This window comes from Diadema antillarum, unplaced genomic scaffold (genome assembly GCF_040938485.1).
Source record: "Diadema antillarum isolate AM-2024a unplaced genomic scaffold, OU_Dant_1.0 scf00000132, whole genome shotgun sequence".
NCBI lineage: Eukaryota > Metazoa > Echinodermata > Echinoidea > Diadematoida > Diadematidae > Diadema > Diadema antillarum.
In genome coordinates, this window is record NW_027271021.1 from 1,225,025 (window position 1) to 1,361,473 (window position 136,449).

Here is a 136,449-nt window from a genome sequence, read left to right on the forward strand (position 1 = left end):
AACAGCTCATGCAATAAATGATATAAGCATCAGACAGCGTTCGAACTGAGGATGTCCTCATGGCCATGTTCGAAGACGTATCCACTGTACCACAGTACTCACAGGCGACTCTCGTTCCCAAGCCTCCGTGCCAACCCACCGTTGCTAGGCAACGCATCTCTGGAAAACTTAGCTACTACTATAGTAAATGTTACCGTTGAAGTTACGCCTAATAGTAGTGGCCGGCCAAAGTGTCAAGTACAAACTTGGTGTTGATATCCACATTTCTACGTGCTTGTTGTACTTGGCCGTGCAATTGAGGCCCAATCACGTACCAGCGTTAATTATAGAACTATTCCAATGTTGCCGCGACAAGCTCATCCATTCGCTTCTGTCACATTTCAGCATTTAGGTTAATGCTTATTCATTCGAGAGTAGGAATTGTGAATATAATTATCATCGTCAAAAGAGCCATCACTCTAACCTTGATAATACACGCCATAATGAGGTGTATTTTGGGACGCCTGCTTAGTGCAAAAAGTGTTATCAGTCAATATTTGTATAACAATCGTTTGTAATTTGATCTATACTGAATTTGTATAAACAATCCCATATTTATGTATATTGGTATAGATAGATAAATGGATAGATAGATAGACAGATAGATAGATAGATAGATAGATAGATAGATACACGTAGATAAATATAGATATACAGTAGTCATACCGAGTACAATAACTTTAACGCTTGTATTCTACGACCGCATTGTGGGTTTATTATGACATCGATGCTTATAAACTTTTTTTTCACATGCACACACACTTTTTTTTTAATTCTTTATTCGAATTTTGTTCATTTTCATATCACAAAAATTATTTTTCACAGAAACAAAAACAAAACATTATACAAAGACAAACTGCATTATACACCACATTGTACAAAATAATGTCAATCTTACATTGTAACCCTTTTAACCAAGGAAACGAAATCCGCTTTTTTTTTGAACACACATAATTGAATATTCTCGCAAACAAAAAAATGCCCGCAAAACGGGGACATGATAGACAGTTTGCTCAAAACAAACGGGGCATATTCCATTGCTTCTGAAAAAAAAGGAAATCGAGGCCATTTGCAACAAACACACACGCACATTCACACACACACACACCACACACTTACGCCAACATGCACCCCCCCCCCCCCCAAAAAAAAAAAAGAAGAAAAAACGGTTCTATGCCTTCAGCTCTCAGGTTTCAGGTTTCAGGTTTTATTCACAATTGAATAACCCTGACTGACGTGTAAATTGCCATTTTTTCTCTCGTACAATAGAATACATCCTAATCATAATGTGGAAGTGATGTGGAATTGGAAGAAGCAATAGAGAGGAAAAAAAGACAACGATGTGACAATATCTCGTAGATACGGCAAAATCAAGACAGAAAAAGAAAATCACATCTCATCCTCGGCATGCATCATGTTATATTCCCACTTTGACAAATGCATTCCAACTGTTCCTCTTTTAATCGCTATCTTATTTTCTTCTTCTTTACATATCCTACAATACTTCATAACATCACACACACACACACACACACACACACACACACACACACACACACACACGCACACTCACACACTCACACACTCACACACATACAACGCACATGAACACACACATCTCTGCACGCACACCGCGAACCACGAAATAAAATTCAGTGTATATTCAAATCTCACTATGTTTACTGTAATATAGAACATTATGGTAACGGTAAAAAGTCTGCAATGCACCAGTTGCGAACAGATTTATACGTGTATACTCCTCGGCTAATGAAGCTAAGTTTCTTAGACATGTTTCAAGCGCATTATTTCAGTCCTTACGTACATTTAAAACAATAGATCGATAATGCAAATACCATATCAGTGTCGCCGCATAATGACTGGTCCAAGTACTCGTATGTCAAGAGACATACACTCCTTTATCTCCGTGTTTTCAGTAAACATACCGCAACGAGGTTCTTATCAATCAGAATCCTTGAATCAAACATGAGATTTGTACAGTCTGCGTCTCATGCGGGGCCTTTGTTATCACGCAATTATAACTTTGCGATTAAAGCAAGATGCGAGCTCTAGACTTAGACTTTGAATGAAGGATGAACTGGTTCCAGAAAGAGACGGAAAAAATATGTCAATATCAAAGCGGATGAAAGATTGACACAAAATTGAAATTAAAAAGAAAAAAACTCCCACAAGGACAGTAGGGAAGAATCCAGAGTGAGAGAATCAACGGAAGAACAAAATTGAAATAACAAGTGGAAACGGAACGGGTAACATGAAATACAGAAAAACAAACAAACAAACAAACAAACAAAAAACAAAATCGGACACGGAAATTGATGAAACTGGCATAAGCTCTCTAGAAATAATGTGAATGTTTTCTTTCTTTCTTTCTTTCTTTTTGTTCACCTATCTCTTGATTGTCACCGTTTTCTTCTTTCCTAGAGCACGGGTTAGCGGCCTCGGGTAATTTGCCGCGTCTTTATTCGGTATAATTAGAAAGCTGTAATTGCTCCACATCTCACGTCGACGTTCAATGAGTGTTGCCTTGCAATAACGACCGCAGATTGTTCTTCCTCTTTTTTTTCTTTTCTTTTTTATTTCCATTGACGATGGGGAACCTTTTGTTAACATATATATTGTGGTCGCCCTTTGCTTTAATGAGTTTTTTTTTTTTCATTCTTGTATCTCGCTGAGACGGTCCTTCCGAGGTCGACCAGTCCAGTGATAAAATCGCAGTGATGTGAATTGAGTGTGCATGTGAGTTTGTGTGTGTGTGTGTGTGTATGTGTGTGTATGTGTGTGTGTGTGTGTGTGCGTGTGTGTGTGTGTGTGTGTGTGTGTGTGCAAGCGCACATTTTTGTTCTTGCTGATCGATATTGCTCTGTTTATTGATCGATTCCAATTCGCACGGTGTCATGTTTTGTGTTGGTCAGTGACTTCAATAATACAGTTCTTAAACTTTAATGGTCCGTGGTCACGTTTCAGTGCAAAATGGCAGGCAAAATGTCTGATTCATTTGTGCCAAAGAAATTGTTCCGAACGGCACGAACACAGAATGAGCGGCGTTGCTAACTAAAATGACTATACTTTACAATTCACTTTGGTGTATGAATTGCATCTTCGGATCGAAAGTGAAATTTAAAACAAGTGGTAAAAATCTATAACTCATTAACACTTTTGGAGATTTGTACAAATTGAGACAGAGTACTGGGATTATAAACATTTCTTCCGGTTCGTGGTATGTGGATTCTGTCTCTTTCAGGTTGAAACTGTTATTGTGTGTCTTTCTGCCAACGCATCCTGTCGGTGCACGTTATCATGACTCCGTTCTCAAACTTATTTACACAGGGGCGCGGAAAATATCATTAAGTGGGTTGTCGAGAATTGCGAATCTGTGGACTAGATGAACCCATGAAGTCGAAGACACCACATGTTTGTGGTTTGATGTTCTATCTGCCATCTTCATGAGTCACTGATAGTACTTCATAAATCATAACATAAAATGTATATGATGTATGTTGATCTTCCACTTGAATCCGTGTTTAGTCATACGCCGCTGGTTAAGGTTTCTTTGTGGCAGATTAATCACAAGCCTCAAAAACGCTATTACACGGCCCTATTGCGTGACTCTTACAATAGCAGCACATTTTAGGAGATAAAGTTCATGTTTTGTCTCAAATTAGTATAACTTATGTATTTCTTCTTGTGTGTGCGTGTGTGTGTGTGTGTGTGTGTGCGTATGTGTGTGTGTATATGTGTGTGTGAATGTGTATGTGTGTCTCTGTATGTGTTAAAGTGTACAGAATTGATGAATTACAACAAATTTGTGTAATCTTTGTCTAATGATGTTTGCGTAGCGGCTTGGCAATTTTATTGCGGACACGATCATTAATAATTCTGCAGCAAAGTTGCCCCAGGACGTGATGGCTAACACACGTCGAGAAAGCGTCTGTCTTCAGGCTATTTCCCAGTGCAAAGAAACCACGCCGTTCCGATAAACCATGAAATATGCATGCGAATCTATTTTGTTGTGATAACAGTATTTTGAGAAAGTTTGAGAATGTAATGGTCATTGTATACATTTTACCGCCATGTGTCCCGCAGGGCCCGCTTTCAGGTGAATTCTCAATCAGCATAAGTTTGCAGTAATTGAAGTCAAAATGGCAACCAGACGACTATCAACAGTGATATTGTGACGCAGTGACTGATGTCATCGCAATGTCCATCTGCTTGAAACAGATAGCAGACTCAGGAGGTCCATGAAACCTTGCATTGCTGTGATTGGGTGCACGTCACGAGACCGACACCCACGAGACATACAGCTCATGAGTGATACAGCCCATGAGTTACACAGCTCACGAGTCATACAGCCCATGAGACCGACACATTAAGCCCGGTGTTGTATCTGTCGAACCCGCGTATCTATCTATCGAACTCGTGGGCTGTTTTTACCTCGTGTCGAACTCATGGGCCTTATTTGCCTCGTGTCGAAATCATGGGCTGTATGACTCATGGACCTGTTTTCAATGTCGAACTCCATGGGCTGTATGACTCGTGAGCTGCATGCCTCATGGACCTGTTTTCAATGTCGAACTCGTGGGTTGTGTGACTCGTGGGTGTCGGTCTTGTGGGATGACCCCCTGTGATTAACCACATCCACCTGTTTATGTACCTGTATAGTGTTTCAGGCCCGGTTGTATCGTGAGCAGTTCATATTATTATGAATATCAAGCCAGATGGGAGTTTTGAGAATTTTTTCGTTGTTTTGTTTTAGCAGGGAGTTGGGATACCGTTACTACAAATATTGAATAAATGTTTGTAATATCTATATGCGTAGATAAACAGATAAATGATTCATTCAATGTATATGCATATAGGGTCTATACATTTTATTTGTTGATATATGTGTATACTTTCATATACAAACATATTACATCTAAGAATTATAATTATTATGTTATGCGTTTGTATATGAAAAGTTTGATCGAAAAAAACGAGTCAACCCGATTCGTATTAATTTGAGACATTTGCGATTAGAGCTGCTAAAGAAATAAAGAAAATGATAAGAAAATATGGGACATTTTTAACCGTAACTTCAAGAATATTCCTTGCTCTGTAACATGTGAGGTATCACTGGAAAGGTTTTATTTTGCTCTATCTGATGATGGACTTACTTTAAAGGAATGGTACAGTATTGGTGGAGATGAAAATTGGGCTTTTAAATTTTTGCGAGATACCAAGAAACCACTTATAAATAGTACAGAGCATACCATTTTAAGAGGAATTCAAAGTTTGTTTGAAGAAAATTGGGTTGGGAATGACTGAAACATCCAAAACAAAGTAAAACAAAGCGATCGCGATAAAGTATGGGTCCCACACTTTATTAGAATTGCTCTTTTTTGGATATCTCAGCCATTTCAAAACCAATTTTCATCAAATAAACGTTGAATTCCTCATAGAATGACATGCTCTTTCATATTTCATAAGAGGTTTCTCATTATCTCACCAAAAAAAAATGGTAGAAACCTGAAATTAGGTCTCAACCAGAACTATACAATCCCTTTAAAATGTTTTAAGAATGACACATCCCGTTTTGCAATCAAAACTCTTCATATTTGTACGTGTAACTAAAGTGTGTTTCAATACTAACTTTTTGTAGTGTTATTGTCTTCCCTTTTGCAGGATTCTATTCGCCAGCTCGCGTGACCAACAGAAAGTCACTACGACCGTCTCAGAGAAGCTTGGACGCATGATTAGAGATTGAAATTGACATCATTATGGTGATTTTGAGTCAACACTACAAACTGTGTTTATACTGATATTTGTCGAATACTTAGACGCCGATGACTGTTATATTTCCTGGAACACTCGTGTCTGTAGTTTTGCTCCGGATGCATTCTACGTCGATGGCATTGTGATAACTGATGACCGGGTAAATGTCGGACTTTTCTTGAATCATCACTGTCATATTGCATAGCTGCTCTAACATTGGAAGGGAAGTTCAAAAGCACGTGGAGAAAATTGATGCGTTGCCAAGGAACGTTGTGGAGAATATTTCATTGAACGGACTCCGACCTCTTACTATGTGCATACACATTGCGCACGCACACTATTGACAGAATCAACCACGTTATCTCGTGCACGCCGTGACGTAGTAAGGTATTTTTTTGCCCCTTGGTTTTTCATGTATGCAATAAAACCGCGCGCGTAATCACGATGCCTTTCGGACTACGACGCGGCGGTGGCGGGGAGGGTAAAGCCGCCACGGCACAGCAGCAAACAGCACAACAGCCTACAGAAGGAGCAAACGACATGGGAAATGGCGCGGGCCTGCACAGCAAGCAGGCTCGCACGGGACCCGGCGGCGGCGGCGGCGTCGGCGGGGGAGGAGGAGGAGGCGGCGGCGCCGTGGCTAGTGGGGTGGGCCTCCAGAACAACAACTCGAGTTCGAATCACAAGCACAAGAGCGACTCTTCCGAGGTGATGAAGCTTCGGGCCCAGCTCGAAGACACCCAAAAGCAACTGAAAGAATGTATGGACGAACTGACTCTGCGGCAGGCGATGCTCGACCAGCGAGACGAAGAGCTGCTCCGGGTACGCGAAGAGGTGCACAAATTGAGGGCGGTCCTGAGCCGCAAAAGCAGCGATGAGGCTGCTGCTGGTACCTCCAACGGACAGGGTGGTCGTGGCGGCCCACTGCCCATCGTTCAGGAAAACAAGAGAAACAAGAAGCAGGGTGTGTCTGGTGAAAGTGGTATGCAAGCCAACATCTCGGCCGGCAGCGACGATCTGCAGTTGAAGAGGTTTCCGAAGGACGCAGTGTAAGTTTTCGTTAACACCATTACTTTTGAGTCATTCAGTGTCACTCATCCCGACATGATCCAGGGTTATTGTCACACATTATTTCCCATGACTGAATTTAAACTAGATCCAAACAGATAGATATTGTAACGATTCAAAGATGGGGCATATTGACTATGGCTTATGATTAACCATGGGTCATTACATTTCAAGAATTGTGAATCACTCTTTTTTCCACCTATTTTCAACCAACTTTGTTACTACTTACTTGTTAGGATGTACCATGTGAAAGTCCGGCGTCTTTGCTGTCTGGAATGATATTTTCATTGCGCACTTATCACATCAGTTCATCGCCACTCCTATACACAGCTGATTCACCAAAACAAAACATTTTTTTTTTTTCAAATGAGGGAATTCCCCCATCATAATTCCTGAGGACTAAAACCTATTTCGTACACACACTCACACTTAAACTCAAAGATACGCTCGCATAAAACATATCCGACACCTGTAAGTACTCTTAGGAAGACAGTCAATCTTTCTCCTGACAAAAAGTGCGAGAAGAATTGACAGAATTTGCTGTGGTGACGTGGAGTATGTTGTTGACGTACAGTCTACAGCGATTTCATTGAGACGTGCTCAAATTTTGGATATGCATTTAGGACCAACTGCTTTGAAATAGTCATGTCGTGCAGCGCAAAAAAAGAAGAGAAATTGTTTTTGGTTATGAACTTCTTTTGTATCCGGTTTACCTTCGAATTATTTGAAAATCTAACAATGGAATTATGGAATGATAGTATGAAAAATATGGAATTATTTGAACAATGGATTTCTATATAAATGAGGGATTTTACTCATTGTGACATCTATTGTATGCGCGCGTGTGAGAAATTTTACGAACAGTTGGTAAAAAGCATCATGTATGGCGATGAAGTTTGCAAAGTTAATGACCGCAAGTCCGCCCCGCAAAAGAGGACGCGCACTTGAATGAAATTATCTTCCGATCACTTGCTTTCCAACGCATAATTATACTCGATACGAGGGGGGGGGGGGGAGATAATATTTTGAAATTTGTAAATCAATTTCACTACCAGGGATGATCAAAAGTCGTCCCATGTATAGTATCAAGTAGTGCTTGCAATCGTAGTTTAATTTCAGTTTTTATTTTCGATTAGCAGCGCGAACCTCTGAATGCCACTGTCCGGTTGCTTGATAAACAGTTATGAGGAGTATACAATGGGGTCACCACCACGAGAGATCATGTGTTGATCAGTAACCATGCTAGGAGGCATACCGGATTGTTCTGTACCGAGAACATTATTGATTGAAGAGCAAAGCAGCAACAAGGACTGCGAGATTAGTGCGGGGTGAGCCATCAATACGATTTATTGACAGCCAATTCCAGACCCATCCTATGGTCTTGATATAAAGTTAGTTACTACAATAGAACGCCTTCCAACAGTGTATCTTTTGTGTGAATTCGTCTCAGACATCTGTTCAAGTCACAGCAGTCAATTATGAATGAATTCCCTCCCCCCCCCCAAAAAAAAAGCAACAGAAACAAAAATGAGACATGAATACAATAACACATTGTTGTTAACCATCGCTCTCATGGTGTTCGTTATTTCGCCCCATCTGCGGCGATGATGCTGCCAAGTATGGTGCATGGAGAAAACAAGCAACACCAACCAGACGACAAAAACAACCATCGTGTAATCGTAGTAATGCAGCGCAGGTCGTTACGGATTGAACGGCACGACTGGATGTTCCCCGCGGGCCAATAAGGCCTGCTAAAACCTACAGGGTGGTTGTGGTACGATGATCGCGACGATGCACCAAGCCTGATGTAGATGTGACTAATTAGGCACGAAGCGTCGACATGTTCGCCATCTAGCGATTAATTCTCGCTTTATCGCGACAGTTGAAAAAGAAAGAGAGGAGGAGGGGGGGGGAATGAGGCTAAGGAGCTGCGACTTTCTAGATAATTCCAGGGGTTCCCATCCAATCTCATTGTTGACGACAAGTGCAGAGTATGGTTGTGATATACACGTACTGTCTTTAACATGGCTTCACTGAAGAGCCTTTCTTTCGGGATCGATTTTCATTTTCCGCTGGAGGGAGCAGCCAAGTCGAGCAAGCTGCCCACATTTGCAGAAATCCGATATGTCGACGATAACCGCGCGGAAATGTCGTGTGCAAATACGAGATCAAACCTTGTCGACGTTATGATGAGATAAACGTTTCTTAGTGTGTGTGCGTTAGTGCCTTTCAGTAGGGTCTTAATTGTTTACTACATCTCGTGTGATCGCCCCTCGATTGAATTGTTTGAATTCTCGTTCTGCCCTTTTTTCAGCAAGAACATGACCGACGGGACTCTAGGACGTGCCTATCACGTCATTTTAAGCTCCAGTTAGTCTTCTTCTGGAGGTGCTGTAGTCTACTGCCTCCTTGGTCTACTTCCGTTCTTAAATCCCCGTATTATTTTCTTCAGCAGGGTTCACAGTACTTTAGCATTGTGCTGTTGATGCCATGCGTCCTCAGCCTAGAAGATCGTAACCTATAGATCTCATTGGCAATTCACTTCACGCAGAAACGACATGCACGAAGCAAATCTATTACTCCGGTATATGTGTACGATTGTCCTATTTCAAAATTTCATGCGACAATCAATTACACTGAATGTCACATGCATACTGAACTAGGTCACTACCAGACAGGTCGCTTGAAAAACGAAAGAAAAGCAAGACATAAGATCAAAGAAGTAAAGGAAAAGACAGTGAGATAGTCCGTGTTTATTGGCTCTTCAAATATTGAGCAAAAGAACAGTGATTTCTTCTTGACAGATTTACATCCATCATGCGAATATGATGAATGTGCTACGTGCTATGTGTGCATTGTACATAAATTGAGTCGTTTTTGATAGCAAATAGCTTGTTTAAACCAAAATGTTAGTCGATCATGTTGTTGAAGATATCATTGTTATAAATAATGTGCATGATAATGATATTTACAGCTTCATGAAGATGATGATGTTTGTTATTGCTTTTATTTTTTAGGGGTGCATATGGACATCAATAGTTCAGCAGTATTAGTAATTTTTCTTTTGTAAAGATTGAAATTTCATATGATAGCGTATCCCATAGATTTGTGATTCATCAATGTAATCACTGGAATTATGAATAATATACAGCCTATGGTGTTTTTTTGTTTCGAAGTATACACGTAAACGCTTAAACATGCAAATAGCCCGCGGTGCGGTGCAAAGGCAACTAATGTTCGTCGTTAGTCGTTCGCTATCATCATTCAAGCATTCGAGAGTGGATATGTGAGAACATTCGACACGCGAAGTGCATATTGTTTGCATATCGACTCATATTTCCTCCCTGTTTCGGCCCAATGGCTGGGCCGTAACGTGATACTGTGTTATAATATTAGCTCCTCATATTTTTCTGACTGTGTGTGTCCAGTTATGATACCCACGCACTCGTAGTTATGATGCGGCGCTGTCACAAAATGCGCATACACTTGTAAGTATGTGATTAAACAAGGCAGAATCAAAAAGAGAGGAAAATGAGAGGATAAGGAATAGTATATCCCGTCCTAATTGAATTCACAAGTTGACAGTGAACACCGAGTCATTGTCAGGGGAAGGGAAAGCGATGCCTCTGCGGGTGATCATGACAATGATTACACATCTACCATAGCTATACGTCGAGAGGATCAGAGTACATTCTATCACTTGCTCCAGTGTGCATTATTATATTGCGATGCGTATTAATGCGCGGCATAGCACCGATTTGTCCATCACCATAGCGACACACACAAACGCCTTCATTAGCTCTTCACAGCTCCCGCTGCTTCTCTGCCATGGTACACACTGGCTCGTGTAGTGTGTCGTGTGTGTATGTGTGTGAGTGTGTGTATGTGTGTGATGGAGGAGCCTGGCATTAAATTTCGCCATATTTCTATCGTATTATTGACCGGAACCCATCATATAGCTGTTAGACGGTAATGCCATACACCATGCGTTTACAAGAACAAAGGTCGGGTTTTCTCTGTCTTTTCTCCTTTATTTTTCAGCGAATAGTCTAAAATCTGTGTGTCCCTTATCACATAACGTTGTTTGTTTTACAACTACGCCGAGGTCAATAGGCCCTGTTGATTTGGTAATGAGCGAAGTTCGGAATTACACTAAAGATCCTTTGGATAAGGGCAGTGCATCAAACCACAAAAAACGACAAAGGAAATTTTTAGATATTGTGAATGGCTAGCCACACTTAATTACTTGCTGCGAGGTTGTGATGTCAGCCACTGAAATCCCTTGCTCTGAAATTAATCCCACTGGAGTTTTAGGTGTAAGTGTAAGACATCATTCAAGTTTCAAACACTGTACTATCCTACCATGGAGCTGATAATGTAGCTCCATGATGCTACTCTCACAGTGATAACACGAGGAGACGAATTCCTTCTCAAGAAAAACACTAATGCAAAACTATATGAGATTGACTAGTTTAGAAATTAAGTGTTGAAAATGTATATATCGTCTTTCATGTTCGTAATTATAAACCCCCTTATGGTGACCAGAGCGGAACAGCACGTAAATTAGATGTGTCGATACGAAGAGGACAGACGAATGAATGGTTCGTCGAACTTCACTTAAGTCTCAATTTTCTTTAATGTCGATGAGTGTTTATCACGATTGGTTGGGATGGATGGGAGGGAAGGGGTTGGGGGAGGTGTCCATTATTGTCAGATAATATTTTGATACTTCAACAGAGCGTGCCTTATATAACAATACTCCTCATTTCCGCAATATTTCTGATGTGAGCGTTATATGGCATCGTGATAACACATGCTAACAATTTTTGTTCCACGTAGCTCCCCGTATAAACCTGCAAAGTCGAACTAGTGTAACTTGAGCCCCCTTCTTTCCCCCCCCACCCCCCCCCCCCCTCGTCTGGAAATACTTGAATGACTATAACATCTTAAGTAAAAGATATCTCCATTTTGGATGATAATGTCTACGGGTTCACTGCATTCAGTTACTCGTATAGAATTCGTTATAAACTTACAAAGACCTTATGGCAAACTTTTCAAGTGATGGGCTTAAACTACCTTCACGAATTTGTCGTAACTATATTGAAGGATATCATTCACGTAATTAACATATAGGAAGTTATGACCTGAATATGATATGTATCTAACAATGAAAATGATTGAATAAGTGTAATGACAAAGAGATCTTGAAAGTGCTCGCGAAAACGTGAATTTTTTTTTTACTTCGTGGTGAAATTTGATTGTCTTATATAGTTATCAGATTGGCCAAAGGAAGAAGGAAATTATGACATTTTCATGCAAGTATTGTGCAAAAACCAGGACTTTGTTTGTGTTTGTGTGTGTGCGTTTTCTCTCTATTATCAAGAATTGTGGGAAGAACAACAAAATCACACATCTCCTTGATTCATCGATATTGATAAGGTATGGTGGTGTTGCTGTTTTTGGTGAAACAAGCGAAAAGATTTGGCTCAAAGCTGGCTAATGGCATGGAAAATGGAATCGTGCCATGGCGGCACATATCTTCGGTCGATGTTCACCGCAAGGTAGACTCAAACGCCCTTTTTTTCAGCCAACTCTGTGACAGTAACATTTTTGAAATCTTGTAGGATTATTTTTCTCCTTGTCAGCTAGCGACATGACGTGACCCATCTCCTATAAGTGTGTAAAATTAGTGATATTTGTCTTGTTAATTTGTTTGCTTATTCATTTGAACTGTGTGGGTTTTCTGGGACGCTGCCATTTTAGGTTAAGCCGAGTGAGCTCTTTTCAATTTTGGAATAGTGGGTTGCCTTTAAGATTTGAATGTCTTGAAATATGAATAGGAAAAATTACCTGTATAATATTACATACCGTGTACATACACAAGTCACATACATTATGAAAGTTGAAAATATTGGCTTATAGCAAACTAATAATAAGCCATTAATCCATAATAATTATAGTGCTGGAACCTGGCAGGCACATTCTAGTCTTCATTAGAGAGTAAGGATTGATATTTACGAAAGAATGTAAACCATAGTTTGGTAACATCATTTTACAAAGAATTACATAAATCAAGCTTCCTAATGCTATCACATGATATTGTGATGTAAAACTTCTCAAACTTGAATTGCAAAATTATATATGAATATATTTATATATAATTCATAATACATTCAAGTAGTATATAGACGTGAACTACTTACTCATGCCTTGCGTGTCGTGTACTGAATTTTGTTTTGCCGGCAACAATATCAGGTATATAATAGTTGTCACCGCAGTACTGCGGAGATTATAAAGATGTATTAGGCGTTATTTTTTTTCCCTAGTAATTATAGGGATTAGGGTAAAATACGCATGTTATTGTCATTACTGATTGTTTGGGTTCTCTCTCTCTCTCTCTCTCTCTCTCCTCTCTTTCATATTATATATATATATATATATATATATATCCGTTCATCAAACTCGATAAAATTACAGGTACCTCGAATCAAGCATAATTGGGGGGATCGGGCTTTTTCATATAATATGGGCCCAAAACTATGGAATGGCCTACCAAAATCTCTTAGAAAAGCATCTTCCATTGATAGTTTCAAAAAGAATATCAAGACATATATCTTTAATTTGAATTGACAATATTGTATACCTGTATGTACAGTATGTGTACGTATATAGGCCTATTGTTTGTTGGTTTATTGTCTTATTATTTTCTGTGATACTGTTGTAACGTGACACGATATGTACTCTGTTCTATAGCGCCTTGACTATCTTTTTTAGGTAGAAATGTGCGCTTTATAAGAGTCTCACTATTATATATATATATATATATATATATATATATATATATATACACTTGGTGATTCTATCCTACTATGAAGAGTGCTCGATATCCTTAAAGGAAGAGCTTTAGACAGAAGTAATGAAACAAGTTCACGCGGTTGACTGCAGGTTCATCCGTATTTATTGCTATAAATAAAACTTGTTTCATATACTTCTATATATATACATATATATATTAAATTGAAAGTAGTGAAATACGTCAGAGATTCAGCAAGAACTGTTGTAGCCGCTCAGATCATCGTCAGCATCCTGATCATACATAGAAAACAAACACAGTTTCAGCATGAAGACTGCAACAGCAACTTACACGAATCAATATTGAACAGGCTGTCTTTTCTATTTCCCCTTCGCGTTCGAGATATTACATCCGGACTGTCGGATAATAATGACAGACTTTGATTGGAGGCAAATTGAATGCAGATTAATAGTCGAACTCAGCCTTGGAAGAGAAATAACGAGAAAACGAGATGGTTTCCTTCTGCCAATCATCTTCTTTCCCCCAAGAGCCTCGTAGTCATGACGACTGCCACATTGTACTTCTGAAAAAGAAATAAAAAAAGATAAGCCTATATACTCTGTTGATAGAGATGATTAGCCATCCTCTACGTCAAAAAAAAGTCGTCATGACGATTGGACATTGTGCTATAGATAGGTTTTCATGTTATAATTGTTGACTTTAAGACATGATCTTTCTTGCTTTTGCTTCTTGTTATTCATTTCCTGGCTGTATCGCTGCGTTTTTCCAAATAATTTTCTTGGAACACCAGTCATGTGTATACATAATATGTAGATATATATGATGTGTTTAAATGCAAAAACAGATAAACGCCATTTTCAGTTTTACGCTAAGATCATCATCAAATAGAGGCAAATAAAATGCCTATGATGCATGAAACTGCACTTGTTACATAACAAGAAATCGTTTTTAAAGATATTACCAAAATTAGCAAACATATTCTAATTATAATTTAATTATTCTTTTTTGTTTTTCAGCAGCTTTATTTCCAAATATCTCAAATTGATAGATGTGGATATACAATATTTGGTTTTTGCAGTGAAGCTCTTCGTTCATACGTTGTACATACACGCAAGCGCGCACACGCACCCACACACACACGTTCGCACACACTCCTAGATCCTGTTTGTTTATAGGGAGTCATAGGAAATAGTGACGGGTGGACTGAAATTGTGTGCTTTTATCCCTTGTTAAAGACTTTAACACCGTGTTAGTCAGCGACATTCGGAGTGGCTGATGATGCATACAGAACGAATATTCGCTGGCCTCGCCACATTTCTAATCCCTCACCTCCCGCATCTTGCCGTCATCGCGTCTTTTTTTCGTCAAATTTCCTCGCCCGTCACAGAGGAGAAGATATTTAACTGCTCTAGCGATGTCTTTTCGCGCCAATATGCGTTCATTAGCTCAAAGCTGATCCAGCTGATATGGTGGGTGTACAGGGCCTACGACTAGACCTGAGGATATCACACATTTCTGTTTCTTTCTTTTTCGTTTTGTCTAAAATCATATTTGCAGAGGAAAGCGCCAAGTTTGACTGAAAATAAAAGTGATAAATGTTTATGCTTACTCGGTCGATTTCTTCAAAGATAGATGCGTTAAAGTCAAGATGTTTTTAACCCACTTCGTCGTCGATATTATCTAATATGAGAGAATAATTTTCGTTAAAGGACGTATGAAGACAAAGTAAAGTAAGCAGGATATATGTCTGATTACAAAGTGCGATAACAAGAGGCGGCAAAGACGCCATCTCAGCCACGGAAATACGCGTTGTCATCTTTAGCAATGGCTTCTGTCGACGAGTAGCAGCCTTGTATGCCATGATGGTAGAAAAAATGCATTAAAAACAAAAACAAGAGCACGGTCCACAACAACCGATGTTATCGTTTTGCCGTACACGGGGGGGGGGGGGGGTAACCCAGCTATGGATTCATCTCGTTAAGCCATCCGTAAAAATAATCTACGTCAGGAAGTACATACATAGGTACATACACAATACAACGTCAAAGAGTAAAATGTGCAAATTTGATGACCTGAATGTGTGTGTCTGTCTGTGTATATCGTAATGACTGCCGCAGATAATACTCTTTTGCACCCAGCAGGCACTGTAGAGAATGGCGTGGGTAGCTGTTTTCTCGCGTAATATTGGCGGTAGTAACGAGAACGTGGCCGTAGTGGCACAATTCGCAAGATTAATATTACTTTTTCCTCTCTCCCAGGGAGCCAAATGGTAACTTTGAGGAGTTGTAACTTTGTGACACAACGATACTGCCCTTTTATGCTTTTGAACACGCGTCAACAAAAGCCTCGGGAGACAACTATTTACTTCAGGTTCGATAGACGGGGCCGATGTCGAGTTCCACTTCCTCTTCATTCTCACTCCTCTGGACTGTGGGATGTCGTCTACTGATCCGATAATCTTTGCCTGAGGACAAGCCGTTAAAAGAAAACAACGGAAATATATAAGCCTGCTGAGTCGAAACGGAGTCGCTGAGTGTGCGATGACTGTATGAGTGAACCATGAAAAAAAGAAAAAGAGAGGGAATAATAACCCCATCTCTGACTGAAAAGCTTCGGCAAGGGACGAAATAACCTCTCACCGCTGTCATGGCCGCCGGCAACCTTTATCTGCGTCCAAATGTCAGTGGTGCCTTTTTACCCACGCCGATGAAAATCGGCAGGGGGTTATGTAAAGGGTTCCGTATGTTTGTTTGTTTGTTTGTTTGTTTGTTTGTTTGTTTTTTTGTTTGTTTGTTTGTTTGTTTGTTTGTTTGTTTGTTTGTTTGTTTGTATGTTTGTTTGTTTGTTTGTTTGTTTGTTTGTTTGTGTACAAGATAACAAGAGAACGGGTAAACGGATTTGCACGAAATGTTCAGGGAATGTTTGGATAATGACAGGAAAGAATCGATTAGATTTTGGTGATAATCGGTTGACCCTTGCAAATTCTGTGTGACCTTGAAGTTTTGACCCCATGGTATAGTGACCATTCCGAAAATTTCCCGTTTCTCACTTTGCGATTTTCCGCTACCATACGAACACATAAACTCCCCAACGATCCGACTTCGCTGCTCAAATGTTCGTAAGAATTCCGAAATTTACGTCTAGGCCTATTTGAGGGACTATGTCCTTCTAGATTTATGAAAGTTCGTTCTCCGTCATCACAAACTGGCCCGTATTTTGATGATTTTTCAAATTAACATTGATTGTTTTTTTCGTTGGAGGAGCATTTTGCTCGGTCGCAGTCACACTGCACGATATGCGTGCTCAATGTCAATGCGTGTGCAAGGCCGCTGAAAATGCATCGCGCTCTACACTGTTGGTGCAAAATTGCACCGGGGACGTTGCGGCGCTCGTTGGTGGCCGAATACTGGTGCAGTAGACATTTGCATTCAACCCTTGCATTGAATAATTCCCGTAGACACTAATCATAGGGGTAATTGCCTAGTGGGTACGTAAATTTTGTTTTTCTTTTTTGCTTTTGTGGATACCATCAAAGATCGTACACTCATACGACCTTTGATATCATCACACTCTCGGCTTGCTATAATCAAAATATCCCGCAAGAAAATGGCGTATTTCTCGATTTTTAGCGCTTTTTCCGCGACCCGTCGCGTAGACAATACTCTTAAAACTGGACTTAATTCGCGCGCGCTTGGAAAAGTTCCGATTCTGCACTTTTGACGGTGGAATTTGGGATTTTCGATGGATTTTTGGAGGAGACTTAAGGACTTTCCTGTACGTGAATGAGTGTTAATACCGTATGTGTAATGATGTGATTTGCGTGTGATGTGACTGTAGAACCAAAGATCGTACACTTCAGTGTACGATCTTTGGTAGAACTCACTGGCTGGTGATAAAGCACACTGGCAATTAAGTGGCCGAATTCTGGTAGATGACCGAATGCACATTATGTTTACCCCGACTTTGTACTTAGGCGTGGGTCTGCCGCCTTTGACGGCCCCTCTCTAGTTATGCAATGTATAGTCTAACGTCGGCTTGGCACGCACTCGTTCACACACACACACACACACACACACACACACACACACACACACACACACACACACACACACACACACACACGCACACAGTCACACACACACGCACACACACATATACACACACACACGCACACAAACAAACAAACACTCACATAGACACACACACAACACGCGCAAGCGAACGCATAATGCTAAAATGCGTCTTGAAACAAGTAGTCTGCATTTCAAGAAAAAAAAAGCAAGTCAAATTGATAACAAATTTATTTTAGTAGAGAAAATTACTCATAATGACGTATTAGTTCTTACAGCAAGCTCCACTCCATGTTTAAGAACACTGGATACTAAACCACACATTAAATGCGGTGAGTTAGCTCAGTCGGTAGCGCTTGTGCCTCGCGACCCATAAGGACCCCGGTTCGAATCCCGAGTTCCATCACTGAGCGATGTTGTGTTAAATCGTCACTGTCCCCTCGAGTAAGAGGCAAAACACTCTGGGCTTCTCGTGGGTGTGATAGTCACAACTCATGCACGTAAAAGATCTCGCTTTATTCATTGCAAAGAGCAGGGTGTTTAACCCGGTGAAGTGGTTCCGCCTAACATCCCACAGGACCCATGGACACTGATGGAAGAGCAGCCATTGCCACTGAATATGGGATATCCAGCCATCTTCTCAGATGGAAATGAAACAAACACAAACATTCTATTTCATCAAAACAAAACAGAGATTAAGACATACATGAAATATCAATTGTTAAGTGAAATTTTTAACTGCGAACATAAAACGATATCATTGGCAACCGGATACGCAAATTGTAATGGGGCGATAATACCATCGCCTGCGAAATTGACGTGGGCTTGTTTTGAAAAGACACGTAAAACTGTGGCTTTTTCTTCCACAATTTTCGTATTCAATGTCCACTTTTGATGAAAATGTATAACAATCCTCTTTACGTGATTCTTCTTTATCAAATAAAGTCCGTTGCATCGCATTATACGGCGTAGCATTTCACTCTAAATGTTGTTTTTATCATTTAAAACCATCCACTTTCGGCATTGGGAAGAAAAGAAAAGAATATACACCTGTGGCGACTTGTGTGGCGCCCTGTCGAAGATTTGGCCAAAACAAGAGACAAGTGATATGTATAATCAACCCTTCGCTCGCTCAGGGGTAGCGAAATTTGCGTTGGCGTGAACCCATCAACGAAATGTATCCTTTATTTTGCCCTCTCTTATTTTCTAATGCGTATAGAAATCGTGCTCTACCGTTGGCCTATTGAGCTTGTGGAGAAGAAGTTACAAAATAGAGAAGGATATTCATTGATATTCACTCCTTGTAATCTTGATCAATGCATCGTTTCAGCGTCAACCAGTTAAGGAGATGAGTTCATAAAAAAAAACTTGTTTTCCCCATACTGAGTTCATAAAAGTTCAAGCATGATTATCAAGAGTTCATGACGAAACGTTATGATATGGGTCGAAAGTAATTGTTTCGTTGTTGCGTGATACTTATATAAAAGCACTAATATTACTAAAGTTGTGCTTTATTTTCCTTCCGTGCAGAGAACCGATTCATGATCTTCATGTATGTTGTAATTCATTTCAGCTCTTCAATCACAGACTGAATTCCCCCTCGTTGAAGTTGGTACTGCTAGTTACCATTTCTAATCACCGACAATGTGGAATCTAGTGACGAACTCTTTGAATAAGGTGTTTTATGCCGAGATACACGCAAGTTATCCACCAAAATACATTCGATAACAATACACAGGATGCGTTGAGATCGCAAACTCCCTCTGATATGACCTGGAAAAAAAAAATGTCTTTGCGAACATAGAAGAAAGGTATTTTGAAAGAGTTATCGATTATGGTTCTCCATGGAAACCGCACAGCTCAAGACACTGATTGGCTGATTTATTACCGCAAGACTGGAGAGGAATGGACAGATGCTATTCGCTTGGTGGCGCGCTAAATATAGTTGGTCAGACTCCCGATGCTGCGGTGAGGAAATGTCTCTCCTTTATGCCTTCATGCAAACGTATCAAAACGTGTGAACCTCACCGTGAAATCCCGGCTCAGGCGTGCATAAATCAATCTTCAATTTTCACATGGCGACAACGACACATGATTGCGCGCTACACAGTACACCTTCCTGCGAGGAATCATTATATCCATTGCGTTTCCTTATCATACTCTCTTAGATTACCGAAACGGAACTTACACATTTTTCTTCATTTTACAAACTGTAGCTCTCTATTAGCAGAGAGAGTGGAAAGCAGGAGTTGATTAATAAAGCTAGGAGAGCTCGCTTCGATATCTTCAAGGCACCTCCCCTTCTTTAATGCGTTCTATCATGTAGCATGTTACCATGGTAACGACACGTCAGAGAGTACAGGTTGGCTAAGGACAAAGAGGCGTGAACGCTAATGACTCGAAACACTATTGTCCCCTTCACGTGTATATTAAATGTGTCACTTTCGCTGCAGCAGAGCGCTATGCGGACTTATGTGCGTTTTCTACAGTCAACATTCAATAAAACGCATGTAATGTTTCTGTGTACAACAATGAATTCCTTTTGTATATTAGAATACAGACATGCTGCACCTATGCTATTGATAAGCATACCATGAAATATTATTGTCATGGACGCGGTCCTTCTGGAGATGGTAGGGCAAATTATGTTTTGACGTAACAGAATGTGAGATGGTAATTCCACCACTGTAAAGGCCATGGATTCAGTCGCCGCTAATTATTTTAAAGGGGAATATTACCTAATGTGGACTAGGTGAATGCATCAATTTTGATATGGAAAGTTCGTTAGAAATACTCCAGCCGTTAAGATGACGATTCCCCCCCCCCCCCAAAAAAAAAATAATAATAATGATAATTACTCATCAACTGGAGAACTTTATTTTTCAATCGGGAGTTGATTATGCAAAATGAACAATTTGTCAATATTTAGATTTTTTTCGCGTCGATATTCTGTAATTGAATATCATATTCCTTGCATTGAAATCAAGGCGATGTGTAATGATAGTAATGGCATACATTCGAACTCTACGCCGCAAGAAACAGCATTTAGCATTGTCGGTATAACTTCATATTCGCCTCTTCAGATGGTCGGTAAGACCTACACTGGTGAGACTCTTTCGGTCGGATATTTTGAAAGTTGTTATCATTATTACAATCGGTGTTATTGTAGTATTTTTTGTCATTATTGTCGGCAACATAATTATGTTCGGCTTGTGAAATATCGCAGATATCAGAATCACTACGTAGAGGACACTCGATAGTGCAGGGTGTATGCATTGAATCATTTCTTTTCTTTATTCATTCGGCCACTGTCCACCCGCACATATTCGTGTTCTGTTACAATCTTACAAGGTCATCTTAGCAACGCAGAACAACAAATCCTGTCGCTCTGCTCCGAGGAGAGAGGGGGAAAAGTGCCTTAGTCTGCTGTATGCAATGTATAAGCTGCTAATCCGCCGATCCAATTTTAGTACGATGTGTCGCGTAGATCCCTATCGAGGCGCCCTGCATGCATGGTTTCAATTTTATTGTTGCATTTTAAACGGATGACACTTGTTGTGCAGCGTTTCGTCAACGAATTTATTCGGCCTTACAGCTTATGTAAGATTTAATTGCTTGCACAGTTCTCAAAGAAGTCGGTCAAGGGCTTTTACAGAAATCATTTTCAGCGCCCCACATGCACATTGCGTCTATCAGTTGCATATAGAGAGCTAACTAGAAAAAAAAAGTAATTCAAAAAAGTTATCACTGATGTCTTTCTGTCCGTACGTATCAGTTCTTCCAAGTGGGTCGCTGACCGTCGTTATATAAAAGTGCAATGCAATTAGGCTACTTAAGTTGATTGTAGTTTAAGTTATATTATTGTATGTACTTTATTTTGATGATCATGACATTTTTATCTGTACATAATGTTAGCAGGGCCTGCTAAAAGAATATTGAAATGAATAAATAAATAGATAAATGAATTTGAAAATTATTTGTTGTGCCAAAACCATCGTCAGGTCATTAGCATTGAGTGTACCCATATTATTATCTTTCTCCTCTCCCACCTCAGCCCCCAACACACACATACACGCAGTGAGACTACCTACAAAATATTAATGTATTACCGGCCTTGCTTGCTAACACGTTTTGGCAATTCCGATGTACCTCATATTCGCAGAAGTATCATTATAAATCAGCTACAGGAAATCTAATCTAAAATTTACCAAATGCGAGTAAATCTCCACCGAATCTCTTCTTACTCGTCGATTTCGATAGCTGAAAACAGTGCGAATCATACGCAACTAATACAGCGCGAAGGAGGAAAGCGTCTCGATGGCAGACGACGCGAATTCCGCTGCAAATGTGTGGGTAGTGATTGATCGTATCGCTAGCGATCGATCAAAATCTCATCGACCGTTGCTATGAAAAAGCAAAGTCAGTGGGTGGCGAGCGACTGCCGGCGTTATTAGATAAACAGTCGGCGTGTCTCTATTAGTTCTGATCAATACCACCCTATCTCATCAGTCTGTATCCGAACGCCGCGTTGACTGAACAATGTTGTTAGCTGAAGCGTGAAAAATAAATGAGAGGGAGATATAGAAAAGAAAACTAGAAAGAAGAAGAAACGACGATGAAGGAAAAAAAGAGAGACGTAAATATAGCACGGTTTGTTGGTAGGGGAGGGCTAACATCAATCGAAGTTCTGCATATTCGTTGGTGAAAGCATGACTGCGTAATGTAAAATTTCCATACAGGCCCTACTCTACATATTAGAAAGAGAAATGAAAACAAGTAAGGCATTAATTTAAGCTAGATATTCAAGCTGACGTTAATAGCTGAAGTCAGAATCGGGACTAGAATGAACAAGTTACGGTGTATTGGAATTTTCTTTCATTTCCAAAAAATAGGGATTTAGTATATACGGAAGTCACATTGTTGTCATTCAGACAAGATGAAGTGATGATGTGGTCTCACAAAATTATTTAATCTGTCACTGATCTTGGCACTTTATTAACCTCTATATACTAACTGACTAAATTCTGTTTTAGACACGAAATCTGAAGGAAAAAGCAAACGAATTTGTCTGTTTCTTTTGTGTTGCTTGGAAATTTGCAAGTAGGGGCAAATGTTGGCACCTACGAAGTTACCAGGGATAGTGAAGTTTGGCTACAGGGGATTTGTGTGCTGTTAGCATCAAGAAATTTCGACCGCACTGTGTGGATGATTTTCTTCTGTTTCTAAAGCAAACTTGAACACAGTGCGGTATCAGAATAAAGCGGGAAAGGTTGGTGAAGTCAGACATGGGAAATTGTTGATATAGGAAAATAACACAAAAATGTTTGTATCTTCCATATGCTTTTATATGGATGTGTGTGTGTTTAGAATATTAAGATTGAAATATTTTGTATAGTGCAAGATCCAGACCACAAAGAATGCCGCCTGTTCAAACATCTGCACCTTGCACGCTATTCTTACAATGCGAAATGTAACTGAGAAAATTAAATCCTAAACATTCAGAATGCGACCTTGCGTTGATACTTTACTGGTAAACTATATAATATGCTATTTAAGGCCATACCTAGCCGTGTGAAAGTAGGCCAAAGTGAGATAAACTTCACTGAACTAGTCACAAGCTCCTTCTCTCGTTTTCTTCTTACACGTAATATAGGCCCGGATACGAAAGACACGTTAGCACTTCACCCCCTCTCCCTCCCCCTTCCTTAGCAACGAGTGTGTACTTCTTACCCTCATCTCCCTTCCCGCCCTCCCCCCCCCCCCCCCATTCTGACACACTTCATGGCACAGACAGCAAGACGATCATTCGATGTTGAATCTCCCCCATCCTGAGAAAGAGTGATCGCCTTGATGCAAGCAAGCCGTACACTCATGAGTAACTTCATATCCACTCAAGATTACCATACGGTCCGGGCTTAGTCTTGCTTGTTCAGTCTCAGATGGTTCTGTATACTAGTACCCTTGCCATGTTTTTCTGCCTCGAGACAACCTGAGCGAACTGTGACAAAGTGATGAAATATTGTTTTTCTCTTGTACCCATAGGCGTGTGATGTTTCATATTTCCAAATACGGTCAAGAAACATGTAGCTATGCTAATAACACGGTTACATAAGCATGATAAGATAACTAAAAACTTTCGCTTTCTGAAGAGGATAACACTTTGCTCACATTATTTAATGTCTATTTACCGTGATGGCAGTGATGATGTGATCCAGAGGTCTTGTCACATTAAGTAAAACATGAATACTGTCGACTTCTCAAGGTCAAACATAACTTATTACCGTAAATTATTGTAGTGTGACCGACTGCTTAACATTGAGTAACGGCACATTTTTCAGAAAAGCAAGCTTTTATATATCTCTTTCGTGTTGAGTAGTTCTTTTTGAGTAAGAAGACTTTACCTAATTAAAACGGATCTAATTAAGTGTATGCACAACTGCACCCGCTTGAAAATTCGAGACGTTTTTGCCACAATAATTGCTTTACTCTGTACAGAATATTAGGCGGGATAGCGAACACATAAAGTATTCCGTCCGAAGACTTTGAAATGTACTGTAAGTGAGTTACGTTCTCAGTGAATTACACGTATATTTGATATTCTGTATATTTCAGACAGAAAAAGTCACCACCTGTTAAATTATCTCGGGTTTTATACATGTAGTCAACGTATACTCGCTATCACCTAATCTTCATTTTTCACTCGTGCACCAGGTCCCTTGGCATGCTTTATGCATTCTTAATTAAACCATAAACCACGACGAAGAGTTATCTTGTTGCTACGCGAGTTGTCGGAACGCCATGTTCTGAGGAAAGATTAAATGAAGTAGCTTTCGTTTCGAAGACCTGGAAATATGATGTCAGTTTCGTATCTGACTAACAGATTGACAGAATACAGTGCAAGCAACTGAAGAGCCATTCTCCATTATTATTTATATATTATTACGAGAATAAACACTAATCTCATTTAGAATATAAATTTTGAGTGCCTTCCAGGCTTTCATTCACATCCTGTGGTTTATATTTCCATGAGATTCATAGCTACTATGCCATCAATATAATATGTCCGTCTCGCCCCTTGTGTTCTTTTCGCGTTTGCTTAGTCTAACACATACATCAACAGGATGAATTAAATTTTAGTATGCGGTGACCACACCACACCCCTAGCCCCCATTCAGTCCGAGCCAGATATCGCCCATTCGCCGTCCCAAGCAGGTGCACACTGTAAAGTTATGCCTTTTCTTTAAACGTACACTCAAATTGTCCCTCGCTGCACAATACGATTGGCCGTAAACACACGCGATGCGACAGCGCGTACTTGACGGAAACCGTACACGCGCTCAACTGCTGCTAGCCCAGTTTTGGGGTGCAGAGTTTCTCCTAAGAGGTGGTTAAAGCTCAACTTTGCCCATACCTCAATATTAATGACTCAGCAAGTTATCACCAGACTGTGTCTGAATCGGTCCTCCATCTCCCATGATAATATATACAGATTTGTCATCGTTTTGTATTTTCTTTTGGTTGCTTTGTAGGTCTTCGACACCAGTATGTATGTCGGATCCTCTTCCATTCCCTTGAAATAAAATGGAAGGAAAAAAAACCCGCACCGACGAAAACATTGTCGTCAAGAATACTCTTCTTTAAACACCAGGGTGCGGTGTCACTTCTGTACAGATGGAGTTAGCAATCAATTATTAGTGATCTTCTTTTGTCATCGCCTATTGTTGAGACTGGATGGGCTTTCGGCGAATTGGGTTGATTGGGTGACGGGAAATTTCTTTGCGTTAATCAGCAATCGTGTTTATTAAACCAGTTCGGAGAAAGCTTATTTCCACATGCAAGTGACTGCCCATGCGCAAAGTGGATCACCGCACTCCGAACTATAATGTACACACACTCGCGAACACACACGCACACACACACATGTATATATTATATATGTGTATGTATGTATATCCACATTGTATACATAATAGATAGATAGATAGATAGATAGATAGATAGATAGATAGATAGATAGATAGATAGATAGATAGATAAATGTAAAACATGCGAAATCACATCATAATAGATGTATGGAAAATATCCAGAAAGGAAAAAAATGAGAAAGGATATGGCGACTGATGATTTATACTGCCTGCCTCTTTTCACGGAGGTTATTGCCCAAGAACCTGAAGTCCCAATGTCACCCTGTCCAATTCTCAATTATCCTTGGTCATCAATATGCCAGGTCACGGAACGTTTCTCCGACTCCGACGAATTGTTGATTGCAAAAGAGGAGGAGGAGGGGGAGGAGATATAACCAATTCTTGAATTGATTACCCGATTCCCAACATCTATAAACACTACGGAGTTCGGTCGTCATGTATAGATACGACTCGGTTTCTGCAGGGACACGATGTAGCATTAATGTCAGGTTTTTAGCAACAGTCCCAGCCACTTGATATTGGGTCAGTAAATTAGGTCCATTCATCACGCGTCTTTTTTTTTTCATCCTTTCACTACTTTGCCATCCTTAGCCACGTAACCACGCCGCATACAAACACACAAGACATGCAGTGTCACAATATTCACAGACATTTTACAAATAGAAATCTTGAAAAATTTACGTTTACTTCAGTTGTGATTGTATATAGCCGGTTCATATCCTTTGATGTAATTAGAAAGCTGATGTATATAAAGTACGCAATGCATGTCACATATACGGAGAGGGTTTCTTCGTCACATGTTATCAGGTCTACGTAAGAAGAGATATCTGTCTGTTTCTCCCCCCCCCCCCATCTCTCAATCTCAATGTCTCTATCCCGCCGTCTCTTTAGACTGTTATGGTGAATCCATGTTATTAGTATGTCACTTGAGAACAAGTTTGACAAAGTGTTCGGTGTCCTCTTTCCTCACTGAAGAACATGAATAATCTGCCCCAAAAAACAAATGTAAAGTTTTTTTTTCTCGTCGCCCTCTTCTAACACTCTCTCTTCTTGTGTGTGTGTGTGTTTATGTATGTGTGTGTGTGTGTGTGTTGTGTGTGTGTGTTGTGTCTGTGTGTCTATGTGTGTTGTGTGTGTCTGTGTCTATGTGTGTTGTGTGTGTCTGTGCCTGTGCCTAAATCCAGCCCTCTTATGGAAAGATGTTTTTAAAATGACATGCAGGTAGTGTTTCCATCATGTTCATGTATGGTATTGTCTGCCAGCTCTAGTTGATCGATTTGTTGGCTTATCATATTGTTCACCCTGTATTCATCTCATTTTTGACTTAGGAAAACATCCTGGTAGTATTTCTTACGCTGTCCTTGAAGTCCCTGTCTGTCACTTCTCTCTTTCAGAGCCGATGAAACTGATCCGTACTCGTCCAGAAGAAATATGAGTACGCAAGCCGCGCGTTGTAAGGTCCGCGTGAAAAAACAAACAAACAAACAAACAAACAAAAAAGATGAACATTGGAATTTGTAATCGACTAACGCAAGACGAGGTATTCTTGGTCATATTGAGTACAAATTTTAAACTATGCCTATAAAAAAGATGAACATTGGTATTTGTGATCGACTAACGCAAGACGAGGTATTCTTGGTCATATTGAGTACAAACTTTGAACTCTGCCTATAAAAAAAAAATACGGAAGATTATTATTTGTTCTTTCAAAAGCAATACGGGTGTGTATATGGCTAAATACAATCGATATCAAATATTCGTTACTTTTTCTACCAACGATAAGGTTCCTGAAATCTATTTTTCGGAATTATTGGAAACTATACACTTGATTATCTTTGTTTTGATAGATCATGGAAAAAAACCCCAGATGAACATTGGTCTTTGTGATCGACTAACGCAAGACGAGGCATTCTTATTCGTATGGAGTACCAACTCTGAAATGTGCCAATAGACCAAAAACTTACAGAAGTTGTCTTAACATAGTAGGCAGTATATTCCATGCTTTCCATTACATCATCGTCACTGCAACAAGAGATTCCCCCATACGTCAATCAAGTTTGATAGATCAGATTTGACGGTTGTAAGGTATCGAGTTTTTATGACCGGTAAGTTTAGTGAGTTTGGTCTATGAAATACAAAATAAAAAAATATATATAGAGTGGCTAGTCTCCGCACTACTTATCCTTATTCTTATGTTTGCTTAGTCTTTAATATCACTTGAATGTTCTGCAGTAACACGATGTTACGGCCCGTATTCGACCACGGAGATGAGACGCACCTCGCTGATTCGACCGATCCCGCAAACGAATTATTTCTGGGGAGCACGAGGGAAATATAGAGATGGATAGAGACAGACAAGGAGTATGGTAAAGAGATTGAGAGGTAGAGAGAGAGAAAGATAGAAGGAGAGAGGGAGAGAGATGGGGGGGGGGGGAGAGGTCGAGAGCAGAATCGTGACTCTGATGTATCCGATGGAGAATCAGGAGTTGATCCCTTCGTGCAGGGGCGGTCCCACCAATCTAATGACACGCGTCCCTCTGTGTTGCTCAGCAACCGTAGCCGGTGATGATGGCTTTGTCAATACACTCGTCTTCCTTACTCGAGGAGCGTAGTCGCGCAGCACGAGTGTCTAGTTTTTATTGGTAGTCCGCTGAAGGAGTACAGTTCTTCATTAGGGTCGACGCTGCTCTCCACTTTGAAGGAGCACTTTTAGGCTAATACTAATTACAAGATTTTTTAATCCACCATATTAGCACGATGTTCATATTTTTTCTGCTTGATTATATAGTGACACAGATATTTTTTGAGGCTAACGTGGCTGTTATCATCTTTCCTCCAAAATGATACCCTTAAGGTCGAGTTCCCTTGCCACAATTAATGTCATTAAGATTACAAACGCCTCTATTGGTCAGATATTTTTTGTGTTTGCACGGTCTACTAAAATTGTTTATGGGCCCTACTTGCTTGTGTACACATGAGTGTGTACACAATCATGTTTAATTGATAAGCCGTGACGATTGTTGGAAAGTCTGTCGGTAAAAGGGATTGAGAGTTACAAGAGAAAGGGGGGGGGGGGTTGAAACAGGCAAGATATCTTTTCATCAGAAAATAGATCTCATAGATCTTTAATTATTCATTTCTTCCATTTAGCACAGATTGTATTTCCTCTCTTACTATAAGAGAAGCTTGTACGTGCGAACCGTTTTGTAAGTACCTATTTGCAATTTATGACATTTCCGTTTTGGACAATACAATAATAGCATCTTCTTTGCACACACCTTTCTCTTGTTGACGAGACGATATGGTGAATAAAAATCGTGTCCAACGGCAATATCACTGCACTCTCTTGGGGACGGGTTGGGGGTGGGGGAGGGGTGGGGCTGGACGGAATCTATGTATACTGTCGATTACTGCTCTTGCATTTTTCTTTTTTTATTCTGCCCAATTATTCAACCGTGACATTTCTGCCTGGCTATCACTTACGTCTACCCACCAGCGTTTAGCGTGCATGATTTGAGCGATAATTCCGCTGTGAACGTTACCAATTGTCTGTCTTGGAAGTGTCTACAAGCAGGGTAAGGGTCACGAGGGGAAAAAATGCGTAAATTGCAACCGCAAAGACAGGATCATGTTTTTACCGTTTTCTCAGAGGTATTCGTTGTTGTTTTTGTTACGTTGTTTTTGTTGTTGTTGTGTTTGTATGGCTTTGGGGGGGGGGGGGTCGGATCAAGAAAGAAATTCTGTGATTTGTGAACATAACATTATTATTGCGAACCAGCGAGTCATGTATGCATAATCAGCTTGTGTGGAATTGAGATGGAGTAAAATCATAGCGTATCATGGTGTTGTTTTGACGGTTTCACGTGTTGTTGTTGTTGTTGTTGTTGTTGTTGTTGTTGTTGTTGTTGTGTGTGTGTGTGTGTGTGTGTGTGTGTGTGTGTGTGTGTGTGTGTGTGTGTAAAATCAGACTGATTTGATTGGGTGTTTGTCTTCTGAAGATGTGAACTTTCCGATCTTTGCCATTGCGAAAACTATACTCGACAATGATGATAGTTATAGGGATTAAAATCAGAGTAATAATCAAGCTCTTGAAGTGCTTGTTATTATGATGAAAATGTGTACAGTAATTCATTAATACAAAATAATCTTGATGATAATAAACATAATAACACTAATGATAGTGATAATGGTGGCAATAGCAAAATAAAGATATTTTGCCTTTCCCTATCCATCATGCCCATGATGAAATGACGCAACCATCAGTGAGATTTCTGATTTTCCACTAGTTCTTGCTGTAACCATAGTAACCGAAGCATTTCCGTTACGAGTTTAACCAAATCCGTTCCAATGTGCACCCAGCTCACACATGAACACACGGACAGAGATTTCATGTTGCACGCATAGGGCTAGTACACTAATTAGTCTTGGGTCAAGAGGGAAAACATAGAAAAAGCATCTTCTCCTGAGATGTTCGCACGGCGGGTTGATGGACTGAACCAAGAATATCCTGTTTAATCTTTTCTCAACCAGGGACTTTGGATAGTACAACACTATAATGGGGATTTCTGCGCCAATCTGCACTTAAAGTATACAAAGGGTTAAGACCTCAGATGCTACCCCATTGCGATTAAGGTGCTTCGACGTTGAAGAGCTATATTGCACTCCTCTTAAAACGACTACGGTTATAACGAAGTTATTTTTGGAACGAAGTAAAGATTCAGGTTGCAAAGTTACTGTGTTCACATATATTTATGTACTTTTCTCTTTTGAAATATAGAAATTTCGATATAACGAAGAAAGAAAATCACCAGTTCAGAGGGCTTTGTTGTAGCGGGATTCGACTGTACTCTTTATCTTTGTATTATTAATTTCTCTCATCTGGTTTATTTTTCCGCATTGCAGGGCGAAGCAGCAAATCAAGGATGCGATCCTCCAGAATGACTTCACCAAGAACTTCGACAGCGCCCAGACGCGGGAGATCGTTGATTGCATGTACCCGAAGACCTTCAAGCGGGGCGAGATCGTCATCAACGAGGGTGACACGGGAGCTCACTTCTACGTCGGTGCAGGTAGGCGACGTCGAGATGGTCGAAATCTAAAACTGCTCAAGTCAATATTGCATTCTTTCTTTTAAAGTTTCGGATAGCCATAGGCATAGGTATGAGACACTGAAATCGATGACTTGTACCCTCAATGATTGTCCGTGAAAGTGAAAATTGATGATAAATGAACTAAATGAAGTTTTGGTTGAGATGGGGCGTCAGGTTTCCAAGTTCATTGTCGAGATAATGAGAAACCTCTTATGAAATATGAAAGATCATAAAGGTCTATGGAATTCAGAGTTCATTTCATGAACATTGGTTTTGAATGGCTGAGATATCCAAAAACAAAGAGGTCTTGAAAGATGTAATTGCTCATAAATGACGATTACCATACATATCATTTTCTGACAGTTATCTCTACGCAAATGTATATATTTTTGTTTTTGTTTCTATTCATGTCTAGTTGCCATGCGGAGCTAGTGTAAGATAGAAGCAAGGTTGAAACACATGCTGATGTAAACTTTCTGTAGTATCTGATCACGCTAAAGAAAAGTACATGTACCAGCAAACTGTAATATAACAGCGTATTGACGTGGTCATTAATATAGTGAATAATTGAGTAAACAGCTTAATTTCTGATCGTTATGTACGGCTTTGCCAGTCATTTTTATGGCGACGATTAATTCTACATGAGCAAATTTTACGCTGGATGGACAGATTTGATAGTAGTTGTGTGTGTGTGTGTGTGTGTGTGTGTGTGTGTGTGTGTGTGTGTGTGTGTGTGTGTGTGTGTGTGTGTGTGTTTTACGCAGAAACGCTAAAAATCAGTCATGAGTGGAAAGTCAGCTGAGCTGGTAAATGTGATTTGCATGTCAAACATTGATCGGATCTGTAGCGTCATTTCTTCATCGCGTCTGAAAGAAAGCACCTCCCAATCTTCCTGCCCGTATATTAATCCCGAGTATATTCTTTCAAGTACAGCCCTCCATAACCAGTCGCCGCCACCCCTAGACTGACCTTCTGCCACTAAGGGCCACTGTCAAACAACAAAAACAACACCAACAACGAGCGGAATCAGTTACAGTGATGCGCTATACTAGATTTCCTACCCTTTCATTTTGTCGAGGACTTTTTCTCAAGGCCGGTAGGAGTGGAGTTCTTTCCTCTTTCTAAACCCAAAACTCCCAGGCTCGCTCTCTTCCTTTCTTATTTTATCACCGAGTCTCTTTCTCACTGAGGGATATAATTTGCATCTCGAGGCTAAGACGGGTGACGCGGATATCTTGCAAGAGGAAATTTAAAACGAAATCGTTCATGTATGCAGATATCAGTGTCTCCGCGAGCATGCAAAGATGTGGCGTCTGTTAGCTCACTCGTCAAACGCAAACTTGACTTTAAATAGAAAATTGCTTTCCCTCAAACATTAGAGTATACAAGCAAAGAAAAAAAAATGCGACAAAAATGACAAAAAAGCAGGAAAATCACCCAACATGCCCAATGTTCATCCTCGCAAAATTTTCTTTCCCCAGGGGCGACTGCTGGGTATCTATTCCTGCGGATGTTTGAAAGTAAATTGTATCCTTGGATTTGTTTTCCTCATCCCTCCATGAATAATGCGCCGAGTTTGGGGGCGTCAAATTTTACGCTTCACATTGCAGAAGCACGTGTTACGACGTAGGATTCTTTGATACGTTTATGCACATAATAGTTGTCGTCGAGGCGCTTTTACGCGGCTCAAAGTTGGCGGGCTCCAGTATGGTCGATCCTTTCGTTATCAGCCGCAAGACCAGAGACAACAATCATGAAAAATGTGTCCTTATGTAGATAGATAGATAGATAGATAGATAGATAGATAGATAGATAGATAGATAGATAGATAGATAGATAGATAGATAGATTCTCTCTATCTTTTCATTCTCTTTTCCTCTACGTCCCGCTCCTTCCTTTCAACATGTTCACCGTTTTCGTAATTACATTTTTGTTTAATAAGACATTAGCATTTTCATCTAGGGACCTATACAATACAACAAGGTCTACTTTTTAGTAGCTTCCTCACATTTCGTGTTTGTAAAATGCCTTTTTCTTCATTACATCGTTATCTTGTCTTATTATATAGATTGTATCATTATATTTGTGTTTGAGATGTTTAACAATAAAATCAAATTTAATCAAATCGAATCAAATCAAACAGAAAAATTGATAGGTAAATAAATAAAAGTAATAATAGATAAATTCATCAAGAAATACATAAGTAAGTAATTAAATACATATAGACGTATATAATATGTATTTATGTATTCATACGTATGTATGTAAACATATGATATATATTTATATTAATGCACATATATTCATACAAGCATAATAATGTACATAAAAGAATACATCTATTTCTCTCGCTCTCATTCTCGTTCATTCTTTCTCTCGTAATGTTAAGTTAGACACACTTAGGTATAGCCTTGATGGGAATTACAGTAGAATTGTATATTTGACATCGTTTTTATGGGCTGGGAAGTAGGCAGCGTTATGCTGTATTGGTCCTCGATGTTTCGACAACATCTGACATTGCCATTTCTATCGGTACATCTTATCTTCGCGTGCCGTAAGTTCGTCGTGTACAGCAGAAACCGAAAAGTCGACACAATTTCAGTCATTCCGTGAAATAATGCTCAGTTTCGACATGTATCTAGTTTTTGTTTTGTGTATGTTTGTGTGTGTGTGTGCGTGTGTGTGAGTGTTTGCGCGCGCGCGCGCGCGCGCGCGCGTGTGTGTGTGTATGTGTGTGTGTATGTGTGTGCGTGTGAGTGTGTGTGTAGAGGGGGGTACATTACCTTCGCATCCAATGAGGCACTCGAATGATGTTTTGTCTCAATGAATTTATGAAGCCCCAAATTTATTTAAACTAATTCAAGTGTAGTTTGCCCAAAAGGCAAAAATGCACAACCGCAGCATTAAATAGGGCTTTTCACCTCGCGGAAATGTTAAAAACATGTCTCAATATTTATGGAAGCCACCGACAATTGGGTGAACAAGACGCTTTAGGCCATCTGAAAGTGACACATTTCTATCTGTTTGTGTTTAAACAAACTGCTCACCGAAGTAGCATTGTAGAAGCAGTGTGCGAGATCCTTCAATAAGAACAGGGAATATCAAATGACGTGGATGAAAATCGAACACGGAATTTAAAGTGAACGCATGCCCTTATCATCATGGCATATGATGTAATTGCTTTAGGCATTACAAACGGTGAATCATCCACATTTGCCACGTTTGCTCTCTACTCTACTAAACTCCAGTTTGCTTCACAAGTTCTTAAAAAAACCACGCATATTTGAATGAACATAATATATACATCACAAATATGAAGATGCTGTGTATGTAATGTCTGGCATATTTTTATATACCATATAGATAATCAGATGGATAAATAGATAGATAGATACATAGATAGATAGATGGATAGATAGATAGAGAGATAGATAGAGAGATAGATAGATATATAGATAGATAGATAGATCAGATAGAGTCACCACGTGGTTTTGTTGTTGTTGTCGTTGTAGTGTATGATTGAATTATTAACTTGGGATTTGAGGTGGATGCCATTTGGAAATATCACATCGCTGTTGATGTTGCACTTTGCTCTTATGTCAATCAAATTCAGAAGGAAGAAAATAGGAAAAATTGTGTAAAATTCTCAGTTCACACCGCGCTTTATTGTGTGGTGGTTACCACTGGTTACGGGACTGCCGTATACAGACACTCAAGGTGATAACTGTGTAGTAGGCCTATGATGTACAGTCGAGATTCGTCACTTTTCACGCACTGTTATGACGAAATCTTGTCCATCGCAAAAGACTTGTGCATACTACCAGAATGTAAGCAGGCGGGTTTATACATTCCTTACACCACAATATGATACATTGGGTATTTTTTTTCCTTCATTAAGATCAAGGAAACAAAGTTCCTTCACCGCGTTGAAATGTCATAGCGGAAATCGTCTGCGTATATGCTCTGCATGTTCTATAACTCCAGTAACAGGAATGAAACGCTATTTGGCATTTAAATGTGACTGGCAAATCCCACTTTAACGAGCCACAAATCAAATCCACTCTGCTGTCTATGAATTTTTATCTAATTTAGATGAGACACGCTTTGATGGTGTGACCAGTGGCGAGTTTGCAAGCGCCTATCATAAGTCTTTAGATACCGTATAAAACAGTGATCTATTGTCGTTTGTCTTTGACAAGAAAATCGCACAGAATGTTTGACAAAAAAACAAATGCTCAACACAAAAAGCTCAGGGAATCACCACAAAATATATCTTTTTATCGCCACCGACTCATTGCTTGCAGTTTTCCATGCAGAAAGAAGGTTAGATGCGATGAGGTTCTGTCTATAAAAGCAATATATAACAATATCATGAATATCTTTATTTAAATGAAAACAACTCGACGCAAGAATTTATCAATATGAATACAATATCTTGTAGTGCATATGTAGCTTACTGAATGAATTAACTGTGTAAAACAAGGGCGGAAAATTAGTGGCGAGAATCATCTTTGAGAATACAGAATAGCTTGACTGGCTGATCTAGATTTCTATTCTCCATCGTTTGCTACTTAACAACGTCGCTTCCTGCACATATGGAGTTAGTACGGTGTGTAAGTAGTTTACTGCATGTCCTATACATGATTGCTAATTTGTGTATCGTTGCTCAGGTCAGTAATGGAGTGTGTGCGTATTTAAGGGGCTGAGCACTAGCTTTGGAACCGTGTTTATCTCTAGAAACCCAATAAAATGTCTCCTATAAGGTTGCAACACGAACCAACACTCATAAGCTCTCGGGTTTTGTTTTTCTTTTCTTTCTCTCTTTCTGTTCGCGCTGTCTCTCCATTCTTGAGCTAACTGGCAGAACAAACAGGGTCATTAGAAGCTCATTAGCATGCCACCACATAAGGACCATTTCACATTGATCGTTTGAGCTGTGCTCGACGGAAGTCATGAAGCCCACACAGTGCATGACATTGTATTCCCTTGAATTAAAACCCGAACACTTTTCTTGCCACCTGCCTACCAATGCTCAACAAACCGGGAAATAAATGGAAAAAGAAAACCGATGATAAACCAAATAGAATGCGTCACCGCATTCTGTGACGATATTATTATCTTAAAGACCTCGACGCTCTTCTTTTCGGTCCGTCAGAAATGCGAGTCTGTTACTTGCTGTACCGACATGTTTTTGATAAAAAGAAAGGGGTCCTGCGCCTTCTTAAATGCAGAACAATGGTAGCTGGGGAGTTGCGCCATCACATCTTAAAGAAAAGTACAAAATGCTGAAAGTCTATATAGTGCAGTCATGCTTTTACAATCATAGGCAGTGATAGGTGTCGTTTGTTGTTTTTTTTTTCAACGCATTGCGTGCAAGTGGTATTGTCGTGTGCGTATACGGCTTTACCGAGGATCATGATGGGAAACTTTGACTGAAAGCAATGGGATTCACATGCAAAATTGACTTTGCGAAAATAAGTCACTCAAGATGTATATACCGTCGCTCTTGCGTGGTTGTTTGTTTTGTATATCAGATACGAGATTCTATAGGAGAGAGAAAATTAAAACGCGAAACCATTTTAGAGCGCCGTTCTTGATGTTTTGCAACCCCGAGGTGGTTCATTAGCAGGCAGGCTCGATTTATTCACGCACAAATTGTGTATACAATTTTGTTCATTCCCTCAGAACTCGTAGCTTGCATTGAGCATTCAGTATTCACTTGCTATATTTTTACTGCTTTTGGCAACGAAAGAGGGAAGATATACACTGATATAGCATCCAATTTTCACGTACACGAGGTTGACTGAATTAAATCCCTTCCTCCCGTCCATCCATTCCGATTGTTATTAGTTTGTGTTCATTTTTAAGGCTGCGGGGATATTAAAAGAGAAAGGAATATCGTTATTATTGATGAAGTCTTGAACAAAACTAATTTCCTTGTTCAGTTGTTGTTCAACTCGACTCATTTGCACTTTTCAGCAGCAGGTCTATAGCTACCTTTCATCATACGGATATGTTTTCCCATACAAGGGTTTGTAGTTGCTATTGAAAGTGTTGAATGACATGAAAACGATAGAATTTATCCTCTCATGTGCGGGTAGCACTTCTCTTCGTCCTTCTCAATAGTATCTGAGAGCTGAACAGGAACCAAACTATCGTATAGTCTGATAATTTGACGCGACGCTCCACACGTTGAAAAAGCCATGTTGATGATGATAATGATGATGTTGTTGTTGTTGTTGCTGCTGCTGCTGTTGTTGTTGTTGTTGTTGATGATGATGATATTGATGATGATGATGATGATGATGATGATGATGATGAAGCATTTATTTTTAGCTCCATTTATCAGTAGAAACATTCAAAGGCGCCATGTTGCATACTAGTATATCACAGGATGCTGTTTTTTTTTTTCTTATAGGTACTCTCTTCCATTATCACCATGATCTCTCCTCCCTGGTTGGAGTGAAGACAAACGGACAGAAAAAACACAAAAACCAATTACAAAAGCTTGATAAAAAGGGGGAGGATAACCAACCAGAGAGTTAATAGTGGGATTTTTAAATTCATTGTTTTATTTCCGTTTCGCGGAAATATGAGTAACAATCACGGTGCAAGTTGGACTATATAGGCGATAATATAATCGCCTCCTATCCCTCTCATTATATCGAGTTGTACACGAAGGGAGTATGCAATTGAGTATATATGAATATAAGAACGACCCAAGTCCATGGAAGACCATTTCGAGTGAACTAAAAAAAACTTCATATTTTTTTTGTTTTTCCAATAATATTCTATTTAACTGTGATGGGAAGGCAACATTGTATATACAAATTAGAACATATATTATTATGACAATTAACATTAACATTAATTGTGGAGACGCCATTTTGTGTGATGGACTTGGGTCGTTCTTTGATTCATATGGACTTGGGTCGTTCTTTGATTCATATACAGTCAAACCTGCCTTAGCGGCCACCTCTCTATAGCGGCCACCTGTCTATAGCGGCCACTGAAAAATCCCCCCGAGAGAAAAGCCATGTTAAAGACCCTGTGTATAGCGGCCACCTGTCTAACGCGGCCAGCGGCCACAAATTTTGTTTCCCGCGGTAGATTTTAACCTGTCTATAGCGGCCAAAAACCCGATGGAGCCGTAGCCGAGCCGATAATTCAGGGTATTTTTCTGCTTTTTAGCCGTGCCAGTCATTTCTGGGCAACATTCAGTCATCGCCACCGTTGCATTCATCACTTATTCAGTCACAATAATGCACTAATTCATGACTGTGCACATGCTACATCTAGACGTGTACTGTGCAACAATTTCATAAACACCGGCATTGTTCTATGCATGATACACACTTGTGCATACGTACACACATAAATGTACATGTATATACAACGATGATACATGTACATGTAGGCAATGCACACAAAGTTGGATTACCTGTCTATAGCGGCCACCTGTCTATAACGGCCACTTTTTCCGTATCCCTTGGGTGGCCGCTATAGACAGGTTTGACTGTATATGATATTCTGCTATAGAGATGAGAGAAGGACGAGAGAGGGCGCTATAATATGAATGTAAGAATGACCCAAGTCCTTCATTCTTACATTCATATAAGATTTAACTCATTTATTTCAGGCACTTCCGGGGGTAATTAGGACTTATCATTTACACACAAGATGAGTCCATGCATAAGCTACAATTTCCCATGTCAAACTGAATTTGGCCAAAAATTGGACTTGGGTCGTTCTTATATTCATATACTCAATTGTATGTCCTATTGTCTGTAGTTAAGCAACTGTGATGTACAACTCCCACTCCCTTTTGGAGAGTCACCATTGATAAATCATTACTACTCTGTAACTCGTTTATGAAGGCATATGAAGACAATTCTATACTTCATCTAATTTGCTTAAAATGTGACTACGACTACTTTTCGTGGAATTTTGCATTTCCGTATCTTTTCTATCAAATGGCAGATTTTTATATAAAAAACTTACCATTGTTAAGATTTATTGTATCTATTACAGCCAATTTTACCATGGAAGTAGGGCCTATATTTTCCCTTTGACGACTCATTCCTCATAAGAACTAAAACAGCAACGACCCAAAAAAGAAATATACATGTATTCGGCAAGCAATGAAAAACAACCATACCTTTTCCGCAAATTTATTTTTCGAAAATCTGGATAAGAAGAAGTTTAATTCATTTATTCATGTGTTTAATGTTTTGAGTTGTGTTTTGTTTTTCTAACCATGTCTGAATTATCTCTTTGTTTTTATTCTCATCCCCACCCCCACCTTCCTTTTCCAGAGGGAAAGTTGGAGGTTAGCCAAGGAGACAAATTTCTCGCCTCCATGGGCCCCGGTAAGGTCTTTGGGGAGCTGGCCATCCTCTACAATTGTACCAGAACAGCCACTGTGACAGGTGCGTCGTGTTTTTGCTTGTCTGGATTTTTGTTTGTTTGTTTATTTGTTTATCTGTATGTCTGTCTGTGTGTCTGTCGATGTATTCGTTTATTGCCAAGTCTAGTGGGCATTTCCTTCTGTTATTTCACCTGTCTGTTTTGCACACTACCTCCCAATGTTTGCTCATTGCATTATTGACTTTAAAGGGACCCAAGACCCAAAGAGAAATGTGGATTGAGTGAAAGCAGCAACATTAGAAGAACGCATCAGTAGAAGTTTGAGGAAAATCGGACAATCGATGCAAAAGTTATGAATTTTGTAAGTTTTTGGTGTTGGAACCGCTGGATGAGGAGACTAGTAGAGGTTATGGCGTCATGTGCGGACAACAATATAATGAAAATATAAAGGGAATTCCACAAAAATTCATTTATTTTTCATCAAAATTACACATTCCATCAACTTTTTACTGGCATAATTTTATGGGTAGCAATTATACCCCCTGCTTTCTGAAAGCGGTTAGTCAAGTGCTCTTTCATTATGCTATAGAAAAATTCATAATTTCTTTGGATTGTTGTCCACACATGACATTATAACCTCTAGCAGTCTCCTCATCAATTTAATTCAATTCAATTCAAAGTCAATTTGACTCCTTGTCTCCTTGGCCAATTCAATCCAATGGTTTCCACACCTAAATTCTAAAAAAAAAAATCATAACTTTTGCATCGATTGTCCGATTTTCCTCAGACTTTGACCGATGGGTTCTACTGCTTTCACTCAATCCACATTTCTCTTTGGGTTTTGGTTTCCATTATTGTGACCATGTAACGTGAAAATAACTGCGTTTGTTTTGTTTGTTTGTATGTTTATATATGTATATATATATATATATATATATATATATATATATATATATATATATATATATATATATATCTGTGTGTGTGTGTGTGTGTGTGTGTGTGTGTGTGAGGGAGAGAACAATAACGTGCGTGTGTGCATGAGGATGATACTGTGTACTTTGTATTTATGTTATGTTGTATACGATACGATGTGTATGTGTGCATGGTTTTCTTTTCACATGTGCGCAGATCAAAAGTCCTTGCATTAACCAACATTATTAAATGGCATAACTCATTGTCTGTTGGATGCTGAAGCTGGGTAACGATCTCTTCTCACAAACGTGTTGCCATAGCAATAATTGAAAGGCTGAAGGCAACTGTAGAACGCAGTAGGCAAAGTAGCGTTCAGTGACTCACACACATGGCAATGCATAGCAGACAGATACCTTACTAAATACGAGCAAGATGCTGAGTATCAATGTAAAATATAGCAAAGTTTGACCCCAAGTTATTTAGCAGCCCTATACATACTTTCAACAATCATATATCTCTTTTCCCCCAATAGATACAGAAGTGTGCATGGGAGTTAATAAAAGATTTGTAAGATCAAATATCAAAATATTTCCTTAATAGAACTCTAACACAGCTCTCTTTATTTTGCTGTACGGGAGAAATATAATGACTCGATATAAGCCCTTCTAATTCATCAAGCGACATGGCAAGGCATTCTTTTTTTATGAGACCGTTGATATCCTGACAATGCATGTTTCCAAGAAAAAATATAACAGACATGATAAATCTAATATAGGTTTTTAACTATAAACACATCCATATGCATTTTTATGACATTGATTAAAAGGTAAGGAGAGAAATGTACGAGGGACATTTAACTAGGAATGGCGTAGCAAGAGATAGTCGTTTTTTGTTTCGCATTGTGTGATGTTTATTTTTTTTTTCGTTGTTGTTGTTTTTTTTTAATTATTACAACTTCTTCATGGTTTTTTTTCTGTCTCTTCAGCCGTGACTGACGCTAAGATCTGGGCCATAGACCGGACCGTGTTCCAGATGATTATGATGAAAACGGGAATGCAGCGACACGAAGAGTATTACAACTTCCTAAAGAGGTGACTTTAATATATAACTCGCTTGCTTGGGAGCATTTAGTGTGGTGATGAATGCCGGCAAAATGCATAAACGTGATCGTTCGAGTGGTTGGCCCCACGAACATTAGAAGAAGAAGAAAAAACAGAGTACTTGATATCCTAATCTATCACCTCCTTGTGTTTCCTCGCCAAGTTCAGGTGGCTCTCTTAAAACGAACTTTTGTCAGTTCTGTTTTCAAAGAGTCTCTATACAGAAAAGGGCAGTAAGCACCTAAAAGAAATCAACAGTCACCCATCAAAAAAAAAAAAGAAGAAGAAAAAAACGCAGCGTCGTGATGAAAACCCGGGGTATGGGCAGACTCGAGGCATGTACTTAATATTGTCGAGTGAGATAGCCATGGCAACGCTTTTTACTATTACGCTGCTTAGCTGTCGTGTATTACGCGGTTGTTGGTGTCAGTAATAGCTTTGCTAATGAGTGCCTGTCAGCAATGCAGGAATTTCCGTCTTGGGGAGGAAAGGATTTACGGTATGAATATTATGAATTAAAAACACGAAAAATGAATTAAATTTTTGCCTATGTATTAATACCTGATTTGCAATACCTGATTTGCAATGTCTTCATTGTTTTTGTTTTTGTTTTTGCTTGTAATACATGTATTTCCTTTGTGCCTATAATAACAATAGGTTATCCAGTGGTGTTACCATCTTTCTATAGCCTTTCGAACTTGTTATCTTAATCTCCCCGAGTCATACAAGGGTCATACGTGTTAGAGCATTGGTATCATCATTATATTTCTCATTCTTGTCATTATCAATATTTCTCTCGCTTTCTATTTTTTTTTCTTCCGTAGTGTGCCTTTGCTCAAAGATTTGTCTTCCGATAACCTCTTCAAGTTAGCGAATAGTCTGGAGGTTGACTACTTCCACGAAGGCGAGTATATCATCGTAGAGGGCTCCAGAGGGGACACCTTCTACATCATATGCCGAGGACAGGTACGTCCACACGCAAATACGCACGCACGCACACACACACACACACACACACACACAAACAAACACACATATACATACATGTATTTGTATTGACGTACATATTCCATGTGTGTTCATTAACCTTATATAAAAAGCTGTTGACTGTACATGTCGCCATGCGTAGGGACCTTCAAAGGCGCCACTGACATGGCGCTCTTCTTCCGTTCTCCGTGACATAATGATAGTGACAAACACAGTGTTATGGAACGCTGAAGGGTGTTCGTGCGTTTTCAAGCTGTCGACGGATACCAGAATAGAATAATGACGCTTGAAAGTATTGTTCAAGTAAGATAAACGCCTGGATCATTATTGTGTGTTCATTAGCCTTGCGCTTATCTGTGACTCTGGACCTGTTATTTGTTTGTAAACGCCTTCACGCTATGGCTAATTACGTGGTGCACCTGTGTCTTTTTAATGACATCATACGATAGACCACACACAGAGATTATATGAATGTCTGTACTGTAATTGAAGAGTAGCGTCTTTTTGTCAACCTTTTTGCCAGTGGCCCATGCATTAAAAAAAATTACAAGTCAGTGGAAAGAAGTCAATGACATGTAGACATTCAATTTGAAGCATATTTCATGTCAAGCTTCAATTGTTTGAGATGAATAGGCGTCAAATAGCGCCTTAATTTGATTTTACATTTTCTCTAGGGTCCTTCGTTTGTTTGATTTGAAGACAATGTGCAAAATATTTAATAAACTAACTATAAAATTGCATCGAATTCTAAGCGACACTCTTCAGCTTCTTTTGTTCAACATGAGAATATAATGGACATTATTAAATATATTTCTCAAAGGCATATTTTCAGCAAATACATGATTATGTAAGTGACATCATCAGAGGAGATTGTAGTTGAAGAAGACTGACGGAGAAGTTTGGACAGAAATGAAAGGAATCGTTTGATAATAATAATAATGATAATAATAATTGTTTTGGATATAAACTCCAAATTTTATTGTCCAAGAAATTCATTTTGCCCAAGTGATCGTGGGCCCGGCAGCCACTGAGCAGCGCCAGATCGACGTTGCTCTAACCTTTTCAACTGTTGAACGGCAAACAAGGTAGCAGCAACTCCCATCTTTTAACGTCTTTTTGGTATGACGCGGCCGGGGTTTGAACCCACGACCTCCCGATTGTGAGGGCAGCCGCTCTACTCACTGAGCCAACACATCGGTACAAACTACAAAGCATGCAGACCCACACTAGATTACCTGCAATGATCAAATGCAAATGATATTCATTTCTGAAAAGAACCTATACTGAGGAGGGATATTTTTTCCCTACGAAGAGTTGAAATGTGTGGGACATTTCTATGAACTCTCTTTGCATTTATTGCCACATTTATTATTACGGCCGAGTTACTCTGAGCAGATCAAAGAACTTATTACACAGATACATGTATGTGTTTCCAAGTTATAACAAGCCATTAGCATCCAAAAGACTTCATGGATCATTTCATTTCATATAATCCTCATATTTTTAACCAAAACTAGTTTTGCCTTTTTGTCTTTTTGAATAGAGTGCCACACGTCGAGCCATGAGCGTGAGCGATATATTGTATTCGACATCACAGGGCATAGAGATACATACTGAAGAGATGATCTGATATCTATGGGGTTTGCAAGAGCAAATCAATCACATATCAACTCTGAAAGGCAACGGCACCACCAATTAGATTCTCCACTGCAGAATAAGCTTTAGAAATAGGGATAATTACAAATGATGACGAACGTAACACTAACGCACTAAAATATTGATCTCCCTGTCTCTACGGCTACAGGTCCGGGTAACCCAATCCGTTCAGGGCCACAAAGAACCGCAGGAGGTGCGGATGCTGGACAAGGGCGACTTCTTCGGCGAGAAAGCCTTGCTCAGGTGAGACCATTAGGGACCATTAAGTAATTACCGGCCCCTGGGCAGGAGGGTACAAAACCTGCAACTCGCTTCGCTCCCGCTCTTTTTTCCCCCGTCAGAAAATTTTTCCTAAAATTGCCCTGGTTGTTTGCGACGCTTCCATCACTCATTATTTCTGTTTTGGAGATACGACCTTCAAAAACTTCGGTTGTCGCCGTCCGAGAGAAATTTGCAAGAGTGATCAGGATATTAGCAGTGGTAGAAGAAGAGCGATGTCCAAAGTTTTTATATAGTTTGCCCGAGGTAACGATACATTCAAATGAAAGGAAAATTTGCAAAATGACGGACACGTCAAGGAAATTGCAGCGTTATGGAATGGGTTGTGTAAGACTCCTTAAAGACTTAATCGATGCCGTCGCTAAAGGTTGTGTCAAAATGTTTTACATCGATCAGTCGTGTACCGAATATGTTGTATAGGGTCTATTGACATATTAAGCGTTACCTGCCGTAGACTTCATGCCCAGCATTTGCTTGGCGAAAGGATGGATTTTGACAAAATGTTATCCACTCGATAAGGTTAGACCTTTCTTACCGTATCATAATTTTTTTGCACTAGGCCTATTCCTTCCTTTGTAAGAAAGACGTTAGTTTTGGTTAAAATTAGTCTTGATCATTAAATGATAAGCCCGATAAAACGATCCCGCTGACCATACCAAGCTTTTATCAATGAGCTTCGCAAAATATTTAGGACTGCATTAATAATTCTGTGACAAGCAACGCATGCAAAAGGCTAAAAAGAAACAAAATAACTTATAGAGTTTGTGAGTGAGGAATGGATCTCTTTTCTTATCTGCATCCCCTGCACTGGTAAGAAAAAGGAGGTTCGTTACGTCCAGAAAGCGGAACACAACGGCAGGCCTGGCATGTTGCGTGTCGTGTTTTGCTTCACGTACTCTTCGGCTCGACATGTGAGTCCACGTGCCTGCCGTCGAAAAAAAAAACAAACAAACAAACAAAAGCAAAAGCGTGATGATACGCTTGCAAAAAGCCGTGTGCACGTCCGGTAGCTACCGGGGTGTAGCCTGAGTAGTGTCAGGTGATCACATTTGCCGAAACGTGCATGAAACAAGACTACTTACATTATCTACAGAAAGCCTCGAGTTAACACAAACACATCGCCAAATTTCTGGAGTCACTTCGCCAAATGCGGATGGTGCGAGGGTGAAGTCAGGACAGTATAAAAGACAGTATAAAACTGGGGTTTTGTGCAATACAGAGGAGTGAACATTTGCCATTAATACTGATTGAAGAATACGTCATCTCGCTGCAGGTCTTAGGAAATTATTGTGATTGAACGACACCTAAATGAAAATGAATATATGCATTGTCCCTGAGATGCCACTCCAATATTCTGCAGTTGGACTTTCAATCTGCACTAAAATATACAACAAACAAACAAACAAACAAACAACAGTTCTCGACAACAACAACCTTGAAATGATTAGAACGGGTGCTAGTTTGTTGTGGTTTTTTTCTTTGAGAGAGAGAGAGGGACAGAGACTTTAATATGCTTTTACATTCATATAAGAGACTTATGATTCACGCGTATGCTTACACAAATTTTCTTTTGTTATTATTTGCGGTTATCACGCTTGCAAATCGTGTGTATAGTTTGATTTTGTATGATTTTTTCCTATTTCCCCCCATCAGCGAGGATGTACGGACGGCGAATGTGCTGGCTGACAAGGGAGGCTGCGAGTGCTTGGTAGTGGACAGAACGTAAGTAGAGTGACCTTCGTTTTAATACGCTCAAATGCAAATTTATCTCACTTGGATGTGGCTCTTTTTTTTCCTATATACTCAAACTATGTCATCCAAAACGGGTCACCAGAACGAAAAATAAGAATGCTTATAGCAGTCGCAGTAGAAGTAAGACGAGTAGACGAACAGAATTTCAAATGCGTACGTTTTTCACTTTATTACACCCTCGGTGTATGTTTTTTCCAGGTTACATTCGTTTCGATAGTGAAGTTGACTTTGGTAGATTAAGTTAAAATCAAACCCTCCTCAACAGTCGCAAGTGCCAAGTTAACCCAATTCTGCAAGTTTTTATGCGAAAAAAATGAATATTTTTATCGTTTTGTATAACATTCTTTCGAAAGAGGGGGGGGGGAAAGGAATTTGGGGAAGAGTTTGTTTATGGGGCAGTGGAGGACTTACAAGATGATGACGTCATCAGCTCACATGATTCCATTCAAAGTGACGTCAAAGCCTTGATATTAGAGGCTTCTTTGATGTAACGTGACAAGCATTTCGTGAACAACTTGATGCCTTCTATTGCAGTTAACAACAAAATTATTCATACCCCTGGGAATTTTTTAGTTTTGAGCAGATTTCTTACAAGTAAAGGATGGAATGACAGTGATTGGCTGTTATATCTCAACATTTCTATTGTTATGCAAATGAGGTGAAACTGGAATTAATGTCAATTTATAGAGGACGAACAAGAGTAAAAAGTTAACACCCGATCACTATCACTCCATACTTCACTTGTAAGAAATCTGCTCAAAACTAATAATTTCTTAGAGGTATGAATAATTTCGTTGCTAACTGTATGTATGTATATATATATATATATATATATATATATATATATATATATATATATAATGCACAAAAGTAAGCCTATACAGACCATTTAACCCTGAACGATATAGTAAAAAAACAGTTATGATTATAATAAGCCCTGGTGATTCGAACAATGTTTACAAAACTCAATTTGATGGTATAACACACTGGTAATCGGAAATCACATTTCTCCACTACGATAAGTGCAGAAGTACACAATCAAACAAAACCCTTTAAAAAAAAAGGTCGGAAAGTCCAGAGTTACAACGCCACCCTGGGCAGTGCTTTTTACTCCATATCGTGAGTGAACAAGATACACGCTACCCTCACTCCAACGTTCCCGGATGTACCCCTACAAATCAACGTCGATGTCTACGGTCACGTGCCCAAATACACAACATGATCCTCCCCCGAGTTTTATGCCGGTAATGCCCTGATATCCTGGGGATTGTATACTGATCGCGCGAGATCCAACCGTCGAGATTCACCAAGGACCATACGCCACAGAATACTGCAACGCTCACGAGCGCGTAAGAAAACAATGATAACTTCGCGTTTCGTCACCGTTATCTGCTTCTTTCAACAACAGCCACAGACGGAGAAGAAAAGCACGAACAATGGCAGAGAGGGAAAAAACGACAACAGCAATACATGAACGTATTAACAACAAAGAGCCAAGCGTGATTGAGACAAACCTGGGATGGCTATTGAATTTCAGTATAGGATTTTGTCCCGTAGCCTCCACAGCTATATGCTCTCGTCGCAAAAGATTGCACGTCTTTGCAATATCAAGCGATGAGCACCGGTCTGCGTACTTCCCCGCGAGATTACGACAAGATTTTGTGAAATAAGGTCATCAATCCTCCGGCTTCTGGAAATGTGAATTAGCAAGTCAAATTAAGTCCGTAGAGCTTTGTCAGTTCTTCTCTCGCTTCCTTTTTTCTTTTCTTTTTCCCCGCTCCTCTTGTCTCTCTCTCCTACCCCCTGTCGTTCTCTGATTTTCTTCATAACGACTTTTCTTCTTACCCTCTTGAATATTGGAGGGGTTGTTTTCCTGCCATCAAAATTGACTTTTCGTGACCTTCAGCTTAAAAGAAAAAAAACCAAGTGTTTACCGTCAAATTTCCATAATTCGCAGAATTACTGCGCTATTCGAATTATGAGTTATTTATCACGGTCATAAAGTTTTCTTGTGAAGAAGTCGAAGTGTCCGCGACGGGCGCCAAAAGTCCTCTTAGGCTGCGTTCACATAGAAGTATTCGGTATTCGCTATTCGCTATTCGCTATTCGCTATTCGGTATTCGGGCACCGAATACACCGCCACCCGCACCGTCAACTCACCATCCCATGCAGTGAGGATTTCTTCCTCCTACATCCCAGCAAATCTTATTAACAATTTCTAAACTGCATCAGAATGTCAGTCTACATGCTTATTTTTGCTTAAGGGCAAATCCATACCAAAAGTGTCATTATTTCATAAACGAGAGACGGTATACGCTGCAAGAAAATCGAACAAGCTCGATTCCCACTTTGCTATACTTTTCGCAGCTATTCGTACTTTCGAATAGTGCCCTCTTATGTGAACCGGTGTGAGGAAATCCTATCGTTCGATTCAAGCTATTCGCGTGCCCTCGAAAAACGAGCCCGAATACCCGAATAGTATACTTCTATGTGAACGCACCCTTACAGTGGTTTATCACGACGGTCCGTGTGCCTTGCTACCTGCACCAGTTCGTATCTCTTGAACTAATCGTGTCACTGAATGAATAATATCTTGCTCCACAGAAGATCGTGGTTATTTTTCTCTATGAAATGGAGATTAAGATAGAACCTTACCAAATGATTTACTGAGAGCTATCACTTGACCGGTTTTTTGTTTTGTTTTGTTGGTGGTTTTTTTTTTGCCTAAAGTCTTCCCAACTTTATTTTTCACCGGAGGTTAGTATACCAATGACCGTCACGACATTTCGTCTGCGCTCAGCTGCATTGCCTATTTATTACAAATGCATTGCATTGGTGAGTGCGTGGTTCAGTGAGCTTGGAGCTGGTTACTGGACAGGGAATCTTGCGAAAATGCCTTCCGCTGAATGTGAATCATGCCACCATTTTACAAAACAAATAACGCACATCATGTGATGGGATGTTAGTAAAAAATATTCACCCTCCGTAATTTTGGAACAGTCCAAAATACTCCCCGTTTCGCCTCGCGTGTTTTCGACCGTTCCAAAGTTACTGTCAGATTTATACTTCTTACTAATGACCTGTGTAATGTATATTATTTGTATATTATAAAATGGGTTTTAGAATCTCTGCAATCTGATTGGTCAATTGTCACTCATTGATTTTTACTGATCCACACTGAGCCATGCGTCCGGTAAAATCCGAATGCCTGGCTCAAGTCTTGTATAGCATAGTGATAATAGGTGTACCGGACGCATGATGGGGAAAATGGCTGTATTTCATGGATTTACGGGCCCATTTTATAACACAATACTCCTGCAAATGCCAGCAACAAATCCTTGACCTTTGGCCCCTCTGGGATGCACAGGCCTTTATTTCGTGGATCTTTGAGAATTGGATGCTCTCGTTTAACTTTGGAACTTTTAAACAGTTCCAAAGTTAAACTCATTCATTCTCACCGATCCACTCTGTCCTGTGCATCATTTGTATATTATCGCATTAATGCGAAGGTCATTAGCCTTATACACTTAACGTTGGAACAGTCTAAAACCCACTCGCTGCGCTCGTAGGTTTAAACAGTTCCAAAGTTAAACTCGTGCATCCCATTCTCACCGATCCACTCTGTCCTGTGCATCATTTGTATACTATCGCATTAATGCGAAGGTGATTAGCCTTCTACACCAGCCACCAGCATGTAAGCTAGAAGCGATTAACAATCTGTTTAGCTACCGCTGTATGCAACTGATCTGACACAAAGACATAGCTTTCCGAACGGTCACACCCACGTCCATTATTTAGCCATAATTGAGCTGATTGAAATTTCACCACCCTAGCTCAGTAGGACAGTTATTACCCTGATTTGTGCTCGGTAATTTTTATATTTTCATAAATAAAATATCAGTGTATGGCGAAGAGAGTGAACAAACCAATATGCTTTCTCATTAGGGGTGGCATAGGCAGGTTGTTCATGCTTTCCGTAGATTAGTTCTGTGTATCCATAACGCAGCGGAACAAGCGACCAGCTATAGACTGATCATGAATGCTTCAGTCGGTACAAAGTCAGGGTAGAGTAATTCACGTTCAAACCACGCATCCAGAGAATCTTGGCAGGCAGCCGTCCGCGGCATCGTTCACGTTGTGAATCTACTTCTTTCATTCCCGCCCACGGCGCATCCCAACTTCTGGAGAAAAACCGCGCGCTAGCTTTCTTCGCTTAGCAATCTTTATTCTTCGTAGACGAGGAGGAGAAATTGCAGCCTTCTCCTCTGTAGTTATTGTTTTTTTTTTCTCTTCTTTCTCCTTTCAAACAGACGGAGGTTCTCTAAAGTGCTGTCGCGTTCGATTTTAGCGGGAATTGAATGCCGGTTTCATTGATTTGATATCGAGACTGAGACGACTCTTTAATTTGATTGAAGGGAGTCGTGGCGGGTAAATGACCTGTTATTCGAACTGCAGCAAGTCTCTCAAATGAGAAATTACTCGACGCATCAGAGAGGAATTTTCCGCAATATAAAACTACATTTCGATGGTAAAATGTTCAGCTAGTATTTTCGTTTGAGCATAAATGGTAAACATGCAACAAACCATTGAATATACCAAAAAAAGAAGTCATTTAATTTCAAGTGCAATGATTTGGTAATTTGCCATCACTAATCGTAGTTTCGAATCTTTTCATCTAGAATTACATAACAAGTAAAATTTGTACTCCCCCAGCAGTTTCACGAGCCCCCCAGAGTTACAATCTTCCATTGATGCTTCATAATCACATCGTGATTTTCCTCTTCGTACCCCCCCCCCCTCTCTCTCTCTCTCTCTCTCTTTCTTGCGACAGCGCCTTCAACGAGCTCATTGGGAACATTTCCGCCCTGCAGAACAAAAACTATGGCGACAAGGAGCGTGGTGCCACTCGGTAAGTGTGTCCAATAGAAACGGTCTCTCGTTCACGTGATCAATCAGCCACTGTTTGTATCGATAGCAACATAATAACGATTTGATATCGACAACAATTCGATGTAATGTGCTAGACGAATAGACAAATGCCACGTTTTATTGGTTCCTGACCATGGTCACAGTGTGATGACACGTGTATTCCCGTGTCTGATAAATACCTTTAATTTGTCATCGGTGATGAATTATAGAGTATGTTGAAAAATGTATTGCGCATGCCCTGTTAGAACAAACTTTCAGTTATATACAACGTTTGCACAAAATTTCAGTCTTTCAAGTATACATTCACATTTCATTACAGGGCTGTGGGCATTTTTTTTTCTTTGGTATTTAAGTGCTCGTTAATTTTCAACTGTAAGAATATGACTAATTACCATATATAATATACACGCACATTTTCATTTTTGTACTGGAAAAGGCGGTCTAAAAGTAGATTATATAAATGGTTCGGGTATTTGTTTACGTGGGTCTAATTTGTAACCCTCATCAGGCAGTATGCTTTGTTATCACCCATCCATCGAATTCAGCGCCATGCCTCCATAATCAAACTTTGTGCAATATATTGCCCAACTTGGTGTCTCTAATGGAGTGACGTATGCATGTTCATTAGGTCGGCGCCACGAAATAATTATATAATATGCGAGGTCGGGTCATCGATATGTATATTTGTATATACAGCCTTTGCTTACCAATGGTCAATAGTTGACATTTATACCCGGACAATACATGGACAACGAAAACAAAAAGAAAATGTATATATGCATGGTATTGAATTAAATCATAAAAAACAGTCCACGATCATGATGATTTCAGATGTTAACTAAAACAGTCCCAAAATGTACATGGACTTTGAAATGACGTAGGTGGTTAAGATGTGTTGTGCTATCTTTAGTGGCAAAATGATGGTAATACAAGATGATAAAAAAATCTGAATGACAAAGCTTCTGTACTCGCAAAATACTGCCGGAAATGTTGTCAATCCTTCATAAGTTGCAGTAATCAATTATCTTTCAAAACTCAAAATTAAAACTCATTTCATTCCCATGGCATATCAATGAAATTCATCGTATCTTTATCCCTTCAAATTCTTATAGAATAAGCGTTGTGGATTATGAATTTTTCTCAACGAAATTTTCTTGATTAATACTGCATACAGATAGCAATGGGCAAGTAGTTATGTTTATGGTTGGTGCCTTTTTTTTTTCAAATCATGTTCCGCAATACACAATGTATCATCGCAGCCGGTGTCTGCGAGCTGTCCTAACGGTGTTTCTTGGCGCTGAATTTGTTTTAGGCTTATGAAAACCTTTGACCCCTTAGCCGGACTTTTGACATGGATTACCAAAATCAAAGGGTATATTTCTGCGTTAGTCGTCGATTTTTGTCTAGCCTCATTGTTCGATCAGCCACTAAAGTGCACTCGACTCTTCCCTTTTCTAACAAGCCGTGTAAAGCTTGTCTGTTTGCCTCACTCTTGTTTGTTGTTTTGGGAATGTTTCCTTTTTCTTACAAGTAGTCAACTATTTAGAGATATAAACATAAACATATGTTTATGTATATATTATATGTTTATGTATATATATATATATTTATGTATATATGACATATATATATAACATATATATATATGTATATATATATATATATATATATATATATATATACTTACGTAGATATTAAGTCGCATTCGAACCCGATTAACCTACTGGACCCCCTCTCCCTTTTCTCTCCAATGTCCTCCCCTAATTTTCCAAAGGAATTAAAAGCGTATTTACCCAGCAAGTCCTATTTTCCATTTGCGTTGGCAGACAGAGCTGTCTCATCCCTATGTGTCCCAAATTCACAATCAAGAACTGTGCGCTTTGATTGAGTGAGAGAAGTTTTTTATTTCAGTTTCTGACTGTTGTTTTGTGAAGGCAAACTTAAACATTGAACGGAGTTCCTCTTTGAAAGCATCTCATAATGTCAATTCATATGACTATAATCATGTCGATATGTGAATGTTTTCAAACAAAGACCTAGTCGCGAGGAGCTGACAATTCCCATCAGCAAGCTCAAAAAGTGAGTCTCGATTTTTTTTTCGCTTCTTGATCTTTTCCACATCATTTTCATCGTATCCGCCAAGATGGTATATAATTATAGCGATAGTACCGTTGCATCTGCATTTCGCTTTTTTTTTTCCAAGACTTTGCGACAACACTTTAGCTCATAAAACCCATCATTATTGTATCATGTCCATAAACATGTCAAGTGATTTTCATATTTTTCATATTTTTATACGCTTTTCCCCCACTCTCGCAAGTACAGTACAACACCTTAGCTCATAAAGCCCATCATTATTGTATCATGTCCATAAACATGCCAAGTGATTTTCATATTTTTCATATTTTCTTACGCCTTTTCCCCCACTCTCGCAAGTACAGGCATCTTTATCTCGCAGAATCATATATACCCGAATCCATCCCTTTAAATATTAGCCATGTACTCATCCAGTCTAGTTAATACAAAAACACCTGCCTACATCTCATTTAAGAAGATTCATTTATGTCTCCATTTCAAAGTATCCCTCTCCATTTATAATTTCATACTTCTCGAACTCCGCTGAAAGTTTAGAATTGATATTGATGACTATCATGTATTGAAATGATAATATAATGGTCATTCTTTATTCATTTTTTTTTCCAATCAGGCATGTTTTGAACAGTCATATAGAGTCACGTAAACAGTTAGAATAGTCCATTTCTAGTTATCATATAAATCGAAACATATTCCATTGACTGTACAGATGTGATGTTGTTTGAGTGAAGGTGATAATTGCATATTTTTATTTTCTCAACTGTACATGTTTCTGGACCTATCATCTCCAGAAAAAAAAAGTTTCAAATGAAAGACTAGTAGTTGATACCACAAAGATCTACTCTGGTTAGGGCAGTGATGTTGATTGAACAATCCAAATCCCCTTCCCCCTCAAAAAAAAAATCAATTAAACAAACAGGGAAGCAAACGAGAACCCCAAAACAAAAACAGCTAGAAACAATAAAGTGAAATAAGAAGGAAACAATAATTATTAATGTTAAAGAAACTCGTGATCGGTGGGTATTCTACCATGATCATGTCAGTTATCAGAAGAAGAATACCGTGTAAGATTACCCAGTTACACCTCTTGCCTGTCCGGCAGGTTACTTAACAAGGAATCAAACAGGTACGAAACTCGTAAGTGGCGTGTTGGCCAATGAGACATATATGTACATGTTGGCCAGCACCTACTTCTCCTTACCCTTGAGCTGTGGTGATGGATTGCTAAACACGCATATAACACCACGCTATAGAACCATTTCACAATGAACACCTATTAATAGCCCTATGCCTAATCATCCTAGGAGGAAAAAAACAACAACACAACAACAACAACGCTTATATCTCACGTGTGACTGTCCCTATATTCTGATACGTTCTTCATTTTGGTTGCATTTTTACCGTGTTCATCATCTTTAATTGTAGTTATAACTCCACTGCGTTCTGAGTCTTTCATATATAACATTTCCAAACTCGTATACCTTTGCTTGATGTGAATTTAACCCTCACCTTTTACTCGTGTGCGAAAATTTGACTGCCGAATATCTGTCAGTGTCTTTTGCTATTTTTCCCCTGGAAGGTTGCGGTATTACTAGTGTGTGAGCTGACTGTCGTTTTGTTTGATATATTTTTAGACATTTTATGATATCTCTTTGATGTGTATTCTTGTAATCGTCAAAAAGTAAGGCATGCCCATAATATCTCTCTTCTCTCGTCAATCAAATTAAGATGTAACGTGCATGGCGCCTCTTCAATCAAGTTTATTTAAGGTCTTTTTGTCCGTAGGTCTTATTTTAGAACAATGAAAGCGCATTCGTCGAAAAGGGTTATTTTTAAACTCCGTCACAAGACAAGAAACACTTTTATTGAAGTATTGTAGAATGAAAGCATGTACCTTCAAGTAGAAACGTATACGGTTTTCCCCGAGATATAACTTGATTTTAGTGATCCGGTGATAGTGATATAGGTGATACTGGTAATTACTCCAACTTAAATACACTTTATTATTGTGTAGATAGGTGAAAATTAAACTTTGAGATTTTAAAAAAGAAAGTATGATATCTGCTTGTTGCCATAGGTGTCAGAAACAAGTTTGCTTTTCCAGAATAGTATATAGCTTCGTCTGTTGTTCAACTTTCTTAGAATTCCTAGCAATTTTCCGGAGATGTCGATTACAGCCCCGAGGCATGTGCGGTAGAAAGCCTTTAGTCTACCGTAATCCTTGCGCAGTTTTATAATTTCCATCCCACCTGATAGAAAGATGCATGCATGGATTTGATTAGCATTAGAAGTGCATTACGCAGAAGCGATGTTTTTTTTTCTTTCCTCAACCACAGTGAAACATTCTGATCATAATATGCTATATCCTCGTTAGGTGACTCAATAACAGAGATAAAAAAAAACCTGCAGGGTAGAACAAAGCTAGTAGAATGTGCAATATATAATGATCGTCGTATCTGACGTCAGATTGAGAAACAAAAATAGAAAAGTTTTGAAAATGCAATTGATTTTTTGCAAGACTGTCCTACAAAAACTTCCTCTTCTGAATCGGCGAAAATACGAGACAAACCAAAATATATTTGCCGAGAGCTAAATGCAAGTAATATCTTGCGAAATCTTTAAAAAAATCCAAGGATTACATTACAATTATGCACCGATAAGTTCATTTTCGTTACATTCGCCATGATTAGCAAATGCTGCTTCCTTATCGAATACTGCAAGAGTTCTAGGCCCGTCGTAACAGAATTGTTAGAAACAGCGTAGTAATTAGCATCTTGCTTAATTTCGTAGAAATATATAGTATAGAATATAAGATATAAAGGTAGATAGATATATATATTAAAGTAGATATATAGATAAAAAGACAAATGAATGAATGGATAAATAAATGAATGAATAAATAAATAAATAAATAAATACATTAATTGATTAATTAATAAATACATAAATAAGTAAATAGATAGATGTATAAATAGATAAATAAATAAATAAATAAATAACGACCGGAGAGAGCCTGATATACTAAATCTTTAGAATATTCGATAGATATCCAACACTTTCCGGAGTAAATTATCACTTTAAAGAAAACCATGGCGAGTACAGTTGCTGACTTCCTGTTCATTGAATCCGTCCTCGACTCCCAGATCGAGCTCGGAGATGGACAACACGGAGATCGCGAGAGTGAAGCCGATTCAGGAGACACTGGCAGGGATACACCTCGAAGACCTGGACATCGTGGCCACCTTGGGTATCGGCGGCTTCGGCAGAGTTGAGCTGGTAGGGTTCATATTTACTCCGTCTTGATTTTTCACTTTGGTTTTTCTTTTTCCTTCTCACGAATGAATACACAAATCTCCACCTTGATCTTCTATAAATGAGGAATTGTTAGTAACTGATCCTACGAAAATATGAAAACGCTTTCAAAATTAATGTTTCAGTCATTTAGTCGACCACAGTATGTTCTACTGAAGCAGGCTGAACAGATTAAACTTGAATGATTGATGTTTTGCTTGAAGCAAAATTTTATCGTTGAGCGTTTTTAGGGCTCAAATTGGAACTTTTTTTAGCGCTTGAATGAAAGATCGTGTGCATGATCATTGATCAGCTCCAACAAAGCGTATAATTAATTTGTTATCGAAAAAGACCATGTGAAAGCTGAATTCAAAGTGAGAATTGCGGTCCATAACCCATTAATTCCTTCTCCTCGCTTGTGATTTCTGTAAAGCAATGTTTATGACGATGGTCTTTGCACACAATTTATTACCCTCTCACAGAGAACGTGAAATATACTCAGTTTGTTTATATAACACACCGTTTGCGTGAACATATAAATATAGCTGCACCTTCAATTAACCGCCAGCGCCATATATAGCAATGAGTGGGGTTTTTTTTTCTGGTTTTTGTTATTTTTTTAAAACAGGTGCAACTAGCCGGTGATAAGCGCACGTTCGCGCTGAAATGCCTGAAGAAGCACCACATCGTGGAGACGAGGCAGCAAGAGCATATCTTCTCGGAGAAGAAGATCATGATAGAATCCAGCTCGCCCTTCATCGTCAAGTAAGTCGTTGAAGGGTATATCCCCTTCTTGAGGGTGTGTCTCGCTTCTATTTTAGAAATAAACTTCAGTCAATGAATGTGGGTGTAAAGGTTCAGTTATTGATACAGATTATATAATTTGTATAGTGATGAATGAATATTACAGTACTGAAAAGGGGTTGTTTGTCAGTAGAAAGAAAGGTGTGGTGTATAGATTGTGATCTAAGTGTGGTGAAATAATTCATCAGAGTGTAAGAATTATGAAATTGATGTAAAGATATATTGTATATTTATTTTTTTGACAATTTGTTTCCATTGATGAAGAATAAAATATTCTTTAAAAAACAAAAACAAAAATTACTGTTTAAAAGTATATTGATAAATAATGAATAAGAGTAATCAGATGTTTTGTCGCTGAATAGACTGTAACAGGAGGTAACCCTCAATTTGGCCGTGGCATGACGCTTTGTGTGTATCCCTCTTGTTTTTCCTGAACCAGGTTGTTTAAGACATTCCGTGACAAGAAGTATATCTACATGCTGATGGAAGTTTGCCTTGGAGGTGAACTGTGGACCATTCTCAGGGACAAGTGAGTGCGCCTCTTTTCTCATATCCCGAAGTCAAGATTCTCTTGAGAACCCCTTCTCTCTATAAATCTCTCTATAAATATCTCTATTCTTCTTCTATAAACACCTGTTCTTTAAACATCTGTCAGTGGCGGATCCAGGAGGGGGTGCATAGGGCGCCCCCTTTATTTATTTTTTTTTAATGAAAGAAATAAGAAGAAAAAGAGGAAAATGTGCCCCATTTTATTGTTTGTTCTTTTTTTTTTAAAGGGAACAATCCTTGTAAGCCGATTGTATTGCGCTTAAGCCTCCCCCCCCCTTTTTTTTTTTTTGCTTTTCAGCTGATGAAATCCGGAAGTGGCACCAGAAATATAAACTGCTTTGCGCCCCTACCCCCCCCCCCATCCCTTTTAGGGAATTCCTTGATCCACCTCTGTCAGTTGCAATTCAAACATTTTTAAGTTCTTATTTCTTTTTGTCTGTCTATATTTAGCATGCCTTTCTCTTCGTTCTTGGAAAACAGACCTGACACAGTGCTTTCCTTTTGCAATCAACATTCAATATAATGTAACGGATGAAAGGATGTGGTGCTGCGGTCATGTACACATACGTTACAAAAGATTTGTCATGAATAATAGAATTTTATTCCCCCGACGGAATAATAAGATTTACGTTAGAATAAGACATACGTCAGGCTGATGTTCTCTAAAACATCTGTGTAGCTCGTGTGTCAAATTGTTACTATGAATAGCTACCATTTCGCTCTTCAATACTTCTCTTGCCAGCGATGCAAGTGAAGGTAGTGTGTACATTGCCAAGAGCATAATCTCTTTTCGCGGAATTTGTTATTCAACGACGAACGAACTTACACTGTCATCATAAACCGCATTAACCTTACATTCGTAGTAAAGGCGTTGTTCGATGGGGAGTACATGAATTAACGACATGGTAAAAAACTTCATCAATTCACCATGAAGGTTTTGCAAGCAACGATCACAATCGTTCTCCATTTATCTTTTTTTTTTATTTGTCTAAGTCGACAACGCTTGGGAAGTGACTCGTACTACCATTAAAACTGTCTGTTTCCTTTTTGTTGCTGCATCATTTGATTCTTCCAGGGGAAATTTCGACGACCGAACAACGCGGTTCTGCACGGCATGCGTGGTGGAGGCGTTCCATTACCTGCACAGCCGCGGCATTGTTTACCGCGATCTGAAGCCGGAGAACCTGCTGCTGGACAGCAAGGGCTACGTCAAACTGGTATGGGTGGGACTATGGGAGGGGAGAAACGCGCAAACGCACGCGTACACATTCACACGCAAACGTTCACAATTTGACAAAAAGTGTTGAATCGTATAAATTTGAGAGTGGAGCCTGTTGTGTTGCAGCTGAAATAAGGATAAGACTTGTCACACTGAATTAGGTTGCCGTGTTGTTGCAAAAGTTTACAATGCCAAGGTGTTTCGTCTTGTAGGATCTTACTAGGTGGGGAAGTTTGTTTGATTGTTTGTTTGCTCGTTTGTTCGTTTGTTTTTTGATGATCTGAGTGATAGCAATGAGCTCAAAGGTTCATGTATTGGCAGTCTGAGTAAAATGAATGTTATCATGAAAAGTTATGATTGTTAATAACTCATATTGAAATGATCAAACTTGAGTCTTAAGGGAACAGAAAATGACGTCATTTTTATGTAATTAAGCGGCTATGCTGTCACGGAAGATTGAATCGCCCCAGTAGAATACACTCTTGTGTGATAGAGAAACAATGATAAGAATACAGGAAGTGACGTCATCATTGTATGTGCTCACAAGTAAGCGCGAGCGTGTTGATAATAGTGATATTCGATATTTCCGTTCGTAGGTCGACTTCGGCTTTGCAAAGAAGATTGGGTTCGGTCGCAAAACATGGACTTTCTGTGGTACGCCGGAGTATGTGGCACCGGAAATCATCCTGAACAAAGGTCATGACCTCTCTTGTGACTATTGGTCGCTTGGAATTCTCATCTTTGAGCTGTTGACGGGAAAGTAAGTCACGTGATTTTTGGTCGGTTGTAAAAGAGAGAAATGACAAACAAAAAAGTGAAACAAAATGGAGTCGTTGCTGTTTCAGCTTTAATTATATTGGTTAGATAAAACAATACGTATACAAATCTGTACTTGACATGTGCAGTATCTCGTAAATTGTCGGCCCTATAGGTACATGTATTGATAACTTTCGCACTGACAGACCCACAGACCGAGAAGTGGGTGGCATGGAGTATATATTGCTTATAATCGAAGGCAGAGTGATGCGAAAGTGCTAAAATGTGTATTGATGTTCTTTTTGGTCGTGGAATGTCCTCGAGTTCTTTGTTTTCTTTAAACAAAAAAGAAACTCCGGAAATTCGTTTTAATTCGAAGTACTTAAAAGGGATATTTTGCCTTTTGTGCGAATACAAGAATAATATGGTCTGACAGTTTTAACAAATAGTCAGGCGTTCCTATATGTTCCGGGAAATATTTTTGTTCTTGTTTGTTTGTTTGTTTGTTTGTTTGTTTGTTATATTCACTATCCTACGAATATCCGGAAAAGTTCTTGGTCGAATCAAATGAAGCGAAGTAAATTGGTGTCGTGCCATATCGATGTCGAGTCTTCACTCAAGCAAATAATTATTGTCATCATTCTGAGCAAAACAAATATTGCAATCATTCTGAGCAAAACAAACTTAAGACTCCCATCAGAAGGAAATTCAACATTATAAAGAAATAGTTGTCCACCATCTTGATCAAATCTTGTTTTCTGTGTCCCTCTTTTGTCATTCACTGTTTTTCTTTCTCTTCTTCTTTCTGCCTCCCTTCTCTCCTTTCCTAATGTTCGTTTCCTCCTCCTCTCCTTCCTCGTATTCCTCCTCTTCCTTCTCCTCCTCCTCCTCTTATTCCCCCTCCTCCTCCTCTTCCTCCTCCTTCTCCTCCTATTCCTTCTCCTCCTTGAACCCATCCCCTTCTTCCTATTCCACCTCTTCCTCCTCCACTCCTTCTCTTCCTCCTCCTCCTGCTCTACCCCTTCCTCCACTCCCTCCTTCTCCTTGTCCACTCCTCCTCCTTCTCCTTCTTTCACTCGTTCTCCTCCTCCCTATGCCCCTCCATTTTCCCCCATCCCCTCTCCTCCCTCTTGCTCCTCCTCCTGCTACCGTACAGTCCTCCGTTTACGGCTAACGACCCGATGAAGACATACAACATCATCCTGAAGGGTATAGACATCGTAGAGTTCCCCAAGAGGATCCCGCGCAGCGCCGCCAACCTGATCAAACGGCTTTGTCGGGACAACCCATCGGAGAGGATCGGTTACCAGAAGAACGGGCTCAGTGACATCAAGAAGCACAAGTACGATGTCGTATTCATGTTCTTCCTGTTCAAGGATTTTCCTGCAAATTCACTCATAAAAGAGGATCCAGCCTCATTTGTGCAGTCCATGAACTAACTGACCTCTAATGCTGGACAGCTTCCTATAAAGGCTAATGACTACAATACATTATGACCCGATGACCGTGAGTTTGACTTCAGGTACAGAAAATAGATGGTATGATTATAAGATGTATTGACATCAAGAGATTTTGAGGTTAGACAAGCTTGAAAGAAGCCTATACGTATCATCAAATCGTAATGCAAGAGATACGTAATGGACGTTACAAACAATGATATTGTAACTGGAGTGTGGTATATCTTTCCAAATTTGACCGGTAAAAGTCATGTTTTTCTGATGCGACAGTTTAAAGGTACGCTCTCCTATTTTACCGCCTTGTTACTCATCTGTTAATCTGTATTTTGTATTTCAAGGAAGTTCTTCCAATACAACAGCTTTTGCATTTTAGCTATTGTAGATACCACATGAGAAAAAAAAATCCCAGTACATACACTAACGGACTTAATGCTGAGAAGAAAAAAAAGTATTCCGTAATCACTTTTAAACCCTGGTGGAGCAGCAGAATCATGTCGATATTCGTCTCATTAAAAAAGCAAGCAAACAAAACAAAATAAGTGCTGGACATGACAAGGTCTTCCATTTTTCAACAGGTGGTTCCAGGGTTTCGACTGGGAGGGACTGAGGAAGCAAGAAATGCCCACCCCTCTACCACCGAAGGTAAGGATGAATATGTAGGGATGTTTGAATGCCTATCTTTTGTGCCCATGTCGTTTAAAGGGAGGCTACAGAGTATCTCAAACTGACCGTCTTCATTTCATCATTATGACGTCAACTATTCTCTTTTCACTTTGATTCTAAACACACACACACACACACACACACACACACTTTTACACAAAATAACAAAACCATGTTATTTGAAGTCGCATATGAATAATTAGATTTCTTCTCTTCTAAAATGATTCAAAAAGCTCAAGCCATTTCTGTTGGTCGGACAGAACCATTGGGGGAAGTCTTTTTTTCCAAGAAAATGGGAACGATTTGATAAGGCGTCATATGTGATGTCACAGCCACAAGTGACGCCACAGTTTGCCATACAAAAAATGTGACAAGCTGTCACATTGTCAGAGATACATGGGGCAAAATTACACGAAGACATTATAATTTACTCCTTCCCCATTATCAGAGAAATCTAATTTTTAGGAAAAACAAACAGAAGATAAATGCCAGGCAGTGCACCCCACATTTCATTTCACCTCTGTCCGAAAGGCGGTATGGTTATATCAATACCATAAGGCATAATGACATTAGATACCTAACCCCTGAATACTATTATTGTGATGACATTGTGTATACCATATGATACTACAAAATCCTATCTTTTCCCTTTTTTTTTCTCTCCCATATTTATCCCTTTTTGTCTGTTCCGTTTTATAATCAGGTTCTCGGACCGGCTGACTGCAGTAACTTCGACAGCTACCCGAAAGACATCGACATTCCCCCCGACGAAACCTCCGGCTGGGATGAACACTTCTAGGCCTGACACTGTCTCATTCCAATCCACCATTATGGACATTGGCACAATGTGTCCTACAAAGAAGAGGATTATGACTCTTGTTAATCTCATTGATGAGAACTGCGAACCACGAGGGCGCCCTCACGTGGCTCTCACAAAAGTTTCACCAAGTTGGCAAGTGTACTGTGCGACAGCGCGCGGCGGACTGTCTGGGGCTGCAACTTGATCGTGCCGTTAGGAAAGATGTACTGTAGTCTGTTATGAATATCACGGACAGTAAGACTTCTTGTAATGGGGAAACGACGTGAAATTCAAGCGATATTGGAAGAAACGACGCGGAAGTGCTGGAATTGCTGTAAAAAGTTTTTGTCTTCATTGAACATGCACTCTTGAATTTGAAGACTTGAGTCAGTGATGAAGTGAAAAAAACTCCACTAGCACTACACATGATCTGCTCTTTTTTATTTCTTTTTGTTTTTCTTTTTAGTAGTTGCTTATCTGAAAACATGTTTCAACATTTCCCACTTGTACAGAAGCCGGTTCGAAGCGCAATTCAGATCAGGATATGCGACAGGGTGGAATTTTTATGGCACGGTAGTATGATAATTTTGTCGGTTACAGTATTTTTTATGCCAAGGAAATTTCTTCGTACGGAAAAGAAAATGAATGCCTGTAGCCACCTTCGGAACGCGCTCCTAGTTCTACTAAAGACCGTCACTCAAAATCCTCCAATCAGAGCGTGGGAGATTTTCTTAGCGCAATCGCAACTTATTGTAAAAGATATGTTTGTATTGAATATAGCTCTACGTGTCACTGCAGGGCATTCGTCATGTTCACTTTTTTACCAGCCTAGGATAATACAATATGAAACATACAGAATATTTTCAATTACGAGTATTCGTAAACTCCCAGTTGAATTAAGACTTGCGTTAGGTTTAAATAATTTAGTTACTAGCATTATTTGTGATGGATAGGCTCAGTTTTTTAACAACAAGCTATATCAATTCATTATTTTGAACATGAGGTGCATTTAATGTATTTTCCTTTTTTAACCTTTTCCAGATTTCAGATAATACTATGCAGCTAAATGAAATTAATATGACTGAATTGGTTATACTCACCATGTGCTATGAGAGAACTTTCTATCTGTAAAAAAAAGAATTCTAAAAAGTGATATTGTATATTTAATCACTACGAAAGCGTATTTCAAAAGATATGAAATGTTGCTCGTTGATTTATTTTTCTAACATGACGCCTTATATCTATGTTTGCGGGTTGTATCGTATTCTGGTATTTAATTTGTTAATTCATGAATGAATAAGTTTCTTGTCGGTCAAATGTCACTCACTGTATCAATTTTCCGTCTCCATTGTTTCTGTGTACAGAGAACAAATCTGTCTGAAGCATTTGTACAGATGTACAAACCACTGACTAGAAATTAGAAACTATATCATTATTTATTGGATAATATCAATGTGAGTCATTGTATAGATTCACTGACGACCTGTTTCCATGCAATGACTCACTTATCTAACATTTGAGCGTTTGTTGAATTCAGAAGAGCACAAGTCAACTACTATAGTGTAAGTATGATTTATGATTTTATCATGTTTTTATACAAAGTGTTCCCGAATTATGATTGTTCATAATTGTCACGGGTTTTGCGAGATGACCAACATCACAGCATTTTTCTGTAAGATTTAAATGCAAGCTCCAATAAACTAGCTGCCGTAAGAGGGTAACGTTTGAAACAAGCATCCCATACGACTTGGGCGTACCTAACGTTGTTTCAGAGGCAAACTTGTTCCTTGTGTGTTTAGAGTCTTAATATAGCACTAGCCTCTGATGACGTCATATTCCTGGTCTTGTGCCCTCCGTGTACCGAAACAGAACGTTTCTGCCTTTTATGAGCGAGGCGTATACGTAATCAACGGGTGGAAATACTGTGCAATACTTCTTACACGTGCAGTCATCAATCAAATAGAATTTTGAAGAAAATATTGTCTGCTAGCACAAAGAGTGAGACGTTGCAAAGTTTCCTCGAATATCTTCTCGGGCAGAAACTAACAGCGCGTCTGTACCATTTATCCCCACGTTTTGGGAGCAAGGAAAGGCAGATATTTGTGACAAGTCAGTCATTTTTTCTATGATTTAGTCATAGTGATATGTATAATTACGTGTATGTACATGCAGCGATGGTGAGAGCAACCAATGCATCAATATTCAACCTGTTGTTCGATGGATCGTGTCGTCACTCGTTCTAGTGCGCCACCTATATACGAGTATATACGCGATGGCGGAGAGACTAGTACATAAGCCTCGAACTGAGTGATGGCAGCTTTCGTCTTACCTTCAAAACTCGTGACTATCATAATAGTTATGTTGGGAAAGCACACATTGTTCCGAGTCTCTTTTGAGTTCAATCACCAACAGGCGATGAATTAACACTATGCTGCCCTCTTTTGTTGTACTTCATGAAAAGCTTTGCGGTTTTGGTAAGTTTGTGTCTACATGTAACTAAAGTTGACCCTCATTCACTGTGAGAGAGCAGGTCTTGAGAGTTTCTGTTAACCAATTGTTTTTTTTTTTTATGGGATGCATCCTGTTTGGTGAAACACACCATGTAATCCTTTTAACAGTGCAGGTATTATGGGGTTTATGTCAATTTATTCAATGTCGATGTGAATTATCGAAACACTTGAGAATGAGTGTAATAAAATTGTATATTAACTTTCACACGTCTCGTGGTCTTTGCTGTTATTGAATAGTATCAGGCAAAAAAGATTTAGAGGAATATGGAAGATGTAACAAACAGTGAACATAAAGCCTCTTTGATTTTAATGAAACGGGAACACAGTCTCTTCAGATTTTTCCCCACTTGTCATAAACATACTATATAACACTTTTGAAGTTATTCTGCATGACGAGCTGTTTACAGAAAGCTTTTGATCCAGTGTGCCTAGGTGTCGCGGCTACGCGGTTTAAGAGGAAATCCACACCAAAAGTAAATAAACTTCAAAAGAAAGAGACAAATATTTCCTAGAATATTACGAATATGACAAACATCGGATGAGAAATGAGGAACAAACGATATGACAATACAATGTAGTATGAAATTTCACATTTGTTCGTTACCTGCCGAGAGTTGTATTCGCCAAACGTCATGCCCTACAACAGTATGAAGAAGAAACAGTGAGTGTGCTCTGCAGCTGGTGTTGGAACCGTTTATTTTTCACACGTGATTTGCCAAATTCCGTTTCCAAGAACAGGAACTTACATCATACTACATGTACTCTGCACCGAGGACAAGTCAGAACAAGATTACACATTGTTTTTTTTTCACATTGACCTCTGATGTAACAATGAAACTGAGCAAGGGCTTAGTCATAGAGCAACGCTTGCGGTAATCGAAAGTTACTAAAAACACTTGCTTGTAATATTTTACACTATGCGCGAGTCATACATAATGCTATTTGCAATTATCAAAAGCTTTCAAAATAAACAAAACCTAGCATCTATAAAAAGAGACAGGGCGATAAAATCCCAATCCTATTTCAGTCATGCAAAAAAAAAAATAACAATGATAATAACGGTATTTCTCTTTGGTCAGTCAGCTCAACATTTGACCGTATAAAATCTAGCCTTTAGCCAACGCGATCTGGACTAATATCCCCTTTGTATCTGAATTGAGACTAATCGCGATAAAACCATGATAACATAATGATAACAACAAAAATGACGACGATGACGATCACATCCAGAGGCCCAGACCGGACACAGCTTGCGCAGTAGATCACTGTTACAAACGCCTTCGCAAGTGGGCACGCTTAGTCTACATTCAAGGCAGCGGAGGCCTTATTCAAAGGCTGCCGTAACCCACAACATAATTATGACAAGAAGCAGAACTTTCAGAGTAAGATAAACTGATCGCCAGCTTCAGATAATTGCCGTTGCTATCTTTAGCTCTGAGCCATTTTCTTCATAACATAATTCATTTATGTACAAATATCTGGATCGATTCAACGGACTTCTTTCTTTTCTTCTTTTCCTATTGTACCGTTTACATCCGACTCTTCTAAATAAGCCTAGTTCCATCAAAATCGTATCTAACTTGAATTGATCAATACACTGTATCAAACCAGAGCCGCATGTATTGCAGAAAGATACATTCCTATATTTGATTCCTATATTTTGAAATATAGATATAACAACGATGAATATATGCCGTATATCTAATTATTGTATACATTATATATGTAGTAGATTATTTCTTTTTCCTTTTTTTTTTTGCTTTGCACAGTGTACAAAGAAAAGATTATCTTGCACGAGCCTAAATCTAGAAATTATACAAAATAATTCTGTGAGAAAGCGAATCGTCTACATCGACACATTGGCTATTAAGCACTATGATGCAGTCTATGGCAAAATAATGTGGTTGAGTTCTATCCCAACAGCTTTTGTCATATTCAATAAAGAGACCCTTTATCGTGAGTTCCGAGCACTGGTGACGCATTCTTCAATATGACTTCATTTCATGAGTCTGTCGGCAGGTTGGGGTCACGTAGTGCTGTAATTGTTTGTTTGTGGGATTTTTGCAGGGATGTGACATTCTTTGTATACTCTCATACGTCGCGTACATCTTTAAGTGATACACCGTATTTGAAGTAAGACTGTTTAACTATAAACTGATTTGATCTGTCAGTACCGTATTTTTTTTTTCTAGCAATAAACAACTTTGATGATTTTGACAATGTATATCTGTCTATCGGGTTTGTCATCGCAAGGGACTATTTGCGTCGCCCATGCATGAGCATAACATTCATGGAAAGCACAAGGATGCGATGATTACTGCCGGTTTGACGGTGGACGCAAATATTCTGAACGGATTATAATGAAAAAACAAAACGGGAGAGAAAGAAAGTAATAAACTTTTAAGCCCGCCAAACACTACACGATCCGACCATTCGTACGACCATGGAAGAAGTGTAACGTCACAAGTAGTGTCTTGCCAGTTTCCAATCGTACGACTGGAATTTATGCCAGTCGTAGAGATTTGACATGTTGAATTTCCACGACCGGTCGTGGGCCTTTAGCTAGTCACGCTACAGTATTATGAAAAAAAAAGAAAGAAAGAATGCTGGAAGCGCACGCAATGCGCACAGCGTGACGTGCCTCTATACTCATTGGAAGTGTATGAGCCAGGAGCAAGAACGGTCGTAAGCCTAGCTGTTGTGTGGTATGATCGTAGAGTGTGGGTTGCCAGGTCGTACGACCTGGTCTCATGGTCTTACGGTCGTACAGCTATGAGTCGTACAGTGTGCGATGGGATTAAGTTTTCACGCGACTGGTTGATTCGATGGTTGTGCCAAATATGTCTTGACGTCTAGATTAGTAATTGTTTGGGACTGATACAGTCAATAAGGCTCTGGAGCTGGCATGTACAAAAGGACGCCCTCTGTTGGAGGGATGACGAACTCGGACTTAGACAGAGTTTCTATTCACAGTGCTGCACAGTGGTCTTGTCTGTATCACTCAGGCGGCACTCGATGCGGTAGTAGCTTTCTCCTTCTGACTATTCAGATAGTCTTTTAGAAGTCGCATACGCGACAGGACGCAGTCCAGGTCGAAGAAGGCCGTCTGTAGGTGGCGCTCTGTCAATCCAGTGTCGGACTCGTAGGCGTTACGGCCGTGCAGCATGCGATGGTTGCTGAACGACAAGATGTCGCCTTTGGAGCACGAGGGGGAAAAATGTCGAATGAAACCTTTGAATTATGTGACTTGGTGCTGTAGTTTTTCAAATGTTGTATTCTATCATTCATTTCTGACATTTTATGTAGTAGAATGAATTACTGTCCTTTCCTTTTAGCCCCATTTGGAATTGGAAATCTATCAAAAATAAAACAATAATGATAATAATAATACACAATAATTATAATAATAATAATGACAATATTAATAATAATAATAATCATCATCATCATCATCATGACAATAATAAAACCGCAGGCCTTAATAGTAGTGAAGGCCTACACTCTCTAAATCTCTAAGTCACTAAATCACTAAATTTATGACTGAACCATAAATTGATTACGTATTGACGAAGATTTGACTTCATGTGGCCTCACTAAGCAAAGTTTTCGAAATTCCGTCTGATTTCTGAGCAGATTTACCGAATTTAGCCAGTTCTACAGTATCTTATCTCTCCAATAAAGGATATGCATTGCAATTAAAAGGGTTTAATAAAGGTAATTATATGGGAGCAAGGAGATAGGAGAGACGAAAATGAAGAGGATACGAAAAACGAATGAAATAAGGTTAAGAGGTATGAAGACAGTGTATAGGAAAGAGGGAACTAAGAGAATGAGAGCAAGAACCTCACTGACACGCAGCGACATGTATCATGAGAAATCAGTTATGGATGCCAGAACACGGCAACGATAACATGAGAAAAATGTTTCAACGAGGACAGATTGAAATTCCAATTAACCATGTGCAGACTTTAGAGAAGATTCAGCCGTGGAACGCCCGAAAAATACCAAAAGCTTGCAAACGGTTTGTTCGCCCATTCATCGTATTCCGATGAACCCGATTCCCAGAAGATGTAACAACATAATATCAGGCTGTCTTTGGAAACGAGGCTACAAGTTGAACTGATATCAAGTTGTAAGAAACTACATGGAAATTGAAGGAACTCTGTAAGAACGAAACATTTCTATCCTCTTGGTCTGTTCTCCAGGCCACTTACCTGGTTCCAATTTGTACTTGAACACGTTGTCGTCCCGCAGAAGAATGTTGTTGAACGCCTTGATGGCGGAGAACATTGGAACTACGCCCTCAACGGGGATTCGGACGAGCGACGCATGGTAAATCTCGTTGAAAGTCACTTGTTTGAGCTGCCCGAATGGGTCCAGTCTATAAGAATGAAATTAAACTTCACTTTCTTCCCTTTCTTTTAAGCCCTTTCGGCATCTACATAATCATCAATATTTCTGCCTATTATATGGTTGGAAATATTTTGAAATCTAGGACTCATTGTATTCTTGCATAAACCAATAGTTATCCTACGTCAGTAAAATGATTAAAAGAACAGTTTATATCAAGAAATTGACCAGTTTTTGGTGTATACGAAGCCAATAATGGAAGCAGTAATCAAATGCGCTGAACTTTATTGTTGATAATGTTGGAGAAAAAAAAAAGTTTTTCGAGGAAATGTACACTTTTCTAAAAAGATAAAATGCTGTGAAATTCTCTTTATATTTTCCTTATCGTTCTAGAAATGTGATATCTTACACTGTAGTAGTCTTCTCATCCAGCAGTGACTGCGCAGAAACTTCAAAAATTCATAACTTTTGAACGGATTTTTCTACTTTCCTCAAGCTTTTACTGATGTGTTCTATTAATGTAGCTGCATTCACTCGATCTTGTCCTTTAAATCCCCCCCCCCCCCCAACTCCACCGACCTGATGAGAGGGTGCCGGGCGTGGTGGTAGAAGCCGTGTTTGGTGATACTCTTGCTGCGCGCCAGGGCCACGTGTTCCACCTCGTTGGTAGTAAGGAGACCGAACGCTGCTGGGTCGGTCTCCTTCAGTTCTATGGCCGCCTTGAAACCGTCGATGAGCAAGCTTTCCCCACCCTTGGTGGGCGTGTTCTTGATGCAGTGGAACATCCCAACCTGATGAGAGGATGGATGAGAGAGCGAAGATAGAAGAGAAGAGGCGTCGTGAGATGGAGAAGGAGCAGGAAAGATGGAGAGGAGAGAAGAAAAGCAATGAGGTGACGAAGAAAGTAAACGAAACAAGCAAAAGAAAACAAATCGAATGTCAGAAGTAGATGTGGACATGGGGGACGATCGGAGGGAGGGACATCGGAGACGTAAGGGACGAGGAAGGAGCAATGGTATAGGTACAGAGAAAGAGGAGAAAGACGTGGTTAATTGGTTGGAAATGGAGGAGGAGGAGGAGGAGGAGGAGGTTAAAAAGGCGGGGATATTACGATCACACACACACATACACACGTCATAATATCATACAATTCACATTCAAAGAACCATGGAACTCTCGATAAGGTGTCTGACGTACATCTATACATACATGTACATATTTATAACTCATACCCCTCTCCCAACACACATAGGCCTACATGGATACAAACACAGACATGCGTGCATGCACATACCATGATACTTTTGATACTTACAGCAGGCGGGTTTATGCAGTAGGAGAAATCTGTGTGTGGCTGGAGGTAGCCATTGGAGAATCCCAGCATATCGGCGCCCTTCACGGCAATGACGTCAGAGTGAGTTCTGACAAGGAAGACAAGATGATAGAATACTGACAATGACTGAAGCCACGAGATCACTCCCATCTCACTCGGGTGGTGCACGTTATAATCTGGAAAAGCACACACACGCACACGCACACACACACACACACACACACACACATTGAATCCTATCAGTCTACAAAGTGTCAGTCGCATTACTGGAAGCTCGCGATAGACTCTAATAGACCCTGCAGTACCTCATAACATCTCGCCGAAAAAAAAAGGTGCAAACAAGAGGACGAGTTTTATTGAGTCTGGGCGACCAGGCTATGTAATATTATTACACATTGGAACGAACTATAGAGGGCCTGTCTCACCGGTGGAGACTTTGCCGCGACTCGCGCTTCTCTAAATACCAAGGAATGACTTGCTCTCTCACCAAGGAGGCGACTTCAGGGCTATACGTCCGCGACAACTCCAAACAAGGTGACAGCTTCTTTACCCGGAAGTCACGATGTCTCCGAGACGTTTTCTCAGTCGCGGAGACGTCTCCGAGACTAGCAGGAGACTGGAAAATGTCTCCGAAAAGTCGAACACAGACCAGTCTAATCTCAGGGGACGTCGCGGAAACGCCGCGGAGGCAACTCCTCGAGATTCCACCAGCGAGACTCGAGTCAAACCACTTGGTTTCCATTCAGCTGAGTTGTAAAGGCAAAGAACGTGAGTTTCCTGAAAGAGGCACTCGCGATAACTCGCTTAACCTCTTCATGTAACTCGGGATAACTCGCGACAAATCAACACTTAAAGCAATGTCATTAAATAAAAAACAGATAGTTTGTGGAAAGGCTGGGAATCGAACCCGGGTCCTTTTGTTCTGGAGGCAGACGCACTACCGACTGAGCCAAAATCACTGACCATTTTGGAGACCTTAAAGTATCGCATTTCCCACGCTTGATCGTACGATTTTTTCTTTTTTTTTTTTTGTGTGTGTGTCAGTGTGTATTCGTAGAACACATGCTTCACAACTCGTTCATATACTACATGAGGAAATGCGGTGCGAGCTGATAGCATTTACAGCTTTCGTGTGATTAGCGGTTACCCCGATGAAACATCCTGTCTTTTCCTGACTCTCCAATAGGAGCTGATAGAAGCGTGAAGCCGAATGAATTAGCTCTTGCTGAAATGGCAAGAACTTTGTTCTTAGCAAATCCATGCACGTAGGAAAAAGGAAAGACTCACCCGTATGAGCTGTTAGCCATGTAGCCCACTCGCTCCCCAAGTTTGTAGATCTGGTGTGAAACTGTCGGCACCTCTTTGACAAGTGCAATACCGAGAGTCTGAAATTGGTTGCAGACACAAAACAGAATTACTGCAGCTGGCGTCCATTGCGCTCAATATAAAACAAGGCAAAACGGCAAGCAATGTCTCGCCCGCATATCGCATTTTGTGATTATAGTGTTTTCAGTGTTTGTTCATTGACCTTTTGACCTTTGACCTTGTAGGATACGACTTCACCAATATTAAAATTTCACCAGCATTTTTAGGTTATGTAATTATACCTGTGGTGTGAGTTTGGTGATCAGCTCAAAGCTGTGGATAGTTAGAGTACACCACCGGCGATGGAAAAATGACACCTATCACGCGGGCGAGACAAAAAAAAAATAAAAACAAAATAAAAACAAAAACAAAAACCTCAATTCCAAAAATTATAATCTTTACATTACTCTCATTGTATACGTACAAAGTTCTATCAGGACCTAGCCTATCCGATAGGCGTCAGGCTGTATCGATACTAGACTGATCGCTATATGCAGACGGACATAAGCAAGGGCTTTAGCCCGAACTGAAGCCCTCGCATGTCCGTCTCCATATAGCGATCAGTATAGTATCGATACAGCCCGACGCCTATCGGATAGGCTAATCAGGACCCAGCAGAGGTTAATGAATCCCGCCCGCATCATTACCTGGATCTCTTGCAGCCAGTCCAGGAGAGCATCGTTCGATTCTAGGAGGTCCTTGAACCGGAACGTCTGCAGTCGCCCGGATGACATGACGTCAGATCCCCACAAGTTCAGTTTACTATCCGACACAGGGTCCGCCTCCGATTGGTCGAACCGGTTGCAGCGCAGCCAGTTGCTTGGCATATTGGTCACGTGCCCGTCACTCCAAGTGACGGTAACTGTGTGGCTGTCCTCGCTGATAGTAGCCTCCCTGGCGGTGACATCAAGGTCCAGGTGCTAAACGAAGCAACGAGGAATCTCATTAACCCCCTTCAAGGCCACTAATCTCGATTAACATTAAAGGGATTGTATAGTTTTGGTTGAGACCTAATGTCAGGTTTCTAACATTTTTTGTGAGATAATGAGAAATCTCTTATGAATTATGAAAGAGCATGTAATTCCATGAGGAATTCAACGTTTATTTGGTGAAAATCGATTTTGAAATGGCTGAGATATCCAAAACAGAGCGATTCTAATAACTGCGGGACCCACACTTTATTACGATCGCTTTGTTTTACTTTGTTTTTGGATGTTTCAGTCATTCCAAACCCGATTTTCATCAAATAAACTTTGAATTCCTCTTAAAATGGTATGCTCTGTACTATTCCATAAGTGTTTTCTTGGTATCTCGCAAAAAGTTAAAAGCCTAATTCTCATCTCCACCAATACTGTACTATCCCTTTAACGTAACTTGCCACTCGTACAGACATTATTAGTTATACCCTCGTTCCACAGAGATTTTTTTTTCTCATCGGTCACTGGTCGCAAGCAATTTTTTTTTTTTTTTTTGGGTTACCGGCCACCAACCGAAGTGTATCGGATCGCAGTCTGATGACTCCAACTTCGGACATGTCGGTCATGATAAGATGAGGGAAGATCGTCCGATGAAAGAGCTTATAGTTGATCATCGGACGCCATTTCCAGTCGCAAGTCCAGTCATTGTCTGATAAGCGCTGAGTCAGTCCGATAAGTGTCGAGTCAATCCGATGTCTGTTAGGCTTGTGTTGTGCGGCTATCGGGCGTGTCCAGCCGACGTCCTATATAATATGACAGTCTGTTGAGTTTCCGACTATTAAAAAGTCATCAAACAGGTTAATTACTTGAGTCTTGGCTCGGGCTCAATTCTGGTATTGGTATATCACCCTCGGTAAGTCTTGGTGCCAGTTTCTGGAGCTTGTCGGATCAGATTTCATCGGAACCCATCGAAACGCCGAAATTTTGCTTTTTGGGGATCAGATGGGCCTCCAACGGTCGGTGGAATGGAGGTTTAATCAGTTGTTCAAAAAAGACAGGGCATACGGGGAATGGGGATGCTTTTCGCATCCCTGTAAAAAAAAAATGACAAAAAGCTTTTTACTATACAAATTCCTACGATGGGATAATGACTTGTTTACACCATCATAGGTCCAGGTAAGGAATATGTATCATATCACCTAACATCCACTGCATGGAAGTTCAGTGGCGGTATAAGTGGATTACATTTCTACCCTTTCTGACACAATTCTTAAATCGCATCTATGGAATAACTCCGCCAAACCTCCAGAAAAAAAAAAAAACCATTACAGATACTCCTCACCTGCATATATTTCAGCTTCCCGTGGGCGTGTGTGCTGTAACAGTCGTCACAGTGGCAATTACACCGCAGCCACACGCATGGGTACTGCTGGCTGTCGCCATCTTCCCAGCGGACGATCACCATCTTGGCATCTCCGTCGATGCCCACATCGACCACGGGGATGGACCTGACCCAGTCGTACTGTGAGAAAAAGAGGGCGTGGTCTTCGAAGGGGGAACTCTTCGAAGAGCCCACCTCTGCAGAGCTGGAAAACGTGCGAACTGAAAATGGAGATCGGTACACGCAAACCGATTTACTTACAGTGCATCATATAATCAACATTCAAATGTTTAACATGAATACCTTTATAGGAACGGTTGTTCCTTGAATCCGATAAGCTTGAACAAGCTTGCCCGATGTACCGATAATAAATGCCTTGGATTCAAGGTATGGAAATTTATCTGGTAGATACTGGTAGGAAAAACAGACTTTTGTTATGAGAAGAGAACACACATTTTGCCACCGCCCAGCTTAAAACCCCCCCCCCCAAAAAAAAAAGAAAAAAAAGAAAAAAAAAAAAAGTATACGTCAAAGTGAATTTCCACTTTTGAACGTAGTTTAAAAATGCAAGCTCTAAGCTTAGATATGATACATAACTTCTTAAAATTGGACTATGCGCGCCTTATCCCGTTCAAAAGGTGATTGAAATATGAGAGAGTTAGGAGATGAAGTTTCATAGAAAAGAGAAATGAAACTATTAAAGCTTAGGGTCACTTGAGCTTGCTGTGCATGAGTATCAAGAAACACATGTATTTCCCAGTGAAAGAAGAGCCTATCCAAAAATGAAAAAATAGGGTCCAAAAGAACTGCTAAAATTACAATTTCAGTTTTGGTTTAAGCCACCAATTTTTGACAGTAGGTAAAAGATTACTTTCCCCAGGCACAAGCCAAACTATGAAAATGTCAGTCCGATTATCATTACTTTGGTCATTTATAAAAATTCCTAATCTTCAACTCTTTGACCTTGGCGATCACAGTTTAAGACACCACAAAGCCGACCCATCGAAATAAAATGATATAAGAGGATTTGTATTTTGTAATAGTGTCATAATTATCTTTATACTCTGACTTCCATTTAGAGATGTTTGTCATCATCTTCATTACTACTCAAACCTTTATCGCCACCCTGACAGCTCTTAGCCGTTCATGATCTTAAATACATGTAGTTATTAATTTCTCGCGAAACCATACTTCACAGCTATCGTTTTGCTGTTTATAATCTATTTTCATCATCCGTATCATATGGAGTCTTCCTGATCATTTTCTACTTCCCTCCTCCCTGCCCTGCAGTTAGATCTCCATATTTAATTGCGGATTCTCCTTTTTTTCGGGGGGGGGGGGGTGTCCCCTCCTCGTCCTTTCACGCTCTTCTTCCTTCTTCTACTTTTTCCTCTTCTCCCACTTGGTCTCATAAGAATAATAACAATGATTGTATCTGCTGATGCATTAACGTCTAGGTGTTTGTGTCTGTGTCTGACTTGCAATCATACAAGACTTGTATAATGTATTTCTTTTTTCTTTTTTTATGTATATGCTCTTATAAGTGGAGTATGAGTTATATGATCCAATATATTTAAAGGATATATGTTTGGCATATCTGTCAATATTTTCTCATGAAGAAATTATCAGTGGGATTGATTAATAATTGAGTTATTCACGTTGAAGAGAGATTATTTGCAGTATGAATTGAACAAATGGATTGTTTGTGTCTTGAATTGTATTTGTATTGTTTTTGTTTTTTATTGTTTTTTTTTTTGAATAATATCAATGAATATCAAGAAAAAGGCATTATGCCAAAACTAGATCTAAGCTTTGGCTTGTCGAAAAAAAAAATCAACTTAGTGGCAATTTCACCCTTTATTCTTCATCTGCAGTTTTGATACCTATAGCTTTTTATGTCACCCCCCTCCCCCCACTCCTATTTCTTCCATTTCAGCCTGGTTGTCTCACATCCGTGGTCTCACGCAAATGAAATTAGCATGCCATTGGTAGAACCCCCGCTATCTCGGCTAGTCATTGCTAGTTACCGCTTTATTGTGTTTGTGTATTTTCGGTAGTTAAGAACCATTTGCCACAACGCTGTTCAACATGCGGAACATGAAAAACTCTTCAAAATATTGCGATATAAATCATTGATATTGAATTTGGTAAATGCATGCGTCCGCATAAAAGGACCAAGGAATGCTTGTATTACAAGCGATAATGGGACAGGGAGATTGTTTGTCCCATCTGAAAGGACATGGGAATAAGGACAAAGTGCCTCGCCCAGGGGCCGGGGGAGCAGACCCAGGGCAGTCGACCCAGGGATCATGTCAAATGATGTGCTGCCTAATTATCCGTGGAGTCACAACAGATCCCTAAATCAAATGTTCTTCTTAGATATCGAGACAGTTTCTCTTGATTTTTTTTTCTCTCTCTCTTGGTGATTATGTAACCTAAAGTCTTGAGATAATCATCTCCAAAAGGTCACACAATGCAAACATCTTGATAACATGGCTGCGATGCACTGAATGACATGATTGTCGACAAATAAAAAAAAACTGCATCTCTCCTGTAATCAACAATAAGATAACCCCTCATTGAGATGGTTCGTGATGGCCTTTAATGACGAGCATCATGTTTAAATAATTTTACTTCTAAATTAGATTTAAAAGAAATGCCTACATTATTGCAGAATTAGCTATATCCTGTATGCTCTAAGTTCAGGTTTTTCTTCTTTTTTTTTTAAATCACAATCGTTTATTGTCTTTAAGTCCAATTATCTACTCTCCATACCTTGGTGAACACACGCATCTGTGCCTCGCGTGCCTTGGTTTTGACCCTGTGACTCCTCTTCCGTCGCCTTTTCCCCATTCCACTTCCAGACTTCCACATTTATTCATTATTTTTCTTTTCTTTTTCTTTTTTTTCACAGGAGAGCTGCCTGATGTTTGATAATTTGTGTGAGTGGCGTGTGTGCGTTTCCTTTTGCCTTTCTTTTCTTTTTTAAGGGTAATTTGCCTAATTTTGCTTATTCAGTAATTGATTATTGTTTATGAGGAGACTGAAAACTACAAGCTCTACTTTTTTTTAGCAGATCCCTCCATTTCCAACAATTTTGATTCGGTATTTGTCATAAAAGACACAGCATTTATTGCATTTTAGTTCACACTCACAGTAAGTTTTCCTTGATTACATTGTTGTACTGGTTTTGTATCAGTATGTGTATTCACATTTATTACAATTGCATTTTTTTGTTAAAGATGTAATAAACGAACTGAAATTAATGAAACGAAACGAGTCCAAAGTTTACCTATAAATCCTCAATACCCTGAATTTGAAATATAATTCCCACACCATGTTGAAGGAGGCTTTGATGAATAGAGCTAAATCAAACGAACAGACAGATAGATGGCTCTTCAAAATCAGACCCAAGTCAAAGAATACGAGGAAGATGCCATAATATTATTCTTGCGGAGTGGATATATACACGTATAGATGAAGAGGTCCTTAGTACCAGGATATTTAGTTCATCACTATGAGTAATTGCACGTATCAGTAGCAACGTGCAACAAAAACAAAGAGATTTGTACCACAAAATGTAATGGAAGCATTAGGTATTTCGTGATATCAGATATTTCCGTATAACCGAGCTTAAATCGCGCAGTTGCGCTTTAGATCGTCACTATATATCCATCAGACTGCACGCTCAACGGTTCATGTTGTTATTACGCAATTATGTGAAATGTTCCACTGTTTGATGGTGAAGTGCTTTGTCAGCAAAATTCGCGCTTGGTTCCGGAATACAACCGCTTTGCATGCATTTATTGTGTGAGCCTATATAATGAAGAACATTCACCTCCCCCATCAAAAAAAAAAAGGAAAAGAAAGAAAAACAAAACAGAATCAAACATAAAGCGCATTGTCCGGGCTCAAAGTCTATTTGATGTTTAGTCATAATATTAAAGGGCTGGTACAGTTTTTGTTGAGATGGGGGTTGAGGTTTCCAACGTTTTTTTAATAATGATTTTTTTTTTCAGATAGGCCTAATGAGAAACCTCTTTTGAAATATGAAAGAGCATATATTGTAAGAGGAATTCAAATTTTATTCGATGAAGATTAGTTTTGAAATGGCTGAGATATTGAAAACAAAGTGATCCTAATAAAAGGTGGATCCCACCTTTTATTAGGATCGCTTTGTTTTACTTTGCTTTTTGATATATTGGCCATTTCAAAACCAATTTTCATCAAATAAACTTTGAATTCCTCTTAAAACAGTAGGCTTCTCAACTTTTCATAAAGGGGTTTATAAATTTCGCTAAAAAGTTTAAAGCTAAATTCTGACCCCAACCAATACTATACCCTCCCTTTAATGTTAGGCTGGTCTTATTTTAGTGCCTCGGAAAATAAGGTAATAGGGTAATAAACTTCCTTAGCTCCGATCAACCAAGGTAAATCGATCTGCCAATTCAAACACCAATCATGTGACATGACGGTTGATGACTCCTGCTCAAACAAATTTTAGACCAATATCAGCCACAGCTCTAAAATTGAGACTGTTCACTTTATTATCTGCCACTTGACAAGCAATATCACAAACGCAAAGCCACGCGATAGACAAGCATATTGATTTATATAAACTGCAAAACTTTTCCACATTCATGTAAAAATGAACGAAAATAAGCTAAAAATGCGAGTGGAGAGGATGTGTCAGATTTTTCCTTTCCAACTAACGTTGACTAACGCGAAAACGCAATATTTTACAAAATTACCAACAAGTTTGAAATGCACAGGCACTTTGACAGGTAGAATAATTGTCACTTTTTGACCTGTCTTTGGTGGCTGTGAACATTGTAAACACACACACACAAATACATACGGAACGAAAGAAAAGGTGTAGTAACTCTAGTTTAGCTGATCTTCGCGTATCATTAGGAATGATCATAATAAGATATCGATATATATATATATATATATATATATATATATATATATAGAGAGAGAGAGAGAGAGAGAGAGAGGGAGAGAGAGAGAATATAGATAGACAGACAGATGGATAGATAGATAGATAGATAGATAGATAGATAGATAGATAAGATAGATAGATAGATTTCAGGACTTCAGATTTCATATGGAGAGGATTTTTGTTTCCCTCAATATAAACACTAAACCCTGCAAGAAGAGAGCAAAGGTTTCAGCACAATCGAATAACAGAGAGCAGAGCAGCATTTTGTGAGTGTGTGCATGAATTGTTTTGCTCGTTTTGCGAAAACACTGTTGATGTATAGCCTATACCAATTTCAAAGTTAATGCGTCCAAAGTTCATATTTCTGTCGACTTTTTTGAGCTTCACCAATCTGTTTTTTATCAGTTTGCATTGTCATTATTTCATTTGAAACCACACACCCAAGAAAAGAATAGATAAACGCCACAACCCACAACTGCCCAGATTAATTTCCTCTTATGTTATACCATGCAGTCATGCATAATTTTATGCCCTTATACATGTATAAAAGAAACACTAATAACAACTAACCAGTGCAAACTGGATTTTAGTACTGACATTTCAGAAAGTTACAGAGACACTCTCTTTCGTGTATATTCTTCAGTTCACACGGATCTATCACGCCATTACCGGAAGCCCCTTGGCACTGGTGTATTGCATAAAGAATAGTATATCCCGCCAAACCCTCTCGCTCGACCAAAGTATCACATGGTTCCTATACGTTTGCATACATGCCTAAACTGCTGTAGTACTGAGTATCCTGTAACATTAAAGATGTCTCATAGATCAACACATCGAAACCCCATGTGTCATGATCAATGATTCTTCAATCGGATTTTCGCTGGCATACAGTTGGTAGGCTGTAATCAGGGTTAATACGGGCGACACACCAAATTCCCACCTTGCTATGTGTTGCTTGACCTTACTTTGGCCCTTTGACCTCATGGCCCACAAAATAATAATCCCTAGCTAAACTGGTGACATCCATTTTCATGATAAAACATTAACTATTAAGTTACTTCCAAAATATGGGGAAAATGTGACATTTGATCATTTTCCCTTGACCTTTGACCCCATGGCCAAAATCTTTACGTATAGAATCGTTGTGCAGTAATGCATGTACACACCTGTATATTCTATTAGATTTATGCATTGAGTAATTCATAAGTATGGAGGAAAAGGGGCAATTTCAGCGTTAAACAGTAGAATCTTACCATCCTAACCTGACCTTTGACCCTATGACCTCAAATGCCCAAGAAAAGCATTGTCAGGCAGTACATGCATGTACTAAATTTCGTGATCATATACCTTGCTCCATTTCCGAGATATGGAAAAAAGTTAATTTTATCACTTTCACTTCACCTTTGACCTTTGACCTCTAACCCCATGGTCCAAACTTTCCCAAAAAATCTTTATTTGGGAATACATGTATACACAACGTTTAAAGAAAATACATGCAGCCATTTCATGGCTATGAGGGAAAAAGTGAAGTTTTGAGCATTTGACCTTGACCTTTGACCCTCATGACCCAAAAAGACCCCCCAAAATCAATGACATGCAGTACATGCATATTTAACAAGTTTCATGAAGATTCCTAGAGCCATTTCCGAGATATATGGAGAAAAAAAAAGTAAGATTTTAGCATTTCATCACTTCACCTTTGACGTTTGACCCCATGGCTCTAAACTTTCCCCCCGAGAATCTTTACTGGGTAATTCATGTACATACTACGTTTCAATAAAGTACCTTCAGGTATTGCACAGATATGGGGAAATAGTAATATTTTGAGAATGTGTCCTTGACCTTTGACCTTGACCATATGCACCCAGAGGTTGATAGGTACAACCTTCTCTACACATACTTACACATACCAAATTTCATTAGGATACCTCAAACGGTTTGTAAGTTATGTTTTCCTTAAAATCGGGATTACAGACGGAAGGACGCAAGGATGGACGGACAACCCGAATACATTATGCCTCCGGCGACACTTCGTGGCAGAGGCATTTAAAACAAAACACACATTTTGAACACTAAATAATGCAAGCAGACATGTTAATAAACAAAAAAAAAAAGTAAATAAATGCAATCCTACTTCGTGCGCTCTCTCTGTTCCCCTTCCTCGCATCGTTTGCCTTTCCTGTGGCCGAAGGGTCCCGCTGCATGTCTCGAGACGAGAGATACCGAGCGGAGGTACGCGGCAACGTCGCGCTCCTCGAGAGGAGGGTCAGTTTTCGCAGGACTTCAACAGACCTCATCATCTTCGCTGGTCAACCAGTCTTCGGAGAAAGCGTCAAAGGCACAGATCACTTTAGTCCAGCAAAGGCGGCCGCCGAGAATTGTGGTTTACGATTATGTTCCGCAAGGGAGGCCGACGGATGTTTCCAGGGATCTGCGTGTTGCCTTTCTTTCGCTTGTTCAGAGGCAATGGTCTATTCAGCTCGCCAGTAGAGACAATTTCGCACAGTAGCGAATCAGTATTTACATATCTTATCAAAGCCTCACGCCCTCACTGTTTATAAATTTTTGGTGTTATGAACTTTGACTTATGAACTTTATGCAGTTTGTATAGGCGTGTAAGTACTGTGGTATAACTACGGTGCAATCAATCAAAGGCAGCAATCAGCATACCTGCATGGTATTCAACAAGAGTCAATGCACGAGAATGTGTGAGCAGTAAGTCCAATCATGATGCATTGTGATTGACAACTGGCTATTTTCTTCAGGTGCTGCAGATTTCGACTTGCCTTTTACTTCAGAACGTACAGGATAGCTGCAACAATCTTAATCTAGAATACGAAACAGATTGACGATTTCAAAACATTACAGATTGAAAATCAGTCATTGGTAAAAGTATTGAGCAATGAAGTAGTACCATGATCTATCGTTTTCTTTATAAATTTAAAGGGATGGTACAGTATTGGTGGAGATGAGAATTGGGCTTTTAACTTTTTGCGAGATACCAAGAAAACACTTATGATATATTACAGAGCATACCATTTTAAGAGGAATTCAAAGTTTATTTGATGAAAATCGGGTTTGGAATGACTGAACATCCAAAAACACTGAAGTAAAACAAAGCGATTGCAATAAAGTGTGGGTCCCACACTTTATTAGAATCGCTCTTTTTTTGATATCTCAGCCATTTCAAAACCAATTTTCATCAAATAAACGTTGAATTCCTCATAGAATTACATGTTCTTTCATATTTCATAAGAGGTTTCTCATTATCTCACCAAAAATGTTAGAAACCTGAAATCAGGTCTCAACCAAAACTATACGATCCCTTTAATATATCTTTACATCTATCATATTCACAAAATCACATGCAAGTTCAATGTGCGTGGGGAATTAAAGAGAGAAGGAATAGAGAAGAGAGTGAGGGGGGGGGGTACAAAGGGTAGAAAGATGTTGTGGAGAGGGAGAGAGATAGGGAGCGAGATATGAAAAACCCAAGTTGTTGGAAAGTGTATAATGAAACAATTAGTAATGACAGGCAACGATAAGAGTTTATTGTATCTAACGGACAATTCACGTGACACATTTTCAGATTATACTAACGGGTCAACACTTGCAAATAAAATGGACCATTCCCAGGTCCATCGCTTTGTCGTTTGAAAGAACCCCTAGCAAATTTTAGGACAAAATGTTGCTGCTTTGAAAAGAAAAAGAAAAGAACGAAGGAAGATGGGATCCTATTAAGAAATAATAATTTGCCCCAGACAAACCTGACATAAAATCAGACCATAATCAAACATTATCATTAGATATACAATATAGGGCTCACACCTTTAAATAAAATGGAATGTCCCTGACCGCTTCTCAAAATCGTGCCAAAGATACCAAAATAAATGAAGAAAAAAATTAATTAAAAATCAAAATGCAGTTTGGCAAAAACAAACAAAAAATGAATAGCTGCAGATATTGAATATGAATTCCTCTACAAACTGCATTTGGTTGGAAGACGAGAGCTTTTGTCATGGAATTTGAAGGAACTATATCTCATTGGGTGCATGTACAGAAAATAGGTGATTTTTTGAGTGAAAAGAACTCGTAGTCTGCAGCTTTGCGGACCCTTGGACAGAGTTTGAGCCGGAGAACCCGCCTTGGAAATTTTATGGATGAAAGGGTACATCTCACTTATCCAGGTTAGTGAAGATGAAACACTTCATTTTCTCTCAGCTATTTTACAGAATTTTTTTTTTAATTTTAACACACGTCTCTATGGGGAAATATTTACCCCCTGTGAGCCCTATAATGTCTCCACTTGGGAGCCCATAATTAATGTCTCCACGGAGGAGCTCAAAATGAATATCTCCACGAAGGAGCATATACAAACTTTAAGCAAAATGACTTACTTGGATACGAACCACAAATATGAATGTTTGATACTGTGTGCATCTTATAGAATTTTCAAAAGTTTCTTCTCGTCCTTTCACAGAGTTCAGTATCTCGAAAGCACTGTTCCTGGCTTGTGTTGCCATAGCCATGCAGGAATCGAGCACTAAATTCCCTGAAAGTAGGTGGCGCTATTCAGATACGCGAAACTGCCATCATGAGAGTTCTGAGAGTAGACTGACGACGGGAGGTTACCAACCGAAGGCCGTATTAATACTAGCGAGCAGAGGCTGAAGTGAATAGTAGCTCAAGAGTCATGTAGACCTTAATGGATTTAATTTTATCACCCAGAAGTGTAGAAATCATATTATTATTTTCCTGAAACATTAGATGATAAGATAACACATTGTTTTAACTTCTGGAAATTTATTACTTTACACGTGGCGCGCAATTCGTTCATGTGGAAATTTTCAGTAATATTGTACGTCACGGGTCGTCTGCGAAAGTATATTCGTTCTGTTGGGGGTTTCTTCTGGATAAACGTGTACATAGGTGTAAGTTGACCAATAGTGAAGTAATGACACGATTACATCATCGTCCTATCAGATTTGCATATCACGTGACCATGGCTGATATCACTTTAAATAGTAGTTATGTGCAATTTTAGAGCTTTATAGCTTTCTGAATATTACTTGTCCAATTTCAGAGAAGTTTTCAGTGCTAACACTCCTCTGATATAACTCTCCACAGGCCATACCCCAAGATAAGATCTTGGATCTTGGATTGGTAGCCTCCGGAACATTCCACTAGGGAATTTTAACTGGAGGTGGTCATAATGGTAGGGTTGTCTACCTTTAGTACCAGTAATGAGCAACCATTTAAACCACGCAGACCTGCTAAAAACACAAACCAAGCAAAGCATTACATACACACACACACACGCACACACACGCGCGCGCACACACACACACACACACACATACACACACACACACATGAAGACTTTGAATGCAAAATCAGATAAACGCTATTTTTACATTTCAATTTTTAATGATATTGCACTCGGTACACGATATAGCAACAATATTTTATGAAGTCATTATTAAGATCAGCCCATATTTCAATTATTTTCCTTGTTTTTCAGCAGATTAAATCTCAAGTATCTCAGATTGATAAAAGTGGATATATCTATGTTTTGTTTTGCTTTGTTTTGTTTTGTTTTTGTTTGTTTTTTGGGGGGTTGTCTGAAAATGTTTCTGAAAGTACCAAGATTATCAGTAGACGGTGCTCCTTAGATTTTGTTCGCCCTCTCTTTATCATCTCGAACCGAACGACTTGATAAAGAAGATGTCTTCCAGTATAACAAGTGCGAGAAGTAGTGATTTTTAATATCCTAGGCTTTTTGTGACCATGGTAATACTTTTGTAACAGCATAATCAAATCGAATTGTGATAATGAAGTACTAGTAGATAAATCCTAAATATCGGGCGCTTCCTTTGTTTTTGTTTCTCTCTCTCTCCCTCTCTCTCGTATGTATAGATCTGTATCTGTACATCTGTTTCTGTATTCTGTCCATGACGTACAATCTTTAGCATCTGGCTGTCGCATACGTTTGACATCAGTAGTAGTAACGGTAGTAGTAGTAAATATAATGGTAATGATGATAATAATTTGATAGTGTAAAATTTCTCCTTCACTTGGTCAACTCGCAGCTGTGCTTGTATGATGCCAACTGCTTTTATTGGGAGTAGGCCAAAGAGATTTTTCTTCTAACTTGTTAATCCTAATTATTGGCATGTTTTGTGGAGAGCACAGAGAGAACAATAAGAGGCCCGCCCTCTACGGTCATTTTCATGAAGACCCTCCTGCATCATCGAAAATTAGACGTTGTTGTATCATTGATCATCTGTGAACGTGCAAAAGAACATGGCGATAATCATAGAAGAGGGATAACCGAGTCACAGGTATAAGGTAAGTAGGCCGTAATCATGTTGATGTTCAAAAAATGTTGGTATAATCGTGCTAGGTATGACTAAAGAACACAAGTTCCTAAGGCTCTTCTTGATATTTTTACTTGGGGCCCGTTCCCCTTACTGTACGTGCGCTAGTTACTGTGTGTAGGAGGCGAGGTTTAGCGAACGAGAACGCTCGGGCTCGCTCTGCTGCTCTCCTCTGGTTCTGCTTGTACCCAACCCATTGGCAGTATTAAACGACCGTGCCATGCCAGCAGGCACCCTATGTGAAACAACGAATGTGATGATGCGTGTGTTGTGACGGTAGAATTTGCTTGCTTGTGATAGGTGTCCGGATTTTGGAGGCTGGCTGAAAACTGGGGCTAGGCCTACGTACAAGGCTAACCGTTACAGGGTTTTAACTTATACTCTAACGTTGCACGTTACTCGTTAGACCGCTGAATTTATAACATTTAGTGCAGTAGACGCTAACGTTAGATCTCTTATTAGTCCTAACGTTGAATTAGTTACAATACTATCTACAGGTCTATAACAGTTAACGTTAGTCGACATTCAATAATCAGTCGAAGTCTGAGTCAGCTGTATTCATGGTATTGACTGTTTAGATTTACAGTCGGTCAGTCTTGGCTCTAACTGCGACAGCCGCCACACGAAGTGTAGTGTGGCGGCTGCGCCGTCTTCGCATCAAGATCGAGGAGTTGTACAAAACGGTGCCGTTTCAGCGCTATATTTCCTTAATTTTTTAACAAAAACAACTAGAAATACTTACATGGGTCGATTAAACCTAAAAAAAGTGATTCATTTCGCTGGCTGTTTGATGCATTTCATTGCTTTATGATGCAGAAAATGTTGTCTAAGGCGAATATCTTCAGCTCACTGATGCTCACTTAAACTCACAATCACTTGCACATGCGCACAGCATGCATGCAGTGCAGTGCATTGACAGCTGTATTGCTCGCTACATGATGCATATTCATTTCACCTTATAATGCACCGTGCGATGGTGCATTATTCATATCCTTGAGCGTCCGTAACGTTGACGTCATTATTCACGCATGCGTAGATTTGTACTAATGGATATGGCAGCAAGTCTCTCCACTACTGACTAGGGCAGGCCGCTTATTACTCCTAATAAATGTGGAAAATTTTGGAGTTTCCAGGTAAGTGGGTGAGAAGAACCAAGTCGAAAAGGGAATGTAGACCTACCTGGTATATTTCATTTTTTATTGTCACTGTGTTTATGATAGAAATTTAGCCGTTCTTTATTTGTGAAGTCGCCGTGAATGTGGCAATGGAATTATTCGTGATTTTTGCTCCCGCTCAGCTGCAAGGTAGCCGCCAGGGGGCTATCTTGGCTCTCGCTTGTCATTCGTTGCGACTGGATGCTGCTTTTCATAACGTTAGCACTTGCCACTACATGTTAGACCCTACACTGTTGTAGCTAATCGTTAGGCCCTAACGTTCGAGATCAGTTCGGGCAACCTCAGAATTCGGAAGTTTTCCAATATCGGCAGTCCTGGCCAAAGCCTGCCGTACAGCGCGCTCAATACTTCCAAAATTCGGAAGTGTCTGATGCGGTAGCGGCCGTCAGCAATGTACGCTTTTCATATTGCTGCACAGCACTCGTGCGAGGCAAGGAGACTGACGGCACAAAGCAAGGAAAAATCTCAGAAATTCATATCAAAATCAACGTATGTTTTTTTCGAATTTTACATACCTTGATGTGTGGATTGTGGAATATCTGTCTAACTTGTAGGGTGAGTTCCTTTGAAAGCAGCTTAGAATTGTGATTATGGGTGAGAGTGGTTAGTTAGGTAAGAAGAAGCGTGCCGTTGTTAGCCATTAGAATGCGTGCCGAAAGCCGAAAATCTACGAAAACTTCCAAATTCGGAAGTTTAACTTCCGATTTTGGAAAACTTCTGAATTCTGAGGTTGCCCGAACTGAGATGTCTACAACTTCGTACCTAGTTTTACAGTACTAGAATCTAGTAGATCTAGACCCGTACAGTACATTTGTACCACTCCAGTAGCAGCAGTTGGTAGCCCATGGTCTACACTGTACCACACTGGTAAATTATAGGACGAACATTCACGCATGAGACGATGTGCAGTGGTTTTGCATTCATCACTGGGGATGTGAAGATGTCCAAATATTACAAAAAAACCTGATGATAAACAAGATCAACAGCAAAACAATGGTACTGTAGATTAAAAATGCACATAGAAAAAGCTAACTATACACAGCCCAGTTGCTAGAAGTAGCGACAGGGCTGTACCAGCGGAGCAACAAACACGAAGAGAGGTCAGCAGAATGCGTGAGACTTGGTAGCTCTGGTATTTTCTCGACACATGAATATAATTTCAGGCAAATTGTGAGAGATTTTAAGTTTGTATTGATAGAAAAACATTAGGGTGTCGAGGTGTTGGACACCCAACCATACTCCCTTCGTAGCTGCAGTACGACTAATCTGGAGTGATTGCATTTTCTTTAATGTATCATGCTTGCCACGCCGGCTGCCCTGGCTGACAATCGCGATGCATGCTTTCTGCTCCCCACCGTTTACTGGGGCTACGCTTGCGATTTGGGGCTATGGTAGGTACAATGTACGTGTATACATGGCCCTACATACATTGTAGGGCACTCATAGACTGCCGATCAAATGTAAACAAAATATTAGTTCCGAGCACGTGCATACACTCACAGTGCACAGAGTATGACAACACAAGGGGGAGTGGCTTCTGCACTAGTTACTGCTTCACTGTGGTGGCAATTTTTGTTTTTATTCATTTTATGTACAACGTCCATGGCAACCAAGTGCAGAATGTGCAATATTTACCAGCATGATACATGCAATTGTGAAAAGTTTGCCAAACACCAATCGCTTTAGGGCATGAGTTTTCTTCAATTTGTCTCCCTTTGTTCACTTTGTTTCCCTCTATTCTTTTCATATTACAGAGTAAATGAAAATTGAATTTGTTATCTCTTTCTTTCATTTAATGATCACTTTCTTTTCAAATATTTTGTTTCTTGCACAGAGACCTTTGGGTAGATTAGTGCATCTTCGCAAGGGGTGAGGATTTCAAAAGGAATCTGAGAAGAAAAAAAAAAACTGAAGAAGCCAGAAGTCTGAGGAGGGCGTGGAGTGCTCTGCTCCGAAGGTGTTCACCCGCTAGGTCTTTTCCCCACGCTCTGTCTGAAGACCGACGTCCGACTTGCATGGCAGAAGGCTATCCCACAGACCACCGGTGTGGCACGTCCAGTGAGGGTGGGCGGCTCGACACATCTGATGGTAGTTGGAGGAACATTCCGTGGCATCCAGGCCGGAGGCAAGTACAATGTACTGAACATAACCAGAAATGAACCCACTATTGAGATTTTGAAGTTCCCTTACACTTTAAAGGGATCGTATAGTTTTGGTTGAGACCTGATTTCAGGTTTCTAACATTTTTTGGTGAGATACTGAGAAACCTCTTATGAAATATGAAAGAGCATGCAATTCTATGAGGAATTCAATGTTTATTTTATGAAAATTGGTTTTGAAATGACTGAGTATATCTATCCAAAAAAGAGCGATTCTAATAAAGTGTGGGACCCACACTTTATTATGATCGCTTTGTTTTACTTTGTTTTTGGATGTTTCAGTCATTCCAAACCCGATTTTCATCAAATAAACTTTGAATTCCTCTTAAAATGATATGTTCTGTACTACCGGTATATCATAGTGTTTTCTTGGTATCTCGCAAAAAGTTAAAAGCCCAATTCTCATCTCCACCAATGCTGTACCATCCCTGTAAACAAAACCAACCCTTCCATTGGGCAATGGATAAAGATCAACAAAGAACTTGAAGGTACTAACAACCTCCTTGTGTCCTAACATTGATAATCTCGAGGGTTGTATGTAAGAAGAGAACATGGAAGACGAAATTTCTGCTTGATGGACCATTCTTTGTGATGCAAAAGTTGTTTGTATTTCTGAATTTATTTTTTTCCCCCCTGGACACGAATACAGGGAAAAAGACACTAGTGTTTAGATATTATATATTTTCCACCTCAAAATGAACATTACAGATGTATGTAAAATGCCATTTTAACCCGTAGAGGACGAGTCCCGAGTACACGTATACTCAGGCTAGTGTCTATAGGAAATGCGTGTTGTAGCAAAATCGGCCCGTCCTCAATGGGTTAAATATTTTAAGTTTCTGGTGTTAAGGGTACTTTTTGTAAGGCTGGACGTTACACTTCTTGCGGCTTAATGTGTGAATTCTGTGTGATCATGACACATTTTCTTTTGTTTAAAGCCTTTAAAAAAAATCGCACATGAAGCTGTATCAGAAATGAAGCTGTGTACTTCTACATACGTGTGTACACAGACAGGCACACACACACATGCACACTCGGAACACACACATAACAAAAAACTTATGATACAACATATATACAATGAAGATGCAAACAACTTTGTATGGCACAATGTTGAAATAGAAATCAAAGGAGTAAGTACATTTAAATGCCTGAAAAACAAGCAGAGGAGAGGGGAAAAGTGTATGCCAAGACTTTTCAAGTGATAGCATGATTGTACAATTGTACACATGGTTGTAGCACTGCCGAAAGTTGTTTAGATTATAGAATCTAGAGACATAGTGTGTGTGCCTTCCCTAAAATGGCACAATGTTAGGTTCTTCACCACTGTATAACCTTGGTATTAAATTAGTAAGAAAGAATTATGTTTGGTGTTTGGTGTTTGGTAAGCAGTGTAATGTGTGTGTTTGTAGATGTTTATTCTTCATGCTTGTCTTTGGAGATGCAATTTGATCTTTGTTTGTTTTTGTTTTTTGGGGGGTTTTATGCAGAAGTTAATAAGGTCAGTTGTAAAATACCAGTAGCTAATGTATTTTCAGTTCCTAAAACATGACTAATCATTGTTTTTGATTGATTACCTCCGCCAAGGGAGGAGGTTATGTTTTCATTACTATTTGTTTGTTTGTCTGTGCACAAAATAACTCAAAAATTTGTAAAAGGATTGGAATGAAACTTTCAGGAAAGGTTGAAAATGACACAAGGAACAGATGATTAAATTTTGGTAGTGATCTGGAAATTTTTTGGATTTTTTGAAGGATTTTCGATATTTTGACAGGTACGATGTAGGGTCAATGAACTTGGGGGTTCAAGCTGCGTATTTTATGAGGTTTTCATACATGGGTGTATGCGATCCTAAAGATCTCAAAGTTTTTCCAGTGTGATGGCAAACTTCCTGCAAAACTTCTTGTGAAACTTCCCACTCTTGCTAGGGATATTTCCCCCACCCCAGCCAAACTTGATCTTTTGCCGGTGTGAACGATAGAAACTGAAACCTTGCAAAGTTGCACATGACCAGTCCACCACCTGTTTGCGGGCTTTGCCTCTGTAGCGCACCGTCAACGTGATGAATCGGAGTTTATTGCTACATCACAGTCACCAGCTTTCAGATGGCATCCTCTTCTTCTTTCTTGTGCACATGCACTGGTGACATCAACTTCTCGATCCAAAGATCAAGAAGTTTGGCTGCCAGTGTGAACAGACGACAAAAGATCACAAAGACTTTGCAATCTTAAACTTCGCGATCTATTGCCAGTGTGAATGCAGCTAATATGTTTATTCCCTTTGATAAAACATTGCACTCTGCTGTATCACAGACTATTTTTGTTCAGATTATAAAGTGGGTCTGACCATTGTCTGACCAGATGGGGTTTGATGAGATGAGGCGTTTTCACATCAGCGCGATAGAAATCCAAGCTCGAGATATTTTTCGCAATCGCAAATTAGCGCGCTATTTCATTTCCTATTCACATCATCCCGAAGAGAAGAAGCCCAAAATTTTTTCGAGCTAATTCGACAGCTGAGCATTCGCAAACAGTGTCGGGTATGCCAGTAGAGCACATGCTTTAGCGGGTCACACACGCTAGGCATGATGGGATGCATCGCGCTAATTTCTTGAGGCGATTTCACATTATCAAATAGCGCGCTAGTTCATAAATTATCCCGCTATTTCAGAAATTTCCCGAGTTGGACTCTAGAAATTTTCGCGATCAGAGCGATAAAATTAGCGCGCTAATTTGTATTCACATTATCAAATAGTGCGCTATTTCTTGATCGGGTTAATTTCCCAAGTCAGAAAATAGCACGCTATTTCGAAACATCGGGCTGATGTGAAAACGCCTAAAGAGACAGAGAGAGAAGAACAAGTTTGTGACAGATGTGACAGACAGACAGTTACAGACAAAGGAAGAGGAAAAAGACTGTTCACAAATTGTCTGCAGAAAAAAAAAAAAAGATTCTTAATCCCCCATAGATATTCTATTGCTTAGCCATGGGCAGATGGGAGATTAAATAATTAGTCCATGGAGACAGGTGGATTTTACCCACATTAGAATGAGAATGGTAGGGGCAATTAGTATTCATTACATACACTTCCTGACAGCACTTCTGTGTGCTTTGTGTGCTTTGTGTGTGTGTGTGTGTGTGTGGAGAACTTTCACCTCTGGTACATGTTCTAGTACTTGTATGCAACATTGCTTCTGTGAGGACTACGGTTAACTGTACACTGGTACATACATGTGCAAAGGCCTGGTAAGTGAATGTCGAGCATAGTGGGGTCATGTGTAATGTGTCTGTTTGTGTTTCAGCCCCTAGATTGGAACAATTTACATCTGATCAGATTTCCGTCCATACTGAGGGCGCCTCAGTATGAAGTCCCCTGTAGATCCCTCCTCGATCCAGCGCGCCCCCCCTCAAGTTTTCTCCCTCCTCTGCACGCATGTCGCAGCTGTCTTGCCCCCCTGCTCCCGATCCACCGCATTTCCTGAGCACGTTCCCTTGTGCGTCGACTTCCTAATCTTCTCAGTAAAAAGGTTGTTATTCAGTTCAGATGGCAAGCGCGTGATCACAGCCGTTTTGGCAGACACAGGGAGTGCTCAGGTGTAGGTCGTGTTGACGAATTGTTCCTCATTCACTGGCTTTAGGAGGAAACAAGACTTCTTTTGCCCATTTGGTGGCTCAATATTCTGTACTTGGTCGGGCAAAGTGGCTATATCATTGGCAGCAGAATGTAAGTGACTTCAGCATGCAGGGTGATGTTATTGATCATTTCATTAATTACCTCTTCTTCTTTTTTTGTGGTCGTGTGATGACTGAGTTCTGTCAAACTTCATAGATCCGGATGTTGCTAACAAGCTCAGTCAAGGCAACTAGTGCTCTTCTTTCATGTTTTTCTTCATATTTGTTGACTACTTTAAAGGGGATAGCTAGTAACTGATCAGTGGGAATCAGTGGGAATGCTGGGGGATGATTGTTCCAATCCTTGTGGGATTCATTTAAAGAGTACATTATGTATCTATTGTTGTTTGAAAATTATTTGCTTCAGAATGGTCTCATATTCAAGTAATGTGCAGTTTAATGTTTCCAGGTTAGCATGCCTGTACAGTGACGGGGCGATTAAACTGCACATTACTTGAATATGAGACCATTCTGAAGCAAATAATTTTCACACAATAGATACAAAAAATTGTATTTTTTATATATAATGTACTCTTAAATGAATCCCACAAGGATTGGAATAATCATCCCCCAGCATTCCCACTGATTCCCACTGATCAGTTACTACATTGTAGCCATCCCCTTTAACCCATTGAGGACGGTTTGATTTTGCTGCAACGTACATTTCCCATAGACACCTGCCCGAGTATACTCGGGACTCTTCCTCAGCGGGTTAAAAGGCTTCCAGAATCAGGATACATGTACATGCCTACTGCTTAACTAACCATGCAAGCATTCTGCATTTTTCATAAATGACATGCATCAAACTTTGTATCAATCATGCAGTAGAAAGGGCTAGAGATTCATGTTTAGACATTTAAAGTTAACCTGGAATATTGTCTGTATAGTTTATGTACGAATGTTATGTAACTGCACATTTGCAGTAGGCCCTCATGTATTAACGCTCGGCCAGGTAAAGTGAATTTTGTGGGGTTTTTTTTTAATCCGGGGAATCGAAAACTGAACTAGTATGACAAATAGGAAGCAAAAATTTTTGCTTGCTTGTATTTTCACACTGAATGCACATCACAAGAAATGCCAGAAAATTTCCATACGGTGATAATGTCCGCTTTCCACTTTTCATATTTTGATATCATTATCATGATGTATTTTCTGGTCTCTGTTGAAAGTATTGCTGTACAGTACATGTGTGTCACAGCTTTTTAAAGAAAGGAGTAGAGTTACAAACACGTGCATGTACAACTATAGACACTTGAATGCCGTCCGGTTTTAATACCAGTTGTGTGTGGGTGTTGTTGTTGTTGGGGTTTTTTTTTTTGGGAGGGGGTGGTAAAATTCATTTTAAATATCACATCAGAATTGGAGCCAAGTAAAATTACACTGTATTAAATTAATCCATGCTGAATTCTAGATCTAAATGTTATCAAGCACATGTTTGTGGTTTAAGACCAAGTGGGGAATAATTCTGAATATTGTATAATGCAGAGTTTTATGTGCATTGAACTTAGAACTATAAGTACACTTGTACCGGTACAACACGATAATGCATCTCTTCATTTTCCATTGAATGCCTTTTGCCCATTTGCATTGAACTGCTAAAATATCCATGGTCTGTACTAGGTTCCGTCAAAGCAGTGGGTTATTAAAGAAAGGTTGATCGTGCCAACCTGATTTATAACGTGCCTTTGATACATTTGTAGGCATGCGTGACATACAAATTGTATTGAATGATAATAAACTACAATTACATCATGTATAGCATTCATAATCGATTCTATGTACACCGTATTGCAGACTTTTTTTAGCAACAGATGAACAAAAGCTTCTGACTAGGCTTGCAGCTGGGGGTAAAGAGTAGATTAATTAAATACAATAGCTACTAAAGCAGCCTCTTGCACTGGTATGCTTTTTGCACATCTAGTGTAATAGGTCGGTAGAGCCTCAGCCTAGCCATTTCATCTGTAGTCCATGGCCTGTCAAATTAAATTTGCATGTGCACGCCTTCACCATTTGTCAAACAATTGTGCATCAGTTTGTTTCATCTGAAGTATGATGCGCTTTGTAGATTCAGGATTTGAGACTGCTGCACTGAATGATAATGCAAATCATTCAAAATCAGAGCGCAAAAAGGGAAAATGCTTGAGAACTGCTGTACCCTGCATGATTTGCATTGATATGTACTTTACCTTAAATGCAATTGGTGGAGCGCTGCTGAGTTCTCAGATTGTTTAGGGTACAGAATCGTAAGATTGCATTATAAGTTCATTGACATTAGAAGTAGGAATGTATCAAACTATCAAAGAAGCAACAAGCACACATACATGTACTACATTGTACATACTGCTTTACTTGTATGACAGTTTAATATCTTTTTCCTTCATGTACGGATGTATATTTGTATCTGGTTGAGCTGTACATACATTGTACAACTTAAGGTACACCTAATTTCTACATAGAATTACACTTTCCATCAAAGTACAGAATTTGTAACTTGTCTATTATAATTTAATAAAGGGCAGTTATGATTGTCAGCAGAGTGAGAATTAAGATCGCATTGAAGAATGTTGAGGGGCTCTATGATTGGTTTTAAATGCTCAGTTACAATACATGTATGTAATGGATGACAACAAATGGAATTGTAACTATGATACGTCAAGTGCTCAGAAAATCTTCCCAGTCATGTTGAAATTGCCAGCGATACACTGACGAAGAGTTCACTTTGATATCAGTTGTGTGCTCAGAGTTCAAAAAGAGGATAAGGGGGCAGAGACGCATGAGAGTAGTACAGCTGTATTGTACCAGATCAAAGCTTTAAACGTGGGCAATTTCAATTATGCCTTAAACATTCTAATGATTCCAAAGTCTAGCAGTTATATGAGATAACTTTGTGCAACACAGTCTTCATTTGCAAGTCATTGTTTGCAGAGAGTGTGGTTGTGCAATGTGCCAAAACATTCATGGGCTTTATAAGACTGAGAGAGACTCATGCATGAATGAACTTGTGTAGGAATGAAGGCATTTTGTTTGTTTATAATGTACACATCGTACGTGTACCTTCGCTATGAAGGTAATTTTTTTTGGGGGGTATTGGTTTGTTTGTTTGCAAAATAATAAGTCAAACAGTTACAAACAGATTTCAATGAAATTTTCAGGAAAAAGTTAATTAATGACACAAGGAACAGATAACTAGATGATGACAGATATCTGGATCACCATCTGGATCATCATAGTATTATTTTTGTGTGTGTGTATTTTTGGAGTCGAAATTGCAATATGGGTGGAAATGAGCTGCTCTGTGGCAGAGGTCTGGGTTCTTCAAATGCTTTTCTTGTTACTTTTGTTTTCTTTTGTACAGTTTTGAGATATTGTGTGTTTTGTTTTGTTTTTTGTTTTTGTTTTTCATCAGAAGCAACAGTTTTGCAGAATATGTGCAACTAATGATTGATTTTCTTGGATAATCTTTAAACATTTAGACTGCCTTCATATTTGGATAATAAGCATTCTTCTCACTCATTCATTTGGCTGATGGTTGCTTCTGCCTGAAGTGAGAAGGCCCATGATTGAAATAGCCTTCAAACTGAAAAGGGGAAAGTAACAAGCATGATTTAAAATGCTGACTCTAGATAAAACTTTCCTTGATACCTACAATGTAGCGTAGACATTCACTTCAAAAATTAGGTGCTTTATCGGATGATTTAATAGGTGAAGAGTTAGGACTTCAAAAAAAGAAAGAAAAAAAAAAGATGGCCTTTTAGTGTCTAGTATCAGCAGAGGCAAGATAGAAATGGGCAGAAATTCAATTTCTTCTAGTGATAACCCTTTGTATGTATGCTGTTTCATAGAATTACACTTTTATGAATTTGAAACAGCTGCGATTATTTTCAAACCCCTTGTGGTTGGTTTGTTTGTTTACATTTGTCTAATGTGCAAAACATTGCTTTGTTTCTATTATGTAACACTTTGGGGAATGTGTAGGATGAATGAACAGAGAATGAATCTGTGCTGGAAATACATGTATGTTGCAAAGCAGAGCCTTTCAATCTCCGACAGATTTCAAATCTATCTAATAGTGCCAACAACAACGACACTGACAACAACAACAACAACAACAATGATAATATGGTGTTTTTCTTTATCCAGGGCAGCTTCTGCAGTGTTGCCATTGTTCGATCAGAGGCCCCTGCCATTGTTATAACCCTAGCATTGGCAGGTGCCTACAATGTTGTATACACTGTGGTCAAGAGGGACAGTCAGGTGGGTAAAAATATCTTGTCCAGGGACGTAAGGACAGGACGGGATTCGAACTTTGGTCCTCTGATTGAAAGTCAGGAGTTGTATCCACTATGCGACAGTGCTCCCCTTATGTGTATTGAACACTCGGTCATATGCCATGGGCACTGCCGCTTTTGCTCGCTCGGCCTGACATACCAAACGCATGTATATGGCAGTCATGGTAATACAATTATTTTTGTCCGTGAGTCCATGGGAGATGGTGAATACCCGTAGTTACTCCACTGTCGGCATGTTTATGTTGCCCAGGTTGCCAGAATGCAGGTGCTGATAATCGTGTTTTCACAATCCTAACTTGATTTGTAAGTTGATGTTGTAGGCCCCAGCAGGTACTGTAATTGCATATGGTGGACTTCATAAAGTTATACAGGATGGAAGGTAGATACATTGTATTCTGTGTGTATTTCTGATCACCACAATAGCTGCTGGAATGTGAGCCTGTACAATGTATTTGGCTTTTTTTACTGCTCAGGTGTGATTGCTAAAATTCTGCTTTTTGGATTATGAGTATCATTTGAGCATGTACAATAGCACTTTACCATAATGAGTACAAGAAATCAGGGCTGTTGTCGGTACTGTATCCCCACCTGGATACATATTACCTGTGTCAGTGTTAAACTCTAAACACAGCTTGCTCATCAGTACACAGGTTGTCTGACAAATGTGGGGCTCTTGTATGGTGACAGGTTTGTGTGTCAGCTGAATTAATTGCATTCTGTGGTACAGTAACGCATAGCGCTGTTTCTCCGTGCTGTTTGCTGATTCATGTCAAAGTCGTAATTCAGTGTAATACTTTACGTGTAGGTCAACTGATTAATATTTTTTGGGAGTGTGTGTGGTGCTGTTGTTGACCAGCTGAACATCATTAAAAATGTACAGTAATATTGCAGTGTGAACAATGTAACACCATAATGCAAAGTACAGCTGTAAGTAACATTAAAGGAGACATGTACTACCCTCTGTCTACATTGTGCACATTGCAAATTCATGACTGTAATGCCATGAATACCGTAATCGGTGACTTATAGTTTCTAAGATGCACACACACACACAAATGTATGCACACTTATACACAGACACACAGACACACACGTTGTACACAAACACACTCTTATGACTGTAACACCAGCCATTCTGTGTCTGGCGGACATCTATTTACGTCTGCTCATCCCATGACTTACTAATACTTCTCAATGATATTTTATGTATGATGCTGCATTGGTACCATTTGTACACCTGCCTTTTCAATGCCACTGCAAGCATCATCTAAATGGTGTCATTTTGTCGTCTCTGCTTCATCAGTATAACTGTACACCACATCAAACCTGTATGCTGCTTGGTCTCAGTGGATACAACCACAGACTCTCAATCATGTGGTATCCAGTGTTTTTGTCTGTGCCATCTTCATTACCTTGTGTATTTTAGGCACTGATGTCTACAGGGAATGTCTGGATATATCACATACATTGTATTTGCCAGTCATTTGAAGCCACTTTGCTGCCATCTTACCACACTCATTGACATACACTTGTCTACAGAGCTCATAATATCACATGTTTCTGGTGACAGTCTCTGTTGGAAAATGCATACAGTGTATGCCAGGGCTCGACACTAACGGTGACCCGGTGGCCCGGGGCCACCAAAAATGCACGTCGGGCCACCAAAATTTCAGAAGTGAAGAATTTGGTGGTCTGATCGGGCCACCAAAAAAGGTCGGATGTTTGCCTTTGGGCCATCAAAAATAAAAGTTAGTGTGGAGCCCTGCATATGCCCTCATGAGAGTGTGCATGGTAATATGGCGGTGCAGCAGCTTCAATAGTTTGTACAGTGTGAATGCACCAATGCTGTAGAGATCAGTGGTTGGAGGGACATTTGATAAAATCATTGTTCCCGTATTTGAATGCTAGGAAGCATTTGGCAGCTTGAAAAAAAAGAAAAAAAATCTTCCTCAGTGACCATGTAACCCATATAAATCAAGTTAAAATCCAATCCCTTCAAATGCAGCGACAACATTTTTTTTTTTTTCAATTTGATTAGTGTCAATGCTGATGAAATGAATTTTCTTGTCATGTTTATGTGATATTAGGAGCTCCTACCCACAAGTAGGCCACTCGACATCGCCGTTGGCTGCAAGCATCGAATCCCGCCACTCTCCTGCCGGCCCACGGGACCCCACTGAGGGGGACGCTCGAGGTGACGGCCGCGGCAGTCGGGATAACTCGCCCACCCACTCGTGCCTCAAAACGCCTTCAAACTCTTCCAGGAGGGCCCCCACTCCAGACCCCCAACCGGCGATGACTGCGGCCCCAACGGCCGCCCCAACCATCACGTCCTCGGCTGCCAACGAGACCAAGAAGGTCTCGACCAACGTTGCCTCTGCGTCCATCACCATCACCACCATGAGCAACTGTGCGAATCCCCGGAATTACCGGGCAGCTGCTGACCATCATGGTAATTTTCAGGGCACCTTTTCGAGGGGCTACTCACATAGAATTTGATGAGTTAACTGATAAGATCCAGTAGTTTGCTGGATGGAAATCAGATTGTTTGAAATCATAGAAAACTTGATAGATTTATTAGTATAAACTTGTCATGATGATTGCCAGATTGAAGGACAAAAACTTTAAAACTTATATTGTGGACAGCTATTAAACTCTTTATTCATTTGAATTTACAAACAATTTGGCCTTAACCAAAAGGTGTTCTGTTATCATACAATGAGTGTCACAGGAGCAGCAGTGGCATATAGCATTAAAAGTCTGATGACTTTCTTTGTAGCTACCGATACTAATTGCAAGGTTTTTAGTTTGTAGGATGATTTAAAGACATAATTTACCATTTGCAGATAAAACAAAAACCCAGCCGTAGTGCTTTAAAATAGTACTGAAATGTGAGTTAGGGATAGAAACAACCACTGTAAGAATTTGAATCGGTAAAATCGATGTTACATATGTCAGGGCTCGACACTAACGGTGGCCCGGTGGCCCGGGGCCACCAAAAATGAAAGTCGGGCCACCAAATTTCAGAAAAGGGCAAATTTGGTGGCCCACCTCGGGCCACCAAAATTTTTTGAAAAGTGTGTCTATAAATTCGTAACTTTTTGCGCCGGAAATGCATAAATGCATGCAGTGAGTGTACGACTTATCAAAAAAAAACTGGACTTTTACCAATTTTTTTTTTTTTCAGGCCACCAAATTTTTCTCTCGGGCCACCAAAAATTTGAAGTTGATGATTTTGGTGGCCCCATTGGGCCACCGAAAAATAAAGTTAGTGTCGAGCCCTGCATATGTACATGCAAGTATTGTTAGATATATACAAAATGTGAACAATAGTTACAATAGAAATGTTTCCCGACTAAACCATCTACAGTTTCGGTTTATTGAGAAAAATATAGGTATCTCCTTATATTTTAGGCTTTATCGCAAAAATTTTATATGATAGGAAGTTTTGTGGTACAACAGACCTACACGTGTATGCATTAAATGTCATATCTTGACATTTTTTTAAAATCACTGTTCCCAAAGGTAAACAAGACCTGTAAGATACAGTACAAGCATATTACATTGTCCCTTTGAGAATGAGTTAAATGTAGTCTGCCATTTTTTATTTTTATTGCATTCAAAGCCAATTGTGTCTATACTGAATAGTGTTGTATGATATGGAGAAGAACCTCATCATCTGCATTGAATTACCTTCCATAATTGTAGACACGATAAGTGAACGTGAAAATTGTCCACACTTCAGACAGGAACTTGAGTAATATTTCATTGACTCTGTTCAATTAGATAATTCTGCAAAGTAAGAGAGTATTAAGCAGAGGGGCAAAGGTTGAGGTGTGAATTTTCTTCAGTTTGATAATATTTCCTGTTTTTCCATAACTCAGTTGAGACTTCATACATTCTTTTAGTCTGCTGAATTTGAAGTGAAGTACAGTTTGTATTATGCTTTTGTTGTACATTGAGGTTTAATTCATGTGTCACAATGTACATCAATTTGAATTATTTGATTGATTCGCAAAGGATGACAACCTCCTCACAATAAAACTGTCGTGATGCTGATTGATATGTCTCCTTGATATTCAGGTCCTGCCAGGAACCAAAACTGCTCAACGGGCTCTTGCAAACTTCCAGACAGGGTTACCTTAATTGTGGAGAACACAAGATTTGTGGTGGACCCATCCAACTTCACTGCTCATCCCAACACCATGTTAGGAAGGTAAGAACTGCGAAGCTCCAAAAGGTCATACATGTATCTGTTCATCATTGTGTGTGCATGTGCATTATAGAACCTCTTGGTTATCATTATTTTAAGCTGAAATAGATCCATCATCATCTTCATCTTCATCATCATCATCATTGTAGAAAGTATTGATACTGGCAGAATAACAGGAAAGAAAAGAAAAATGTCATAAACATAATGTAATATGAACAAAAAAAGCATGCATTCTTTGAATTGCCAGGGTCAAATCTTTTGGCTCCTTTCACATGTGACCTTTTGACTCAAACCCAGTGCATGTTAACACTAAGAAATAAGTACAAACAATAAAATATAAACTCCACTTTAATAGGTCACTTGTATTGGACTCCCCTTTCAAACCCTGTAGGATATTTAAAGGTACAATTGTAAGTAGGTGTCAGATAAATTATTGTTTTGGTTATTGTACCATTTGGCCATCTGTATAACCCGGGGGCATTTCATGAAGCATTTTGTCTGATATATTTTTTCTGACAAAAACGTCAATGGTCAGGGTCAAAGGCAGTGGACTTAAAATCTCATTTTTCAGCCATACATTGTAACTTGAGGTAGGGTTAGGAATGTCCAAGGGTAATATTAGATTTGAAGGAGCTACAAGTGAAAGAGGAGGTACTGTAGGTTACTGGAAGTACACATGAATGTACGGTCAATGGAAGGTAGGTCAAATTTCCAGTTGTTGTTGTTGTTGTTTCACTTCCATCAGAGAAGATGGCTAGATAGCCCATATTCAGCTGCAATAGCTGGTCTTCCATGGGGTCCAGTTGGATGTATAGGGTGGGACCACTTCACTGCTCTTCACGATGAATATTAAAGTGAAGTGGGATCTTTTGCGTGCATGAGTTGTGACTCTCTCACACGTGGGACTTCCATTTTATGTCCTATCCGAGGGACAGAGTGTTTTGCCTCTTACTAGAGGGGACAGTATGATTACACACAACACTGCTCAGTTGGACCCGAGGATGGAACCGGGGTCCTTAGGATCATGAGGCAGACACGCTACAGACTGAGCTATCTCATCGCCCTGTCATATCTTCCAGGTTCCTCAAGGAAAATCCAATATCAAAGTTATTCTACACATTTGTATGTACTTAATAAATATAAATTTTGAAATTTGTACTTTGTCCAAAAAGGGTTAAAGGTCAATCTTCAAGGTCACTGTTCAAGACCAATAAACTCCATCAAAATGTAAATCAAGGGTCACCCATTTACAATGGCAGGCACATAATGACTGTGTGAGGAGGCAAGGGTACAATGTACCTCAATCTAGTATTAAAAGTGGAATCGTACTAGCAATTTGCATGAAATATCTTGATAACATGAAAAAATGAGAGATAGGACTATTTATTGTTTGCATGGATATATGTGACCGTGCACCTCAAAACGAACATAAAGTCGCACACACTGATTCTGCGCGAGGACTGAAAATAAGTGAAATGGGTCAACCTAGCCGAACTTGACTTATTCATATTTTCTGAAAGAGCGGGTCTTCTTTTACATTATGCTAAAATGTGGTATCATAAAACGGGCAGGAAAGTGTGTTTTTTTAGCAGTTTATCTCAAACATTTTTGGTAGAATAGTGTGATTAGGTGTGTCTTTAGAATCCCTTTTTCATTTCTGAAACACCTTGTCCACATTCTTCACTTTCAACTCTGATAACTTTTGAAAGGATAGTGCTATTGCTTGGAAAGTTGGTATCAATTATGGACAGAATGTGTTGATGAGGCATATTTAATTTCAGTTTAATCTGATAATTCCTTCATTTGTTGGTACTCTGATGGGTTACTTCCTGTTTTTTGTCCCATTCATCGCACAGCCAGCACGGTTTGGTAAAGATTAAGCGCTTGAATAGACACTGTACTTCAGAGCCTCTTTTCTCAGTTCACACTTTTCCTGAGTTTGTGCTTTCTTTCCAATATTTAGATAGGTTAGGAGAGTCCATTTGATTTGAGTTATACATCATTTTAAAGCTTAAAGTCTGTTTTTTCAGAATATGGTCTTAACAGGAAATTCATGTCTGGCGACTTTTTGTGTGTTTTGAGGTGCAGAGTCACATATACACGTATCATAGCAACAGCCAGAGTACAGTTGTATTACAAGAGCTTTTCAGGCTTGCGAGATGTTGCAGTCATACCTATCTGCTTGTAGTCAGTGACTGTGGCATGTACAAGGTGTTGTGCAATTGGACCATTATGCCGAAAACACTGTCATCTGCATTTCATACTGAAGTCGCCAAGCAACATGGCATAATGTTTATTAAGTTATTTGTGTAGCTGCAGTTATTATGAGCAGAGACCAGTCGTGGCTCTGCTTTGTTGTGTTCTAGGATACCACAACGCATAATCAAAGAGGCCAAAGTTTAGATGTTATATGACTGAAAGAAGGATCACCTCTGCCAGAGGCCAGACGTCATGCATTTGAGATGCTTGCTTAATGACATCATATGAAACAACAGTGTTCCCACAGAAACAGCCAACAGCTGTTGTAGCTATTACTTGTCATGTAGACTCATGGTTCAGACTCGTGGTTCTCATTAATTTGTAATGTCATGATCCTTGGTACCATTATTGATGTAATTGTTATTGACATTGTTATTATTAGTAGTAATTGTTATATTCATATTTTTATAAATATTTTTAATATTAAAGTCATTATTATTATCACCATCATTATCAAAATTTGATTTAACTTTCAAATTTAGTTTGCTGTCTGCATCTTGTGATAATCCTGTCACTGCAGTGTGAGCTTGAGAGCTACGTGTACGTGTACAATGTAGGTCTTCCAACACCTTTTTTATGCCTCTGCCACGAAGTGGTGCCGGAGGCATTATGTTTTCGGGTTGTCCGTCCGTCCGTCCGTCCGTCCGTCCTTCCGTCCGTCCTTCCGTCCGTCCGTCTGTCCGTCCTTCCGTCCGTCCGTAATGAATTTTGTGGACAGGGTAACTATCAAAACCTTTTGAGGTATCCTAATGAAACTTTGCATGTATGTGTATTAGATGGTGAAGTTGTGCCTATCAACTTTTGGGTGCACATGCTCAAGGTCAAAGGTCAAGGTCAAGGTCAAAAGCTTAAAATTTCACTTTTTCCCACATATCTATGCAATGCCAGAAGATATTTTCCGGAAACTTAATGTATACATGTATTACCCAATTAAGATTCTCTGATGAAAGTTTGGGGTCATGAGGTCAAAAGGTCAAAGGTCAAAAGGTCAAGTAAAATGTTAAAATTTCACTTTTTTCTCTGTATCTTGGAAATTGTTCAAGGTATCTTTATGAAACAAAGTATGTATGCATGTACTGACTGGCAGTGGTTATCTAGAGAATTTGGGGTTCATGGGGTCAAAGGTCAGGGGTCAAAGTTCAAGGACAATACTTCAAAATTTTACTATTTTCCTTATGTTTATGCAATGCCAGCAGGATTATTTTTTTAAAACTTGATGTACAAATGTATGCATGTAACCCACCAGAGATTCTCTGAGATTTTTTTTTTTTTTTTTTGCCAGGAAGGTCAAAGATCAAGTGAAAGTGCTGAACTTACTTCTTTCTCCATATCTCGGAAGTGGCTCAAGTTATCTTTAAACTTAGTATATATTTATGTATGTTCTGCCTGACAGTGATTCTCTCATGAATCAAAGGCCAGATGAAAATGATAACAATTTACTGAAGATCAATACAGAAATTGCACCTCTTCTCCATACCTCGAAAATTACTCAAGTGGATAAACTTATGAAAGGGTCAAAGTCGAAGTTAAAGTTCTTAAATTCCCAAATACATGCTCTCCTATTCATCCAATTAAACATAGGTCAAGGAAGGTGAACATTCGATACATTTGTGACAAACATGTCATTTTAATATTTTGCCAATTTTGTGAAAATGTAATTACACATTGTCCACATGTACTATAGACCTATTAGGAGAATCATGCATTATGGCGGAGGCATACCAGTCGCCATAGCGACATTTCTAGTTAGAAATATACTAACCCACAAAGCTTTGAATGTTTTCAGTGTCAGGTAATGTTTGTTCAGGGTAAGCTTCCCCCCTTGGGTAGTCATTACTCAAATGTTGCTTTCTTCACCGATTATGCACAGCAAACCTTGTTTCGACACCGATTATACACAGCAAACCTTGTTTCGACATCTGTGGGCTTTGTAACATGGTGGTGTCATGAATGATTTTGACTGTTTGTTTTCCAAGGGTATTATGCTGTTAGAAGATAATCTTGTAAGCACAACAGTGCCCCACCCCCGTAGTGACAGATTACCACTCCCGCGCTCCCACCACAAACCATGCAACTGCGTAAACCCTCTTTTCTCCCCCCATGCCAACTTCCATCAAAACGTAAGCATTTGTAACAATTGAGCAAGAAAGCATGTGACGTGAAAGTGTTTGTCTCGACATATGAAGGTGGTAGCAAGTATAAACAAGACGTGTGACTCAAATGTGATTCACTTGTTTTGACAAATTTTTGCGAGCCATGTATTTGCTTTTGTTTTTGATCTTCCCCTTGTCCCCTACCTTTTTTGTCATGTGTTCCAAGTATTTGCACACTCACAAGTACCTGGAAAAGGGGGCAAATTAGATCAAAATGCATCCTAGTATACCTTCTTTCAAATAGTGCATATCCCTGTGTGCACTTGACATGGCTTGACATGAGCAAGTGCCAGTTTCGTTCAAGATTTGTCAGTGTACACTTTTTAAAAATATGTTTCTTGGCATCTTGGCCTCTGATTTTTATGGTAAAATAGATTATGCCAGGGGGCATTAAAGGATCTATGCCTTACAATGTACATGTATTCAAGCATTCTCATTTCTCTTGTTCACCAAGAAAGTATAACTGCCTTCTCTGTTATGCTTTGATGGGCTATGATTTATGATGAAATAGATTACATTTAGGTACGCAAAAGGTGTTATTGGATCGATGCCCTATTTATTCATTCTGCTTTCTTCTGTTCACCAAGAAGTGTAGCTTTGCCTATCAACAGACATCATGCTAGTGTGCATACTACGTTGTATGTCCATATTTGCATATTGCAGATACAGTGTAGATTTAGAACATTCTGTACTGTAGAATGCTTGTGAGATTGCTCTTGTTAGTCAGAAAAGTTATGGGATATAGAGTATATGGCTGTGCATTTTTGTTGCATTGAGAACCGTATGGTATTTAAGGTCTTGGTCTGACCCGTTGTGGTAAAGGTAGGGCAGGAGGAAACTGGAGAAGGTATTGAACCTTCTGAAAGGAGCCCCCAGTGGAGGAAATGGGTTTGTGGAGCAGGAAACGGTACCACAACCCTCACCTTTTGTATGTGGTCCTTGCTCGACAATTCTTCCTCATGTCGGCTCTGTTTTGTGTTCCTCCCCCGACTGCATCAACCAATTTGACAATTCCTAGCTGACTTGTGTGAATCACGCACATTTTGTGCTTGTGTAATCCTGTGGAGAACCAATGGAAGAACGAGAAAACAAAACGCAGAACCACCAAAATGAGTTTGTCATGTACAATAGTTTGTACATGTATCTTGACCCGGTGGCAGAAAAATGGCAAACATGCAATAGAACCACTCTGGCATTTACAGAGTGTCATCTCCCTAGGAACAAGTTCACTGCACACTTGTCCTGTGTATTAATGTTTTGAAAACATATGTATACATTGCATACGAACTGGTTGTCTGTGTGATATTCAAGCTTGCTCATTTTCATGAAAATTTACTGAACATTGTGAAGTAGCCATTAACAGTTAAATATTCATACGTAGCATTGTTTATATTGTTATTTCTACAGTTCCAACTTTGTTTGTGCTTTTGTAAACTAAAATACTTTTTCCTCTTTTTTTTTGGGGGGGGGGGGGAGGGGGGGGGGTGGGTCCAGTCATTTTTATTAATTTGCCTTTAAGGGATTATCAGTTTGCAACATCCAGTAGCAACATACAAGGGGAAGGCAAGTTACATGAATTTTGTACTGTTTTGTTTGTTTGTTTGTTTATTGACCAAAAATACTACAGGTTTCACAGAAAGTACTGTTTTTCCCCAAATGTCCTGCTATACATGCCGATTGCAGGAAAGGTCAAGTACTACAGCTGTATTTTCCATCAAGACTGCAACGCTGTATACAAGGTTGGCATCCTGCATAAGTCATGAAGAACACACACACACAAAAAAAAGTGTGCTCAAGAATTTGATTTCTGCTTTCCACAATGTTATGGATAATTGCCTCCACATTTTATTTTCCATCTCCCCTCTTTGTCCTCAACAGAATGTTTAGCAATGGAGTAGATCACACAATGACCAGGCCGAACGACAAAGGGGAGTATGAAGTGGCCCATGGTATCTCAGCGGAAATATTCTCCTCCATATTGGTGAGTACTTTGTCTGCGATCTACCCATCAGTTGCCAGAGAACAATTTGCTGTAGTTTGGTGCTGTGCCATTTCATTATGATATTAACTGTTCATTGATGGTACACGTATATGAAATGAGTACCTAACTCTATTTAATAGATAGATGCCCTGTCATTCAATCCCTTTGTATGCAATTATTTCAGCAGTGAAGGTTCCAAAGTCTCTTCATTTCTAAATTTACTCTAAATCTGAAATGGGCAACAAACTTTAGAAGACACTTTTTGTAAATCTCCTTTTAATTTTCAGCAGGTCTTTTTTTTTTTTTTTGTATTTTAACCAGTTCTTCTCCAACTTCAAATGTGCATTGATGTTCAGAGTTGCCAATTTAGTGATGAAAGGATGATGATTACTGCTACAAAATTCCCTAGGGACTCCATGAATTATTAATTTCATAAGCCAGTACTGAGTTATGAAATATATGAGAGCAAAAAAAAAAAGTCCTTTTATGAGAGTAAGGATGCAATGCCATTTTTATGCCTCCGCCACGAAGTGGTGCCGCAGGCATTATGCTTTCGGGTTGTCCGTCCGTCCGTCCTTCCATCCGTAATCAATTTTGTGGACAGCGTAACTAAAAAACTGTTTGAGGTATCGCAATGAAACTTGGCATGTATGTGTATGAGTGGGTGAAGTTGTGCCTATCAACTTTTAGGTGCACATGCTCTAGGTCAAAGGTCAAAAGGTCAAAGTCAACTTCTTAAAATTTCACTATTTCCCCCATATCCATGCAATGCCTGAAGGTAATTTCTTGAAACTTTGTGTATATATGTACTACCAAATGAAGATTTTCCGGAGAGAGTTTCGGGTCATGGGGTTAAAGGTCAAGGGTCAAAGGTCAAGTCAAAATGTTGAAATTTCATGTTTTTCTCCATATCTCGCAAATGGTTCAAGGTATCTTTGTGGAACTTAGTACAATATTATATGCATGTACTGACTGGCAGTGATTATCTAGGGAATTTTGGGGTCATGGGTCAAAGGTCAGGGGGTCAAAGGTCAAGGTTAACTCCTCAAAATGTCACTACTTCCCTCATATTAATGTAATGCCTGTAGGATTTTTCTTGAAACTTGATATATACATGTACATGTATTACCTAATAGATATTCTGTAGGAAGTTTCTTGCCGAAAGGTCAAAGGTCAAGTGAAAGTACTCAATTTCACCTCCATATCTTGAAAGTAACCCAAGGTATCATAATGAAACTAATTACATATTTATGCATGTTCTACCTAACAGTGATTCTCTTTGGAACTTTAAGGTCAAAGGTCAAAGTCCAGGTTTAAATACTAGTATTTTACCATTTACAATACTGAAATAACACTTTCCTCTATACGTTGAAGATTACTCGATGCATAAACTTATAAAAGGGTCAAAAGTCAAGTAAAAATCCTCAAATCCCCAAATACCTGCACTCTGACAATTTAGTCATTCATCCAATCAAACCTAGTTCAAGGAAAGTGAACATTCAGCACATTTGTGACAAATCTGTCATTTTGATATTTTGCCAATTATATGAAACTGTCATTGCACAATGGCAAGACATTGTATTACCAACCTATTAGGAGAGCCATGCATTATGGCGGAGGCATACCAGTCGCCGTAGCGACATTTCTAGTTTAACTGCATTGAATGAGGGGATTTGTATTGAATTCCAATTTTCTGCATAGCATAGGACTTATTTTACACTGTCAGAATCACGAATAGACCAAGTGACTCTAAATGATGTCATAAACAAAGCCTGCTGTTTGATTTCAACTATAACAATAAAGCACACCCTGAAAAAAAAAAACAAACTCTTTTTTAAACTCAGCAATTCACTCCTTTTTCTTTTTCTCCTGCGTCACATAAAAGTTCTGTCTACTTTCAAACTCTTGATAGAGTCAAGGATATTTGCGCCTTGCGACCAAATTGCCTGAAAACCACAAATTGCTGGTGTGTCAAATGAGTTAATCATGTATGTCCTACGCAGAGTTTTCTGTATTAGAAGGGGCCAAGTGACGGATGCTGCCCTCGCTTGTTTGCTCCTGTGCAGAGCCCGGTGGCACGTCTCTCAGGCTCAGTGCCGTTGCCTGAAGCCCCATCGCTCTTCTCAGTCATGTCCACATATCTGATTTGTTTGGTGGCAAGCCTTTTGATTTCACTGACTTTTCATCTCACCAGGAATTCTACAAAGTTGGCTGCATCCGCTGTCCCCCGAGTGTGTCCATACAGGACTTGAGAGAGGCCTGCGACTATCTTCTCATCCCCTTTACGGAACAGACCATCAAGTGCAAAAACTTGAGTGAGTGCAAGTCAGTAGACTTTACGAGAGGAAGGGGAAGCTTGAACTTTATGAGAGAGTACGATGTTGGTATCGATTAACAGGTCCAGAGACTAGACTTCGTCTGAGATATAACATTTTGAGGATTCTCTCACTTTTTTGAGGAGCAATCATAAATTCAGAAAATGAATGCTCTTTATAGATGAAAAGATATCTGAAAGAAAATGATTTGGAATGGAATTTCTTTGTACATTGGATATTACAACAGATACACATAAAACACATTACAAGTACACCTGAAGACCTATTATCACAAGATGCAGCTGAAATTGAAACAGAAACATATCTCAACATTCAATATCACATACACTAGTACACCAGAACTCTCTTGCCCAACAAACTTACATTCCACATGATTTCTCAAATGTAATTGCACCAAAAAAAAACCAAAAACAAAACAAAACAAAATAAAAAAAGAGAGTGTGCTTCATCAAGTCTTCAGGAAAGGAGATGGAAGTGGGGATGTAAAGCTGTCTTGGGTGTAAATAAATCTTATTTCTTTTTTCTGTCTCACCACAAAGGATGCCTGTTACACGAAATCTCCAACGACGGGGCACGGCAGGAGTTCGAGAAGCATCTAGAGTCCATGCTGCTCCCCCAGATGGTGGGATGTGCCCAGGTAAGTAGGAGGGGACAGGATGTGCCAGTCTGGAAGATGGGGTGGGGGGGGGGGGGGATGGGGCGAGGAGGGAATGGGATTGAGTAGGAGCAAAGTTGACAAATCAGCTCAAACAGCCTGAGGCAGTGTGGCTTTCCTCCGTGTGATTTATTGAGATTGTAGAGAAAAGGGACAGTTTAAGCACACAGAGGGGAGCGGATGTGAGACAAGTTTAATATACCAGAGAGAGAGAGGGGGGGGGGGGGGGAGGATAGGAGGGGTGGCATTGGGGAGGAAGGGAACGGGGGGTTAATGGGAGCAGAAACTTTGTAGCCTCAATGTCTGTAAATGTGTGATATTGGCTTCAACACTCTTAAGCTGCTTCCCTAACCCTGGCTTTGTTGTTTAGTGTTGTTTGTTCACAAAATCAAAGAGCATAGATACACTTAAATGTGTAATAGGTTTTGTATTTAGTCACACGTTATTTAATACATCGTAGACTGCTCTCATGAAAACAAGGGGATTACACTGCTTCCAAGGCCACGTGGTGGGTAAGGAAGTTGGGGGGGGGGGGTCGTGGAGATGGATCAAATTTAATGTAAATGTTTATGTCAGCAGGCATGAACAAATAAAATGTTATGGGATTTCTGCACTCCACTACAGTGTCCACTGCCTGCGCTTTTTGCCATTTTATTATTTATATGGAATGATGTTCGCAACTTAATGAAGAGCACAGTCAATGCACAATGCTGTGAAAGACATCCGACAATCGCCATATTTATGTTTTATGCGCAGAAAGGGGAGCGGGAGTGCCACATCGTGATCCTCCTGGAGGATGACGTGGTGGAGTGGGATCCCGAGTACCCGCCTGCCATGGGGGAGGAGAACTTCCAGGTCATCTACAGCACCTCCCTCTACCGCTTCTTCAAGTACATCGAGAACCGCGACGTCGCCAAGTCGGTGCTCAAGGACAGGGGTCTGAAGAAGATCCGACTGGGAATAGAAGGTAAATGTGGTGACTTGTTCATCAATACTATTTTTGTTGTTGATAATAGTAATGATATTATTGATAAATTATCATTATTAACAAGTAACTGCAGCAATTATTATTATTGTTATTATTCTTGTTATTAATATTATTGTTATCATCATCATCACCATCAGTATTGTCATCATCATCATTGTAATTGTTATCATTGAGATAATGTATGATGAAGTACAAATACTTGGTAGGAAAAACAAAAGACAGCAGGCTTGAAAAATTTTGAGTTCTCAGAAACATGGTGTCTGTTTACCAATAAGTAAAAGAATGTATATATGCTATTATATATATATATAACGGCCACACTAGAATGTATAGAATATTCAAGGTCACTACTTTGAGTTCACCAAAGTCTTCATGGGGTGGGGGTGGGAGGGGGGGGGGGGAATGTGCAATGTGATTACTGTAAAAATTTAGAGCTTGGCATATGCCTTTACTTAGAGAATCATCGTACACACCTGACTTTACATGATGAATTCTCTTCTGTTTTCAGTGTATCATATGTACAGTGTGCTTTTATTCATGACAGCATATAAACAACTAAAAGCACGCATCCTTAAAAATAATCCTGACTATTGGTTCATAAGAGCTTTCAACCACCTAGAAGCACCAGGGGAGCTTAGATCTCCATCATGGCCCCAGGGTCACCAGTGCCACTGCATGACTGCATTCATCCTTTAAAACAATCCCAGATCTAGATCAGCTGTTCCTTTCATCACATTGAACCTATCCTTAAAGTTTATCGAAATCTGTTCTTATTATTTTTTTATCCTAGTAGTAGTGCCAACTGACAAAGAAAAAAAAAAAAACAACAACAGCAAAAACTAGACACTCAAACAAACGCCAGCAAAGACAACCTCTAGGTGGAGGTAATAATCCAGCAGCCCAACTGATTTTCATGTTCATGTTGTTCCTTTGCTGCAGGGTATCCAACTTACATGGAGAAAATCAAGCAGAGACCTGGCGGAAAACCCGAAGGTATTTTTTTATCATTTCAATCATGAATGCAAGACATTGAAGTGATAGTAGAAATCAATACATGTATACATGTATTTCCACTGAATGATGCAGAGAAAGAGAAGAGGAGTTTGATATCTATGAGTTCTTTATGTTTATTTGCCCAATTTCTATATAAAGTGCATTTACCAGAACTTGTCAAAATCAAGGTGTACCTTACATTGCCTTTGTTCCTTGACAGGCTTGCAAGTTAGTTAAAGATCATTGGTTCAAACACTGAACACTTGACTGGAAATTGTCTTGTTCTTGTATTTGTCGGGCTGGCTGTAGCACTAGTGCTACATTGTATGTAACAGGACATTATCTCCACTGCTGTGCCTCACCCTGGTAAGTAAACATGAGGGGATGTTATCTTCCATATGTTATTGTATCTCGACCCAGCCCACCAGAGCTGGCAAGCTTGCCGGCTATAGTGCTGACCATTCCCTGCTATAGTGCTGACCATTCTTTTGGTACCACGTTTTGCCGGTAATGATTGCTTGGAACAGCTTTGGGGAAAAAGAAAAGCCAACAAAGCCCAAAATGAACATGGATTAATTCTTTTAAAAGGAAAAAAGAAAAGGAAGAGAAACTTGAGCTTTGAAAGAGGTTATCCAGATTATGTATAAGGTTTGATAATGATGGCAGTATAAGTAAATTCAAGTGGTTCAAATCTCATGTAAACTCTTGTGGACTTTGTCTTTCATGAGCAGAAATTCACTAGTTCATAGAAAGTAGTTTTAAGAAACCGATGGCTTTAAGCAATATTGATTAATCATATCACACTTGCCTAAAACCAAGATATCCTTTTTTTTTTGTCTGTTTCACAGTAATCTACAATTATGTCCAGAGGCCTTTCTTGCGGATGTCGTGGGAGAAAGAGGAACAGAAGAGCCGACACGTGGACTTCCAGTGCGTGCGATCGCGCTCCATCCCGAACCTGGCCCTGGCCGGGGGTGCGGAGGCACCCGTCAACCCCGACATCGCCCTCATGGGCCCCCAGCCCGAGGGGCTGCCTATGCTGCTCCAGCATCACATGGGGGAGCCAGAGCCCGAGCAAGAGGCGTAAAATGTTTTGGGGGCTGTGCGGGGAGGGATATCGTCACCGCTGGTAACATGCACGTACTTCCATCAGCGGATGACAGAATTGCCTCATATGGACACTCATAGTAGGTAAATTTGTGCCTGCATCTCACTTGTCCACCATGGTGATATTTCCAAGGTGCTGGCTCTCTTTTGGGTTTACTGATACCATAAACTTAGACAGCCATGAGGGTGGAATGTGACTCTAAGAAAGAGGGCTCCAATCTCTGCTGTGCGAGCATCCGCGACATCTTTTAAGTGGCTGCCGGAAAATGATTGGCAATGACTTCAATGATACTTGTTCTTCTTGCTGAGGAGGGAATTCCCCTACACCGGCCAGTGATGCTGCCCGATGGATATGCCTCTCTCCTGTTGTTTTCCCGCCACAAAGATGAGTCACGGAAACTGGAAGAGACATGGCACGGGTTCATCTCCTCCTCGGAATATCAATCATTCTGTATATGCATTCTGACTATGCTGAAGACCTGTCCAAGTCAAATTTTGGTAACTTTTGGGGTCGCATTTGATGAAGCCTTAATAACGTGTTGCTGTTAACCATACTAAAAGCCTCTCTGTCGGATGTGGACTAACCTTCAGAATTTTCTAACAGCCATTTGCATCTGATCTTTAATATGTGTGGATTCAAAGATGTTAATCATTAAACCAGCATGTTTACATGTCATAGCCTGTTAGTGATAGTTGAAAAACAAGCAAGAAAACACTCATCCATTCATCTATATCTGTGACTGTGTGCTCTACAACTTTGCAACTTGACAAATGTATGCATTCCAGCAATGTGGAAAAGAGGCAACACTCACCCTTTTTGCGAAGCAGATTTCGGCTGGCATCATCACTTTATTCTCCTTTGTGCACATTATCTTCAGGAGGAAGAATCAGCAGTGTGAAAGTTACACTTTGTCACATCGAGACGACTTTTATGCCAGTGCATGTATTTTTGCTTGTCGGTGCAGGGCTGTGATTGCTGCTAGAATTGTCATGCGTCATATGTACGTTGTGCGGGATTCTTTTCTTGGAAATACCCACAACTGAGCAAGCAAGCACGTGATGAGTTATTCGCATTTGATCAGAGATACGAAGCTCGTTTCTGCAATACACGTTTGATATAAAGTGCATTAATTGCTGCAAGGTAGCATAAGCATTTTCAATGGCATGTGTGGCTGTTACAGTGCAGGGTATTTGGATTTTTTTTTCTCTCTTTCTGTCTTTGTTCACATGTTGTCATCTCAAAATAATCTTACAAAAACTCTGAAAAAGTTATTTAAGGGATTCTAATTTTGGTCGGATGCTTCTGCTCCAATGTGCTACTAACTGTTGAGTAGGGATGAGGAGTGTCTATTTAAATGGTGTCATTTCATGTCTACTGTGTTAATCCAAATAGGAATATCTCACGCCACTGTATTCAGTAGTACGAATAACTTTCCATTTGGGAAGAATAAAGCTTTATCAAAATATACTGCAAAACTAATGTATGGCAAGTTATATGGTATGCATTGATATCAATCATATTATACTATCAATATTTTCCCAGATTGCAGCCCTAATTGTAGTCGAGGTAATTAGATTCATTATAGGGGAAAATTTGACTTTCAGATATGTAAGCTCATTTAACCAGAAGTAAAGTATCATAATGATTTAAAGCACCCATGCTATCCTCTTTCTGGCAAAGAGCTGTAACCATATATGGTGAAGGGCATTACATGCATGATTACATGCATGAGTATTTACACATTACTGAGTATATAATATATACTGGTATTTCGGATGAAGTGTTACTAGCCCGGGTTATTTCATATAGTATGAAAAAAAAAATGTAGAAAACTTTTGTACATTCACAGCTAATAAACTTCCGAGATATTTGAGATTTTATACCAATGCTTCGATTTTTCTCTGCATTATGCACATCACAAGTGCAGGTTTAGTTTGCAGGGGGAGGGAGTCAGCCTCCAGAATAAGTTAATTTAGAAATTTAGTTTAGTGAAGGCAAAGTAGACAATCATTTCAGTGATAATGTCTCGAAATATTTAGATACGATGTCGGCACGAACACACACACACACACTAAAATGACGTACTGTTAGAAAAAAGAAAAAAAAAGTTAAATGCCAATCATTGTTTGTGCAGAAAAGTTTTTTTTTTTCTGACAGCTGATTCTTTCCTCTCAGGGCTTCAACGTGTAACATTCAGTGGAGTGATTTCTTCAGTGAGATGATCTCATATGATGTGTTGTGATGAATCTTTGGTGCATTTTGCTGCTACTATCCATGTCTTAAGTTAGCTTTTGTCAAGAGTGTTGATGACATACATGGAATATATCTACAGTTTCCCTTCTTATGCCTCTGCCACGAAGTGATGCTGGAGGCATTATATTTGTCTTTTATTCACTTTCTTTTAAAGGGAGCGTAGCTTTGCTCAAATGTGTCCCACAACACATCCATGAAGTCTTTCAGAGTAAAAGTTCCCAGCTAGGCATATTTAGATCACTTGTATGGCAGCTTTTCCTGGGTACCATTTTTTTTTTTTTTTTTTTTTTTTTTGAGAAGCTTCAGCTTAGACTTTTGTATCCAGAGTTGATATGATTCACGTTAAGTGTAGGCATTGTAGGGATATTGTAGTTGACCAGAGTCAGCTCTGGTTCCCAGGTGAACTACCCTTGTAGCTGCTCATGAAAGAATTTTTTTTTACCCTCTATGAAATCTCATGATCCGTTACTACCAAGGAATACTTTGCACACATGCCTTATGCCCAGATGCCAGAATCAAGGGTCAGCTGCGTTCATTTATTGTGCGTCTTTTGAAAATGCATGCTCTCGGAGAGTTTAAGTCATCATTATAATTGAGAACATTGTCTGATCATTGCGAGCATCTCTATCCTTGCACCATGGTGGTTTTGCTTCATGAAGTCAAAGTCATTATATTACTACTATATTAGATCTAATCCTGCATGTGCTGCTGAATTTTATGCATGCTTAGGTGTGCTTGCATGTTAAGACATGAGACTGGCTTTGATCACTAATCTGCCTTAACAATGATTGTTTCCCTGCAATTTCAGTCTGTTCATTTTGCAGGATGGTTAACAATTTGTGATACAAGTTGTTTCAGTGACTCACTCATCATGGTACTGCATGCCTTCGTCATTTGAGCCGTTCATTGTAGGGTGTAGACAAAGAAGGATGTTCACCTTTGACCCGTGTTGTGTAAGGCCCTATTCTTTAAAGGAAAGTAGGATGCTGTAGTTTACAATGAACTTGAATACAATATTTCCCGAAGCTTGACCAACTTCCTCCCCAACCCCCTCTTTTTTTTTAGGGGTATCTTTACTATAATTGTAGTCATCTAATATGCTTCTACCGTAGTGCATTTGATGATTTATCAATTGTAATGCATGTAGAAGTAAATGCCCTTGATGCCAGTACAGCATATGCCCACTTGAGCTGGATTGTTTGCAGAGAAGATGGATGATGTTACATTGGAAGACACCGTGTTACGTGCCGTCATCAGGAAATCAAGTTTGCCAGAGTGTACATTAACACAGGGCTGAGGTTGAAACAAAGCGATATACAATACAGATGCTTAATAGAAATGCATAACACTAAGCGAAACACTAGCGATGATATATATGTTTAGCTTTGACTACGGTCTGTTGCTTCAGACTACGCACTTTGTGTCACTTTTTTCTCTTCTTCTGTTTGTTTCTAAAAATGTGATGATGTACAGGGATGAGGGAGTGTTAAAGAGGATTTATAAAAGAGTATTTATACACCTGTAGCATATATTTATGTATCATAGACTGTAGAGGATTAACATTGCATGTTAGTTGGTATGTGCAGCAAAATATTTATGATGTAGTATACACTTAAGCTGCTGTGTGCCCCCACTGTTATCATTTGATATAGCATAGTTGTTGTGGTCTCTTTGTCTTGTTTGAAATGTGTTGCCCGTCAAAATATGTTCATGACAGAGGCGTGTTACCAATTTCGCGAGTGTATTTGCTGTTGTGGTGACCTTGCTTAGTTTGAAAGATGTGTATTCTTTGGGGCTCGAATATCGAAATGTATGTGGAGATTGGCCAACACATCTCCAGCTCAGTATTTGCACATGTGACATTTGAAGTTTCTACCACTGATTATTGCCTCCAAACAGAAGACACTGAATATGATTTCCACAATTATCCTACTAGATTACTGACAGTATCCATCTGAATTCATTGTGTTATGCAGGCATATTTTTCATACATGAAGCTCATGATATCAATACGCATAGTTGTGGTATATGAAAGCCATAACCAGTATTCAGATGTTACCAAAATTAGACTAAATATGATTCTATGGTTCAGTTTGATTTACCAGTTCTGTTGTCCAAGTCCAAGGAACCACATTTCTGTGCTTTGATGCTGTTATTTATTTACTATTTCTTTCTTCTTTTTTTTTCTTTTTTTTGTTGTTGCTTGAATTGTTACTTTCTATTTCCAGTGTTTCATATAAAGATACATAGCCATTTTGGCAATATATCTTTGTTTATTTATCTCATATATTTGTACCTAAACCTATAAAGGTAACACAATATAGATTTAAGATATAAATTCAAATTGGTACATAATTGGATATTTTTAAATTTCATAAATTCAACCTGTTCTGTCCTCTTTTTAGCTCACCTGAGCCAAAGGCTCAAGTGAGCTATTGCGATCGCCCTTCGTCCGGCGTCCGTCGTGCGTCGTGCGTCGTGCGTCGTCCGTCGTCCGTCGTCCGTCGTCCGTCGTCCGTCGTCCGTCGTCCATCGTCCGTCGTGCGTCGTGCGTAAACTTTTTACATTTTCATCTTCTTCTTGAAAACCCCAAGACCGATTTTCATCAAACTTGGCAGGTAGCATCCCTAGGGGGTTAGGAACTCAATTTGTTCAAATGGGCACCATGACCCACCCAGGGGGCCCCCAGGGGGGCCCAAACCCCCCAAAATTAAGGAATCTTTAAAAATCTTCTTCTCTAGAACCAGAAGTGATAGAGCTAAGTTAATACTATGAGTTAGTTCATTGATGACTGTAGTTTCAAGTTTGTTCATGGCAGAATCAGGGATGCCCCCCTTGGGACCCAGGGGAGGGGGGTGGGGAGGGGTTCTAATGGGGCCTAAATTGTACATTTTCATCTTCTTCTTGAGAACCCCATGACCCATTTTCACCAAACTTGGCAGGTAGCATCCCTAGGGGGTTAGGAACTCAATTTGTTAAAATGGGCACCATGCCCCACCCAGGGGGCCCCCAGGGGACCCCCAGGGGGCCCAAATCCCCCAAAATTAAGGAATCTTTAAAAATCTTCTTCTCTAGAACCAGAAGTGATGGAACTAAGTTAATACTATGAGTTAGTACATTGATGACTGCAGTTTCAAGTTTGTTCATGGCAGAATCAGGGGTGCCCCCCTTGGGACCCAGGGGAGAGAGGTGAGGAGGGGTCCTAATGGGGCCTAAATTGTACATTTTTATCTTCTTTTTTAGAACCCCATGACCCATTTTCACCAAACTTGGCAGGTAGCATCCCTAAGGGGTTAGGATCTCAATTTGTTAAAATGGGCACCATGTCCCACCCAGGGGGCCCCCAGGGGGGCCCAAACCCCCCAAATGAAGGAATCGTTAAAAAATTTCTCTAGAATCAGAAGTTATACAGCTAAGATAATACTATGAGTGAGTACATTAATGACTGTAGTTTCGAGTTTGTTCATAGGAGATCCAGGGGTGCCCCTCTTGGGGGCAGGGGTGGGGGGGGGGGTTGGTTAGGAAGGTCCAAATGGGGGCCTGAATCGTACATTGTCATCTTCTTCCTGAAAACCTCATGATAGATTTTCGTCAAACTTGGCAGGTAGCATCCTTAGGGGGTCAGGATCTCAATTTATCAAAATGGGCACCATGCCCCACCCAGAGGGCCCCAGGGGGCCCCCAATTCCCCAAATTAAGGAATCTTTAAAAATTTGGGCCCTTATTGTACATTTTCATCTTCTACTTCAGAATGCCTGGTCAAATTTTGGTAGAGCTGTGAATAATTTAGATTAGTGACTGCGTGAAAGGTGAACTTGCGATACTCAGGTGAGCGCTAGACCCGCGGGTCTCTTTTTTTTTTCTCTCTTTTTTTTTGCGAACATGGAATATGCATTCAAATTCAAATTAAGAGTTGCCAATTTAGTGAGGGAAGAATGATTAAATCTGAGGCAGAATGAGTCAAGGACATGATGAGTTTAACTGGTATACAATGTAGTAGTTTTCTAGCATAGGATGGGAGTTAGCTTGCCAGTTTGTGCTTCTGCATGACCTCAGTTTAACCCCAATGTTCACGATTGTGCTTTGCCTGCCATCCTGAAATTCTGAGCTCTTGTTGTGTCTTGTTTTGCTTTTTTAATTTTGCCAACAAGCAACTATAATGGCTTTTCAAATATGTGTCCCTGATTTCTCAAATTGGCTTGAGCTGAAGTGAAAATTTTTGTGTGTGTGGAGGAATTAATGTTTTGCTTGTAAATATTTGCTGTTTATTTGAGCGTACATTGGTTGACACTAGCTGCATGTTGTGCAGCCGCAATGTCGTTTTTAGACTATATACCGGTATGCCACTATTTGCCTCACTAACATTTAAGCATTTTTCGTGTCTACACTTTGTGGAGAAGTCTTTGTGTGTTCAGGAGAGTTTCACTGCAAAAGATCCAATGGCTGATGCAGAAAATTAGCATTTTATGACTCGTATCTATTGAGAGCATTTCATGTAGGCTGTCGTATGCTTAGCAGAACCATGCACATGAAGTGCAAGTTGTTACCTTTATATTTTGGCCGTCCTGAATGAATGAATGAGCCAGTCATGGGTCCAGTATCTACCAAGTACAGGACCCACCTAATTCTGCCAGCAACTCTCCGTTTCGCTCTGCCTAGTGTTGGTCTGTGCTTTGAACTGCACGTCAGAACTGCTTTATATCAAATGTTGTATTGACCTTCGACCCCTGAAGTGTGTATTCATAGTTGTCTGTAGTATGGCAGCAGAGGTTGATCGCAAGCAATGTTGTCAGGAAATCATTTTCTTCAAGATGATGTCATATGAACAATGAGACTAATTGACTGTGTGCACAAGGAACATATATCGGTACTGTAGGGAGCTTTATTCTGCAATGCATCAAAGTATCAACAGCTCATTAGATTTACACTACATGTGCATTTAGCATGATGGCATACAATGCACAATTCATAGTACACCACTTTGTGATATTGGTGATGGATTACATTTTGCCACTTTCCTTTGTTCAAATTGCTAGAGGAGAATCCAAAAGTGACCGCTGGCTACTTCAATGAATGACCTGGGTGGTGCAGCATAAGTATAGGCAATAAAATGATTAGGATTAGAGGTGCCCATAGTCCTGCCTTAAAGCTGTACTCGGTTGCCGTTGGTCAGAGCCAAATGGCCATTTATTCACCTGTAGCAGACCAGTTAATTGCTGCGGGGGTTAGATAAAGGGAGACCCAGGTTGAGTATGAGGCATCTGTTCAGAATTATCATTGTCTGTCATCATCATGCGACATCTTTTCTTCTCAATTTTTTTCTTCCAGTCATAATAAAATGTTTAGCTGTATTAGATTGATACAGTTGACACCAATGAAAGCCCATAAATACACTTTTCCACCATTCATTGCATGTTGAGTTTAATTTTCATTGAATAATTAGCTCAAAATTTCTTTCTGAGGAAGGAAAATGGAGAAACACAGGTCATTTTTTTTTTTTCAATGAATTAGAACAGTGGAATGTGTTTGCTTTGTCTTAGTGATCAGAAGTTGTTATTTTAGTGATTGAAGCTATTCTGCTGTGAACACAGGCTCTCGCTTGTTTTGGTAGTGTAAAGGTGTACATCTCCATAGTTTGTACAATGGCTGGAAGTGGTACAGTGGTAGATTATAGTGATAGTTAACTGCTGTCATACAATTCATGTGTGGATCGTCTAATAATGCACAACATTGCAGATGAACGATGAACTGACATCTCAGCTTGAAATGCATTTTTTTTCTTCCAGATGAATTTTTTTCCTTTGATCGACTTTAGCACCTGAAGTATTTTTTCAGGTCATCTATGATTTTGTTCCACTTTTTTCATTCATGTGTTATACCTGTGAGTGTTTGTGCCAGTGGAGAGATGTTGTACATTTTACTTATATCTCTCTCTTGATATTGAATATGTTTCCGATGCCATTTGAGTATGAGCATCAATTGAATATCTGATTTTTGTCACTGTTTTGTACAAAACATAGATACACTGTATACAAATTTTGTCAATGTGTTACTCTGTCTCATAGCTGCTGTTGGAAGCTGATGAAACAGACATATACACACATCAAAATGTACACTCTTATTCACAAAGTCAGGGCTTGACATTCATTGCTTGTCTGTCCAGGTCCACGGCAAGGTCTAGACAGAAAAAACAGAAGAGTCATGGGGATTATAAGACACTGCCCTGTTGCACCCCGAAAGACTCTATGGTGGGTGGTACCTTCCAAGCACCACACCCGATGCTCACTTTGCATTACGAGTCTAAAATTTCCATCCGCTCTTCACAAGATGCACAAAGATCTTCCTAAAGTGTGAGTCATGCACAGCATATGAACATGACACAAGATGGGCTCTTCTGGTAGTTAATAATTTCCTGATAATGTATATTGTTGTATTGTCGCTGTAAAAGTTATTTTGTTCTGATTATATAAATAATGGCATCTAGCTTGTGTAGGTTACTGGTGTCGGTGTGATATTTTGGTGCTGTCAAACACTGACATTGGAAAATAGTTCTGAATTTTCATGTATCAGGGTTCTGAGACTCCCTAGACCCTCCCCTTGGGATTATTAACCCCAATAATAATAGTGTTAACTCAGCTCAGGCGATAGTTACAGTAGGGGATGGGGGAAGGGGGAGGGAATTGCCAAGAAGGATGAAATTAATAACATGAATCCCACTCGGAATCTCGGGCAGTGTCAAAGGTAGACTGATCAACATGAACTGGTAAAGAACAAGAACTTGGCTCAAGGGAATTTTACTGTCATACCTATTGCATTCACCTTTGCTTGACCGTACTATATTGATTTTGTTACACTATGGAGTGTATTGATCATTCTCAGTTAGCCTGATTTTCAGACAGTGAACAAAATGTCATATCCAGATATTTTTGTCTGCAGCAAAAAGAAAGAATTAAATGAAGGTGAAATAACAAAAATTATTACAAGATTTGCATACACTTTTGAAGTATGGGATCATTTTTGTGTAAAAAAAAAGAAGAAGTTGTTCAGTTCACTGCACTCGCGTGGATTTTGTTAGATGTGTTCATGTTCTGACATGCTTCAAGCAACTCCTCAGTGTCCGAAAGTCAGTCTAAGTATGTTTGTTTGTTTGTATGTTTGTCTTTAATGGATACACCTTTATTCATTCATGATGTATCATGGTTCATGTTTCCTGAATGTGTATTTCAAAGAGGCCTTGGATTATAATAAATGTTGCTTTCATTTGCATATTATGCGTTCTCTGTCCGTCTTTGAGGTGGGAAGATATGTGGTATGACTCTAGATTCAGCAGTAAGGATAGAATTACAATATTTTTCACAAACAAATCATTTTGATTAAGATGTAATTCGGTACATTGAAACTTGAGATGGCAAAGGATATACTTAACTGTTAGATCGGCAAATCTGGATTCATGTTCATTCATCTAGAGATTAATCCAACAAGCAAAGTAGTGTAAGGTTCATCTAAATGGATACAAAATGAGATTGTTGAATATAGAATTTTCAGATGTTTGAAGAAGAACAGTGGTATTTGTCATAACGACAAATGTAGAGTTGATGAAGTAATGATGTCATCACTATCACATCACAGCTCTGTCAGTGGTACATATACAAAAATATCAACCATAAAAGCATAATTATTTCTGGTCAATAACATAGGGTTCCTGTTACCCTTTCCTAAAAATCCATGTAGCAAAATGATCACTACCCAACAATAATTTCATTTTATTTTTTTTTTCTTACTTCAAAGTATGAAAGTGAAAATTTATTTGCAAGTTGATACATCACTCAACAAAATCCCTATGTTGAATTTTGATAAAACTGTTAATATACACCCCCTCCCCTCTCTCTCTCTCTCTCTCTCTCTCTTTAAAGACAAAGCTAAACATAGAATAGAATTTCACAGAAAAAAAATAAACAGAGGCTTGGGCTGTTACACTGGGAAGGTGATCAGAAATTCACAAAGGGTTAGCTACTGGCGTAAGACCTAAGGCACCTGGAATGTACATTATGTCTCGTTGCACATACAAATACATATATTATAATATTATTCTGTATATATATATATATATATCTTTCAAAAAGAAGACTTACATTCGTTAACAAATACATGTACGCGTGTGTGAGTTGTAAATTCTGTACACGTTCTACACATTTTAAATACAGTATCATCACTGTGGTACAATGTCTACATTTTATGTTAAGAGAAAGTGTATGTGTATTTATAGCTACATTGACTTCACATGCTCAAATCTGAATCATGTGAAAAGAACAATTCTGAAAACTACTGGATTGTTCTGCGTTATTTAAACAACCGCATTGAAGTCAACTTCACTTTTCTGATGACACAGCGTTGTAATTACTGTCCACGTCAGTGGTAAGGACACAAATGAAATCAGTTTTCTATGTGAAATCACGCTCAGCACTGTCTTAATACCCCATATTCATAAAGACAAACAATGTAACACGGACATCAACTTGGCAAGTAAAAGTGCGGCTTTAATAAATTATGAAAAAGTGGTGTCTATAATGATATATACATGAGAATAATAAAGATTGTCAACATCACAGTTTGTTATGTGTGAAACTGCACCAACACAGATACTAGGTATGTTGCATTCATGATACTTCCACATGTTATGCAAGTGACTATTATACCTTACAGAAAACCTTCTTTAGGTGCTGTCAAGAATTATGCGTGAAATTGAGGCATGCATGATAAGATGCTACGCACTGACCCACTGGCATTTTTATCTCACCTGAGCCAAAGGCTCAAGTGAGCTATTGCGAACGCTCTTCGTCCGGCATCGTTCGTGCGTCGTCCGTCGTGCTTAAACTTTTTGCATTTTCATCTTCTTCTTGAGAACCCCAAGACCGATTTTCACCAAACTTGGCAGGTAGCATCCCTAGGGGATAGGATCTCAATTTGTTCAAATGGGTACCATGGCCCACCTGGGGGGCCCCAGGGGGCCCCAAACCCCCTAAAATTAAGGAATCTATAAAAATCTTCTTTTCTAGAGCCAGAAGGGAAAGGGCTTAGTTAATACTATGAGTTAGTACATTAATGACTGTAGTTTCAAATTTGTTCATGGGGGAATCAGGGGTGCCCCCCTTGGGACCCAGGGGAGGGGGGTTGGGAGGGGTCCTAATGGGGCCTAAACTGTACATTTTCATCTTCACTTTGAGATCCCCATGTCTGATTTTCACCAAACTTGGTAGGTAGCATCCCTAGGGGGATAGGATCTCAACTTGTTCAGATGGGCACCACGGCCCACCTGGGGGTCCCCCAGGGGGCCCAAACCCCCTAAAATTAAGGAATCTTTAAAAATCTTCTTTTCTAGAGCCAGAAGGGACAGGGCTTAGTTAATACTATGAGTTAGTACATTAATGACTGTAGTTTCAAATTTGTTCATGGGGGAATCAGGGATGCCCCCCTTGGGACCCAGGGGAGGGGGTTGGGAGGGGTCCTAAAGGGGCCTAAACTGTACATTTTCATCTTCACTTTGAGATCCCCATGTCTGATTTTCACCAAACTTGGTAGGTAGCATCCCTAGGGGGATAGGATCTCAACTTGTTCAAATGGGCACCATGGCCCACCTGGGGGTCCCCCAAGGGGCTCAAACCCCCTAAAATTAAGGAATCTTTAAAAATCTTCTCTAGAACCAGAAGTGATAGGGCTTAGATAATACTATGAGTTAGTACATTGATGACTATAGTTTCAAGTTTGTTCATTGGATTGGCGGAATCAGGGGTGCCCCCCCCCCCCCCATCCCCTTTGGGACCCAGGAGAGGGGATGGGGATTGGTCCTAATGGGACCTGAATTGTACATGTTCGTCTTCTTTTTGAAAACCTCATAATGAATTTAGACCAAACTTAGCAGGTAGCATCCCTAGGGGGATAGAATCTCAATTCCTTCAAATTGGCACCATGTCCCTCTTGGGGGCTCCCTAGGGGGCCCACCCCCCCCCCCCCACACACACACACATTAAGGAATATTTAGAATCTTCTACTCTAGAACCAGAAATGATAAAACAAAGTTAATACCAGGAGTTTGTACATTGATGACTTTAGTTCCAAGTTTGTTCATTGCAGATCCAGGGCTGCCTGCCCCCCCCCCCCCCATCCCCTCCCCTCCACCCTGGAGTTGGGGGGGGGGGGGGGGTCCATGTATGCAGACCTAAGTTTCCAATGTTCTCAGGTAAGAGTGTGCAAGAATGCATGGAAGGTGAAATTGCGATACTCAGGTGAGCGCGTGACCCCCGGGTCTCTTGTTATCATTATACACAGAATACACAAGTAGTAAATTCCAGCTGGAAGACCAGCTAGTGAAGCTGAATATGGGCCATCCAGTCATCTTCTCAGATGGAAGTGAAATAAACAAACGAACAAAAGCTTATTTGTACAACACTGCAAAACAGGCCCTACATGGTGCATTACCGCTCATATTTTGTGTTTCATTTTTCTTACATCCCCGGAAGTTACTCCGTAGATAAATACGTTATAAAGGGATGCGCTGCTTTCCTAATTGCACATAATCTTCAGAACATCAAAATATTTCAGTTGGTGTGCTGTTCGCCGTTTGACTATCTGATTATAGTAATGCAGTTCACACGTCGTTCCATCGAAGGAATGTTCCCTCTTGCCATTTCTGAGGTGTATAATCATGAGTTTACATCATCATGAGTTTGTGGATAAGTATTGCACAACTTTAAATAATGTATTTATGTTAACGAAGAAACTACAAGCTGTGCACGTGCTTTGTTCTGTGATGTAATCCATGTATTTGTTTGCCATGCAGAATCAAACTGCGTAAGTCCAATCTGACTATAAAATCAGAGAAAATACTTGATTTAAATTTAGGCTGAGTAATTTGTAGAGGTACATTGTACTTCAAAAGTAAACATACTTGTTTATAATTTTTTTTTTTCAGCGCCTTCCCATTACGTTATGCTGATCCCAGTGTGTTCCATATTGAAATAAACTTATTCTATACGGAATACTTAACCAAGTCGGCCGTTAATTGGAACTCAGTATTAACCCGCTTATGCAAGCTACGTGTAGGCACAATTGTCTACATCACTTTTCTATCTACACTGTATTAAATTGTCCAGGAAAATGCTATCCGAATGCGATGAAAACAGAGAGGCAGACTGATCGACGACAGTGACATGTGCCATTAGTGAGTATTCTTAACATTTTGCACGTGAGTTGAAAATAAATTAATCTATACAATTGAGATGGCGATTACAAACTAGATGATTCAACTATATAAAGTATTGTCATCTGGCGTTGTCAGTCAAATGCGGAAGGTGAAAAAGGTGTGTTTTTCTCATTTTGTTTAGGAGAAGTCATTCTCTTCAATGGTATTTTCTGCCTTGTCAACAAGCATTCTATTCTCGATCTCTACAAACCATGCTTATCTACCCTTCTAGTCGTGCTGACGAAAAATCAAAAACAGAAGCTTCCCTACACATTGTGTCCCTTTCATTTAATGAAATCTACTCTCCTCAAAGCCATCATACAACTCGGTAAGGTGCAATGTTTCATGAGGAAGGTGCCCTCCATGCTTGGTTCATATCGCATATTGTACTTGATTTTTTTACCATAGATTTCTTCGACATTATGCTATTTTAGTCATGAACGCACAGACGAACTTAACTCTCCTTTATTTGTCTCTTTTTCTGCTTCCTTTCGGATTCCACTCTAGTGGAAGTTATCTTCTTCTAATGCATCGTCCATCTCATCAAGATACATTCCGTTCTTAATCTCTAGCTCCAGTTTGCGCTTCTTAAGGCGGAGGATCTCCTTGTTCAGGCGGAAGTTCTCCATCTTCGCTAGATGCTCGCGCCGTTTGATCTGCATGATTTGCTGGATGGGAGGGAGGGAGGGGGAAACGGAAAACCATTACACAAACCAGAATTTTAATTCAAATTTGGCAATCTTTTAAGAACTTCAGAAATACCATTGTGGTGACCTCTTCGCGTCTCAAGCGATAGACGAGGAGCACCATTATATCAACCACTAACACTCAAATTTTGATCCGCAGGAGTGGAGTGATGCTTCAGGTATATTCTCGTCATTATCTCTCACACATTTTACTGTTACTTTGGCAGTGACAGACGACATGTCAAAACCATAATGAATTATGACTACCTTTTTGTTGGGTAGGCTTCTGGCGGTGTTTTTTCCCAAATTCATCAGAAAGTGGTTGAGCCTTTGATGCCGAAAGTAGAAATGATATTTTTAGAATATAAGAGCATGCAAAAAAAAAAAAATGATTTCTAAACAACAAGCATTACGTCGTTGACAGATTGTACCATTGCCATGGACAGCGTTTTCACCAACCTGCGTTATTCATTTAAACGGTTAGAAATATGCAATTGTAAAGCAAGAGCCCCGGCCATATATCACACAAGACTTGGCAAAACCTTTGGTGTCATGTTATAAAATAGATTAATAAAATACCGTTCCTCCTACTCACTTTCCTCTTCATTAGTATAGATGCCATCTTCGTGTCGTGCTCTTTCTTGGCCATTTCAATCATCTGAGAATGGTATTCCACGCAGCCGTGCAGTCTACAGTCACACGCTCCATTCCCATTTCCCTGCGTTCCTTCCGGGGCATCCAGAAGCACCACTGGCGGCTGGTCCGTAAACGTGTCAACCTCCGACATGGCAACATCGCCGATCTCTTCCGGAGATACCCGACCAGGGTCTTCGTGGGGATTCGGCTGGAAGCTGGTGGCGAAATCATTCTGCTCTGCTGTAGTTTTTCTACTTGTTAGTCGCCGGCGGCGCTGTCCGACGAGAATGTGGTTGTGTAGATTATTCTGCAGGACGGGTCCCACCGTTGACGCCTGCTGGTATGGCTCTGTTGCCCCTGACAACGACTCATCGTTCGGGTCCGTTTGCTGATCAACCTCCACCAGTTCTTGCCATTCGTTATCATTTTCCTATCAACCAAAAGTCAAACTAGGTGACTTAGAAACACAAGGGATGCAACTTTCCAAACTAACGATTCCGATAATGGACTATATACAGTACATGTATATATATATATATATATATATATATATATATATATTGCACGATGTGTTGCACCTGACCATGTACCAGCCACGATTGTGATTCTTGCAATCATAATGTGAAAAATTGCCCACAGAATAATCAATATCAAAAGAGCCTTTTGTTTAGAGGAGGTGTAAATTGGCTTATCTCAAGCAGTTTATCAGCACTATTTTGCTTACAGTATACCACCTTTCATTTTTGCGTCTTACCTGCTCAACAGCTGCTTCTTCTTTTATAGTGTGGCCATCCGCGACATCACCTACATTCTTTCAAAATAATGAAGAAAATAAGTTAACATCTCTTAACTCAGTGACATCATGACGGATTACATTGTCTCTCATATCTACACCCAATACTGTAGTACATGTATCGTCAGAGAATGTGTTCGCTCAGTCACATAACGATTTTAATTGTTTTTAGGAGTTATGATGAGTTCGGACAAACAGGGGAAATATAAACACCATGTAAACAACTTGTTTGGGTGACGCGATTTACCATCAGGATATTATTTTTTGTTTCATAATGTTATGTCATGTTTTTGTGTTTATTTTCTTAGGGTGGGGGGGGGGGGAGTGGGGAGGGAAGTATTTTGGGATCAAACGTACAAAATGATTTAGATCGGAGTACCCGACGTTTATTCCTCAAGCAACCTCAGTGTAATGGGAAGGTAGAACACATACGTGATGGTGGCCGGCGTACTTCTTTGCCAATTATTTCACATTTTCGTCGATATCCAACTTATATCGTGTCAGCAAAGCGTTATTTCACATATTTCTTATGCACAGGTGTCCACTGCAGAGAAAACAAAATCGACAGTTTTTGCAGGCGTATGGAAACTAAGTGTTACATTAAAGTCCACTCCATGACGGAGTTAATCAGTAGAGTAAACTCATGCACATCAAAAACTTCAAATGAGATACAGTTTACTAGGAATCAAAACTTTAACATAAAAGAAAAAGATAAAGTATGCTGAAGGGTCACATGTTTAACAGTTATAGTAATATCGGTATAACATAGCAGCCGCAAAAATTTTTGCGGAATTTATAAGATATCATCCTCACAAAACTGTGGACAGGCAATATTGACCACACGTTAGCTTTCGCTTGCTATTCCAACAGGTGTCAAGGCGACATAACACAAGATCAGCATGAGAATGGCCATCCTTATAATATTATGCAACTCACATTGAGACCACTGCATCATATTGGCAAATCAAATATCATGAAAGTTAGAACACTTGCAAAAGGATACCACCTTTCAGAACCAAACACAAACAACACTCCTGTATACATGTTTTGATGGAAATTCAAAGGATAAAATGAAAAGATGAACACAACCCATTTTAAGCTGAGATGGGATAGTAATTTCCTCATTCCGTTCCGATGGAAGCTCTTCATTTTCAAATCATCTGGGTGTACAAGGGAGAAAAGCTCTCCCGTTTAGATTTGACTTTGTAACTCAACGTGTCGCTACATTTTCTTTGTGTAAAGCAATCATCTTGCTTTGAGTTTAATGATAAATCAAAGTCTTCCATCTTAACAACAGAAAATCCCTCAGTGGCAGACCACCAGCATCGCATTCTTAGAAATCACGTCCTGATTCGGAGTCAACTCACTTCTGAATAGGAGCCCTCCCCCAGGATCTTGCCGAACTTAAAGTCAGCGCGCTGCTTCTTCACCCGCGCCGCAGCGTCGCTGGGAGAGGAGGCTGACTGGGGGCTGGTGGGGAAGGAGCTGCCCCCACTGGCTGGCCGGCTAGAGCGGGGGATGTTCTGCGGTTGCGTCTCGCCCTTGGACATGGCTTCTTGGTGACATGACCGACTCACCGATGACGTATGGCTGATGTGCTTATTACAATCCGTCTATAAATATGGAAAAACAACAAATGAATGTGACAATAAGAATAGCACCACTTTCTACTGCGACAAATTTCCACAATAACATCACATTTATCTATTCCTGAGTAAGTCAACAACAGGCTTTTCGTCAACACAATATATATTCTTGCGCTGATAAAACTTCTATTATGAGCGTAACTTGCAATAAACAGCTAAAGAAAAAAATACAATGCATGGAACTTTAATAAATCAGTTTACAAAATATCATTGTTTGCATTGTTTGTGCTTCAATATGTAAACACGCTAATGAGCTTGCCAATAGTGCAAAACACAATGGATATACATGACAAAACTTCATCAAATTCACAGTTGAAGCTTTGAGTACAGTGTACATGAGTTACGCTCATGCTAATGAAAGTTAACAATACATTTCAAAAGCTGAACTTAATTGCAAATTTTGAAAAGTGGTGTAAATCACCTCATGAAGTATCACTTGGCATATCAATGAGCATAATGATATCTTCATCACTGTTGAAGTCTATAAATGCAATAGGCAAGCAGAAATTTATAAATTACTTTGCTCTCCACATTTTCTACCTCTCCCTCTCTCTCTCTCTCTCTCAGTGATACTTTCACATATTATCCCTTCTTTCTATCTCCTTTCTATCTCTAACAGGTCTATTCGATATTTCCGTTCAGCACTAAACATCATTTACGCTACATTTGTCCGTCTCATTCTGTTTACTTCTACACCTGTTGATATGTTTCTCTCTCTCCCTATTTGTCTCACCTTCTACTTGCATCAATCTATTCTGCGATCTTCTCTCTCCTATCTCACAATTTATTTGTCAATATCTCTTTCTCCCTCTACCTTTTTCTCTATTTCTTTGTGTTTCCCCACATAATTCTGCCACTTGTGGCTATACCCTCCAATCTTTATAATTCTCTGTACATTGTCACTGACCTAATCTCAATTTCCTTCTCCATATAGTTCTGGTTCCTTTTTCTCTCTTTATTTTTCCCTTTAATATCTCTTCAAGACTTTTTCTCCTTCTGTCTCATGTTACTTTTTCCTCCCTTGCTGTTCAATTCTTTAATATCTGTCATCTTCTCTTCTATTACGCATCAACTCATTTCTCTTTCTCTCTCTTTTTATATATTTCCGCCCATATCTCTCCCTATCTCTCAATATATTGTTGTTTTCCTTCATGTATATCATTGTCTCTTTGGCTGCTTCATTCTTTATTTCTACCAGTTTTTTTTTCTCTCTTTCTCCTTCTCACCCTTTCTCTGAGTCACTTAAAAAGAAAAAAAAACTTAATGGTCTCTCTCAACCTCCAACTTTTCCTCTCTGCCAATCTCCTTTTGTATCTAGGTAGTCTCCCTTTGGTATTCCCTTTTCTCTCTTCCTGCTCAGAACATGTATTACATATATTTCACTCTCATATCTCTCTCCTCTTCCATTGTTTCCTTAGTAATTCTTTCTATCTCATCATCTTTTCCTGTCTCTTTCCCTGCTCTGCTGTCTAGTCTGTCATTCTCTTTCTTTACCTTCCTACCTCATTCTTTATCTCCCTCTCTTTTATTTGCATGTATCATGTCTCTCTTCCCCACTTATCTATTGATCTATCTGTCTATCTATCTATCTACTTATTTATCTATCTGTTTATCTATCTATTTATCTATCTATTTATTTATCTATCTGTCTATCTATCTATTTATTCATCTATCTATCTATCTATCTATCTATCTATCTATCTATTATCTATCTATTTATCTATCTATCTATCTATCTATCAATCTATCTCATTGGTCTGCTTTTCCTGGGTGCCTATCTATCTATCTATCTATCTATCTATTTATCTATCTATTTATCTATCTATCTTTCTATCTATCTATCTTTTTATCTACAAATTTTATCTATCTATCTTTTTATCTATCTATCTATCTTTTTATCTATCTATCTATATCTACCTATCCATCTTTCTATCTATCTATCTATTTCTATCTATCTATCTATCTATCAATATCTACCTATCCATCTTTCTATCTCTATCTATCTATCTATCTATCTATCTATCTATCTATCTATCTATCTGTCTGTCTATCTCTTTTGGTCTGCCTTTTCCTGGGTGCCTTATGTCACTCTCTCTGCCCCCATCTCTCTCTCTCTCTCTCCCTGACCCACTCCTCATCTTCAGCCATCTGTGAACTCATCCAGGACTGGGGCAGCGGCCCATCTCATTCTCGCTCCCCGTCACTGTTTATAAATGTTCTCCCGCACAACATGAACCCCTTGCATTTTAAAGTGTGCACTGTTTTCCCATCACGGGGACACTGTTTACCTGATCTAGCATGTCTCACAGGCTCACTCCAAGCCAGCATGCATAAGCAATTGCATTCTACGTTGTATTTGTCAGGGATCTCCTATTCACTGAGAGGAAGGGAGTTACCAAAGCGAAAGGAGATTGGATGGAACAAGGCTGTAAAATGCTGAAGAAAGGCCCTGGTAGACTCAATTATCTAATTGATACCCTCCGTTACGTGCTGTAATGACACAAAATTTGATATAAAATCACTTGCTGAATAAAAATGCACTTGGATTACATTACGTGCTTACAGCGAAAAACATTCATTTACTCACAGAGACATGCACACAAACACACAAAAAAAAACCCAACAACAACAACCCGACAACATACACACGCACAGCATCCTCAAGGAAAAGAAGGCATCAAATGGTACATTTGAGGACCAGACGGTACAAATATACAATGTCTTCCCCCCTCTACTTCATCCGACTTGGACCCGTCACAATGAGGGAACAAAGTTATGCAAGCTCCAAATAGCCTTGCAACTTCTATACCTTATTGTACTTCTCTCTCCAATATCTGTAAATACAGTATACGGTGTACCATGGTATCAACATATATCAAAATATGTCTTTGACTTCCAAAGTTTCTATCATTACAAATTTTTCAAAAACAGAACTTCTTTACATATGGTTTGATGTCTTTATATCAAGGACTACCATGAACAGAAGAGGCAGGGGAAAAAAATGGCCATACTTCAAAGACAGCTCAAGCTTTTAAAGCAAAGAGCCACGCTTCACTGGAAAAATCTTTCCCATTTCCAGGTGCGATGAGTTGGAGCGATCCTTCACCGACCGACAGACAGAATTGATAAGCAACGGCACAAACAAGACGCAGGAATTATAAATAGCATCCGGAACTTGAAAGGCAGCCTAGTGAGAGTATACTGTACATTGTCACTAATGAAGAGTCAAGAAAATCACATCATATAAGGCTGACTGATTTTTTTTTTCTCCCTTCTCTTTCCTCTCATTTGTTTCACTATAATTCCCTTCTCTGAAGTGAAATATTGATTTTGCTATTTCCGGGGCTACGTTCTGCAAATCATAGTCTGCCGTTGTTGAGGCTTTTTGCTCTTGATCAGCGGTATGGGTCCTTTCACCTGTAGTGCATCATTGGGGTATTATGAACCCATGTAAACATTTTTGAATCATCATTTCTGAAATAAAAGCATTCCATTGAGTGAATCTAAGAATATGAATGCATTTTTTTCATCTTTTCTAAAAATGCTACTAAGATTGGTGATGGTTAGTCAGATAACTCATTTAATGCCAGGGTGTGGTACCAGGATAATTTAATATATTTCTTTGCTGCAGTGAATTACACAGCATTATAAAGGTGATTTTAATTGGGAAAACAAAACAAAATAAAACTAGAGAGGGGCCGTCAAAGGCGGCAGACCCACGCCTAAATACAAAGTCGGGGTAAACATAATGTGCATTCGGTCATCTACCAGAATTCGGCCACTTAATTGCCAGTGTGCTTTATCACCAGCCAGTGAGTTCTACCAAAGATCGTACACTGAAGTGTACGATCTTTGGTTCTACAGTCACATCACACGCAAATCACATAATTACACATACGGTATTAACACTCATTCACGTACAGGAAAGTCCTTAAGTCTCCTCCAAAAATCCATCGAAAATCCCAAATTCCACCGTCAAAAGTGCAGAATCGGAACTTTTCCAAGCGCCGCGCGAATTAAGTCCAGTTTTAAGAGTATTGTCTACGCGACGGGTCGCGGAAAAAGCGCTAAAAATCGAGAAATACGCTGTTTTCTTGCGGGATATTTTGATTATAGCAAGCCGAGAGTGTGATGATATCAAAGGTCGTATGAGTGTACGATCTTTGATGGTATCCACAAAAGCAAAAAAGAAAAACAAAATTTACGTACCCCCTAGGCAATTACCCCTATGATTAGTGTCTACGGGAATTATTCAATGCAAGGGTTGAATGCAAATGTCTACTGCACCAGTATTCGGCCACCAACGAGCGCCGCAACGTCCCCGGTGCAATTTTGCACCAACAGTGTAGAGCGCGATGCATTTTCAGCGGCCTTGCACACGCATTGACATTGAGCACGCATATCGTGCAGTGTGACTGCGACCGAGCAAAATGCTCCTCCAACGAAAAAAACAATCAATGTTAATTTGAAAAATCATCAAAATACGGGCCAGTTTGTGATGACGGAGAACGAACTTTCATAAATCTAGAAGGACATAGTCCCTCAAATAGGCCTAAACGTAAATTTCGGAATTCTTACGAACATTTGAGCAGCGAAGTCGGATCGTTGGGGAGTTTATGTGCTCGTATGGTAGCGGAAAATCGCAAAGTGAGAAACGGGAAATTTTCGGAATGGTCACTATACCATGGGGTCAAAACTTCAAGGTCACACAGAATTTGCAAGGGTCAACCGATTATCACCAAAATCTAATCGATTCTTTCCTGTCATTATCCAAACATTCCCTGAACATTTCGTGCAAATCCGTTTACCCGTTCTCTTGTTATCTTGTACACAAACAAACAAACAAACAAACAAACAAACAAACAAACAAACATACAAACAAACAAACAAACAAACAAACAAAAAAAAAACAAACAAACAAACAAACAAACAAACAAACAAACAAACAAACATACGGAACCCTTTACATAACCCCCTGCCGATTTTCATCGGCGTGGGTAATTACTAGATTTATTACACAATTTTTTCAATGTCGCGTATCCAAGCCATCATACGGTGTAGTCAAATCATGAAACAAGAATAAAAGTCTACTGAAAAAAAAAAAAACATTCAAAGAAATATCCATCAACATAATTATTGTGAAGCAACGACTGACTCTCGCAGAACATCACACAGAAGTAATCAAGTATAATTATGCTACATCTAAATTGCTAGACTTTTTTCATGTAATCTCTCAATCCACAAAGCAAGAAAAATCTATTGTTTTCAAAGGAGACCCGTAGAAGAGGAAAATGATATTGGGTCGGAATGGGTCCAATATATTTTTTGTTTGTGGTTTTTTTTTTAAGCACCAATCAAAATAAATGGTTCGGGCTGTTATTCTACCTCTCATAATTTATATTTTTACTGAAATTTTCGCTGTTGTGTAGATGATTTTAACTAGAAAGCGAAATACTTATTTTTACCGGTGAGATGAGCCCCTCCATGTTTTTACGCACGTGTGTGTACAAACACGTGTGTGTGTGTGTTCGTGTGTGAGGTTTTTACCCACGCCGATGAAAATCGGCAGGGGGTTATGTAAAGGGTTCCGTATGTTTGTTTGTTTGTTTGTTTGTTTGTTTGTTTTTGTTTGTTTGTTTGTTTGT

General features: G+C 39.5%; 3 protein-coding genes across 3 annotated transcripts; 2 read left to right on the forward strand and 1 right to left on the reverse strand.

Moving 5' to 3' along the window:
- The first annotated feature begins 6,252 nt into the window (after positions 1-6,252).
- On the forward strand, positions 6,253-62,392 carry LOC139720703 (cGMP-dependent protein kinase 1-like). Its single transcript, XM_071632057.1, has 17 exons — positions 6,253-6,857; positions 30,588-30,754; positions 39,091-39,204; positions 41,043-41,148; positions 41,982-42,123; positions 43,949-44,043; positions 45,733-45,801; positions 50,663-50,740; positions 52,795-52,839; positions 55,998-56,130; positions 56,774-56,910; positions 57,389-57,478; positions 58,574-58,715; positions 59,314-59,477; positions 60,630-60,815; positions 61,506-61,572; positions 62,297-62,392. Exons 1-17 carry the CDS (start codon positions 6,253-6,255, stop codon positions 62,390-62,392), a joined length of 2,436 nt encoding a protein of 811 aa, XP_071488158.1.
- A 5,503-nt stretch (positions 62,393-67,895) lies between these two features.
- On the reverse strand, positions 67,896-81,517 carry LOC139720704 (gamma-butyrobetaine dioxygenase-like). Its single transcript, XM_071632058.1, has 8 exons — positions 81,328-81,517; positions 74,210-74,469; positions 72,598-72,870; positions 71,873-71,970; positions 70,568-70,673; positions 69,832-70,043; positions 69,117-69,283; positions 67,896-68,097 (listed from the first exon to the last, which is right to left on the reverse strand). Exons 1-8 carry the CDS (start codon positions 81,491-81,493, stop codon positions 67,904-67,906), a joined length of 1,476 nt encoding a protein of 491 aa, XP_071488159.1. The 5' UTR covers positions 81,494-81,517; the 3' UTR covers positions 67,896-67,903.
- A 3,925-nt stretch (positions 81,518-85,442) lies between these two features.
- LOC139720705 (BTB/POZ domain-containing protein KCTD20-like) lies at positions 85,443-113,581 on the forward strand. Its single transcript, XM_071632059.1, has 10 exons — positions 85,443-85,541; positions 88,580-88,870; positions 98,953-99,317; positions 100,949-101,081; positions 107,369-107,471; positions 109,666-109,786; positions 110,347-110,444; positions 111,219-111,429; positions 112,390-112,443; positions 113,292-113,581. The coding sequence occupies exons 2-10, from the start codon at positions 88,761-88,763 to the stop codon at positions 113,528-113,530; spliced, it is 1,434 nt and encodes a 477-aa protein (XP_071488160.1). The 5' UTR covers positions 85,443-85,541; positions 88,580-88,760; the 3' UTR covers positions 113,531-113,581.
- The last annotated feature ends 22,868 nt before the right edge of the window (positions 113,582-136,449 follow it).

What these genes read in the sequence shown, in the direction of transcription:
- LOC139720705 (XM_071632059.1), top strand. Translation starts at nt 88,761, where the DNA reads ATGGCAGAAGGCTATCCCACAGACCACCGGTGTGGCACGTCCAGTGAG. An exon ending in CCGTGGCATCCAGGCCGGAG is followed by an intron (nt 88,871 to 98,952) that starts GCAAGTACAATG and finishes ATGTGATATTAG; the next exon opens with GAGCTCCTACCCACAAGTAG. An exon ending in CATCAAGTGCAAAAACTTGA is followed by an intron (nt 109,787 to 110,346) that starts GTGAGTGCAAGT and finishes CTCACCACAAAG; the next exon opens with GATGCCTGTTACACGAAATC.
- LOC139720704 (XM_071632058.1), bottom strand. Translation starts at nt 81,493, where the DNA reads ATGATGAGGTCTGTTGAAGTCCTGCGAAAACTGACCCTCCTCTCGAGG. An exon ending in ACTGGCTGCAAGAGATCCAG is followed by an intron (nt 71,971 to 72,597) that starts GTAATGATGCGG and finishes AACCAATTTCAG; the next exon opens with ACTCTCGGTATTGCACTTGT. An exon ending in ACTGCATAAACCCGCCTGCT is followed by an intron (nt 70,044 to 70,567) that starts GTAAGTATCAAA and finishes TCCTCTCATCAG; the next exon opens with GTTGGGATGTTCCACTGCAT.
- LOC139720703 (XM_071632057.1), top strand. Translation starts at nt 6,253, where the DNA reads ATGCCTTTCGGACTACGACGCGGCGGTGGCGGGGAGGGTAAAGCCGCC. An exon ending in TATTACAACTTCCTAAAGAG is followed by an intron (nt 41,149 to 41,981) that starts GTGACTTTAATA and finishes TTTCTTCCGTAG; the next exon opens with TGTGCCTTTGCTCAAAGATT. An exon ending in TGCTTGGTAGTGGACAGAAC is followed by an intron (nt 45,802 to 50,662) that starts GTAAGTAGAGTG and finishes TTCTTGCGACAG; the next exon opens with CGCCTTCAACGAGCTCATTG.